This window comes from Hyperoodon ampullatus, assembly GCF_949752795.1.
Source record: "Hyperoodon ampullatus genome assembly, chromosome: 15".
NCBI lineage: Eukaryota > Metazoa > Chordata > Mammalia > Artiodactyla > Ziphiidae > Hyperoodon > Hyperoodon ampullatus.
This window is the reverse complement of record NC_136928.1, coordinates 56,044,123-56,188,301: the sequence shown is the minus strand read 5'-3', so window position 1 is coordinate 56,188,301 and position 144,179 is coordinate 56,044,123.

Sequence of the window (144,179 nt, the reverse complement as noted above, 5' to 3'; positions counted from 1 at the left end):
GAAAGTATGTGAGAGTTTCTCTGGGTTGTAAACATACTGATTACTACTAATGATTATGGTTTTATTCCTTTGTCATTTTGTGTACTCTACATTTTTCTTGAAATATGTTTCTCCTGCTATTAACATATGATCATAAAGGTTATCAGTTTTCATTATCTTTTAATCTCTGCTGTTTCTGTGGTTATATCCCTTTTGATACCTAGCATTCTTAGCTTATTAATTTTCAGCTTTTTCTCTTTTTTAATAGAATCTGTATTATGAAGTCTTTAAAGCTTTTCTCTCTGGGCAGCTCTAGATGCATATCATAAGTTTTGAGATATAATATTTTATTATTAATCATTATAAAATTTGGCCTATCAAAGTTTTTTTTTTTTTCTTTTGCGGTACGCGGGCCTCTCACTGTTGTGGCCTCTCCCATTGCGGAGCACAGGCTCCGGACGCTCAGGCTCAGCGGCCATGGCTCACGGGCCCAGCCGCTCCGCGGCATGTGGGAACTTCCTGGACCGGGGCACGAACCCGTGTCCCCTGCATCGGCAGGCGGACTCTCAACCACTGCGCCACCAGGGAAGCCCCAACACTTAATTTTAATTTTTCAATGTTTACGATAAAAATTTTACATGCATAAAAACAATATTTAATATCTAAAGTAGCAATGGTGCTCTACCAGAATTTTGATAAATAAACTTACTTGTCTATTAATCATTACATGTCTTCAGCGTGGCTCTAACATGTCAATTTTTCCAGGTTTGTTGTTTCATTCTTTTAACAAAGATTTCAAATAGATGAAATCCACTGTGTTCTGTGAGTTGGTCCTAAATGTTAAAAAAACAAAAGCGAGGCAGTGTTGAACCCAGAGCAGAATAATAATGGGCTGCTTCTGAAACTATTTTTCCAAATAAACACTTATTTAGGAGTTCAAATATAAAACAAATAAAAGTGTAGCTGCTCTGTTTGAAGCAGTTCCCCTGCAGTTGCTGGAGCTCCAGAGAATATTATTTAAAAAATCACTCTGCATAACTCCTACCATGAAAGTGTCTAATGTAGCAAAAGTTTTATTTTCTCCTGATTTGCCTACCCTTTGACTAATTTCTAATTAATTGGGGATTAGAAGGAATGTTTCAAAATTTTCACCTGAAGGGTGGCTGTTTAAAGCTTATATTTTCTTTCTAGAAATGGAAATTACATATTTTTAATAAACAGAACTATCCTCAGAAATAGCAGTTCATCAAGAAGGAAAGAAAAAAATGGGAAGGAATAGTAAGCTAAAGATGGAACACTTGAAAGGAGAAAAAAGACTCTACTGCTTATCTACTGTAGAACTGTGAAACAGGAGAGCAAATCCGATTGCCATTTATACCTACTGGAAAAATGAACAATCTGGGTTTTTAAAATTATTTTCTGAGGTGCATTACTAGGCTTTCAAAATCCTCTGTCATACTGAGAGACACATCTAATGCATCTCTTCAGTCTTATTTCTCTAATAAAGGGATTATGCTCCAGTAAAGTAAATTGATGATTTTCCAATCAACCTTTGATCAGTTGACCTTGAACACCTGAAATCTCTTTTTTTTTTTTTTGCGGTACACGGGCCTCTCACTGTTGTGGCCTCTCCCGTTGCAGAGCACAGGCTCCAGATGCGCAGGCCCAGCAGCCATGGCTCACGGGCCCAGCCGCTCCGCGGCATGTGGGATCCTCCCAGACCGGGGCACGCACCCGTGTTCCCTGCATCGGCAGGCAGACTCTCAACCACTGCGCCACCAGGGAAGCCCTGAGATGTCTTTTTCTCTCTCCATTCAAATTATTTCTACCCTTCAGGAGCTTGCCCAACTCCCACTTTCTCCATACAAATTTTGCCTTCTTTGAATTCTCATAACATTTCCAGTTTGAATGACAAAGGAGAATATTTAATAATAGACTGTCTTGTAGGGATTGCTACTGCTTTCTTCACAGCAGATAGTGCTTTTCACAGAGAAGATGACTGCCGAAATTTAACTCTATGGCTTTGGGGAAATTTTCTGAAAAATTTGACCTCAGTTTATGCATCTGTCAAATGGGTTGGAAAACAACCTTTATTTTTTCATTCTCCTCTGAGACTATAAGACTCTTTTTGCTTATTTGTGTGTGTGTGTGTGTTTGTGTATAATATATATATGTATATATATATATTATATATATAGAGAGAGGTATATAGTTGATGTACAATATTATATAAGTTTCAGGTGTACAACATAGTGATGCACAATTTTTAAAGGTTATATTCCATTTATGGTATTATAAAATATTGGCTATATTCCTTGTGCTCTATAATATATCCTTGTAGCTTATTTATTTTATACATAGTAGTTTGTACCTCTTAACCCCCTATCCCTATCTTCCCCCTTCCCCCTCCCCTCTTCCCACTGGTAACCTCTAGTTTGAGTGAGTTTCTGTTTTGTTATATGTATTTATTTGCTTTATATTTTAGACTTCACATATAAATGATACCATACAACATTTGGCTTTCTCTCTCTGACTTTTTACTGGGTTGAAAATCTTCGAGATATGTTATTATAATGTACTTTTTAAGATTCCCTTCCATTCCATCCCTCTCTCCCACTTTTAGAACAAAGCAGAGCACATACAAATATCAAATAAAACTAATTGACATTGGCATTACATTGGTTGGAATAAAATGGTTTCATCTGTGTAATGTACTTACTTCACACGAACACATACATGTAAACAATTGTACTCAGTAAGAGAAGATCAAGCCCTACTGTACGGAAGGTAAAGATTTTAGATTCCAGATCTATTTAGTTAAAGAATTGTCTTTGCTAAATTAAAAAATACTGATTATATATATATATATATATATATATATATATATATATTTCCCTCCTGTAACAGTCTAATTAGAAACTTTAGGTAACTCTTTAAGTAGCTGGAATAAGTGGAATAATAATGGAATGAATGGATGGATGAATACAGACCAGTAAATCCTCATCTAGAACACTTGATATCTCAGAGGTTTAGAACGATCCCTTCAGTGATTTCAGACTGAAATCATAGTTTCTGAAGGACCTTGAGAAAGCTTCTAATATGATATATTAATATAATATATTAATAGGTTGTATAAATGAGATAAAAATTAGAAGACCTTATAGTGTGTTCTTTCTCTAAATTTTCCTGGCAGGGAATGTGAATGCTACATAGAGCATTTTTCTTCCCTGGAAAATAGAATAACGTATAGACTAAAATAACATTTTCAACTTCTAGAATAACATCCCTCAGTTGTGATGAATGAATTAATTTAGGCTTTCCACATTTTAGTTTATTTTAATTAGAATGAGATTTATTTGGACATGTCACTCTAAAGTAATGAGAAATTTATCTAATATGAGGAATTTATCTAATACAGCTTTAATCTCCTGATGAAATGGGAAATATATAGCCACTGAAATGTCAGTTATTTATAGCTGCCTCTTAGAACACTGGATTCTTGCTTACAGAGTGGCTAATAGTGGGGATCGAGATTTTATATAGTGTAGTGACTGCTCTAATTGTGTGACTTGGGGAAAGTTGTTTAATCTTTCTGTGCCTCAGTAATCTCTTTTTCATAGTGTTTTAATGGGGATAAAAGTGAGATAACCGACGTAAATTGCTTTTCACAGAGCTGGGCACATAATAAGAACCAATAAATTATACACATACACATTTTACTTTATATATACATATATAGAGAGTGTTTATAAAAAGTTGAACATTTTCAAAAAATATGTTACTCAGTAACGCAGTTATTTAAGAATACATAATCATGTGGCTAAAACCAATTTTAAATACACTACCACCGTTATTTCCATAATCTTACAAATATGTGCCCCTTAAATTGTTACAAAGGCTGCATCAATCCTATGGCTTCTAACCATGAGAGAGAGAGAGGTGACAAGAAATCACATAATGTCATGTCTGGGATCTGGGTGGCCACTGTTCCCAAGGCAGGGTAATGTGTTTAATGTTTAGAATAGATTGCTGCACAGTACAGCAGTGTGGAAGACATTCATTTGGGAAGGAACTGTGTCATAGGAATAAAGTCTCTTTCTACTAAAATATGAAACTATCAGAGACCTAACAGTAGAGTGGAATGGTATCACTCCACCATTAGGTCTAAATATATTATCATTGTCGCTATGTTCTTCAAAATTAAAAAAAAATGGAGTAATGAATTAAGTGCAAAAAAAGATATTCGATATTGCAAATCCCTTATGTGTTTTGTAGTCACAGAACCCAATTTGATAAATGCTATCACAAGGACAGAGATGATTAGAATTCTAAGGACATCCCTTGAGTTTGGTGCCTACTACATGTGCATGTATAATATGAATTCTGAATAATACATTTTGAAAGTAATTTATACATATATAATGATAGCCATTTAGTTCAGACTAAATAATTACCTATTATTCAAGGAGCATATTTTTGAGATTTTCCCTTCTGTCTTTGAAAGACTAATGAGAAGAAATAGAATCCATATAATCTGGTGAAGGTGTCTGGGTCAAATTCTAAATTCTGGACCTAGCTCTTGATAGTTGGGCAGGAATTCGGAAAGAAAGCCTACACTGGTTAATAGGTGAATAGTTCTCTTTAGGAGTCACAAATGAATTTGATATAGTGATGCTATGTCATCACCTTAAGGAAGGTGGCAAACAAGGGAGGGGTCATGTTTGAGGTGAGGCATTTTGGATAAAGAAAGTGTAAACTGAACTGGAAAGTCTGAAGATTCAAGGAGCAGTTGACCACTTAGAAGTAGGGCCAGGGGATTGGGGGGAAGTACACAAATGAGAACCACAGCTGGGAAATAGCATATTTTCCTTCCTGTCTCATACAATCTGTTTAGAATCTAGTGAATATGTAGCAAAGAACAGCTACAGTTATTATTCCTGGTTCAAAAAGATGATATCTCTCTTCCCTCTTCAGCTTTGGTTGAAGAGCAAAAAATTATATTGAAACCCTAGTTCTATTTTGATACCCAACAATTAAACCTACCTCACTTTTTTTTTCTCCCCAAATTGATTAGCTTGTATTTTTTACTACCCTCCACAGGTCCCAGTTTCCTAGTCACAATTCAGATTTCATATTGTTATTTTCACAGATTATTAGTAAAAATGAACTAAAGTGGGGCTTTGATCTTGCCTGAAGGGCTCTGTGAACAATAGAATTTATTCTCTTCCTTTGTTTAGAATCCCTCAGCCCAGCTGCTTCAACTCTAGTCATTTCTTACTGTAAACCTGAGGCCAATTTGCTGTCACTCTCTGAGTTGTACAATAATCCTTCATGCTTACAAAAATGTAGATATTGCTTGTTCTTCTCACCAATTACAACATTCATTATCGTATCCAAATAGCGATCAGAATTTCAGGCTTAGTTTGTTTTCAATCCATGTGTTAACAATTTCTGTAACTGCCTCTCACTCTGTATTTGAGAGGTTTTGTACTTAATTTTGTTAGAATTTTCACATTTTTCCTTCCAGAATTTCTGAGAGTTCTTGGTAGGCTGCTGCTTCGTTTTCCTCTGAATTCACATAATAGGTTGTCATTAGCTACAGAGGGCGTATAATTCTATTAAGTGTTTAGTATTCATTACACTCTTAGTCTCAGCAGTTGTGGACTCTTCTCTAGTTTCTGTTCCACATTGTAGGACTATCAGATAAGTTCAGACTAAGGGATTTACTCCAGACTCCATTCCTCCAAAAGTATTTCTCTCAATACGTTTTCATTACTCATTTATCCTTTGTTACAGGTGGCTGAATAATTCTCTTTTCAGTCATGGTTTAAGTAGACTTAAATAATTGTCTACCCTATCACATTTAAGCTCTATCTTGTCCAGACAATGATATCATCAGACACCCACTAAGGCTTAAAACATCGATAACATTTGCTGCTCTTCCACAAAGGCTACTTTCTGACTAGAAAGGCAGCCCCAAAATTAAGAAGAAAAGGAAAGGAAAAGACATTCTCTTCCAAGCTTCCTCCCACCCTCCCCTCCAGGTACAGTGAGTATATAAGTCTTAGGGTTGCCATATTTATACCCATCAGTACCTGTCTTATGAAGACCATAGAGGTTTGAACACATCAAAAAAGAGGTTAATTTTGGTATCAGTTACCACAGGAATATAAGGAAACCAGTGGAGACTGTAAGCATAGAGGCCTGTCAATGTGATGCCTGGGACTTGAGCTGGTACAAGCTAACTGGAGTCTGCCCAATGGAAGTGGCTGCTTAGAAGGAGGAAACCACGAGGTAAACAATAGACTGGAAATGAGCGAAAGACACAATGCAAAGCAGATCTTCTAGATTTATGCCACCCTCTGTGTGTCTTTAGCCTTGGCTATCCTTCAGCTTTCAGCAAATTCTTTGAATGACCCCCTTACACCAATAAAGTTTCAGTTTGAATATATATGTATTCCTAAACTTGGACTAACACGTTTAAATTAAAGAAGAGGAATTGGAGGTCTGTGAGACAGAGCCAGTAGGAATGAGTGAGCATTCACCAGGAGATGGTGAATTTCCAGAAGTAAACTGGTGTTGGGACGTGTAACTTTCCATCTCTACATAGCAATTTGCTTCTAATGTGCACTTTGGAAGTTCTGGGGCTCGTTTTTACTACGGAAAGAACTTTAATTTGTAGAAAGACAAACTTTTTTTTTAAATGAAGAAGACACTAGGGTAGGGAGACTAAGATGAAGCGTGAAATTGTAGCAGACAGATGAATCCTTTCAGTGAGGAATGCTATCTCAAAGTAAAACTTTCAGAGAGCACTCTGTTTGCCAGCATACTTAGACAAATCTGAAAAAAAAAATCAATAAATAAAAGACCAAAGACTTTTGCAGCACACACACATATTATTTTCACATCTTTTATGTAGCTTCGTCTCTTCTTAATAGCCCTGAAGTTCTATTAATCAATTATTTTAACACCAGACTAAATATAATTGGTGATTTTTTGTTAAACTGATCTGAAACCATACTCTAAAACACTCTTAAACAAATATATGAAATCATCATAGCCTACTGGTTAAAAATGCTGGCCCTGGGCTTCCCTGATAGCGCAGTGGTTGAGAGTCCGCCTGCTGATGCAGGGGACACGGGTTCGTGCCCCGGTCCGGGAGGATCCCACATGCCGCGGAGCGGCTGGGCCCGTGAGCCATGGCCACTGAGCCTGTGCGTCCAGAGGCTGTGCTCTGCAACGGGAGAGGCCACAACAGTGAGAGGCCCGCGTACCTCAGAAAAAAAAAAAAATTGCTGGCCCTGATGTTAATCCTCCATCTGCCCCTCTCCCTGACCCATTTCCACTGTTGAATCACTGTTCTTTGGTGCAAGTTATTTAAACCTCTGTGTTATGCTTTCCTCTAGAGCTTATTTCACACATTAATATAAGTAAATGGGTTAGAAATATGCCAGGTATATGGTAAGTGCTCAATAAATATTGGCTGATATCATTTTCATAGCAGTTTAATTTCATATCATTATTTTCCCTCATATAAGTGACTTCATTGTGGCTCATCAGTAAAACTATATGCATAAATAATTGTCAAATGAAACACTTAAAACAATCTATTCTCAAATCCTTCTTTAATATAAGGACATGCATTTAAATTTCAATGTATTGTGTGTTATTCCATGTGAAAGAGGGTATATGGGGTTATTTGAAAAAAATATAGCCCACTGAGACTATATGTAGTTAGATGTCCCTTAGACATCTCAGTGATGTGATGTCCACTTTTGGAGTAGTTGAAAGTGAGGTACAGCAAGATGCTGCTTATTCAGAGAGATATATACTAGAATGTAAGTTCCATGAAATAGGGATTCTTGTCTGTTTTTTTCACTGTCCTACACCAATACCTAGAAAAGTGCCTGGTACATAAAGGGTGATCACTAAATATGTGTTATATAAAGAAAATGCAATATCTTTAGGACCATGTACTGAAAAGACCATCAGTGATTTCAAATAAGAGCAATAAATCAGTCTTACAGGCAGATGCTTTGGCTCTTTTTGAAATCTGTTTCTCAAAGGGGCAACTCTCAATATAGCACATTCTAGGTGGAGCTGCAGTGGGTGGCCATTAATAAGACAATAGTGAAGTAGTGATTTTCCCAAAAGACAGTATTTATAGATCGTATAACCCTAAGGAGTCTTTAGAAGTGCTTGCATTTTTTAGCACAGTCATCAGGAAAGGCAGAAAGAAATCCTTAAATTCTAAGAAATAGTATAATAAAAGCAAGGTAATATAGATATTTTGAGGTAGGAAAATGTGAGTACCAAATAGAAAAATCTTTATGCCAAAAAAAACAATAAAAATGGGGTGAATATCTTAGTTATGATTTTTTTATGTTGAATGACTGTCTTCTTTAAACTTTTCTCCTCATGAAAATGGCTCAATACTATAGAAAAATAAAACTTCAGGAAAATAAGAACTTTAGAAAACTTCCTTTGTGCTATTTTTAGGTATTCAAAGAGAAGCATAAACAACTTTGGACAGCAAATTTTCATTAATTTTTATGCATTTATAATTACTAATATTTTCTCAGTGTCATCTTTTACTTTGTTCTTTCTTTCATGACCTCATCTGCAAAGCAACAAATATACTTTAACAGAAAAAACCAAAAAAACAAAAACAAAAGTTTCTGAGAAGAACCCCCCAGATCGATTAAATATCACAGAAACTCAGAGAAATATATAGTAATAATATATTTGCTATTTATCAAATTAACAAATTTGAGGAAATACCATTTAATGTTGATGAGGGATGGTAATACAGAGGCATTTATAAATCTTCTGTAGGAGTGAAAACTGATATATCAACATGAGGATATGTATGAAATGTCTGAAAAACAATGCTTCTTTTCATCTAGAAAATTCCTTTTTATTTATCCATATACTAAGGAAATAATCAGAGTGATGTCAAAGTTTTTGCACAGAGATGATCATGATAACTTTATATGGGTGAATATTTCAATATAATCTAAAAGGTAATGATTAAATAGTATATTCATTAATATTTATTGTCATATTTTCTTCTAGGAAGGACTTAAAGCAAATAATGATTAAATTAAATGTAGCTCATGCACATGGTAGGTACAGTATATCTTGAAATGATACTAAAATGTATGTGCATTGTTATTGGAAAATGCTTTTATTGTTAACTGAAAACTTTAGGAATCATAGTTCATTGTATTATTAATTACAAAAAATGGATAGAAGGAAATAATAGATGAAAAACAGATTTCAGAATGTTAAAAACTATTGCTTTGGGTAAAGGAATGAGGAAAATACCTCTAGAGAACACTCCCTGCAGCAGTAGCATGGAGGGACAACAAATGGGCACAAGAAAACTATTTGTGGGATGGAAATATTCATTGTCTTGAATTGTGATTATGTTTTAGGGGTGTATACACATTAAAAACATTAAATTAATGTTTTAAATATGAGACATTTATTGAAACTCAATTATATTTCAATAAATGTGTTAACATTTTTAAAAAGTAGCCATAATATTCTTGGAGAAGAACAAAGTGAGTGGGCTTGTTCTATACAGACTTTTTATAATGCTACTCTAAATAAGATAGTGTGATATACATGTAAAGATAGACAAATAAAGCAGTAGAATAAAATAGAGATTACAGCAAAAGACCCAAGCATACGTGGAGTGTTAATTTATAAAAAGAGTGCTACTCCAGAGCTGGGAAAGGAAAATATTTTTCAGTAAATCATGCTGGGGCATTTTATATCCATAAAAATAAAAATGAAATATAGCTCCTACTTCATGTCATACACAAAACTATCTTTTATGTAAAACATAAATCAAAATACAAAAAGCAAAACAATAAAAACTCTGGAGCACAGTGAAAGAAAATATCTTAATGATCTCAGATGAGTAAAATATATCTCAAACAAAGCAAGAACTCTAATCAGGAGATTAAGGTGAATAAATTTGAGTACATTAAGATTGTTCATCAAAAGACTCCATAAAGATAGTGGAAAGGCAAGCTGTAGTCTTGGTGAAGAAATTTTCAACTCAGATAACATGGCTATATCCAAAATCAGTAAGAAAAAAACAGACAAGTAAGCAGAAAATGAGACAATGACTTGAAGAGGCCTAGGAATATTGAAAATAGCCATAAATCCATGAAAAAGTGGTTAAGCTCATTGGTAATCAGGAAAATGGAAAATAAGACCAAAATAACATTCTACAGCATACCCTCTTGGATGACTAAAATTTCAGTCTGACACATAATGGGAACTCTCATGTACTGCTGGTGAGGGTGTAAATTGGTACTATTACTTTGGTAAACTATTTGGCATTATTCGCTAAAGTTGATCACGTACAAACTCTATAACCTAGCAATTATATATATATATGTATTAGCAACTATATATATATATATATAATATAGAAAAACATGTCTTAGTATAAATATCTATGTGCTCTAGCAGTTATGTGCTCAAATCAGCGAGTACTAGCCCAGAGAGCCAGCTGTTAAATTTTCAGAAACTTTGTGATTTAACTTTTAGACCAGTGGTAGCTTGAAACTGGTCATTGTCATAGTATTTATATTAGAATTTTGTTCAATGTCATATAGTGTAGCTCTTCCCCCACCACCCCAAGAACCAGTATATAATATGTGTACAAAGACATGTAAAGCAATGCTTATAGTAGTGTTATTTGCAATAACCTCAAACTGGTAACAACCCTAATGTCTTTCTAAGGCAGAAATGATACATAAGTTGTGGTATGTCTATACACTAGAATACTTATGGCAATAAAAATAAATGAACTACAGCTATGTACAGCCATAATAATGATTATAATTTTAAAAAGTGCTAATAATATGAGGTACTTAATGTATACCAGACCATCTCTCTCTTTTTAAAATATATATGTGTGTTTGTATCCTTAGAAAAAATAATGTGAATACATATAAAATGCTATCTTTGTGTGATAGCATTATAGGTTATTAATTCCTTTATACTTTCTTTCTTTTATACTGATAAAATATTGCTTTATAATCAAGAAAAAACAATAGAATTAACTTTATTTTCAAAATAAAATATAGGATGGTAGTCATGATAGTGGGGATATAATGTTTTTAATTGTTCTGGTGATATTGATATAGAGGTGTCTTACAAGATATGTGACTGTATAGATATTATTTAACTGTACTGATCTTTGTTTCTTTCAACTTTAAAATTGGAATAAGGATATTGCATACTTCATAGGGTATTTGTGAAGATAAAAATAAGATAATGTGCCTTGCATAGTTACCAGCACAGAGTAGGAGTACAATATGTTTTATCTAGTGTATTAATGTCTGCTTACTTCCAGCTCTATTAAGCAGTTCTTAATCTATTAGAAGATCCTTTAAAATCATTTATTTGGATTGTGATAAAGATGGAACACCTTTATAATTAATAATATACCATTGTTATTTAGCTTATGGACACAAGTGATGAAGCTTCAGTAGTAGGATTTGGGAGTTACCAAAGGAGGAAGGTTTAATTGATCAGTACCTGAGGATTTAGTTAACCGGTACCTGAGTTTATTCAGAGAATTTTTACCATTTTATGTGTGTGCTCGATTTATATACCTGCTTTTAAGTCCTTGAAATGTGAAGGCATCATATTCACTGACACTTATATACAACTCCTGGAAGACTGACACATTTCTTTATCAGCTCTGCCACAGTTGCTAACTCTCTCCTTTTTCTCTACTCTCTATAGCTTTCTATTTTGTCCAGACACACCCTGTTCAGTCAGTTTAGTCAAATAGATAGTTACTCATCACTGTGTGTGCAATTTAAGTTTTGTAAATGTAGGCTCTGACTCATAAAATGTCACAGACTTGCTTTAACTGAGAGAGTGCATTTCACTTTGATTCAATCAATGAGTTGCTAATTAAACCTCCTTGATCTTTGTCATAGAAACATCCCACCAGGGTGCATAAATGTTTTAATTATTTTGAAGGCATTAGTTTTTTTAATATTATATATAGCACTCTGCTAAACACATTAGTGTTTCTTGTAAGGCTGGTTTAGAGGTGCTGAACTCTTTTAGCTTTTGCTTGTCTGTATAACTCTATCTCTCCTTCAAATCTGAATGATAACCTTGCCAGGTAGAGTATTCTCAGTTGGAGGGTTTTTTTCCTTTCATCAGTTTAAATATATCATGCCACTCTTTTCTTGCATGCAGAGTTTCTGCTGAAAAGTCAGCTGATAGTCTTAGGGAAGTTCCCTTTTTATCTATAGGTAGGTATCTAGTTCCTTTTCTCTTGCTGCTTTTAAGATTCTCTCTTTATCTTTATTTTCTGTCATTTTAATTATTTTGATGTGGACCTCTTTAGGTTCATCTTATTTGGAACTCTCTGTGCTTCTGGGAGCTGGATGTCTGTTTACTTTCCCAGATTAGGGAAGTTTTCAGCTATTATTTCTTCAAATAAGTTCTCTGTCCCTTTCTCTCTTCTTTTCCTTCTGGGACACCTATAATGCATGTGTTAGTATGCCTTGATGTTGTCCCAAAAGTCTCAAGGTATCCTAACTTTTTTTTTGTATTTTTTTTTTCTGATTTCCACTACTCCATTTTCCAGTTCACTGATCCACTCCTCTGTGACATATAATCTACTGTTGATTCTTTCTAGTACATTTTTTATTTGAATTATTGTATTCTTCAGCTCTGTTTGATTCTTCTTTATATTTTCTAACTCTGTTATTTTCATTGTGTTTATCCATTTGTCTTCTGACTTTTGTAGAGCATCTTAATGATCATTACCTTGAACTCCTCATCAGGTAGATTGCTTATCTCCACTTCTTTAGTTCTGGGGTTTTGTCCTGTTCCTTCATTTGGAATATATTCCTCTGTCTCCTCATTTTGACTGATTCTTTATGTTTACTTCTATATGTCAGGTAGATTGGTTATATTTCCCAATCTTGTAGAAATGACCTCATATAGGAGATGTCCTATGGGGCTCAGCAGTGCACTCCCCTCTGTTCACCAGAGCTATATCCTCTAGGGTGATCCCTCTGTGGGCTGTGTGGGCCCTTCTGTTGCAGTGGGGTTGACTACTGTAGGCACACTGTAGGCAGGTCTGGCCCCTGGCCTAGTTGGCTGCCAGGCCCTGCCTCATGTGGTGGCTCCTGGCCTGCTGGTGGGGGGGTCCTGGCATGGCTGACTGTTGGTCCCAGGGATCCCAGGTCTGGTACTGGGCCACTGGTGGGTGGAGCCAGGATCAGGGGTGGCTGGCTGTGGAGCCTCAGGGGCCTGAGGCTGGTGCCAGCCTGCTGGTGGGCAAGTAAGCCTCTGGCACTAATGGGCTAGAGGGAGGATTCCAAAATGGCACTTGCTAGCACCACTGTCCTTGTGGTAGAATGAGCTCCCCCAAATGGCTGCCACCAGCATCATTGTCCCCAGGTTGCCTCCTGCCTCTCTGGGAGACTCTCTAAGATCAGCAAGTTGGTCTGACCCAGCTCCCTTCAAATTAGTGCCTCTGTACTGGGTCTCAGAGCTTGTGAGAGTTTACACATGTCTTTTAAGAGAAGAATCTCTGTTTCTTATAGCCCTCTGGCTTTCCCATATGCAGGCCTGCTGGCCTTCAAAGCCAGATGTTCTAGGGACTTTTCTTCCCAGTGTAGGACCCCAAGGCTGGGGAGCATGATGTGGGGTTTGAACTCCTTGCTCCTTGGGGAGAACCTCGCAGTTGTGATTATCCTCCCATTTGTGGGTCACCTACCTAGGGGTGTGAACCTTGACTATATTGTGTCTCTTCTCCTCCTTCGTGTTTCTTTCTTTATATCTTTATTTTTGGAAAATCTTTCTAGTCTTCAGGTCATTTGCATAAATAGCTGCTCTATAAATAGTTGTAATTTTGGTGTGCCCATGGGAGGAGGTGAGCTCAGGGTCTTCCTATGCTGCCATCTTGGCCACACTTACATTGTTTTTAATGCAAGGAATTAGTGCAGTTTAATGGCTATAAGGCTTCCCTCAGATTCTGGACTATCTGTTCAAATACCAACTTTACATCTTATAAGCAGAGTGACTTTGGTAAAGTTACTTTACATCTTTGTGCCTCAGTTTTGACATTCCATATATTAACATTGACTCCCTCCAACTCAAGAATAATCATATGCAACCTCTGTGTTTTTCTTTCTTTTCATTTTAGTTTTGCTATATATTATGTACCTTTATTGTTGAATTTGTGTGCTTTTAAAATTTATATAAATAGTAAAATACTCTATGTAATCATCTGTATCTTTCTTTTTACATCCAATGATATGTTTCTAACATTCAGTAATTTGATGTTTGTAGCAGACCATTCATTTTCACTATTATATAGTGTTCCCTTGTTTGACTACACCAAAACACATCTATCTATACTTACATGTATGGTCATTTTGAGTTTTTATAATTTGAGATCCAGCAATGCCATGAATATTTTTTACGAGTCTCTTGAGACACATGCTCAAGAGTTTTCTAAGGTACTTATCTAGAAATAGCTTCCGAGTCCTGAATTTGCACATACATAACTCCACCAGATAATACTAAATTGTTTTCCAAGGTACTGCATTACTTTACTCTCCCGCCAGCTAACATGTGGCATTATCAGCGCTTCCTTTTTTTTTTTAAACTGGTGGGTATAAAATGTCATTTTATTATGACTAAAATTTGCATTTCTTGGATTACAAATAAGGCAGAACATTTTTTTTTTCATTTTTGCATTGCCCCTCCAAATTTCCTTTTCCGTGAAATATCCATTATGTGAAATCAGGGTTACATTTCTATTAAAAGTCTTCGCTGTTCTTTTAGATTATATTAATATGTTCTAATTTTAAAAGATCCCAAGTTGAAAATTTCTGAATAACAAAGCAAAAAATTACACAAAATTTGAGTATATTATGGTATTTTCATTATTGAAGGACTTTTGCCATTGCATATTAATAATTTTAAGCAGAACATCTAAACTTTTAATTATACTTTTGAGGCAGGAATACCTTATAGTAAGTTCATTATTTGTGGATGAAATTCTTGAGGAATCAACTATGAATCTCTACAGAGACTGAAATACAGCAACAGCTCACTGTAAATATTTTAAATTAACCAACTGACTGTTAATGTAAAGCATGAAGAGCTGTGAAAGAATAAACATAAATGAAGTTAAAGTTAAACATTCTTCAGTTATATCCATCAGTGGGACAGTGTTTATCAATTTATATAAACATCATGTTTAGAGGAAAGAGCTAATATTATATAATATATGATACCCTGATGAAATATGCCTGTCTAGATATTTAGATGTGTCATTTAACAGTGCATAAAACACACTAGCTTTTCTGTGGTTTCCCATATGCCCATTGTAGAGTATTTTCTATGTTGATAATAGGTAAGAACTTGACTTTAAAAAGCAGTTTTTATTTTTTTTGTGTTGTCAAAGTACTTTCCTGGGCAGTGAGTTAATGAAGTGGGCTTAGAATGACTAGGGAAGATATGGGGAAAGACACTTTTACTCACTTGGACAGTAAAATCACTCTATCGAGAGATAGAATAATGTTAGAATATCAAGATTCATAAGAATAATGTTAGAATATCAAGATTCATATCCGCAGGACATCTGATTCACATATCCTCAGTTTTTCTTCTATGTGGCATGAATCAATGCAAAATAGTATTCAGTTATATTAAAGCTCATCTTTAAAACTTTCATATTTAAGCTCATTTAAAAAACTTTTATATTTAAGCAGTCTCCTATTGCTTCTTCATCATTTGATGTGTCAGGACTCAGAAAAGAGATCTAAGCAATATCCCGTTGTACAAAGATTATAGTCATAAATTACAATTTTTCATACATTTGTTGAAACAATTTCTCCCTAGTACATTTTACTTCTAGCTTGACAATGACAGTTGCGTTTGGGGAGTTAGCAGAAAACAAGGGTTGAATTACCACTTATACCACTAAAAATCTTTAAGGCATTTGATGAATCATTTTTTATATCCTTGTTTTAGTTTCGACAAATGTACTATGGAAATAATATTAGTCATCTCATAATTTCCTTTCTGAGATCTTTGGAGGATACACATATTTTTAAAAATATATTTCTTTTTTTTTTCATCTTTATTGGAGTATAATTGCTTTAAAATGTTGTGTTAGTTTCTGCTGTATAACAAAGTGAATCAGCTATATGTATACATATATCCTCATGTCCCCTTCCTCTTGCGTCTCCCTCCCACCCTCCATATCCCACCCCTCTAGGTGGTCACAAAGCACCGAGCTGGTCTCACTGTGCTATGGGGCTGCTTCCCACTATCTGTTTTACATTTGGTAGTATATATATGTCCATGCCACTCTCTCACTTCGTCCCAGCTTACCCTTCCCCCTCCCCGTGTCCTCAAGTCCATCATGTACGTCTGCGTCTTTATTCCTGTCCTGCTCCAAGGTTCTTCAGAACCATTATTATTTTTTTTAGATTTCATATATATGTGTTAGAATACGGTATTTGTTTTTCTCTTTCTGACTTACTTCACTCTGTATGACACACTCTAGGTTCATCCACCATACTACAAATAACTCAGTTTCACTTCTTTTTATTGCTGAGTAATTTTCCACTGTATATGTGTGCCAAATCTTCTTTATCCATTCATGTGTTGATGGACACTTAGGTTGCTTCCATGTCCTGGCTATTGTAAATTGAGCTGCAATGAATATTGTGGTCCATGTCTCTTTTTGAATTATGGTTTTCTCAGGGTATATGCCCAGTAGTGGGATTGCTGGGTCATATGGTAGTTCTATTTTTAGTTTTTTAAGGAACCTCCATACTGTTCTCCATAGTGGCTGTATCCATTTACATTCCCACCAACAGTGCAAGAGTGTTCCCTTTTCTCCATACCCTCTCCAGCATTTATTGTTTGTAGATTTTTTGATGATGGCCATTCTGACTGGTGTGAGGTGATACCTCATTTTGGTTTTGATTTACATTTCTCTGATGATTAGTGATGTTGAGCATCCTTTCATGTGTTTGTTGGCAATCTGTATATCTTCTTTGGAGAAATGTCAATTTAGGTCTTCTGCCCATTTTTGGATTGGGTTGTTTGTTTTTTTGATACTGAGCTGCATGAGCTGCTTGTATATTTTGGAGATCAATCCTTTGTCAGTTGCTTCGATTGCAAGTATTTTCTCCCATTCTGAGGGTTGTCTTTTCATCTTGTTTATGGTTCTCCTTGCTGTGCAAAAGCTTTGAAGTTTCATTAGGTCCTATTCATTTATTTTTGTTTTTATTTCCATTACTCTAGGAGGTGGGTCAAAAAGGATCTTGCTGTGATTTATGTCATAGAGTGTTCTGCCTATGTTTTCCTCTAAGAGTTTTATGGTGTCTGGTCTTACATCTAGGTCTTTAATACATTTTGAGTTTATTTTTGTATATGGTGTTAGGAAGTTTTCTAATTTCATTCTTTTACATGTAGCTGTAGGAAGTTTTCTAATTTCATTCTTTTACAGTTTTCCCAGCACCCTTTATAGAAGAGGCTGTCTTTTCTCCATTGTATATTCTTGTCTCCTTTGTCAAAGATAAGGTGACCATATGTGTGTGGGTTTACCTCTGGGCTTTCCATCCTGTTCCATTGACCTATATTTCTGTTTTTGTGTCAATACCATACGATCTTGATTACTGTAAGTTTGCAGTATAGTCTGAAGTCAGGGAGCCTGATTCCTCCAGCTCCATTTTCCTTTCTCAAGATTGCTTTTGCTATTCGGGGTCTTTTGTGTTTCCATACAAACTGTGAAATTTTTTGTTCTAGTTCTGTGAAAAATGCCAGTGGTAGTGTGATAGGGATTGCATTGAATCTGTAGATTGCTTTGGGTAGTAGAGTCATTTTTACAATGTTGATTCTTCCAATCCAAGAACATGGTATATCTCTCCATCTATTTGTATCATCTTTAATTTCTTTCATCAGTGTCTTATAATTTTCTGCGTACAGGTCTTTTGTCTCCTTAGGTAGGTTTATTCCTAGACATTTTATTCTTTTTGTTGCAATGGTAAATGGGAGCGTTTTCTCAATTTCACTTTCAGATTTTTCATCATTAGTGTATAGGAATGCAAGAGATTTCTGTGCATTAATTTTGTATCCTGCTACTTTACCAAATTCATTGTTTAGCTCTAGTCATTTTCTGGTAACATCTTTAGGACTCTCTATGTATATTATCCTGTCATCTGCAAACAGTGACAGTTTTACCTCTTCCTTTCTAATTTGGATTCCTTTTATTTCTTTTTCTTCTCTTTTTAAGCATCTAGAAGTAAGGTATATGATGTGCAATTTAAGTTCACATAGTAAGTCGTAGTAAGAGCTACAACAAACTGCAGGTGGCTTTTCAATTTGCTCTCACTTCTCAAAAAATTTTAAATTGGTGACAAAGAATTTCTTGGCAACTTATAAAAGGAAAACTAATCTTGATGTTTTGCTTCTTGAAGGTAATAGTCAATAATAAAATCCAGCTGACAACCAAGCTTTTCTATCATGATTTAACTGCCAGAAAAGAGCTTAAGTGAGTTTTTGTTCTGGTTCTTTTAGACCAGGTGAATTTGCTTATAGGTCTGTGGAAACCTTTTTGAATATAGCCTGTTGCTGGAAGCTCAAAATTATTTAGTGCTGACTGTAATTGCATCTTGGAGGAGGTAACTGACAGCATGTTGACTCGTTTTGCCAAAAATGAAGCTTTTAGGTTTCCTGAGAACACATTTTAAAATACTGGTGTTTACTTGAAGATTATCTAGCCTGCCAAAGAATTCCTTTTTTTAAATAAGAAAATATATTTACAATTGGGAGGTGTTGAATTTTCTTTTAAATAATTTCCAATAACTTGGAAGATAGAAAAACTAGAAGGAAAATGGTTTAACGTAGTTACAAAACAGTTTGGTTAATCCTGAGATGTTAATTTTCCTTTAGCCTCATTTATGACAATTTATTTTGCAAACAAAAATTGCAAAGCCACCAGAATATCCAGATCTATGCAAATACAAAACGATGGCAACATTTTATTTTTGGCATATTATGTCCAGTATTCTTTCCTGTACAATGGTAAAAGCCATAATCATTTTTTTTCTGGTGACTGATATGTTTTTTGTTTTTGTATCAGGAGAGCTACCAATGTCTTATGTTAACTGTGTCCTGGTTATAATTTGCATTGTATACCCATGTAGGAAAAAAATAGCATAACCTTTTAGATTATACAGCGATTTGTTTATTGTATTTAATTTTTATTAACAAGGTCGATTATTCCCTAGGAACTGGTAAGAAAATGAGTCATCTGTCATCATCACTTTCATTGAAATGAGTGTATTTTCATTTTGAATCCATTTATTCAATACAGCTATGAATCATTCCTGGTAATTTTTTGGTAGGTAAGAAGTCATAGAGATAAGTTATGCTTGGAGGCATAATTTTTCTATAAAACCGTGTTTAGACGTGGAAGTTAATCCTTAGAGAGACATGTAGACTACATTTCAGTACTTTAGATTCATATCAGATGATGACATTTACTTTATTTTATTATATTGGCTCTTTCCACTATCTCAAAATTATATATGACTTATGTCTAAAATCACTACCAGAAGTAAGTAAAAAACTTATTCTTATTAGTGCATTATTAAAATCTAAAGACTATTTCTTATTTTATGTCCTAACTTTAGACTGTTCCTATTTTGTCATTAAAGATTTCTTCAACATATACTCATTTTTCTCCTTTTCCAAAAGCCCTAATATTAGAATTATTTTGTAGCCCCAGTTCCTCTCCATGGTTCTTACATGTTCTTTCAGGTTTTTGTCTCTCTGTCTTTTTGTGCAAGGTTCTAAGTGACTTCCTCAGAACTTCCTTCTAATTCTCTCTTCAGTTGAGCTCGGTCTATTATTGAATTTACAAGTGTTTTATTTCAATTTTTATATTTTGTATCCACAGTTTCTAATTGGATCTTATACATTGCTAATTGGTCCTATTCCACCTTTTCTTGTGTTTGTACCATAACTTCATTTGTTTTTGGGTGAATGTCACTCCTTCACTTAACTCTTATAACATCTAAAAGAGACTAAAAGTCTTTCTTCCCCCGCCCCCAGATTGCTCCATAAATGTGCTTTAAATCTGGAGTGACTAAATGTGACATTTTTGTGTTTATTTTATTTGTATACCCCTTTCAATTTGTGAATTGTGCAAAATAGTTCATACAGATAATTGATTGCATTAAAATGAAATATGCAGTTTAAAGAACATTTTTAAAGTAAATGCCCATGAAAACAATCAAGAAATGGAAACAGAACTTTAATCTCTCTTCCATTAACTCAGAGTGGAAAAGAAATTTCTGCAAAGCATGTGTAACTATAGAAATACTCATATGAATTTGGGATTTTTTTGGAAGCTTGATACAGAATAAACTTTTGAAAATATTTTGCGTACACTTCAGAAAAATGGTACAGAGTTCTAGATATGTTTTTAAAGTAAATCTTAATAATCCTTTTAAGTGTCACCATCTCTTTCTTTTCTCTCTCATTCTCTCTCCCTCCTGCTGGTTTTCATCTAAGTTAGTGGTGGGTTCTTTAGAATGAATATTTGTAGACTTAAAGGTTTAGGCAAAATTATTTATTCAACAGATTGTAATCATAGTTTGAAAACAAGTGTATAGTAAGAAGGATATGAGATAAGTTATAAAGAACTTGTTGGACATCCTTCACAGATAATACAAGGAAATTATCTGGAATGATCTCTGATTTTTGCCTCTGACAGTAGGTCCAGGACTGCAATCAGTTGAATTTGCTCATGTCCCAGAATTCCATGACCAGTTGAGGGGGTTGCCGACTATATATTTATACAGACCTGAGCTGGGAGCAGGGTAGGTGTGCTGTATTTAGCTCAGCCACAAACATGTAAAACGCCTTACTTTGCATATTTGCACTATCATATCCTTTATCTTACTGATGATTAATATGAAAACTGCTCCAAGATCTTGGATTACTTTCTAAAAGAATTCACTCTACTTGGCTCCCTTCTCATTATTTTAGAAATCAATTTGTTTATGTTTTTCTAGAGCTTCAGTTTGAAGACTGTGGCCTGAATGCAATTCCATTGATGAGAGTACAAAGAGAGGAACTGGATATCTTGGCGAGGGCTCTGGCCAGTTGTGGTTAGTGGGCTTGGTCTTTGCTTTTTCCTTCTGAAATTCTTTTTAAAAACTTGCACTAGTGTTCAGTAGACCTATTTGTTGTGTTTGTATGGGTATCCCCAAGACTTCTGTATTTCTTTCCAATTCAGTGTGGAATGCTTGGAATTTTGTCCAGACAGATAATCAGCTTCAGATGTTGAATGTTCCTATTCTACCTGCCCCTTACCCAGCAGCTCTTCCCAGTTAGGTGAGGGAAATGATAGGTAGATACATGGATTTTGGCTATGGCACTGTTCTTCTGCGGTGGAGAACAATTTCCCTTGGCCTTGGCCATGCTAATAGTTCTCCACCCACCTCACAATCCTTCAGAGGATGTGATCTTATTCATCAGATACTTCCCTCCCCCTGCCTTTCTTTTTGCTAGATTTTTTTTCTTTTTTGTCACTGGGGAGAATTATTTCTGGGCAATTAGGATTAATAGGTTTCCTCCCTCTATATTGCTTCTCACTCTGGAAAAAGCCAGTGGCGAACCATGGCAATTTTCTGGCTCTAAGTTGTGAAGTCGATCCAGGACTGCTTCTTCACGAAAGGAATTATCTGCATATTTCCTCTGAGCTTTCTACATACCCTGCCATTGAGCTGGTCTCCAAATTGGGGAATTGTGAATGAGCTTTTTAAATATATGTACACTTATTTTCACCTCACCATGCATTCTTTTGGAGAAGAGGTATCGGGAAAGGGCAGTAAACTCTGGACTCTTCTGTCCTTATTCCCCCCGATAGACATTTTTCAAAGATTATAGTATGGAAATACTTTTTTTGCGGTACGCGAGCCTCTCACTGTTGTGGCCTCTCCCGTTGCGGAGCACAGGCTCCGGACGCGCAGGCCCAGCGGCCATGGCTCACGGGCCCAGCCGCTCCGCGGTATGTGGGATCTTCCCGGACCGGGGCACGAACCCGTGTCCCCTGCATTGGCAGGCGGACTCTCAACCACTGCGCCACCAGGGAAGCCCCTGGAAATACTTCTTCTTTTGTTAACTGCTAGTTCATAGTAACTGTAATTTTACATTAAAAAATTTTTGAGGGAGAGTCTGTGATTTAGCTTTACTTGATTGCATGAATTATCAGTGTGTTGAGTGAACTTTTAAAAAATCTACTTTTGTGGAGTTCAGTATAAATGTCACAGTACCCAGTCATCCAAATTTCAGAAAGGATGTGGTAATCAGACATCTGAGAATGACTTCAATAGCCCTTGCCCTTGTATAATTCCCTCATCTAAGATATGATGCGATATGGCTATATATGTTACATGGCCAGAGAAATTTTGCAGATGTAATTAAAGTTACTAATAAGTTGATTCCATTTCCTTAAGATAGGGGGGTTAGGAGGACCTTCAAGATGGCGGAGGAGTAAGCCATGGAGATCATCTTCTTCCCCACAAATACATAAAAAATACATCTACATGTGGAACAACTCCTTCAGAACACCCACTGAACGCTGGCAGAAGACCCCAGACCTCCCAAAAGGCAAGAAACTCCCCACCTACCTGGGTAGCGCAAAAGAAAAAAGAATAAACAGAGACAAAAAGATAGGGACGGGACCTGCACCAGTGGGAGGGAGCTGTGAAGGAGGAAAGGTTTCCACACACTAGAAGCCCCTTCGCGGGCGGAGACTGCGGGTGGCGGAGGGGGAAGCTTCGGAGCCGCGGAGGAGAGCGCAGCAACAGGGGTGCGGAGAGATTCCCGCACAGAGGATCGGTGCCGACCGGCACTTACCAGCCCGAGAGGCTTGTCTGCTCACCAACCAGGGCGGGCGGGGCTGGGAGCTGAGGCTCGGGCTTCGGTCGGATCGCAGGGAGAGGACTGGCGGTGTGAACACAGCCTGAAGGGGCTAGTGCACCACGGCTAGCCGGGAGGGAGTCCGGGAAAATGTCTGGAGCTGCCGAAGAGGCAAGAGACCATTGTTTCAGGGTGCACGAGGAGAGGGGATTCAGAGCACCGCCTAAACGAGCTCCAGAGACGGGCACGAGCCGCGGCTATCAACGGGGACCCCAGACACGTGCATGAAACACTAAGGCTGCTGCTGCCGCCACCAAGAAGCCTGTGTGCGAGCACAGGTCACTATCCACACCTCCCCTCCCGGGAGCCTGTGCAGCCCGCCACTGCCAGGGTCCCGTGTCCAGGGACAACTTCCCCGGGAGAACGCACGGCACGTCTCAGGCTGGTGCAACATCACGCCGGCATCTGCCGCCGCAGGCTCGCCCCGCATCCCCCTCCCTCCCCCTGGCGTGAGTGAGCCAGAGCCCCCTAATCAGCTGCTCCTTTAACCCCGTCCTGTCTGAGCGAAGAACAGACGCCCTCAGGTGACCTACACGCAGAGGCGGGGCCAAATCCAAAGCTGAACCCCAGGAGCTGTGGGAACAAAGAAGAGAAAGGGAAATCTCTCCCAGCAGCTTCAGGAGCAGCGGATTAAATCCCCATAATCAAGGACATGGAAGCAACCTAAGTGTCCATCAACACATGAATGGATAAAGAATATGTAGCACATATATACAATGGAATATTACTCAGCCATAAATAGAAACAAAATTGAGTTATTTGTAGTGAGGTGGATGGACCTAGAGTCTGTCATACAGAGTGAAGTAAGTCGGAAAGAGACAAACAAATACCGTATGCTAACACATATATATGGAAACTAAAAAAAAAAAAATGGTTCTGAAGAACCTTGGGGCAGGACAGGAATAAAGACGCAGATGTAGAGAATGGACTTGAGGACACTGGGAGGGGGAAGGGTAAGCTGGGATGAAGTGAGCGAGTGGCATGGACATATATACACTACCAAATGTAAAATAGATAGCTAGTGGGAAGCAGCCACATAGAACAGGGAGATCAGCTTGGTGCTTTGTGACCACCTAGAGGGGTGGGATAGGGAGGGTGGGAGAGAGACGCAAGAAGGAGGAGATATGGGGATATATGTATATGTATAGCTGATTCACATTGTTATACAGCAGAAACTAACACAACAATGTAAAGCAATTATACTCCAAAAAAGATGTTAAAAAATAAAAAAGATAGGGAGGTTATCTGGGTGGGCCAGGCCCAATAAGGTGAACCCCTTTACAAACAGAAAGTTTTCTATGGCTGGCGACAGAAGAGGAAGTCAGGGAGATGTAAGTCATGTAGAGGACTTGATGGGCCATTACTGATTGGAAGATGGAGGGGTCCAAGTGAGAAGGGATGCAGCTGGAATCCAGGAGCCAAAAATGGTCCCTAGCTGACAGCCAGCAGGATGGAGGGACTTCAAATCTACAGATACAGGAACCGGATTTTTCCAAGAATCTGAATGAGCCTGGAAATGGATGCTTCCCCAGAGCTCCCACATAAGAGCCCAGTGTGGGCAAAACTTTGATTTCAGCCTTGTGAGACTCTAAGCATGGAACCCAGTTGAGCCCACCCAGACTTCTGACCTACAGGATTGTGAGTGAATAAATGGGTTTTGTTTTAAGCCACTAAATTTGTGGCAATTTGTTCTGCAACTGTGGAATATGAATTCAAGGCACATTCAAAACAGTCTGCAGGGAAATGTGGAAGGCATATACCTATCCTTGTAGAAATATTTTAATGTTCAAAAGATGCTATGTATCAGACTTAAGAACCCATTCCCTTTTCCATGTGATCACATTTGCTTCTACTCTTTCCTAAATTCCAACCCTCTTTTTGATTCTATTAAGAACTCCTCTCCTACTTGGCTCTAACTGTCTCCTGGCCTGATCCACCAATCTCAATTTCCATCAAACCTCTGGTGAGATTTGTAGCTCACTAGGATCTGGTCCCATCATTTCTCCTCCCTTTTTTGGCCCTACCCATCCATCTGTCTCACTTTTGTTGTTGTTGTTTTGTTTTTGTTTTTTTCTGTGCCATAGCTCTGTTGAATAAAAGGGAGTGCTAAGTTAATTTTGTTCCTTTTCCATACGTTTCATTCCGTTTAGAAATAATTAATCTTGTACTCTGACAGTATATACAGAACAACTGTGGATATTTAAAGAAAATTGCCATGAAGCCTGGCATGCATTACTTTTACAAACAAGGAAGAACTTGTTAGTTTAAAATAAATGTCTCAGTGATAGATATGTATAGTTAAGTTTATTCAATAAGAAAATATTCCAAATACTTCAAAAATTTCAAATAGGTATTTAGGTTGCTCCATGAAACACACATCCTTATCATCCACATCCTTATGTCTGTGCTATTTATTTCCGTAGTTTTTTTTAAATTGATGTAGATATCATACTCTGAAAATGTTTCTGAGTAGGAAAGAAATTGTAATTAAAATAAAGCAAAGGAAACACTAATTTACCACATACTTGATACCTTTCTTTCTCTTTCCTCCAATACAACCCAAAATACTTTAGATAGGGTGTACAAAGGTATAAAGATCACAAATAGACATATGGGAAAGGAAGAAAGAAGTTACAAAGAGAAAATATTTTTATTTAATACTAAAAATTTGTCTTACCAAGTTTGGAGGATTTATTCTTAAAGGAAAAAATAAAATGTTTAATAAATAATCAGGCATATGGGAAAAAGTGAGGTTTCCAGTAGTCAACTAATTTTTGAAATCAGTTTGTGTAAACAAAGGCTATTTTGTGAATCTTTGATTCTTTAAAATTAATTCTATCTGATTCACACTCAGATAGATGTGGAAACATGGCTCATTTAAAGTAGCATAATTATATGTTACAAAAATTATATTCATTTATTCTCTGTTTTCCATGATTATAATACTATTGAAGTCACAGGATATTACAGATTATGTGAGGCCCTATGGGAAATATTTTATAGGAATGCATACTAACATTCTTTCTTCTCCCCACTATGTCCTGTACTATCCCAATACCAATCTGTGATAAAAATTCAGAAAGACAGACTGTGTTGACAGAATAGTACTTGGGAAGGAAATTTAGACATATGAAGTACAATTTGGAACAAAGACATTTTGCAAAGTAATTTTAGTTTGTATCAAAAATTAGAGAAATTGGCACACTTCTCTGAAAGACTTCTGTCTTAGAACCATTGATTATGGAAGTTGGGTACCTTAAAAATCATTAAGATATCACCTCCTGTATGCAGTGCAATCTAAATTACACACAGCAGACTTCCCACAGAGTAAATCCTTAAATCCAAAGTAATGTATCTTATCAACATTACTTCCTAGTACCCTTTAAAAGTCTTTTTCAAAATCTTTTAAAGTCTAGGCACTCTTTCTTTAGCCAGGGTACACTGGAGAGGAAAATACAGTGTGGTTACACCTGGATCAAACTGGAGCAGAAGCCATTTAGGAATCTACAAAAAATAAATTATGTATTGATGTTAACACCTTCATTTATTTAGCCTCCATCAGGCATCCAGATTACATGGGTAGTTCTGTCATCAGGAATTCATGAATATAGTATAACTGGAAAGTATATGTTTTATTTTCCTCTTAGATTAAAACGTCATGAGAACAAAGGTCAGTTGATTCAGACTTGTCCAGATACAAAGCTCAACAGGAGTGTTCAGTGTATATGTGTGTGTGTGTGTTTTATTCTGTGCTACATTTTTAATTTTTTGCTTATAAGTTGTTATTCACCATCAATGTTAACATTCTAAAGGGCAGAGGGCATATTTCTGTAATTCGCTTAGTAAAGTGTCATGATGAAATGAAAGACCATTAAGTGATTTTCTTATTTGCTTTTATTTATGTTATTGTTTTAAGTAGTTTTACGCATTTTAGAATCAGAAAAACTATCAACTAATGAAGTTTCGCTATTTTTTGTCTTTGGATAACAGTCAAGCTTTTACATAGACAATAGTCTATCTAATTAAATTTACTGAGGATCTCACATTTCCAGAACAAATGTGTAGTAACATTTCTATCATCTTACTTGCATCTCTTCCGTGGTTACCTCTGATGGCTATAGACATAGGAATAGTTTCCTCAGCTAAGGTCTGATTTATTTCTCCTAATATACTTCTCTTTTAACTAAAAGTGCATAAAGGTATATAGAATATGTTTGCTGTTCTTGAAAACTGCATAGACCAGTGGGGAAAGACAAACAAGTTAATGTAATAGTAAGCAAAATGAGCATTTATCATGTGGGCCTTTAATCTTAATGCACTGTGACTAAATTTAAGCCACATAGGTATTGGAAAAAAGAGCTAATTTTCTACATGAATATATATCATTCCACTTATTTAAAAATTCCATATTGTTATTCTTTCATCAAGGTCCCTTTCCTTGATAAAATTGGGATTATTTATCTTTATTTCTTTTAGAACTGGCATTCACTTTTAATGTGCATCAAAATTTTTAGTGAAAATATTATATTTCTCAGAAAGATCGAAGCATTTAATGATAAATTCCTAACATAAGCTCATTTATTTTAAGTGTGGAGGCATTCTTCAAATTAATAATTAAGTCAAAATATTATAGCAGAACAAAGTTCATATAAGATAGTGGATCTCATTTGGTTGGTGTTTTTTTTTTTTTTTTTTTTCTTTTTTGCGGTACGCGGGCCTCTCACTGTTGTGGCCTCTCCCGTTGCAGAGCACAGGCTCCAGACGCGCAGGCCCAGCGGCCATGGCGCACGGGCCCAGCCGCTCCGCGGCACGAACCCGCGTGCCCTGCATTGGCAGGCAGACTCCCAACCACTGCGCCACCAGGGAAGCCCCTGGATGGTGTTTTAATATCCATCATATTACTTTAAGCAGACTTCTTGGTGAAATTTAATGCAATTTATTGGTGAGTTGATGTCGAGGAAATAAGTGCTTATTTTCTCTTTCATTATCTCTTTCCCCTTATTTCTCTCTCTTTCCCTCTAACGACCAGTTTTTTAATTCCAGGTAAATCTTTTAGCTTTTCGTGACTCCTTCATATATCTCAGGCACCCTATTTTTCTTTTAACATAATTATATAAATTAGCCCCTTTCTCTTTCTCCACTACAAGTCAGAGAGATTTCCAGCACCTGAAATGAGAGGGAAATAAAACTTGGCTTGAAGAACTGGATTTAAATCACACTTTGGTCACTCCTTTCCTCTGTGAGAAGAGTGAAGTGAACTGTTTAAGAGTCTGGACTCTCCGGCCAGACTGCCTGGATTTTAATTCCAGCCCTGTAATCTAACTAGCTGACTGACCTTGAGTAAATATGTGCCTCAGCTGCTCCATCAGTAAAATAATTATAAAGGTTCATACCAACTAGAGTTTTTATGAGGATTAAATAAATACATACATACAAATTGCTTAGAATAATACCTAGCATAGAGTAAAAACACTGGACATCTTTGCTAGTATTGTTAGGCTATTATTATTTGATCTTTGGTAAGTCATTCAATTTTTTCTCTCTAAAATGGCATATTTTGCTATCTACATTGGAAGGTAACAATTCAATAAATTTTTATTGCAGATAAAGCCAAACTCCTGACTGAAGGTATAAATGAGGTCTAAACTGTAGGCTACTGATATTTTAGTAGTATTCCCTATATAGTAAACTTATCACTTAGTGCCTTTCACCATTAGACTCCTTAGGCAACAGAATACACCTTTTTAAAGGTATATTTTATTCAAAGTGAAGATGAGGTTGCTGGGCTAAGTTCTCATTGTTTTCCAAACCGAATTCAGCCAACGTTGCTGAATCTCCAACTCATCTCTCTGAGAGCTGAGGTACTGAAAGGAGAGACTTCTATCTTGGGGAGGATTGGTTATAGGCCTAGCTCTGCTCCCCAGTTGCTACATGCTAGGTTGTCTGGCATAATGAAGGCGATGATACTGAAGTCTGTGATCTCGGCTTCCAAGAAACTACACTGGTTAACAATTGTTCACTCAACAAACCATGTTCCAATACATCTTCTAGTCCCTAGGCATAGAGCAGAAAAATCAGAATTTATATTCTAGCTTGGGAAGGCATCTAATAAGCAAAAATGAATTACATAACTAGTGTAACAAATGGTGAAAATTCAGGGGAGGAGAGAAAGCAGTACCTGGGATTGGGGGCTGGAAATTTATGAATCTAGTGTTGGGAAAACCACTCTAACTTTTGAGCAGAGACCTTTGAAAATAAAAGTAGAGTTGCACTTTACTAAGGAATGGAAAATTTCAAGAAATGCATCATGTGGGGTGAAAAAACAAGAATTTGGTTAAGTTTGAAATATCTGTTAGACATCTGTGTGAAGATGTTCTGTATGCTACTAAGTATCTGAATATGGAGAACTGGGGGACAATCCTGGCTGGATATATACATATAATAGTTTATCAACATATAACTAATATTTAAAGTCATGAGACTAGGTGTGATTATATAGGGAGGGAATGAAGTTAAAGAAGAATATCGAAGAGGAAATAAATGAATATAAAATAAAAATGTTTATTTTCCTTATTCTTAATTGATTTAATAGGACTATTTTTTCAAAATAACGATAGCCACAATGCTTTTGAGTATGTATGCTTAAGTATATTATATATTTATGCTTAAATATAAGTGAAATAAATGACAGCAATAATACAAAGGACATAAAATAATTAGGATTATTTTGTTATTATAAAATACTCATGCTACCTATTGAAGTAGGATAGTGTTAATTGGAAGTTGACTTGGATTAGTTGCAAATGTATATTACCAAACTCTAGGGCAACTACTAAAAATTGTTTTAAGTATAATTAATATGCTAAGAAAGGAGAGAAAATGGAATTATATAAAATGTTCAATTAAAAACACAAAAGGAAGAAAAAGAGTGGAAGACAAAACTGGGAAAAAGGAACAAGTTCAACAAATAAAAAACAATAACAAATATGGTAGATATTAATCCAACTATATTGATAATCATTTTAAAATCAGTGGTCAAGGGACTTCCTTGGTGGCACAGTGGTTAAGAATCCGCCTGCCAATGCAGGGGACACGGGTTCGAGGCCTGGTCTGGGAAGATCCCACGTGCCGCGGAGCAACTAAGCCCATGAGCCACAACTACTGAACCCACGTGCCAGAACTACTGAAGCCCATGCCTAGAGTGTGTGGTCCACAACAAGAGAAGCCACTGCATGAGAAGCCCCCACTCACTGCAAATAGAGAAAGCCGGTGTGCAGAAACAAAGACCCAATGCAGCCAAAAATAAAGAAATTTATTTTAAAAAATGAAAAATAAATCAGTGGTCTAAGTATGTCAATCAAAAGACAGAGATTATCAGAGTGGATCAAAAACCACACCCAACTATATGTTGTCTACAAGAAACCCACTTTAAATATAAAGACACATATAGAGTAAAAGTAAAAGAATGGAGAAAGCTCTACTATGCTAACTTTAATGAATAGAAAGCAGGAATAGCTATATTAATTTCAGACAGAGCAGACTTCAGAACAAGGAAAGTTATCAGGGAGAAAGGGGGGTGTAACATAACAAGAAAAGTGTCAATTCTCCACGAAGACATAACAATTATTAACATGTATAAACCTGACAAGAGTATCAAACTACATAAGGCAAAAATTGGTAGAACTTCAAGGAGAAATAGATACATCCACTATCATAGTTGGAGACTTCAACACCCCTCTATCACAAATGGACAAATGGATCCAGGAGGCAGAAAATCAGTCTTTTCAAGAAATGGTGCTGGAACAACTGGATAGCTACAAACACACACACACATACACACACACAGTCACATACCTTACATCCTTCACAAAAGTTAACTCAAAATGGAATATAGATATAAGTGTAAAACACAAAACTACAAAATTCCTTGAAGATAATATAAGAGAAAACTTATATGATCTTAGATATAGCGATGACTAAGATTCGACACCAAAGACCTGATCCATGAAATAAATAATTGATTATCTGGACTTCATTAAAATTAAAAATTTGTGCTCTGCAAAAGACAATGCTAAGAGAATGAGCAGATGCACAGACTTGGAGAAAACCATTGGAGAAGACACATCTGATAGAGGACTTTCATCCAAAATATACAAAATACTTAACACGTAACCATAAGAAAACAAACAACCCGATTTAAAAATAGATCAAAAACCTGAATGAACACCTCACCGAAGAAGATATACGGATGGCAAATAAGCATATGAAAAGATGCTCCCCATCATATGTCATCAGGGAAATGCAAATTAAAAGAACAATGAGATACCACTACATACCTATTAGAATGGCCATAATTAAGAACAGCACCAAATGCTGGAAAGGATGTGAGGCAACATCAACTCTCATTCATTGCTGGTGGGAATGCAAAATGATACAACCATATTGGAAGACAGTTTGACAGTTTCCTACAAACCTAAACATACTCTTACCATGCCATTCATCAGTTGCACTCTTTAGTGTTTACCCAAAAGAGCAAGTGAGTTGAAAACTTATGTCTACACAAACACCTGCACACAGATATTTATAGCAGGTTATTCATAACTGCCAAAACTGGCTGACAAAGATGTTCTTCAGTAGGTGAATGGTTAAATAAATGGTGGCACATCCAGATAATGGAATATTGGTCAGTCCTGAAAAGAGATGAACTATCAAGCCATGAAAAGACACAGAAAAATCATAAATGCATATTAGTAAATAAAAGAAGCCAATCTGAAAAGGCTAAATACTGTGTGATCCTAACTATATGGCATTCTGGAAAAGGCAAACTGTGGAAATAGTAAAAATATCAGTGGTTGTTATGGGTTAGTGGATAAGGAGGCATGAATGCACAAAGCACAGAGGATTTTTAGGGCAGTGAGACTACTATGTATGATGTAAAATAGTAGATACATGTCACTATATATCTGACCAAATCCAGAGTGTACAGCACCAAGAGTGAAACCTATTGCAAACTATGGACTGGGCTTCCCTGGTGGCACAGTTGTTGAGAGTCCACCTGCCGATGCAGGGGACACCGGTTCGTGCCCCGGTCCAAGAAGATCCCACATGCCGCGGAGCGGCTAGGCCCGTGAGCCATGGCTGCTGAGCCTGCGCATCTGGAGCCTGTGCTCTGCAACGGGAGAGGCCACAGCAGTGAGAGGCCCGTGTACCGCAAAAAAAAAAAAAAAAAAAAAACAAACAAAAAAAACTATGGACTGTGGGTGATCATGATGTATCAATGTAGGTTCATTAATTGTAACAATGTACCATTCCAGTGGGAGATATTCATAACTGGGGAGGATATGTTATGTGTGAGATCAGGAGGCTAATGGGATATCTTTGTACCTTCCACTCAATTTTGCTGTGAACATAAAAGTACTCTAAATATTAAAATCTATTTAAAAAAAAACATGCTAGATGACCAAATACTTAGAGTCAAGGCATAGGGTATTCAAGTGATAGAATATATATGAAACACTCAGAGCTTTGTCAAAAGTCCAATGGAAAACATTCAGTGATTACATTTTTATTAACCTCATATAGTCATCCTTTTTTTAATATTGAAAGCTTCATATTTTTGTATGGACAACATAAAATGTTACTGACATAGATATTAACGAATCACATCTTTAACAGAATTCAACAAATGCTCAAAAAAAAAACCCAAAAAACAACTGTACACCTCAAGGAACTAGAAAAAGAAGAACAGACTAAGCCCAAAGTTAGTAAAAGAAAGAATAAAGATCAGAATGGAAATAAATGAAAGAGAAACTACAGTGACAATAAAGAGCAATGAAATTGAGTTGATTTTTTAAAAAAATGAACAGAATCGACAAACCATTTGCTAGACTTACCAAGAAAAAAGAGAAGGCTCAAATAAATGTATAAATGAAAGAAGATGCATTACAACTGATAGCACAGAAATATAAAGGGTCATAAGAGACTATATGGCAACAAATTGGAAAATATACAAGAAATGGATAAATTCCTAAAAACATACAACCATATCAAGACTGAATCATGAAGAAATAGAATATCTGAACAGATCAATTACTAGTAAGGAGACTGAATCAGTAATCAAAAACTCTCAACAAAGAAAATACTAGGAACAGATGGCTTCATTGGTGAATTCTACCAAACTTTAAAGAACTAATACCAATACTTCTCAAACTCTTTAAAATAAAGAAATGGAAACACTTTAAATTCATTTTACAAGGTCAGCATTACCCTGATACCAAAGCTAGACTAGGGCACTGTAAGAACAGAAAATTACAGGTCAATATTCCTGATAAATATAGATGCAAAAATCCTCAACAAAATATTAGCAAATAGAATTTAACAATACATTAAAAGAATCATACACCATGATCAAGTGGAGCTTATTCTAGGGATTCAAGGATGGTTCAACATGTGCAAATCAATATAAATATGTTATATTAACAAAATAAAGGATAAAGATCATATGATCATCTCAATAGATGTGGAAAAATCATTTGACAGAATTTAACATCCATTTATGATTTTAAAAAAACCCTCTCAACAAAGTGTATAGAGCAAGCGTAACTGTCTTTCTTGCTTGCAGGAGCCCTTACACATCATATGAACTGCTTCAGAACTGTACATTGAGTTCATCTCTTTGGTGTGTTTAAGGAATAAGACCTTGCCCTGTTGCCAGTGACCAGTCCCTGCTCCTGAAAATCACTCTGCTGGCTTCCTGCTAAAACTCAGTTCAAAATTCCAACATTCTTTTGGAGTTTACTAAAATAAAAACTCTCCCTGTATCTTGATTTTTGTACATTCCCACATCTTTTGACAAGTCACTTTACCATTCAGTGGCTGACAGATCATCGTGTTTAATACTCTTCACTAGACCTACTTTATCCTAATTAGGCCACCTCTGTGATAAGACCCAAAGCAGGTGTCCAACATCTATAACTAGGAGGATGTCATCTAGAAAAGAAAGGAAACAACATTTCTTTTCACAGATTTTCTAATGTTGGTTATTTTCTTCATTTTGGCTACTAACATCCTCAGTGAGGTGATACTGAAGCAAGTACAATTAACTTGAAATCTTTATTTTGCTCTTGTATGGTTCTCCTCTGAACTAAATTTTTTTCAGACACATGTTTATCTTACTATCTCCGTACTTTATGAGTCCATGATTTTGACAAGTGAGAGACAAAAAACCCACAAACAAAATAAATTGCCTTAATATATTATCAGGTTTCACCATAAGTGCCAAAAAATACAGGAAGTTTTAAAGTTTTTTTTTTTTTTTTTTTTTGTCTTAAGATTGTAATCATGGATTTTACCTTGAGGGTAAGTGATTTTGATGGGAATCTACTTTTTCCTACATCTGTTTTTTTTCAGATCCTGTGGATTCAGTAATTACCTTTTGAAGATAGAAGGTAGTTTCAGGTATTATTTTTAAGCCACTTTTGCTCTATTTTGTATATAATGCTTTAATTTTAAAAATTCTTCAAAATATCAAAACCCTGGCCTAGTTCATGCACATTTTCTGACTCAGAAAGCCTTGCCCTGTGACAATAATAACCTGCACTGTTAAAAGGACTTGCAGCAGACTTAAAAAACACTGCCATACGGTTAACTTGACCTGGTTTTATTTGATTTCAGGTTTCCCGAAGTAATACAATACGTGTTTTGCTATGAGTCAGAAAGAATCAAGGTTTATTCCTGATTTGAGTCCAGGTCATGCAGGAATCTTAAAGAGGTGAAAGATAGATAGATGAACTGCATTCTAGAAGACCATCATAAAATCTTTGGGTGCTAGTGTCATAATTTTACATTTTTTATTTGTCTAGTTTGTTGTAGTTTTCAAAAATATCTGCTCTTGAGTTGCGATTATGCAGCCCCTTCTCCCACCCCTCCAATGTTCATTAGAAATTAATTTACAAATACAATATGCATCTGTAAATTACCTATATAACCAATTAAATAAAAGATGATAAAGGCATATGATGAAATATGCTATAATTATTAAAATGACTATATATTTGGATTAGGATTATAGATAATTTTTATTTTCTTCATTGTAAATTTTTATAGTTCCCAAATTATCAACAATTAGCATGTATTATTTTTGTAATCAGAAAGAAATGATGTTTTGAAACACACTTCATTCTAAATATAGGACTTAATTTGTTTTCAAATGATACTCAAGGGAATATTTGAGAAAGTAATATGCAATTAATAAATTAAAAGTAGTTTATTTGGCTTATATTTTATTAGGGAGTCAGATTCAAAAAAGTTGCTATTAGGTATACATTTATACGGATTACTTCTTTCTTACTCTTACAGTGATCATCACCAATATTTTACACAGAAAATTGAATATGTTTCAAAAACAAATTATTGTCAAAAATTATCATAAAGCAAGCAACACATTTGTAACAGAATCAATCTTGTCATCACTTGTTTAAAATTCATGTGTCTTCATTGGTTAGAAAATAACATTCAAACAAACACTTTTTTATGCTATTTGCTATCTGAATCTAAAATTTCCCCAGCACATCATCCCAAATGGTCTCCTAGCACTGCCTTTCAATCCCATCACTTTTCCCAGAAATTTACAAGCCCAGAATCATAATCCAATAAATTAGATATTAATAATACAGAATATACCATTTCTTGCCTTCTCACCTCTCCTTAAAATACCAACACTCCCCTCCTCTTTCCTCATTCTGATATGATGACTTCTCTTATTTCATTGAGCAAATAGAAGCTATCAGAACAGATTTAAAAAAAATCTTTCCACTACCAAATCCTCTTGAGATCTGCACTGATATCCTCCACTTTCCTCTGGTAGTAAAGGGTAAGCTCTCGTTGCTCCTTTCTACTTTCCACTTTTTTTATTGGATCCCATCTCTTTTTGGATACACAAACTTTTCTCCTGCAATTATCCACTCCCTTTACATATACATCAGGGATCTTTCCCTCTTTATAGAATTGTTTTCATTGGAAACAAATAAGAATGTCTCTTATTTTTATGAGACTCTCTCGAGGGCAAATCTCTCTCCAGTTACTGTCCCATTTCTCTTGCCAAGGGGAAAAATAAATCGTTTAGGTAATTCGAGTAGAGGTTAAAGGCTTTATTCACCTGGTGCAGATCAAGGGCCACATGAAGACCAGGTAACTTGTTGAGTCAAAGCGGGATTTTATAGGGAGAGGAGCAGAAAGGAAGACTTGTGGTTTCACTCACATAGCAGTTTTCACCTCTGTCTCTTGTGAAACTCGCTGTTGGGTCGGTTGAATATTGTTCCAGTTTTCCATTCCTTCTACTTGGTATTCTTGGCACAATGACATCCCAATAACTGTCAGAACAGTTTTTATCAAGAGCTGTTTGGTAAGCCTGTGGTTTGTTGGTTAGACAAGGTTCAAGGGTGGGAGATTTAGAAAAAAAAAAAAAAAGGAGGAAAAAGAAAAAGAAAATGGAACCAAAGCTATGGTTGAAGCAAGGGAAACTGGGATCTCTGTATCACATCTGTTTTAGTCCTTTGCACTCTGCTTTCCTTTTATAGGAAAATTCCATGAAATTGCTTTTCATACCCTTTATTGTCTTTAATGCCCTACTTCCCATGCTCTCTAATCAACCTTTCTTCCCCAACTAATCAAGCTTTCTTCCCTATATGCCAATGAAAACTCTCTTGTCACATGTTTTCGATGATGGCCATTTTATCAAATCCAATATTAAACACCCAGTTCTCATCTTACTCAAAATCTCATCATTTGATGTTGTGCAATTTCTGCCTTGTTAATAGATTAAGATCCCTCTGGAAGATAATCGTAGTTAAAATTCTATACACAATCCACCCAAATAAATCTTTAGGTCACCAATGACCTCATCACTGCTAAATCCAATGGTAAATTCCCAGTCTTACCTCACTTGATATCTTTGACTCAGTTGTCTTTCTTGAACACTTTCTTCACCTGTCTTGTGGGATTCCTCCCTGTCATGGTTTTCCTGGAGATTTTCTGAACTAACTAACTGGCCATTTCTTCTCAGTGTCTTTTTAGTACCTCTGCTTTTTCCCCTAGACTTTGTATGTTATGGAGCCCCAAGTCTCACACTTTCTCCTTTTCCTGTTTGCTTTTCCTCACTTCCTAGATGATTTTATTTGGTACTGCTCATTTTAAATGAAAACCTATGGGCTGATGATTCACTGTCAAAGTTATATCTCTAGGCCCACAGTTTACCTTGAAATTCAGTCTCAAGATTTTCTGTTTCACCTTTGAAGGTAAGGGCTTTGATTTTCTGGTTCACAGATCTGTTATTAATGTCTGGAATAGTGTCTGACATATGGTAAGTGTTCCATACAGTTTTGTTGAATCAATGACTGAATAAATTTTCTGTTATTCCTACAGCACACAACCTGTTATCTATTTATAACAGTTTCATTTTGAAGCATCCTCTTATCCCTGGGATGGTAAGTTTTCTCTTTTTTTTGATTTTTCTTTCTTTTTTTTTTAATAACACAATACTTCATTTATTTATTGTATAAGTTTGGCAAACATCACAAAACTTCAGCAACATTTTAAACATGTAAAAAAGTCAAATGCTGAACAGTACTGGAAATCTGTTTTTACATAATTAGTAATAATGAGTACACAGGTAGGGTTCTGCAAAGCTAGCAAAATACCAAGGATGGCTTGGCTTCTGAACATATACCACAAAAACACACACAAAAGCAATATAATTTATCTTTACAAAAATTACAGCCAAGCAATAAAAAAGGATGTTAATAATGAAGATACTAACATGTATGTTCACTATGTATATCTTATACATTGAAATGCTACACCTTGTACCCTGAAATGCCATGTGTAGAGAGCCAGACAGAGTAAATTTAGGCTTATCACTGAGGTTAAGATCTATCTGAGAATTTAATGCTTGTATGTAACATACTCAATTAAAACTTGTTGTATACCAGTTCCTAGATCACAACAATGCATTTCACTATATATCTGAGAAGTTGAGTCTTCTTTGTTGGCAGTGTAAAATTTTTGACCAGTATCAAAATTCTTGTAAAACACACATTGAAGGCATTTTCTAGTGTATGCAATGTTTGGGGGCATTAAAGAATGTGGGAGAAATTATTAGATTTCACACTAAGTTTCTGCTGAGCTTTGTCAAACCAAACAGCTCAACTATAAGGCAAAAAAAATTAACCCCCTATAACAGATTAGTGGGTCTTACCAAATAAAGATAAGAATTCAACCTTAGGAAAAAACTCCCTACATAAGCAGATCTGAAACAGTGGACACTAAAATGAACATCTAAAAATTACCTAACATCTTGATATTCAGTCATTGGTTCAGAAGCCTGACAATTTTTTGGTATATTTTATCTAATTAATGTTTTTGTTGTTGTTGTTGTTTTTTAACATCTTTATTGGAGTATAATTGCTCCACAATGGTGTGTTAGTTTCTGCTTTATAACAAAGTGAATCAGCTATACATATACATATATCCCCATATCTCCTCCCTTTTGCATCTCCCTCCCACCCTCCCTATCCCACCCCTCTAGGTGGTCACAAAGCACCGAGTTGATCTCCCTGTGCTATGCGGTTGCTTCCCACTAAATATCTATTTTACGTTTGGTAGTGTATATATGTCCATGCCACTCTCTCACTCTGTGGGATGGTAATTTTTAACTATTTCTTTCTGAGAAGTCTTCTAGATCTTTCCCAAGAATGGGTCAATTTTCAATCGATCATTCCTCTGTCATTCTACAGCACTTTGCACATATCCACAATGTCATTATTAAATTGGAGAGCTTTATAGTAGTCACCGGTGTATGGATTGGTACATCCTATTAGAATGTGAATTATTTGAGGACTGGAATCATGTTTCATGTACCTTTTTTTCTCCAACACCTAACACCATGCTTGGCATATTATAGATGCAATGACATTTTCGTTGAAAATTGATACCATTTTCTTCAGTTTGCATAATCAGAACTTAAATCTGTTTCAAAACTTCATAAAGCTTCTCTTTTTTCTGGCTTATAAGTGCAGTGATCTAGCTTTCTTGAGATTCCATGACCAATTCTTTGAAAATTTATTTTATAATAAAAATGTTCATTCCATCATGCTATTGGCCAAAAGTGTCCCATTATAGCCATTTATATCTACTAGTAAAAGAAGAATAATCACTCTGCCTTGAGTTCAATCCTGATTTACAGGCTTTTTTAGGTAGAAATAACAATAACAATCAAAATATAATGCAAATGTGAGTTTGGAGGTTTGGGACTTCTTTGTAAATATATACAAATTAAAATTAATTCCTTTTCAGTATTGTGTATTATTTTCCACCATCAACTCAATGTTATTTACATGTCTGTACATGTATACATGCATAAATATATTCACACATATCTATGATGGAAGAGTGAGAGATAAAATTAGAAAGAATTACCTCAAAATAATAGTTGTTCTCTCTGGGAGATGATTTTTATTTATATATATTTTTCTGTATTTATTTTTTCTATCTTTTATGTATTTTCAAAATTAGTCCAGTCATCTTATATGTTTTGTCACAAAAATATATTAGTCTAAAACAAAAGAGGAGCTACATAATTCTCAAATCTTTAAATCAAACAATAAAATTAGTTTTTAATTTAATATAAAACTTGCATTTTTATTTAGGAATTTTTCTCTTGTTTCTCAAGAGTGACAAAACTAATAGAATATAACAATAGAAGGAGTGGTGAACAGAAAATTCACTGACTCTGAAAACCCTGATCTTGGTTCTCACTTTCATAAATTATGTAACATTTAGAAGGGACTTCACCTTTCTGGCCATCAGTTCCTCTGTCTCTGAACCTAAAGGGCTGGGGCAGATGACCTCTAAAAATCCTCCTCTGTACTCATAAGTTCATTATGAAAATACTATTCTAAGAACTATTTTGTACCATGTTGCTTAATTTACATGAAAAGGAGATTAATTTCATTGATTTCTGGGTGCTCTTTGAAGTAATGTTCTCAAAGTGTCTGAAATTCAGAAAATATCCAGTTCTACAAACCGCAGTGTGATAAACATGGCAGAGTTCAACATCGATCTTGACTCTTCTGTTGGTAATTTCTCATTTCAGTTTCTTGTGGAAACCAACACTTACCGGCATATTTTTTACATATATATATGTATATATACATACATACACACACACACATATGTACATATATGTAAAACCATATATGCTTCCATGATTCTGAGCCTTCCTAGGTGCAAGCTACAATTAGAATGTGTGTGGGAGGACATTCAGTTTTGGACGTCATAAGTGTAATTTCAAACACTTCCTTTAAAAGAGAGAAAGAAAAGGATCCGAAAACATTTCTGTAAAATGGGCTTCCTTGGATATGTAGAAGTTGCACATGTGCCAAACTGTGTGTGAGTAAGTTAAGACAGGATCCAATTGATAAGTGCTCATCTCATAGCCCCAGGCACATGGTTAAGAAGCAGCTGGAGAAATTGTAAGAATGCCTGAGGAAAATTTAAGCTCCTTGCCATCTGCTACCTTGGGCTCCTGCAGTGCATGGGAGAGACGTAGGGTAATGAATGTGTGTGCCAGGAATACTCTGTAATAAACACGTTTTATCAAGGGCTAAATTCAGCTATTTTCTTACTAAAATTACTACTTTGATTTGTTCTTGGGAGATCTCCTTCCTAATTGTCTCCCTCTCTGGGGAATGACCTTTTGTGAGAAGTAGGGAGGGTAAGGTCCTTGAGAAAGCGAGGAAACTGAAAACAATAGGGCTGAGATACAGCACAGGGTGGAAAGCAAGGAGGATGCTAAGTGCCTCTGGAAGGGTGGGAAAGTGGGGTGCTGCCCACCCACTGCCTCCAGTAAGGCATCAGCTAAAACCAGGGCTCAGCCTTAATAACAGCTGTAATAATAATAGTATTTTAAAAACATATTTCTCTAAAGAACTCAAAGCCCTTCCCACTCACAATCTTACTGTGCCTGCAGAGGCCCAGCTACTCGACCCCAGTTAGGCAGGGAGCATAACGAAGAGAATCAAGAGTTGTGGCTTTTGAGGACCATTGTTCTTTCTTGCTGTAGCATCTAGAGCCCAGGAAAGCAGGAAGTATAGAAGCTTCAATACCTTTCATCTCATGATTATTATTTCCTTGTAACCCTCAGGAACAAAAACATACATTAAAAAAAAATCACATACCTTTTCTAAAATTTTGTAACTTTGCAAGAATATTTTTGTCATTTTTCAGCCTGTTTCTCCTCTTCTCAATGAAACTTCTCTTTTCCTGGGTATCCATCATTGCCTTCTTTTTTTTTTTTTTTTTTCCGGTACGCAGAGCACAGGCTCCGGACGCGCAGGCTCAGCGGCCATGGCTCACGGGCCCAGCCGCTCCGCGGCATGTGGGATCTTCCCGGACCAGGGCACGAACCCGTGTTCCCTGCATCGGCAGGCGGACTCTCAACCACTGCGCCACCAGGGAAACCCCCATCATTGCCTTCTTAATAGCCTCAGGTACACAAGCTATGCCCTATAGGCTCATTATTAAAAAATCACTCAGGTTTTTAATTTAAGTTAAATTTCTTGATTCTCATATATTCTATACCATACTAACTACTTTTCAAGCATGATAGAATCAAAGAAAAAAAATTAGTCTTAAAAATTTCATAATAATCATGAGCAGTACCACTAATACAGGTGTAAACATGACTTCTGGATTCTTCTTCAGTATTCATATAATCTTTAAAAATAAAGTAATATAATTGATATCCATCCTCTGATAGTCATTAACATGCTGTTATATTTCTTCAAAACATACAACTGTGAAATATTCAACTAACTCTGCTTATTTTCTGCTACTGAAGTGTTCTTTTCTCTCCCATTTGCCCACCTTGACAGTGTAGAATTCAAGGCTACCAAAGATAAGATATGAGTTTAGTGGCTCATTTTCCAAATTTTCCAAATATGCAGCAAGGCATGAGTACATTCAATAAAGAATGTTGGCTAATAGATAATGAGTGTAAGATGATTAGCTTCTTTTTTAAATTTAGCACATGTATACATCTTTAAAGGGGAGATGCTCTCAATGGGTAGTTTGGAAAAGAAATCATGACAACTATGGGACATATCCTGATGGTTTCTTTTGTTCTGAGCTTGGAGGTACAATATTGGAGAACACATAGAATTAAACAAAGTTTGAAACTTTGCCCACTCACAAATAGCTCATGCCTGTTACCTATTTTCAAATTATGCATACTGCCTATAAATGTGATTTATTTATATTTAGCTAAATAAAAGAAACAAGGACATGTTATTTTGGAAACAGAAGAGGTTTTGAAGAGCTCGTCAAATGGCTTAATTTTATGGAAACTTAAATGTCGTGCACAGAAAATTACTCTTCTGATAGAAATGTCAGTCTCACCACATGCCCAACTTCTCTACCCCCACTATGTTCTGTGGTTCACGCAGCCACAGGAATATTGGTGTGAAAATATATAGTTATGTAACATATGTTGTACTGAGCCATATTGGGGAATTTTATAACACAATATTTATTTATTTCTGAACATTTTCTGGGATACTTTTCAGAAGTAACTGCTAGAGCCAAAGTTGTCCTTGTCCTTAGACAGACCTTGTCTGGTGTTCAGTAAATAATCATCTAAATGTGAGCATGATTTTTTATTCTAATACCCATTTCCTTGAATCAATCTGGATGGAAAAAGAAAGTGAACAAAATTGTTCCAATATGTTATAAACACTCTCATCTTCATGTGGAAATTCATATTTAAAAACCCTGGAGCCATATTTTTGGCAAAAAAAAAAAGAAAGAGCAGATGTATCAAAATTCTCTCATCTTGATTATGATATTAGAAAATATAAGTAGCTTATTTTTTAAAACTAGAGCATCACATCATGATTCTTTAATTAGGATTAACAAAATATATTTTCAGAGTTCATAAAAAATGTGATTATTTTTCCTCCTGAAAATAATAGGCAGTAGTCAATGTGATTTTCCAGACAAGATGACAATAATTTCTTGGCTTTCATCACATTAGTACCTCTGTGTCAATAATAACAGCATGTTTCCAAGCACTTTTCACAGAAGGACTTTTCCAGAATACTTGCTATGCTAGTAACTTAAGAGAACACCTGTATTACCTCTTCTTCCTTGTCCCCTCCTCCATCCCCCTTTTTCTGCCCCTTGACACACAGCAAGAAGGACTTTTCACCAATATCTTTATTCTTTCTGTTTCTCTCTTTCTCTCTGTCTCTCTTCCTGTCTTTGTCTCTCTGCCCAACCCCATATATATATAGACTATATGAAAATAGATATATAATTCTTCTAATTATAATTTACACGTATTACCATGCAGCATATTGTATTATTTAACTATTTATAATAATTAAAATCATTGTAATTTTCTTGTCCAAGATGAATCATCTTTTTAGAAGTAAGTTGCCATGGCAGTTTTGAAAGAGTATGATTTATTCTATTGAAACACCTAATTCTCATGCTTTCACAGTTGGTGGTTTTCAGGCAAAGCAGGTAAAAGTTCAAAATTGAATTATGCGTCTTGCATGGGAGACAGCTTTTAGCTAAGACCAAGCTATGTCCTGAAACTCAATGGCACAGTCTATGCTGTTTGTTGATTTAAATATGTACTTTTATGCTGTGTGTTACTTCTAGGCTAGAATCACCTTCAAATATTTGTATATGAAAATAATCTTAGGAAACGCTTTGAGAGAAATCCAAAGAAAGCATAGAATTAGATCACCAAATCTCTCATATACATCCCAGATTGGACCAAATATTAATAATTTAACTGCAGACTGTATATACTGACTTCTCCTTCAGTTAGCTACTAATTTTTTTAAAAATTTGGACTCTTCCAAGTATGATAATAATTTTTATATGACAAAGAAAAATTTCAAAGGTCTAAGAAGTTTTTATCCCATTCATTAATACCCACCATAAACATCTATTGAATACTGTTTAACATGGAAAATTATCAGTTTAATCTTATTTCTTAAAACAGTTTTCTCTAGTAGTGACTTTATTTATTAATAATATTAAAAGGGAAAGGTATAAAATAAAATTAAGTGAAGTTGTACTAGATAGCAACTAATTCCTTGACAGCTGAATGCATGCCCTCCTTCTGACTTCCCCATGTAGGACTGAATTTTAATAACTGCAAAAATTAAGCAAGAAAAATAACTACAGTAAAGAGTAGAAGAGCTAACCTGACTTAAGTGTGAGGCAAACTTTACAATGTGCATTGAGTAGCAAATGCGACTGTCATAGTGCAAATTTATATTTTATCGTAAATCTGAATTTTATGAATATCTATTTTGAGTAGAGTATTCTCGCTTACATATTTTATAATTAACTTCAGACTTAAGATGACAGTTTGAACACAAACATTTATTCCCTCTAGGATATTCCCTCTAGAATCCCACTCAAAATGTCAGACGGGGGAAGAATTTTTTGCAAAATGAGCAAATATTCCAAGACAGAATGAGAGGGGTTATTAGAATCACAAATTTCAGAAGCTAATAAGCAGGTGGCCAAAAGGGTCTTAACTCAAACCTGATCTCTAAGCCACGGGAGAAAGCCAAGAAGGGACCAATTAAATACTAGCTAACAACCCAAACACACAAAAGATGATAGCACTTGTAACATTGGAAGTGGCAATAAAACTAGGACTAAAAAGAAAAGGATTGATCAAAGATGTCTTAAGATGAAATTAAGAAATGTTCAGATCCTCTTCCATCCTGGTGTGAAACCACTCCAGCAGAATACTGAAGATTTAGCTTCTGGAAAATGTGAAGAGAACATCTGCTCTTGCGAATAGCAATGCGGCTGAGAATAGAGACACATTCTGAAAACTGGGGAATCAACTGAATTCTGAGATCCCCTGCTTTCGTTTCCAGTTATTAAGGGCTCAATTGTGTCTCCACACCACCAAATTCATATGTTGAAATCATAACCCCCAGTATCTCAGAATATGACTGTATTTGGAAATAGGACCCTTAAAGAGCTAATTAAGTCAAAATGGGGCCTTCGTGGTGGGGGCCTAATCCAGTCTGGCTGGTGACCTTATAAGAAGAGGAACCTTGGACGTACAGAGAGGGACCAGAGATGCACACACACAGTGGGGAAGATCATATGAAGACACAAGGAAGGCAGTCTTGAGCAAGGTAAGAAGAGAGCCCTCAGGGGAAAACAAATTTGCTGACACCTTGATCTTGAACTGCTAGTCTCTGGAACTGTGAGAAATAAATTCCTGCTGCTTAAGCCACCCAGTCTCTGGTATTTTGTTATGGCAACTCTAGCAAGCCAATATATCAGTGAGCTTCAAGAATACTGGCAAATTCTGGGCAAAAAATTGAAAGAACCTTCAATGGAGACAATGTTGATTGCTACAACTTCTTAATTCCAATTAAAAAATCAGACAAGGAGTGATATATTTGTCAAAACTTGGATGATATACTTCAGTATTTTCAAAAAGGTAGGTATATAATAAATATATTTGATTCAGTAGAATTAGAAAATTACAATTTTAATCAAATTACTAATTATTTTATGATTTTCTAAACTACTTTTTATTGAAGTATAGTTGACTTACAATATTATAGTAGTTTCAGGTATGTGATATAATGATTCAACATTTCCATAGATTATTCTCCACTTAAAGTTATTACAAAATAATGGCTATTTCCCTGTGTTGTACAATATATCCTTGTTGCTGATTTATTTTATTTACTTATTTTTTAACATCTTTACTGGAGTATAATTGCTTTACATTGATGTGTTAGTTTCTGCTGTATAAAAAAGTGAATCAACTATATATATATACACATACCCCTATATCCCCTCCCTCTTGCGTCTCCCTCCCACCCTCCCTATCCCACTCCTCTAGGTGGTCACAAAGCACACAGCTGTTCTCCCTGTGCAATGGGACTGCTTCCCACTAACTATCTATTTTACATTTGGTAGTGTATATATGCCACTCTCTCAGTTCGTCCCAGCTTACCCTTCCCCCTCCTTGTGTCCTCAAGTCCATTCTCTATGTCTGCATCTTTATTCCTGTCCTGCACCTAGGTTCTTCAGAACTTTTTTTTTCTTTTTAAATTCCATATATATGTGTTAGCATCCATTATTTCTTTTTCTCTTTCTGACTTACGTCACTCTGTATGACAGACTCTAGGTCCGTCCACCTCACTACAAATAACTCAATTTCATTTCTATTTATGGCTGAGTAATATTCCATTGTATATATGTGCCACATCTTCTTTATCCATTCATATGTTGATGGACACTTAGGTTGCTTCCATGTCCTGGCTATTGTAAATACAGCTGCAATGAACATTGTGGTACATGTCTCTTTTTGAATTATGGTTTTCTCAAGGTATATGGCCAGTAGTGGGATTGATGGGTTATATGGCAGTTCTATTTTTAATTTTTTAAGGAACTTCCATACTGTTCTCCATAGTGGCTGTATCAATTTACATTCCCCTCAACAGTGCAAGAGGGTTCCCTTTTCTCCACACCCTCTCCAGCATTTATTGTTTGTAGATTTTTTGATGATGACATTCTGATCGGTGTGAGGTGACAGCTCATTGTAGTTTTGATTTGCATTTCTCTAATGATTAGTGATGTTGAGCATCCTTTCATGTGTTTGTTGGCAATCTGTATCTCTTCTTTGGAGAAATGTCAATTTAGGTCTTCTGCCCAGTTTAGGATTGGGTTATTTGTTTTTTTGATAGTGAGCTGTATGAGCTGCTTGTATATTTTGGAGATTAATCCTTTATCAGTTGCTTCATTTGCAAATATTTTCTCCCATTCTGAGGGTTGTCTTTTCATCTTGTTTATGGTTTTCGTTGCTGTGCAAAAGCTTTGAAGTTTCATTAGGTCCTATTCATTTATTTTTGTTTTTATTTCCATTAATCTAGGAGGTGGGTCAAAAAGGATCTTGCCATATTTTATGTCATAGTGTTCTGCCTATGTTTTCCTCTAAGAGTTTTATACTGTCTGGCCTTATATTTACATCTTTAATCCATTTTGAGTTTATTTTTGTGTATGGTGTTAGGGAGTGTTCTAATTTCATTCTTTTACATGTAGCTGTCCAGTTTTCCCAGCACCACTTATTGAAGAGGCTGTCTTTTCTCCATTGTATACTCTTGCCTCCTTTATCAAAGATAAGGGGTACATGGGTTTATCTCTGGGCTTTCTATCCTGTTCCATTGATCTATATATCTGTTTTTGTGTCAGTACAATACTGTCTTGATTACTGCACCTTTGTAGTATAGTCTAAAGTCAGGTAGTGTGATTCCTCCAGCTCCGTTTTTCTTTCTCAAGATTGCTTTTGCTATTCAGGGTCTTTTGTGTTTCCATACAAATTGTAAAATTTTTTGTTCTAGTTCTGTGTAAAATGCCATTGGTAGTTTGATAGGGATTGCATTGAATGTGTAGATTGCTTTGGGTAGTATAGTCATTTTCACAATGTTGATTCTTCCAATCCAAGAACATGGTATATCTCTCCATCTGTTTGTATCATCTTTAATTTCTTTCATCAGTGTCTTACAGTTTTCTGCAAACAGGTCTTTTGTCTTCATACGTAGGTTTATTCGTAGGTATTTTATTCTTTTTGTTGCAGTGGTAAATGGGAGTGTTTCTTTAATTTCTCTTTCAGATTTTTCATCATTAGTGTATAGGAATACGAGAGATTTCTGTGCATTACTTTTGTATCCTGCTACCTTACCAAATTCATTGATTAACTCTAGTAGTTTTCTGGTAGCAACTTTAGGATTCTCTATGTATATTATCATGTCGTCTGCAAACAGTGACAGTTTTATATCTTTTCCAATTTGGATTCCTTTTATTTCTTTTTCTTCTATGATTGCTGTGGCTAAATCTTCCAAAACTATGTTGAATAATAGTAGTGAGACTGGGCAAACTTGTCTTCTTCCTGATCTTAGTGGAAATGGTTTCAGTTTTTCACCATTGAGAATGATGTTGGCTGTGGGTTTGTCATATATGGCCTTTATTATGTTGAGGTAAATTTCCTCTATCCCTACTTTCTGGAGAGTTTTTATCATAAATGGGTGTTGAATTTTGTCGAAAGGTTTTTCTACATCTATGAGATTATCATATGGTTTTTATCGTTCTATGTGTTAATATGGTGTATCACATTGATTGATTTGTGTGTATTGAAGAATCCTTGCATTCCCGGGATAAACCCCACTTGATCATAGTGTATGATCTGTTTAATGTGCTGTTGGATTCTGTTAGCTAGTTTTTGTTGAGGATTTTTGGATCTATGTTCATCAGTGATACTGGCCTGTAGTTTTCTTTCTTTGTGACATCTTTGTCTGGTTTTGGCATCAGGACGATGGTGGCCTCATAGAATGAGTTTGGGAGTGTTCCTCCCCCTGTTATATTTTGGAAAAGTTTGAGAAAGACAGGTGTTAGCTCTTCGCTAAATGTTTGATGGAATTTGCCTGTGAAGCCATCTGGTCCTAGGCTTCTGTTCGTTGGAAGATTTTTAATCACAGTTTCAATTTCAGTGCTTGTGATTGGTCTGTTTATATTTTCTGTTTCTTCCTTGTTCAGTCTCTGAAGGTTGTGCTTTTCTAAGAATTTGTCCATTTCTTCCATGTTGTTCATTTTATTAGCATATAGTTGCTTGTAGCAATCTCTCATGATCCTTTGTATTTCTGCAGTGTCAGTTGTTACTTCTCCTCTTTCACTTCTAATTGTGTTGACTTGAGTCTTCTCTGTTTTTTTCTTGATGTGTCTGCCTAAAGGTTTATCATTTTGTTTGCCTTCTCAAAGAATTAGCTTTTAGTTTTATTGATCTTTACTATCATTTCCTTGATTTCTTTTTCATTTTTTTTTTGCCCTGATCTTTATGATTTCTTTCCTTCTGCTAACTTTAGGGTTTTTTTCTTCTTCTTTCTCTAATTGCTTGAGGTGTAAGGTTAGGTTGTTTATTTGAGGTTTTTCTTGTTTGTTGAGGTAGGATTGTATTGCTGTAAACTCCCCTCTTAGAACTGCTTTTGCTGCATCCCATAGGTTTTGGGTCATCGTGTTTTGATTGTCATTTGTTTCTAGGTATTTTTTTATTTCCTCTTTGATTTCTTCAGTGTCCTCTTGGTTATTTAGTAGCATATTGTTTAGCCTCCATGTGTTTGTGTTTTTACAGTTTTTTTCCTGTAATTGATATCTAGTCTCATAGCATTGTGGTCAGAAAGGATATTTGATAGTTTCAATTTTCTTAAATTTACCAAGGCTTGATTTGTGACCCAGGATATGATCTGTCCTGGAGAATATTCCATGAGCACTTGAGAAGAAAGTGTATTCTGTTGTTTTTGGATGGAATGTCCTATAAATATCATTTAAGTACATTTTGTTTACTGTTTCATTTAAAGCTTGTGTTTCTTTATTTATTTTCATTTCGGTTGATCTGTCCATTGGTGAAAGTGGGGTGTTAAAGTCCCCTACTATGATTGTGTTACTGTCGATTTCCCCTTTTATGGCTGTTAGCATTTGCCTTGTGTATTGAGGTGCTCCTATGTTTGGTGCATAAATATTTACAATTGTTATATCTTCTTCTTGGATTGATCCCTTGATCATTATGTAGTGTCCTTCTTTGTCTCTTGTAATAGTCTTTATTTTATTTTATTTTATTTTTTAAGATGTTGGGGGTAGGAGTTTATTACTTTATTAATTTATTTTTGCTGTGTTGGGTCTTCATTTCTGTGCGAGGGCTTTCTCTAGTTGTGGCAAGCGGGGGCCACTCTTCATCGCAGTGCGCGGACCTCTCAGTCTCGCGGCCTCTCTTGTTGCAGAGCACAGGCTCCAGACGCACATGCTCAGTAGTTGTGGCTCACGGGCCTAGTTGCTCCGTGACATGTGGGATCCTCCCAGACCAGGGCTCGAACCCGTGTCCCCTGCATTAGCAGGCAGATTCTCAACCACTGCGCCACCAGGGAAGCCCAATAGTCTTTATTTTAAAGTCTATTTTTTCTGATATGAGAACTACTACTCCAGCTTTGTTTTGATTTCCATTTGCATAGAATATCTTTTTCCATCCCCTCACTTTCAGTTTGTATGTGTCCCTAGGTCTGAAGTGGGTCTCTTGTAAAGACAGCATGTATACGGGTCTTGTTTTTGTATCCATTCAGCCAGTCTATGTCTTTTGGTTGGAGCATTTAATCCATTTACATTTAAGGTAATTGTCGATATGTATATTCCTATTACCATTGTCTTAATTGTTTTGGGTTTGTTATTATAGGTCTTTTCCTTCTCTTGTGTTTCATGCCTAGAGAGGTTCCTTTAGCATTCGTTGTAAAGGTGGTTTGGTGGTGCTGAATTCTCTTAGCTGTTGCTTTCCTCTAAAGGTTTTAGTTTCTCCATCGAATCTGAATGAGATCCTTGCTGAGTAGAGTAATCTTGGTTGTAGGTTTTTCCCTTTCATCACTTTCAATATGCCCTGCCACTCCCTTCTGGCTTGCAGAGTTTCTGCTGAAAGATCAGCTGTTAATCTTACGGGGATACTCTTGTATGTTATTTGTTGCTTTTCCCTTGCTGCTTTTAATATATTTTCTTTGTATTTAATTTTTGATAGTTTGATTAATATGTGTCTTGGCATATTTCTCCTTTCATTTATCCTGTATGGGACTCTCTGCACTTCCTGGACTTGATTGAGTATTTCCTTTCCCATATTAGGGAGTTTTTCAACTATAATCTCTTCAAATATTTTCTCAGACCCTTTCTTTTTCTCTTCTTCTTCTGGGACCCTTATAATTCAAATGTTGTTGCATTTATTGTTGTCCCAAATGTCTATGAGACCATCCTCAATTCTTTTCATTGTTTTTTCTTTATTCTGCTCTATTTTATCTTCCAGGTCACTTATCTGTTCTTCTGCCTCAGTTATTCTGCTATTGATTCCTTCTAGAGGATTTTAGTTTCATTTATTGTGTTGTTCATCACTGTTTGTTTTCTCTTTAGTTCTTCTAGGTCCCTGTTAAATGTTTCTTTTTTTTTTTTTCTCCATTCTGTTTCCAAGATTTTGGATCATCTTTACTATCATTATTCTGAATTCTTTTTCAGGTAGACTGTCTATTTCCTCTTCATTTGTTTGGTCTGGTGGTCTTTACCTTGCTACTTTATCTGTTGTGTATTTCTGTCTTCTCATTTTGCTTAACTTACTGTGTCTGGGGTCTCCTTTTTGCAGGCTACATGCTCGTAGTTCCCATTGTTCTTTGTTTCTGCCCTCAGTGAGTAAGGTTGGTTCAGTCGGCTGTGTAGGCTTCCTGGTGGAATGGACTGGTGCCTGTGTTCTGGTGGATGAGGTTGGATCTTGTCTTTCTGGTGGGCAGGACCGTGTCTGTTGGTGTGTTTTAGGGTGTCTGTGAACTTATTATGATTTTAGGCATCCTCTCTGCTTTTGGGTGGGGTTGTATTCCTGTCTTGCTAGTTGTTTGGCATGGGGTGTCCAGTACTGGAGCTTGCTGGTCCTTGAGTGGGGCTGGGTCTTAATGTTGAGATGGAGATCTCGCGGAGAGCTCTCACTGATTGATATTACGTGGGCCCAGAGGTCTCTGGTGCTCTAATGTCCTGAACTCGGCTCTCTCACCTCAGAGGCTCAGAGGCTCAGAGCCAGAGCATCAGTACACTGTCATCCACATGGCTCAGAAGAAAAGGGAGAAAAGAAAGAAAGAAAGAAAGAAAGAAAGAAAGAAAGAAAGAAAGAAGAAAAAAATAAAGTTATTAAAATAAAAATTTAAAAAGTATATTATTCAAATAGAAAAAAATTTAAAAGGCATCAAAAAAAAAAAAAACAGGGCTTCCCTGATGGTGCAGTGGTTGAGAGTCCGCCTGCTGATGCAGGGGACACGGGTTCGTGTCCCGGTCCAGGAAGATCCCACATGCTGCTGAGAGGCTGGGCCCATGAGCCATGGCCGATGAGCCTGCATGTCTGGAGCCTGTGCTCCACAATGGGAGAGGCCACAACAGTGAGAGACCCACGTACCACAAAAAAAAAAAAAAGAGAAGAGAGCAACAAAACCAATAGACAAATCCACCAATGATAACAAGCCCTAAAAACTAAGCTAAGATAAACATACAAATCAGAAACTAGTCAGTCACATATAGCAAACCCCAAGTCTACAGTTGCTCCCAAAGTCCACTGCCTCAATTTTTGGATGATTCATTGTCTATTCTGGTATTCCACAGATGCAGGGTACATCAAGTTGGTTCTGGGGATTTAATCCGCTGCTCCTGAGGCTGCTGGGAGAAATTTCCCTTTCTCTTCTTTGTTCGCAGAGCTCCTGGTGATCAGCTTTGGATTTGGCCCCGCCTCTGCAAGTAGGTCACCCTCTGGATTCTGTTCTTCGCCCAGACAGAAGGGGGTTAAAGGAGAGGCTAATTAGGGGGCTCTGGCTCACTCAGGCCGGGGGGAGGGAGGGGTACGGATGCAGGGTGAACTTGCGGCAGCAGAGGCCAGCATGACATTGCACCAGCCTGAGGCATGCCGTGCGTTCTCCTGGGGAAGTTGTCCCTGGATCGTGGGTCACTGGCACTGGCGGGCTGCACAGGCTCCCTGGAAGAGAGGTGTAGATAGTGACCTGTGCTTGCACACAGGCTTCTTGGTGGTGGCAGCAGCAGCCTTAGCATTTCATGCCCATATCTGGTGTCCGTGCTGATAGCTGCAGCTCGCACCCATCTCTGGAGCTCGTTTAGGTGGTACTCTGGTTCTCCTCTCTTCACGCACCCTGTAACAATGGTCTCTCGCCTCTTAGGCAGTTCCAGGCTTTCTCCTGGAGTCCCTCCCAGCCAGCTGTGGCACACTAGCCCCCTTCAGGCTGTGTTCACGCAGCCAACCCCAGTCCTCTCCCTGGGATCTGACCTCCGAAGCCCGAGCCTCAGATCCCAGCCCCCACCTGCCCCAGCAGGGGAGCAGACAAGCCTCTCAGGCTGGTGACTGCTGGCCGGCACAGATCCTCTGTGCAGGAATTTCTCTGCTTTGCCCCCTGCAGCCCTGTTGCTGCGCTCTCCTCTGTTGCTCCGAAGCTTCCCCCCTGCCCACACCCCGTTTCCACCAGTGAAGGGGTTTCCTAGTGTGTGGAAACTTTTCCTCCTTCACAGCTCTCTTTCAGAGGTGCAGGTCCCATCCCTATTCTTTTGTCTCTGTTTTTTCTTTTTTCTTTTGTCCTACTCAGGTACATGGGGATTTCTTGTCTCTTGGGAAGTCTGAGGTCTTCTGCCAGTTTTCAGTAGGTGTTCTGTAGGAATTGTTCCACATGTAGATGTAGTTTTGATGTATTTGTGGGGAGGAAGGTGATCTCCACATCTACTCCTCTGCCATCTTGAAGGTCCTCTGCTTATTTATTTTATACATAGTACTTTGTATTTCTTAAATCCCTACTCCTATAGTTCCCTCCCACCCTTCCCTCTCCACTGGTAACCACTAGTTTGTTCTCTTTATATGTGAGTCTGTTTATTTTGTTACATTCATTCATTTGTTTTATTGTTTAGATTCCACATATAAATGGTAACATAGAGTATTTGTCATTCTCTGTCTGACTTCTTCACTAAGCATAATACCCTCTAGGTCCATCCACATTGTTGAAAATGGCAGACTTTCATTCTTTTTTATGGCTGAGTAATATTCCATTGTATGTGTATACCACATCTTTTTAATCCATTCATCTCTTGTTGGACATTTAGATAGCTTCCATGTCTTGCCTGTTGTAAATAATGCTGCTATGAACATTAGGGTGCATATTTCTTTTCAAATTAGTGTTTTCATTTTTTTAGGATGTATTCCCAGGAGTGGAATTGCTGGATCATATGGTAGTTCTAGTTTTAGTTTTTTTGAGGAACCTCCATATTGTTTTCCATAGTGGCTACACAAACTTACATTCCCACCAACAGTGTACTAGGTTTCGCTTTTCTCCACATCCTTTCCCACACTTGTTATTTGTGGTCTTTGTGATGATAACCATTCTGACAGGTGTGAGGTGATAGCTCATTGTGGTTTTTTCATTGTGGTGCTGTCACTATTTTCAGATGACATGATACTATAAATAGAAAATCCTAAAGTCTTCACCAAAAAAACTATTAGAACTAATAAGTGAATTCAGTAGTTGCAGGATACAAGATTAATATACAAAAACCTGTTGCTTTTCTAGACACTAATAATGAACTATCAGAGAAAACAAGAAAACGATCTTATTTAAAATCACATCAAATGGAATAAAATACCTAGGAATGAACTTAACCAAGGAGGTGAAAGACCTATAATCTGAAAACTATACAACGTTGATGAAGGAAATTGAAGATGATACATAGAAATTGAAAGATATTCCATGCTTGTGGATCGGAAGAATTAATATTTTTAAAATGTCCATACTACCCAAAGCAGTCTACAGATTTAATGTAATCCTTTATCAAAATACCCATGATGTTTTTCAGATAACTGTAGCAAATAATTCTAAAATTTATATGGAACCACAAAGGACCCTGAATTGTCAAAGCAATCTTGAGAAAAAGGAATAAAGCTGGAGGTATCAGGCTCCTTAACTTCAAGTTATACTACAAAACTACAGTAATCAAGACAACATTTTACTGGCACAAAAACAGACACATAGGTTAATGGAACAGAATAGAGAGCCCAGAAATAAACCCAAGCACTTATGGTCAATTAATCTAAGACCAAGGAGGCAAGAATATACAATGGAAAGAAGTATCTTCAATAAGTGGTGATGGGAAAACTGAACAGCTACATGTAAAAGAATGAAATTAGAAAATTTCCTCACACCATATACAAAAATAAACTAAAAATGGATTAAAGACTTAAATGTAAGACCTGAAACCATAAAACCCCTAGAAAAGAACATAGGCAGAACACTCTTTGACACAAATTGTAGAAATACATTTTAGATCTGTCCCCAAAGGCAAAAGAAACAAAAATAAAGATAAATAAATGGAACATAAATAGCCTAAAAGCTTTTGCACAACAAAGGAAACCATCCACAAAATGAAAAGACAACTTACTGAATGGGAGAAAATATTTGTAAATGAGATGATTGATAAGGGGTTAATATCCAAAATATATAAACAGCTTAATATAAAAAGCAAACAACCCGATTAGAAAAATTGTCAGAATACCTTAATAGACATTTTTCCAAAGAAGAGATACAGATGACCAACAGGCACATGAAAATATGCTCAACATGGCTAACCATCAAAGACATTTTCTAAACTTTTTTGTGTTGCATGTAAATTTTCTTGTGAAATTCTTACATTATACCCATTTAAACATTTCATTACATTATTTTGTTGTGTGTTTTAGAAATCAAATTTTAAAATATATAAGAACTTTAAGAATTACATCTGTCTTTGATGATCTGTCAAGTATCAGATGGTATGATTAGCAATATTATTAAGGGAAGTATTTATAGATCACATTTTAAATGATCTAAACCAAAATGCAACTAATGGATCATCTAGCCTAACTTTGTCAATTTAACAATAAGATAACTATGATCAAGAGAAACATGCAGGGCTTCCCTGTTGGCACAGTGGTTGAGAGTCCGCCTGCCGATACAGGGGACACGGGTTCGTGCCCTGGTCCGGGAAGATTCCAAATGCCGCGGAGCGGCTAGGCCCGTGAGCCATGGCCACTGAGCCTGCGCGTCTGGAGCCTGTGCTCCGCAATGGGAGAGGCCCGCAAACCGCAAAAAAAAAAAAAAAAAAAAGAGAAACATGCAGGCAGAAAGTGAAAATGAAATACATATGTTATCAAAATATCTCTTTGCCTTTCTCCATATTGGGTCTAATGCAGATTTCACACATTTGCATGATTTTTGGTTTTAAAGATTTATGAATTCATCAGAAAATGTTAAAAATGTTAAAAATATAAACATACAAATATGTTAATGTTGAATAGTAATTCTCTGTACCTTAGCACACAAATTTTCACCATTTTAACCTTCTTATGTTAATCTTCCAGAAATGTATAGATGTTTGTGTCTCTACATATGTTGCATATTGCTCTATTACAGTTTTTTACTTAGTGTCATCTTCATTAAAATGCAGTTACCTGAATGGATATCTTATTATATATACTATAGTGAACACTTAATCAGAGTAGATATCCAGTCTTATTCATAATTGTTCTCTTAACAGTTCTAGTAAGCTTTCACAAATTAGTTATAAGGTAGATTACATAAAATTAAGAAGTAAACTGATGAGATTACTGAAGAGACCTTATGAACCAGATGAATGAATTCAAAGCAACTGGGTGGGGTAGTTGTAACTGTTAAATCAGGGCAGTAGGATTCAATGTATCTTCAAGTGGCCAGACAAATGTCAATTTTCATTGTCTGAGAGAAGTGGATGCCCGAGAGATGCATCACCAGCAGGACCTTGGAGAGCTCTATGGTTTGCAGTCCATTTGCTCCAGGGTGCAGCTGGGTTGATTTCATCCTTGTGGAGTTAGACTCAATAGGTTTAAATGTATTCCAAACAATTATTGGTATTATTGGGCCTATTGAAACAGGTTACAAATCCAGGAGTCTTAAACTTTATGGGTTTCTCCAGAAATCACTCATTTTTGGAGAACTTAAATATAGTATAAGTTTAGGAAGGTGGGGGGAGGTACTCATAATCAAGTAAACCTATTTAAGGCCTTAAGACTGTGTGTGTGTGTGTGTGTGTGTGTATAAAGTTTATTTAAATAGAAAAATAAAACAGCAAATAGTATACTAAATAGCGACTTATATATATAAAGATTAAAAATGAGAGTAATATAAACTTTATTTTTCTCCTTGCTTCCTAGAGATTTTTGAGTGTCCCTTCTTCTGAGATCAAAGGAGAAAATTTAAATTCTTTCTGTACTGTTGGAAAAGTAACTATTTTATGAATGTTCAAATAATCATATGAAGGCTCCTAATTTTCTTTCATAAAGAAAATACATTACCAAATTTAGTAATTGTTGTTTATCTCAGTTCATTTAATGAATCAAATATTCTGAAGGGTATTTAACTCTACTTTCTTTTTGGTCAACCAGCATCAGATACTGTTTATCAGTAGCAAAGAGTCTGATGTCTCAGCAGGTCCCACCTCCACCAAAGTGCCTCTTGCTGGTAGTACTAGAGAACATTTAAAAAGGTTTCTGCAGACATGCACGAAGTTTTTTAGTTTGTTTTGTTTTGGTATGACTAGAGACACACTTTGTGAAGACAAAGGATTCTCTTGTGCCCAACTAGAAATAATAGATGACTGCTTCTATTTTATTTTTATTTTTTTAATTGACGTATAGTTGATTTACCATGTTGTGTTAGTTTCTGCTGTACAGCAGTGATTCAGTTATATACATATATATATTCTTTTTTAATATTCTTTTCCATTATGGTTTATCACAAGATATTGAATATAGTTCCTTGTGCTATACAGTAGGACCTTGTTGTTTATCCATTCTATATATAACAGTTGACATCTGCTAATCCCAAATTCCCAATCCACCCCTCTCCCAGCCCTTTCCTTCCTTGGCAACCATAAGGCTGTTCTCTGTGTCTGTGAGAGATGACTGCTTCTAAAGATGAAGAAGGAGACTTTGTTGAAAGATTTTTTATTATAAAGTAATTATGTAAACCTGGTTAGCAAAAATGACTTTTTAGAGAATTCAGGCAACCCAGAAGAGTATAAAGAAGAAAGGAAAAATCACCCATAATGTCACTTCTTGGAAAGGTGACCTATAATACAGCCATAGTTAACCTGTGGCCATTATCCTTCTGGACATTTTTCCTATTCAAATGCTCCTCTCTACCACCACACACATCCCCTCCCCCCTTGTCTCCTTCCTTTCCTTCTGGTTTTCTTTGTCTTTTTACAAAACTGAGGCCATATTCTACAGATATTTCATAGTCTGCTCTTTCCTTTAACATTCATTATGGGCACATTCCTATGTTAATAAAGTATATACCCACCTCATCATCTTAAATAGTATGCTACTATGATGAGTATATGAGTGTGTCTATTGAGCCAGTCCTGTAATTGTTCATGTCTAGTTATGGTCAGTATTTTTGTTGTTGTAAACCATGATGAAGTGAGCATCCTTGTCTATGCATTTGTTGAATTATTTTCTTAGGATAAAGTCCTAAGTGGAATTGCCGAGTCAGAGTATATGTAGAAAGAGTTTGGCTCTACTGTTGCCAAATTACCCTCCAAAGATGATGTTTAACTTATACATGCACTAACAGTGTTCTGGAGTGCTAGATCTATGCCTATAGTGTTACCATTAAAAAAATTTGCTGCCAGTCTGTTAGTTTAAAATGGTGTCATTGCTTTAGTTTGCATTTTTTGGTTACTAGTGAATTTGGACATGTTTTCAAATGTTTACTGGCAGTTTGTATTTCTTCTTTGGTGAATTTTCTATTTATATATTTGTTCATTTTTAAGAATTAAGGTATTTTTCTTTTCTTTTTAATATGTAGCTATCTTTATATATTTAGAACACATACTCTTTGTTACATGTTATAGACCTATTTCCAAAATGTTAAATTATACTTACTGTTTTCCAGTTTTTAAAAAAGTTTGCAAGGTGCTGTTTTTCTAGCTTAAAAAAAAAAAAAAAAAAAAAAAAGAAAATACATTACCAAATTTGTTATGACTAGAAGAATTCTTATCCTACCCTCTTTGGTTTTCAGGAGTGTGAGAACAGTAAGATCAAGGCAAAAAAAAAAAAAAAAGCTGACTTCCCTTCTTAAAGGCAGCATTCATAATCTGATGCTATATTTTTATAGAGAGGAGCTGATATGCTTTTTTCCTAAAGTATGACATTCAAAAATAGAATATAAAGATTATGTCTGTATGAATGCTAATATCCCAGTCATTGTGCTAAGCACTTTCAGTGATGCTTTCTGCATTGCAAATTTTAGCATAACTTCCTTTTCATCTCATATAAATCTAGATGTAAAAACAAACACCAAAAACAGAAATTGGGGGAATTCATTTTTGCAACTAGATTTTGGTAATAATTTGATAAGTTACAACACAGGTCTAAAATCTACTGACTAGATATACATACAAGTTCTGCCTTATTACAGATAGAAATATGTACTCATTACCAATTGGCCTATAGGTAATATGCAAGTACCTATTGAAGACATTTTAGTTATTGGGTGCAGTAGAATAAAATACAGCCAGGTTTAAATTTTTATTCCTTATTATCTTGGACAATTTTGTTAATTTCTCAGCCTAATTTTGGTCATCCATAAAATGAGGATACGTATACCCAACTTATACAGTTATAATGAAGATTAAAAGAGAAGGTGTAAGTGAAAGGATGCAGCCCATAGTAGAGTCTCATCACTCATAAGTTAGATTCCTCCACACACTCTCTCATTCTCCCTTGTGATACATATCAGAAGAAACTGTAGTAGTTCGCAATTCTCTCTAAGATAACTCAGGTTACTGGGTTACTAGCCTTAGAGAATGCAAATGAGTCCTTTCTGGGCACAGGGTTGAGTGGGCCTACAAAATGCTGTGTAGTGGTGTGTAGTGGATAAAATGTGTCCTCCATTTCCCTCTGTATTCCACAGTTCTGTGCCCTCACAGAAGCACAACCTCTCCTCTCCTCAGGCACCCACTGGTGAGCCCTCTTCTCCATCCCACCTTGATCCACATGGGTGTATTATTGCAAAGTGGTGAGAATAGGATGTCTCTAATTGTCTGCCATATTGACATGCTAGTAGGGAGCAAGTTGTCATGTTAGTCCATCTTCAACTGATTCCTGTTATTCCTAGTGGACCTCAGTTTCCTCATTATTGGAAAAAATGAATACATAGTTGGGGGAGTAGAGGCATGGTTACATTCCATTTCATTACCTTAGTGGGGAAATAGGCAGAAAGCAAATATGATTAAAAGGATTGGAAAGGAATGTGGAGAATTGATAATGATACATTAGCTGATAATAGCAACTAATACAACATGCTATGATTTCTTTAATGTCTGTATTCTTCACTAGATCATAACCTTTCAGGAGCAGGATTTGTGTCTGTTTTACTCACAATCTTACTTTTTTACATGGACAGATAGGCATAGAATAAACATTCATGAAATGAATACATGTGCTTATGGATACATTCTATTGGGGGTAAATATGTATAACTAGTAAAATGATATGCAAAAAGAAAAACTGTGGGATAATGAGTGTTTTGATCTTATAGCCAAATTTAAAGTGCTGTATTTTTAAAAAATATTTTAAAAGATTATAAGAAAATATGGGATGAAATCTAAAATCTATTCCAGCTCTAAATACTAGGTTGAGAAATTTTGGAGGATAGAGGTCTCTTTCTGTCACCTTTTGTAAGTCAACTATACTTCAATAAAATAAATTAAAAGAAAAAAAAGTCACATTGCTGGGAATCACTCAAAGAACTTGCCTTTATAAAGAAAAAAAATCGTTTGCCGCACCATTGCCAAAACCATCCTCCAAGAACCGTGATGTGAGATCCATCTCGCAACCCTTAGACTGTGCTTCCCCCACCATTGTTTCCATTATGAATTTCCAGTTTTAATTTGTCTTCTTACATCAACATCTTCGAAATCTCAGCCTTGCTATTACTTGCCATTAAGCTTGTGCTGATGCAATCTGCCTGTTCTTTTATGTGGCAACAAAATCACCTCATTTCAATTGCTATTAATCCATTTTAAAAGCTGAGGAGTGCCAAGGAGAATACTTTTATTTGTCTCATTCAGTATGTTTTTGAGCCCAGGAATTTCTTGAATGTTTCTACGGCAACATATTGCCAAAAAAGGAAAGAAGCATTGATGTAAGCCTGGCCTCATGCCATTGAGTTACTGGCCCTGTTAAGATTGTTAATTATTTGAAATTAAGTTCAAGTTCACAAAGACTTTATCATTCTTCCTTTTAGAAAACCTCTTCACAAGTAAAGACTCACAAAGATAAGAAAATTAAATTTTATTAAGAAAGTTAGTTTGTGAACTTGTCAGATTGATTCTTAAAAATATGATAGCCAAATAGCTCATCTTTTCTATCGGTGTCTTTGAGTCAAAAATCATTTTTTTTTGACTTGTTAATCTTTTCAGTGCATTCAAAATCAAAGGTGTTTGAAATCTTTACAATCAGTAACCATTTATTTTAAGTAAATAGTATTTAAAAAGTAAGATCATCTGAAAATAAGATATCAATAGAAATGATTAAAATTAAAATGTATCTGATTTAGAAGTAAAATAAAATATGTTGATTTAGGGTTGTGTCAAATAATTACATATTATCTTAAGTATTATGGTTATAGGATTAGGAGTGAAGTTATTCTGGAAAACTTTTACATAAATAAAATATGAGCATTTTTAACTTAAATGATCAATATATGACAGTTATGACAAGGGCTTGTTTGTGTGACTATGCCTACATTGGTGAGCTTGTCATGTGTTTTACTCTATTTTGCATTAAATGTGTACATTCTTTCCTGTGTGAGAAGTTTGTCTTCTATTAAGTAATTTTCCCCTTCACTTTTTTAAAATACAGAAGACAGTATAAAAAACAAAATAGTTTTCTTAAATATACTGTAGTAGAGAGAAACATGGCAGATCTATGTAGTCTGATGTGGAAAATATGTAATTAAAGACAAAATAAAAGTTCACTCTGACTCTTCTCAATTTAGAGGAAGTATATTGGTGAAGAAATTCAGTTATTTATGAGAACATCTTAGAAATTAATAAATGCAGCTTATGCTATGTCTGTTTCCTTACTGTATATAGAATTATAAAAACAAGTTCAAAGGAAAAAATAATAAGTCTTTTTATTTTTATTAATAGGTCACTGTGGAGTAAGCCAGACTTAAGAAGATCTATAAAATCTTTTTAAAATTTATTTTTATTTATTATTTATGCATTAAAAATTTTTTATTGTTATAATTAACATATAGTATTATATAGTTTCAGGTTACAACACAGTGATTTTATATTTTTATTCATTATGAAATGATCACCACAATAAGTCCAGTTACCATCTGTCACCATGTAAAATTGTTACAGTATCATTGACTATATTCCCTATGTGTACATTACATCCCCATGACTTATTTATTTTAAAACTGGAAGTTTGTGCCTCTTAATCCCCTTCACCTATTTTGTTGGTCCCCCCACCCTCCTCCTTTCTGGCAACCACCAGCATGTTCTCTGTATCTATGAATATGTTTCTGGTTTTTCTTGCTGTTTTTTTTTTTTTTTAAGATTCCACATATAAATTAAATCATACAGTGATTTTTTTTTTCCTCTGTCTGAGAACCCTTGAACACTCTTGGTGTGAATGTAAATTGGTGCAGCCACCATGGAACACAGTACAGAGTTTCCCCCAGAAACTAAAAATAAAACTACCATATGATCTAGCAGTTCCACTTCTGGGTATTTATCCAAAGAAACTGAAAACACTAAATCAAAAACATATGTATGTTATGTTCATAGCAGCAGTATTTACAATAGCCAAGATATGGACGCAACCTAAGTGCCTGTCAATAGATGAATGGATAAAGAAGATGTGGTATATCTACACACTAATGCAATACTACTCAGCCATAATAAAGAATAAAAACTTCCATTTGCAGCAACATGGATGGACCTGGAGGGTATTATGCTACATGAAATAAATCAAACAATATTTTCTTATTTCTAATCGTTGCCTGTTCTTTTCCACTTAGAGAAGACCCTTTAACATTCCTTTTATGGCTAATTTAGTGGTGATGAACTCCTTTAGCTTTGCTTGTCTGGGAAACACTTTATCTCTCCTATCTCTTCTGAATGATAACCTTGCTAGACAGAGTATTCTAGGTTGTCAGTATTTTTCCTTTCAGCACTTTAAATATATCCTGCCACTCCCTTCTGGCCTGTAAAGTTTCTGCTAAAATATCTAATAATAGTCTTGTGGAGTTCCCTTTATATGTGATTATTTGTTTTTCTCTTGCTGCCTTTAAGATTCTCTATCTTTAACTTTTGCCCTATTGATTATAATGTCTTGGTGTGGCTCTCTTTAGGTTCATCTTGTTTGAGACTCTCTGTGTTTTCTGTGCCTGAATGAGTTTCCTTCCCCAGGTTAGGGAAGTTTTCTTTAAATGAGTTTTCTATCCCTTTATCTCTCTTTTCTCCTGGCCCCCTTTAATGAGAATATTAGTATGCTTGATGTTTCCTAGAGATCCCTTGAAGTTTTCTCATTTGAAAACAATTCTTTCTTCTTTTTGGTGTTCTGATTGGGTGATTTCTACTATTCTTTCTTCTAGATTCCTTATCCATTCTTCTGTTATCATCTAGCCTGCTGTTGATTCCCTCTATTATATATATATATATATATTTAATTTCAGTCATTATATTCTTAAGCTCTGATTGGTTCTTATATTTTCCAAGTCTTTGTTGAAGCTCTCACTGAGTTCCTTCCTTTTTCTCCAGAGTTCAGTGATCATCCGTATGACCACTTCTTTGAACTTTTTATTAGCTAAATTATTTATCTCCCTGTTTCATTAGGGATTTTTTAATTTTGTTCTTCCATTTGGAACAATTCCTGTCTCATTTTGTTTGACTTTCGGTTTCTGTTTCTATAAATCAGGTGAAACCGCTACCTCTCTCGGTCTTGAAGGCGTGGCTTTGTGAAGATTGCTTGCACCTGGCGGCCTTGGCGGGCTGGCCGGAGCATGTGTGAGCTAGAAGCAGTCCCTGGAGAGTATTACACCTGAAGCCACTTTGGTGGGGCAGCTGGAGGTGGGGCAGGCACAAGTCAGGCGAGCCCTGGGGAGGCTCAAACAACGCCCGCTTGCTGCTGCGTTCAACCCCGAGAGTTCCAGCAGTTCCCTGACAGTTTGCGGAAGCTCTAAGGTTAGTAAATGAATTTCCTTCCAGTATGATGTAGATGTCCTTTAAAGTGCTGTTGTTTTCGATGTATGCCAGCATGGGTGAGTCTGTGCTCGGGCCTCTCAGCAATATCCCTCTGTACTGCAGGTCGCTGCAACAAGGATACGTGGATACCGTTTCTCTGTCTTTCCTACCTGTTTCTATGTGGTCCTTCTCTGCGCAGTGGCTGTTCAATCAGCCCTCAGGTCTTCTTCAGGAAGAATGGCTCTATTTGTAGGTGTAGATTCAGTGTGTTCAGGGGAGGTGAGCTCGGGGTCTTCCCTCACCACCATCTTGGATCATTGTTTCTACAAAATCTTTATTGCTTAGATGCCAAACTCTATTAAACAAAATTTTGTAAAGCCTCTAGTTTTTAAATTACACCCCTTCCATATGAAAATATTGACATAAAGTCTTTCAATCAGTACCATATTGCTGCAGCAAAGTATTATTTTTCCAAATGACCATAGCTAGAACTAGAGTTCCTATAAATTATTGTTAACTGAAAATTTATTTATAATAAGAACTTGTTAGTATTACATTAAAACAAAATAAGAATGCAAAATTTATATTTTTTTATCACATTGATTGAATGGGTGGGGATATGTTACTTCTTCACTATAAACTTCATATTTAAATGTTATCCCCAAAGTAAATTTTTAATCTATGGTGTCTAATCCATTTTAAGCCATGTTTTAAGATATATCTGGATATAAGAATGAGAGCTTATAAGTTCTGCCTTTTTCCTGTGATCCATATGAAATATTCAAATATCCCATTAAAAGAAACTTAAGGGCAAGTGGGGCAGCATGATGGTGTAGGTAAAGGTGGGATAAATAGAGGAGAAACAAAGAAAATGGAAACAGAAATCTCAGAGTGAGATGGAAATATTTTATTCAAAAGCCCTTTCAATAATGACTGCAGTGGACTGTATGGCAGAAGCTCCATCTCATGGATCACATCCAAAAATGAAGTTTTCTCTTGGCCTCTTCCTTGTGCATAGAGGAGCATTTGAGTGTTTTCTCTGTTGTGACCTCTTGCCCTCAGAGGAAGCTGGTGTCATCTTGGCAACAATTCCATGTTATTTTGCTAGCCAGGTCCTCCAGAACTAAAGTGATGAATTACAAAACCCCTTTATTCTTCTACAGACAACAATAACAGATGAAACGTGTTAGGCAACAGAAAGGCTGAAGTTTCTAGGAGGTCACATACATCAGATATATTATTTCCTTAACAAGTTTAGTGAAATAAATTTGAATTTTGATATGTACCAGGATGAACACAGAGAACACTTCGTTATCAGATGATTTAATGAGAATTGGAGATGATCCTCCACAGACAATTGACTATAGCTAGGATAATTCTAGCAAGCAGACTTTTGAAATATCAGGTTTTGTTTGTTACCTTAAAAATTCTCTTACACTGTTCCTTAAAAATAGATGGGGACAAAATTCTACCGTGTAGCTTTTAAATATTTTCGTCTACAGAGGCTCTTATTTTATGGCCAAAAGATAGCTGTGCAGTAGACATCTCTATTTATTGAGGGTGAATCTCTGGCCTGAGGATGTCTTATAAAGTTTGCAAGCAGCAAGCAAAGTGGGAGCTTGGACAAGAACGACTGATTTTTAGCTGTGTGTGTGTGTGTGTGCACATGTGTGTGCATGTGTATGTGTGTGTGTGTCCTAACACTTGAAGTTTTATTCCTATTCGAGCTATGTTGTTCAGATTAATCACGTTGACAAAACTGTTGTAGTTGCAATTTGGAGGATTCCTCACTATTATTTACGTATTTTGTTTGTTTTAGTTCATGGTTCAGGTTTTATCCTACATCCAGGGAACACAGTGAACCTGGAGTTTTTTGGGGTTTTTTTTTACATCTTTATTGGAGTATAATTGCTTTACAATGGTGTGTTAGTTTCTGCTTTATAACAAAGTGAATCAGTTATACATATACATATGTTCCCATATCTTTGGTCTTTATGGTGGCTGTCATTTTTGTCTTCCTGATCTATAATTCCTGATCTAGAAATGAGTTACTCTTATCAAATAGCGCCTTGCAGAAGGAGTATAACTATGTTCAGCAATAAAGCTAAACCTGGGTAGTTCTCCTGCCTGACTTTAGTTCTGTACTTATGCTTTCTTCCAAAGTGATAGGTCAGTAAGGTTAGGGGTGGTCAGTGAAGCAGGAGAAAAGCAGAGGAAGAAGAGAAATACTGTACAGTGTTTCAGAGCATATGGAGGAGAGAACATCCAAATATATAACGTATATATTTCCGTGGTAGTTTAAAGTATTATGCAAGAGTATAGTTAATTTAAATTATTTGTGTATAAAATTGGTAAAATGCTGATGCTATTTACGTGTATAGAATAAGAACCCTCCATCTGAAAGGTTTTATGTCAAAATGTATCAGGTCAGGCAGTAATAAATAACACTGAGGTGAGACACAGGAATTGAAAAGTTAACAAACACAGGGACTTAATGAAGGGAACTATGCTTCAAGAACTGGGTGTCTGTGAGTATTCTTATATGTTCTATTAGTTTCCAGAAGTTGGAGTAGAAAACAAACACAGCATTAAGAGGTGCCTGAACTGAGAACACATGGAAAATACACATGCATTTACTGAGTTCAATTACTATCAAAACCTTCCTGTGTAGTGAGGTCAATTCACCCTGCTAGGTTTCTCTGGCATTAAGTTATAAATTGTATAATAAAATTTCATGGTATGATTGAGTTTAACTTAAGAAAATTTGATATATTCTGGCAACTGCTATATATGGGATTTTGCTGATTTCAGATACAAATGCAAATTAATATTCCCAGCTACATATTAGAAAATACTTATTAAATGTCTGTATTCTATTTTTCCTCAACACATAGCCAGTAATAGCCAGGCTTTCCTGTAAATTTAATTGACAGTCTACTTCAGAAATCTATCGAGTTTCTTGAAAGCAGGGACTTTATGTTTTTTGGATTATGTTTCTGGCATCAAATGCAAACCTGAATTTCAAGTACAGAAATAATATGTTTTCATACAAATATGTCTTGTATTCTAATCTTCTGTGTATCTAGGAATAAGCACTGAATTTTCAAGCATTAATCTACATTATCTAATATTGTACATCAACTATACCTCAATAAAAAAGTAAACTATAAATGTACATTTATTGTCAGAAATTAAAACAAAGTATAATTATTTTGATTAGTAGTTAGTAATTTTTTTTTCTGTAAAAGGCTAGATAGTAAATATTAGAGGTTCTTTGGCTGTAAAATCTCTGTTGTAACTACTCAACCTGCAGTTGTAGTGCAAAAGCAGCTGCAGAAAATACCTAAACAAATGGGTATGGCTGTGTTCTCATAAAACTCTATTGACAAAAACAGGTGGCAGAGTGGACTTGGCCAATGGTTTACCTACTCCTGGTTTGTTTATATCATTAACAATATTCATTTCCCATCCTTTTCAATCTCACTCCTTGCCTGAGTGATAACCACTGCTAAAAATTTCCTATATATACCTTCAAATAGGTTTCCATGCATGTAGACATATAAAACTCCTTTACACAAATAGAAACATGTTAAGTGACATGCCTGTTCACTTGATCTTTTTTACTTACTATTGGAGACCTTGCCATACTTATATGCGTAGATCTACATAGTTCTTTTAACTGGTGCCTATTATTTTACTGTATATATGCTCTACAAGTTATTCTAAGTCATCCCCCTGATGATAGAATTTTAGATTGTTTTAGTTTTTGATATGTCAAGTAATGCTAAGAATGTATATTCTCATTCACAGAATTATACCTTGATCAGTTACTATTGCTGCATGACAAAAATCACCCCAGTGGCTAGTGGCTTAAAAACAACAACAATCATTTTGTTATCTCTCAGGTTTCCTGTGGGTCAGGAATTTTGGAAGGACTTTGATGGGCAATTCTAGCTCAAGGTCTCTCTTGCAGCTGCAGTCAGTTAGTGGCTGGAACTAGAAGAGAAAAGGTATAGAGCAGTTGGTGGACTAGCCGGGCAAGACTTTGTCATATTTTCTCAGGGCTTCTGCATGTGGTCACTCCATGTGGACTAGTTTGACTTCCTTATAGCATGGTGCTCCAGGGTGGTCAAATTGCTTTACACGACAGTTAATGGCTCTGAGAGCTAGGACTTCAGTAAGCAAGGTGCATGTCATAGCACTTTTGTGATCTATCTTCACAATTCACATAATGTTACTTCTTTTGTACACTAATAGTCACAAAAGTGGGCTCAGTTTCATACATTTCTTCTATGAAGCTTGTCTTTTAATTGCCAGGGTTTTATTAAATGTTTACTTGAATATAAACTTTTTTCAAAAAATGGAAATATAGTTGATTTAAAATATTGTGTTTTTTTTAATTTTTAATTTTTGTTGTTGTTGTGTTAGTTTTAATTCATGCACTTTGGAGTTTCTACTGAGATTGCCAAATTAACATTTGTTTTGCACTTTGAGTCTTTTCATCAGTGAACATAGTGAATCTCTCCATTTATTTAAATTCAGTAAAGTTGTATGATATGCTTTGTATCATATGGTCATGCACATACTTTGTTAGATTTGTTTTTAATTGCTTATGATTGATTGCTAATATAAGATGTACTTCAAAAAACATTTCTCATATCCGTTTCCAGAAGACTTGTTGAAATTTTGTATTATTTATAATAATATAATAATCCTAATATAATGAGAGAGGCTGTGTAGCATAAGACAAGAACATGGATTTTAGAATCTGATTGCCCAGGTTCATATCTAGGCTTCTCCACATACTAGCTTTTCATCTTTATCCCACTACAAAACGTCTCTCTTCATAGGAGTACTTGTTTATACATTGGGTAAGAGAAAGTACCTCATAAAATGGTCCTGAGGATTAAACAAATTAAAAGATGTAAAATAAATTGAATAATACCTGGCATAATAGTAATGCTATGCAAATTTTAAGTAGTACTATTATATTTCTATTCATCAACTTTTTAATTATTTTTTTCCTTAGATAAACTACCACTAATTCATAAAATAATTTAAGCTTTTCCTCTTTCTATCCAGTCTTTATAACTTCTGTCATTTTCCTTTTTTTATAGTGCTTTTTCACTATGAGGTAGAAGGCTTCCTTTTCCAATTCCTTGGTTTAAAGGGGATACTTTTAATATTATACTATTAAGGGTGATATCTGCTGTAGCTTTTGAAAGATAACCTTCACCATGTTAAGAAAGTTGACTTTTACTCCTATGTTTCCAAGTTATTTTAAAATTAATAATATATGTGGAATTTTATCCAATTTTGTCATTGTGTATTGAACTTTATCAAATCATTACTGAGCTGATCATATGATATTACTCCTTTATTACAATGGGGAATGACATAATATATTTATGTATGTTGAATCACACTTGCTTTTCTAGTATGGACCCAACTTATTTACATTCTAATTTTTAGAGTGTTATTATAATTTGCTAACATTTCATTGAATTTTTTGTACTGATCTTCAAGGGTGAGATCTCATGTCTATAATATTCCTTTCCCATGCTGTTCTTGTCTGACTCAAGCATATGTTAGCTTTTTAAAACAACATAATCTTTGATATTATAGTCTCTGCAAACATGCAAACTTGTAGGATGGAATAAAAGTGACAGTAAAGAGAAACTTTTAAAAGTGCATACTGGAAATAAAATAAATTTAATGAGTTAAGCTGCCATCACAAGAAAAAAATTTTAAAAGACCAATATTTTAATTCCAAAGAATGTCCAATAAAGGAATTAATAAGAAAATGAACAGATAAGCAGAAACTAATAAATCAGAACTCTAAGAAGCAATAGTTTGGTTCAAGAAAATGAAATATTTATCCTTTGAGAAGTATAAGTGAATAGACACACCTCTAGCCCATTAATAATATAATAAGAAAGGAATTAGACACAGTTTAGCAGTCTTAGAAATGAACAATGGAACACAACTATATCTAAAACAAAGATTTTTTTAAGTAATGAGAAATGTGGGAACAGTTTTATGCAAATATGTTTGAAAACTGGATGAAATCAAGAAATTTCTATACAAAAATATAGGCATAAAACTTAAGGATACTTAGAAAACACAAATAGTCCTACAGTCATTAAAATCATGGAGTCACAGGTATACACCTACACACACAGACACCCAGACACACACACACAAAATTTAGAGTTGTTGAGAATCTAATACTGATGATTTTTGTTTCCACTAGTGTTAGCTTATATATTTTGTTTCATTGCATATATAAAATTTTTGTATTGTGGGCTCATTATTTTTCATTGGATACTTCCTGTGCCACCGACGTTGAGAGTCTCTTCTTCCAGACTAATTTTAAATTTGCTTTGTTAGATGCACCAAAGAAATTATGAATCCCAAAGCAACTCATTGCTCTTAACTTCTCCTGGTGGGATTTCCCAAGCCATGTGAATAGTATACATTTGAATTGGAAATCTAGGTGAGGCCAGTTCTATGTATAAAACCTTTCAGAAATGACTTTTGTATTTTAAGTTGCAGAGTTAAAGTATAAATAAGCAGTAAACATATTACGATGTGCCAGTGGATTGCTATTTCTTTATCTCATTATTTCTGGATTATTCAAGTGGTATAAATTCACTCTTTAGACCAAGGGTATGCTGAATGGAGCTAGCTCACACTGGCTTGTGAGAGCTGATTGTCTACATCTCTCCCCAACTCCATGTTCATGACATCACCTTGGTACCTTGCAATCAGCAACAGTGGAATTACTTACACCACAGAAATTAGTAGATGCTAAAATTCAAGGACCCCCGCCCCATTTTCCCCCATGTATTCTGTTTCTAACCCAGGAAATCACAGCTTCAACCCAATGTGAAGGCTGATGCAAAACTATGAATTGTCTAGGAATTTTTTTTTTTCTTACCCAGAGTCCAACCAGGAGCAGACTAACTGCCTTATTATCACTCCATGAATATGAGTGGATTTCTCTTGTCCACACTTTCATTTAAGTTGCAGCCTTTGAATGTCCAGGCTTCATGAGAAGTTACCACTCCTTGACTCTGGTCAACACAAAGCCTCCTCTTTTCTCCCTGTGTAATTATTAAAACTCAATCCTCTTGATCACTCCTCTGTAATAACTACCCTCAGGACAGCCAAGGCATCCACTTCAGCTAATTGCTCTGCCTTTCAACTTCCTCTTTGACTTTGACCCCTGGGGATTCCCTTTTTCAATTTAACTTGCATTTAAAAATCAATATTAATATACTTCTTACAGTTTCATAGCCAGAATATTTTCATTTTATCTGTTTATGCCATAAAAAATAGCCTTCATCCATCTTTAAATTATAAGTTTTGACAAGGTTACAGAAAAGCGCAGAAAATTAAAAGCAATATAATAAATGAAACTATATTGTAATTTTTATTTTGAAGTGAGAAGTTCCTGTACTGTGTTACATGTTGGTTACCCAAAAGCTGTTGCGAATTTATTTAACTATGAAAACTATAAAATTAGGCAGTTTTGAGATGCATTTGTCAAGCTTGTGACTTCTTTTTTAATCCAGCTCTTCCTTTAATTAATTAATTAATTAATTAATTTTATTGAAATAGATTTCACATACAATATTAAGTTAGTTTCAGGTGTACTACATAGTTATTTATATTAGGCTTGTGGCTTTTTGATTTATTAAATTTCACAAATTGAGAGTTTATAAATTTTTGTTTTGTACATATGAAACCTGTATATAATGATCATAGCAAACATAATATCTTGCAATTATTTTCAGTGTTCATGGTGTTATAAGCAAGTTTCCACTCATGGATTTGTAATGCTTAATTGGAAGGTTATACTCTGATTTTATTTCACTATTTCAATACTGTTAGATATTAAATTGCTTCCAATTTTTAAGTATCATACAAAAACTTAACCAAAATAAACTTATGCCTATGAACTCCATATCTGGATAATTGCTTAAGATACTTCTTTAGAAGTGATTCTTATATTGGTTTATTAATATGATAGTGGAAGCCTCTCTGGCTTCCTGTAATTGCTTAAGATACTTCTTTAGAAGTGATTCTCATATTGGTTTATTAATATGATAGTGGAAGCCTCTCTGGCTTCCTGTAAGTGGAAGCCTCTCTGGCTTCCTGTACAACTAGAGAAAAAAAAATCAAATTACTTTATTATTCAAAGTTACTGGGACTTCCTCCTTCTTTTAGAAGAGAAAAGCCTGTTGAGTCCCTGTGGGCAGAAAGTTCACATAAGAGAAACTTCCTTTTATTTTCCAATCCAACCCTATATTCTGCTGTCTTGGTAAAAATAAACTCTACCATTTGTGCAGAGCATTTCCTTCCATTCTTAGGATAGCCTGGCAAAAACAAATTGAAATAATTGAAGCTGAGAACACAAAGAGTGCTTCCTAGAGGAAGGCAATTGGATTTGAAAGAGGATCAAAAAGCCATTTCCTGAGAAGATTGGAAAGACTGATCATTTTCAGCCTAAAAGAGAGTAAGAGAGAGTTTTTAGCCCTTTTTGTTTGTTTTTCAAGTAGATGTACTGTCAGGTGTGAGAGTCCTATTCAGAAAGAATACTTCCACTGAAACATGATTTCAGAAAAATGACATTTTAGGCTCCTTGAACTGTATGGTTTCATAAATATGGAAGGTGCAAGGATCCACTGATTCCATTGCAGTTATCAAACCATGAGGTACCACCTGGTTGACCACGATCACAGAAGTTCTCAGTATTTCCCAGAAAATTTCTGGGAAATTTTATAATCAACCATGGTCACAGTGGCCCACAGTGTCTATCTCTGTGCCTCCCAGGCATTTCTACCAGGGAATAGAAAGTGACTGGAGACGACAGGTAATCCTCCCAGGTCCTCTCCCTCACCCCTGCTAATTCATTCATTCTCCAGCTAGGCCCAGCTCATGGACAGAAATCAATTAATACCCTCTGAGGTTTTATCCCATTACAACACCTTTTCTTGCCTAGTCCCCTTGAAAAAACATACAACCTTGGGCTTTCCTGGTGGCGCAGTGGTTGAGAGTCCGCCTGCTGATGCAGGGGACGTGGGTTCGTGCCCCGGTCTGGGAGGATCCCACATGCTGCAGAGCAGCTGGACCCGTGAGCGATGGCCGCTGAGCCTGCATGTCCGGAGCCTGTGCTCCGCAACGGGAGAGGCCACAACAGTGAGAGGCCTGCGTACCGCAAAAAAAAAAAAAAAAAAAAATATATATATATATATATATACACACACACACACAACCTAAACACTGAGAATTATGTTTTACTTGTTGGACTTTCTTAGGACTTAAGCCCAGGAGGCAGCCTCTCAGGTAGCTCTGAGGGACTGTTCCGAAGAGGTAAGGGAGGAGCCGGGATATATAGGGGTTTTTGCAACAAAGACCGGGTAGTCAGAACATCAAAAGGTTATGGTTAATTAAAGAAAACCAGGTATCTCAAGTTAATGAGTTTAGCACTTTTCTATGTATGGGAAGATGCAAGTCTGGGCTCATTGAAATCATTCCTTGGATGTGCACCGTAGCTATCTAGGGCCAGTGTCATGTGCTTTCCCGCCTGAGACCCCTCAGGGGTGGCGGTGGCTGCAGTGGCTGAGGGCTTGGCAACAGACAGCCTGTTTGTCTCCATCCTGAATTTCCTCAGGGCTCACTGTCAGGGGCCACTAGAGTGGCTAAGTGGCTTAGTGGCTTGATGGTTGCAGTGCCCTTTGTTTGTGGACAAGGCAGCCAACATTTTTCATTCACACCCTGTTGATTATAAAATTCCCCAGAAATTTTTTAGGAAATATTGAGAATTTATGTGCTCCATGAGTAGCTGTGTGAAGCTTAGTAATGCTGATTTGAACAGGATGGAAAAAATGTCTCTTAATCCGCTTGTATCTCGGACTATCTTTTTGCACTCTTGTATCTAAATGATTTAGAAACACTAAACGAGTTCAATTTTATTTTCCTTTCCTGGAAGTGCCACTAATCACTCTCTGGGCTGGGAAAGGTGCTCTCCAAGTTACTTCAGGTTGAGAGATTGGCAAAGGACTTGAGGGTCTTATTAAAATGAAGAATTTGATGTAGTAGGAGTGAGGAGAGGGGGGGATTCTGAGATTTTGTATTTCTAATATGCCACCAGGTAATACAGATCATATGTGCTCCAAGGACCATGCTTTTGAGGGAAAAGGCTGCTGTATGTCTGTCAGTTGGCAAATATAGGGATGTTTAGTGAACTCTTCCCAGAAATGTAAGCTATGATAGGACTGTTATAAGGGTTTGTTCCCCAGATGTGAAGAAAACATTGAATCTGACTTTTCTGCTGTGGTCAATGCTTGATAGAGTTATAGGCATTAGAGTATGTGTGTTTAAGCCAAGATCAAAAGTTTCATGAAAACAGTCTGTCACCTTGAGATTCAACCCTCTCTATATATTCAATATATCTGTTAAATGTTCAAATTATTTAATAAGGTGAACAAGGGATTGATTAGTCATGGTGATTAGTTGGATATTACCAAAGTACCAAAAGGTAACTGTTTATTCTTGTTATAGAAACATTTCAAAAAATTAAATAATCCATTGTTGAGCAACTACTCTGGACTATACATTATGCTGAGGTATTAGAGAAAGGTAAATACCCTAAAGTCTTCAGAGAAACAGGACTCATGCACAAGTAGTCTATCAGTTATCTGTTGCTGTGTAACAAGGCACCCCAACAGCTCAGGGGCTTAGAACAATAAACATTTATTTAGCTCATAACTCAGTGGTCGATAGTTTAGACTGGGCTCAGTTGAGCAATTCTGGTCCCAGCTGCTCTGCATGCATCTGGGCAAGTCTGCCACGTGGCTCTGCTTTTGGAGATTGGCTGGATATCACCTGGAGCCATGGGAACAGCTGAACTGTGTCTCACACAGTCTGGTAGGATAACCTTGGCCTGTTCACATGGCACCTCAGCAGGGAGAGTGGAAGCATGAAGGCCTCTTGAAGCCCGAGTTCAAAAATGGCCCATTGCTCCACTTGTCATATTCTTGTGGCCAAAACAAGTCACAGAGCCAGTCCAATTCAGGTTATAGAAAAATTAGACTCCACCTTTTGATAAGAGGAGCTGTGGGGTTATATTGCCAATGCGAGCATATACAGGAAAATGAATGATTACAGCCATTTGTGCAAACAATCTACCACAATTACATTTTAGACAAAAATTGTTGCATGCCCTGGAAGACTTGCCATATCTCATCTTGATATATTTCTGAGATATGCAGAAATTGAGGGAACAATTGTTCAGCCTGTAAATTGGGGGAACAATTTTCTTTATAAATTCACTATGGGAAAGATGATAAAAAAACTGTATCACGAGGCTAGCAAAAACAACTAGCTAGACCAATTTGGATTTGCTTTTCTGAATATTACGTGTGACAAAACGATTCTTGGGTAAAAATGAAGATCAGCTAGCTCTCTTATCTGTCAAGAGAACTCATCATGAGAATGTATACAATTTTAATACTAGCTCATTTAATACTGTTATTCAAATTCCTGTTTCACTAACACACAGTGAACTCAATTTTTTAAAATTGTTGATAAATAACTCTTATTTATTTATTTTTTGTTGTTAAATAAGGTGAGTCTTGAATGAAGGATTAGCTAGTGGTTATAAATACAACCAAGGAAGGATATTGTCTCCAGTTTCTATAATTCAGAAATGAAAAGAGTATAAAATGTATGAAACAGAAAAAATTTATACATTTTTGAAGAATGCAACAAATTTCTTTAAGCTTCTTTATGATAAGATTGAATTAGAAAGACATCCCTGGATTTGCTGTTATCTATCTTAATTATATAAACTTATTTAGAATATTTTATTTGGAAAAGAAGACTATTGAAAGAGAAATCCTTTTCTTAGAATGGCTGGGGCACGCATGAAACTAGCAGCACAGATCAGTAATTTTTTGAGGCATTAAAACATATTTAATTGATAATATGAAAAATACTAGGAAGTATATGTGCTTACCCAGTGGGCCCAATATTAGTATTATAGTGCTACAGTTTTAATTCCCAGGGGAAAAATAAACCACATTGTTCCATTGTGTTTGTATATGTATATAAATACATATATTTTGTATATAAATATATGTATTTAAATACATATATGTATATAAATACATATATTTTGACCTTGCCTTTTTCTAGACCCTAGAGACACCATTATCTGTTTAACTACATTAACAATAGTTTCCTGAAATTGATGAATATAAATTTTTATGTGTCTGTTTGAAACGGCATCATTTATAGAATCTGCAACTTACAGTGGTTCCAGTCCCATATCAGTGCTGACAGATCTTGGTGGAGAGTAATTAGAGATGTTGGTCTCCACAGTCTGTGAATTCACAAACTCTGGAGTTGCTATTCATCTCTTATAGAAGCCTCTCAAGGGCATCCACCTGCAAAACACAGGCCTTAATATCTTCTGTTTACATTACATTTGTTAGTCCTTTTCATTTTGTAGCTGTTAAGCCAGCAAATTAATATTTAAACATATAAGCTTCAAAACTTGTTTGAAAAGCCCATGTTGGTGAATTGATGTATAGTCTGTGCTTCTTTTCCATATCTTCTGTGGTTCCTCCAGAAATTATCTGAAGTCAAGCAATGTGCTTCAGTAAATTTACACACTGTCTAAGCACAGCGCCTATAAATCCTGAAAATCAAGTGATTCTTTCAGATCATGAAAAACTTGAGAAATAACAAAATAAGTCACATACAGCGATTTGGTAGCTTGCTTACATAGTACCACCACTCTCAATTTTCAAGAGTTTCAACTTCTTGGTTAACCTAATATTTTTTTTTTTTTTTTTTTGAAACTTACAAAACCATTTTCTACTTAACCATCCTTATTTTGTCTTCATAAGAATATACTCCTTTGACTTGGGTGATTGGATCAGCAGAAAGAGACAATTGGCCTAGATAGACTCAACTGTATCAAAATGAAATCATTCTAATCTTAGGGTGCCAATCAACTTTCGAATGCCCTTGGATTAACACGAATAAAACACTGCTGTTCCAAACTGCCAAAGGTTGTTAAAATGGAACAAGAGCTATCAAATTAAAGCCAGGATCATTTTTTTTCATACTCTGATTACCTGGCTTAAATGTTTAAAATTCAGAACTCACTTTTTTTTTTTTTTGCGGTACGTGGGCCTCTCACTGTTGTGGCCTCTCCCGTTGCGGAGCACAGGCTCCAGACGCGCAGGTTCAGTGGCCATGGCTCACGGGCCCAGCAGCTCCGCGGCAGGTGGGATCCTCCCGGACCGGGGCATGAACCCGTGTCCCCTGCATCGGCAGGGGGACTCTCAACCACTGCGCCACCAGGGAAGCCCCAGAACTCACTTCTTTTATGAAAGAGCTGGATTTCAGAAAAGGTTTTGAAAACCACATATCTCTTCAATCATTCTTGTTTTTTATTTGACTGTATTTTAAAATACATCTATCCAAGCAATGCATCATAATGGAAAAAGCAAGGGCTTAGGAATAAACAAGATGATTTCAAGCCCTATCTTGGCCTGGAACCTTAGACAACTTTGTACCTCAGTTTTCTTACTTTAAAATAGAATAGTATCTATCTTGTGAGGTTAATGTCACATTTAAAAATGATAATGTATGTAAAGCACCCTGGACAGAAGTTAAGGCATAACAAATGATAACCAAATTTACTGTTTCATCTATATGTGTATGTATGTCTGTTCTCCATCAACAATTTATTGAGTTTAAGAGTTTCTGAGGCTGCTTCTACTATTTCAAGTGTCAATATTTTTCTTCTTGTCAGGGAATAACATGCACTTTGAATAAATCATATTTATTTCCATCTTTCTTTTATCAGGAAGTTTTATGAAGTGCCTAACTAACTAGAATTAAGATGCTGTATTAGGCACTAGTACATGAAAAGCTGCTCGACATCATTAGTCATTAGGGAAGTGCAAGTGAAACCACATTGAGATATCACCTCATGCCTGTTAGAATGATCATCATCAAAAAGACAAGAGACTACAAATGCTGGAGAGGGTGTGGAGAAAAGCGAACCCTCATGCACTGTTGGTGGGAATGTACATTGGTACAGCCACTATGGAGAACAGTATGGAGGTTCCTCAAAAATTTAAAAATAGAACTACATATGATCCAGCACTTCCACTTCTGGGGATATACACAAAGAAAAAAAACCACTAAATCAAAAAGATATCTGCACTCCCATGTTTATAGCAGCATTATTTACAATAGCCAAGACATGGAAACAAGCTAAGTGTCTGTCAATGGTTAAATGGATAAAGAAGATGTGGCATGGTTCAGCCTTAAAAACAGTGGAATCCTGCCATTTGTGACAACATGGATGGTCTTTGAGGGCATTATGCTAAGTGGAATAAGTCAGACAAAGAAAGACAAATACTGCATGATCTCACTTATATGTGGACTCTAAACAAACAAAACCACCAAACTCATAGAAAAAAGAGATCATATTCATGGTTACCAGAGGCAGAGAGTAGGAGGAACATAATTCCGAAGGTACGGAACCAAGGTTAGAGATAAATATCGACTAGCTCTCTTGGTCTCAGAATGAGTCAGGGCCAGTTTGTCTCTTTCTCTCCGGACATCTCATAAATGCCATGTCAGTGAATCCCGTTGGCCCATGGAAAGGCAAAAGGACAGAGATTCTGAAAGGTGTCCAGGAATGTGTGTGTAGAGGAATCAAAACAAAATGCATTTGTTCACCTCAATGCTTTTGTTTCGCTTCTTAGAAGTGAATGCTGTGATATTTTGCCAGTTTCAAATACCTCCCGTCAGACTTCAGGGTAAAGCAGAAAGACATTTTTTTTTTTTAACCAGAAATAGTAATGTTATGTGAAAACCACTTAGCTGTTCCACGTGTGCTTAAAGAACTTAATAAATGTCATTCTTTGTGCATGAAAATTCAGAAGGTCGTGGAGGATAGGGTGAGAACACCGTAGGTACACAGTACTCTCATCTGCTGCAGAGGGGCCCAACCTGCCTTTTCCCTGAAACCATGGGAGGCCTTCAGAACTACAGATGCTGGGGCCTCACACCCGGATAGGTTCAGTGAATTTTAACCCCACACATCAATGGTAAGTCCAGCCAGGGTTGAGAGCCATTCCAGCATTCCAAATCCTCTCGTTTTCCTGTTTAGAAAACTTAGCATTAGAGGCTGTAAGAGATATGCTCACACTGCTGATCAATACAAAAAGCTAGGCCTAGGGCTTCCCTGGTGGCGCAGTGGTTGAGAGTCTGCCTGCCGATGCAGGGGACACGGGTTCGTGCCCCGGTCTGGGAAGATCCCACATGCAGCGGAGCGGCTGGGCCCGTGAGCCATGGCCGCTGAGCCTGCGCGTCTGGAGCCTGTGCTCCGCAACGGGAGAGGCCACAACAGTGAGAGGCCCGTGTACTGCAAAAAAAAAAAAAAGCTAGGCCTAGAACACAGCTCTCCAGAATACCAGTGTGCTTTCTCCAAAGTTTGTTGTTTCCTCATACATCATGGAATTGGGGGATTTATCATCTATTTACTTCTAACATTAAATTATGAAGTGAGGCAGTCAGCAAATTTTTATGTGTCATCCACTAATCCAAGTAAAAGGAATATAGCAGAAAACAAAAGCCCTATACTCAGTGAGCTAACCCTTGATGATGGAAAGGAAGAAAAGGACACCTACAATGAACATAAATAAAAAAGTGAGGAAATGACTCAAGAGCAATATGGGGTGTAGGGGTGGTGAATATGAACAGCTCTATTAGATGCTTGATACTTGTAGACACTGAGAACACAGAGCTTCAAAATAACTCCCCAGTGCAATATAACTGGACTTGAAGGTTGAATAAAGACTGCCAGGAAATAAACATGGATGGGAATTTCAAGCTGAAGTTTCAGTTTGTGCAAAGGAATGGATTTGTGAGAGGAAATGGTACCTTCAGAGGATTACAAATCAGTTCAATTGTATTGGAACAAAAATTGAATGAGGTTAGAAAAAAATAGACTTCAGTCAGATAATGAAGGGCAATATATGCCTTGCAAGTGTATTGGTTGCTTTACTCCTATGGGAGTGTTTCTCAAACTGTAGTATGTGTTATGTTACTACCTGGAGAACTTATATAACTGAAGATTCCTGGCCTGTCTCCAGTATTTCTGATCCAGTGATTTTGATGCGGATGGCCTGCTCTACTTTGAGAAATACTTCTCTGGATGATGGCACAGCATTAAAGAAATTTAATGTGGGAAACGTGAATAGATTTTCATATTGTTAACAGTTAACATGAGAAAAGCATAGGAGATATATTGGGGGCAAAATGATATATTTGCTAGGGAAGTTATGACAGTACTATAAGAGCAAGATAATGAAGGCCTTTACTAGGGCAGCAGTGGAAATGAATAGAAAGTAGGAAATGGGCATTTAAAATATGTAAGAGCTGAAATTGACAAGTGACAGGACTTAGGAGCAGAGTTAATATAAGTAAGGAAGAGGATAGAATATACAGTTGCTTGCAGGCATTTCATTTGAGTAATTGGATGGAAGGTATTATTAGCAAAAAGTTGAGTTCAGACTTGGCATGTTTATTTTTTATTTTTGCGGTACGCGGGCCTCTCACTGTTGTGGCCTCTCCCATTGCAGAGCACAGGATCCGGACGCACAGGCTCATTGGCCATGGCTCACGGGCCCTACCGCTCCATGGCATGTGGGATCTTCCCGGACCGGGGCACGAACCCGTGTCCCCTGCATCGGCAGGTGGACTCTCAACCACTGCGCCATCAGGGAAGCCTGGCATGTTTATTTGCCTCTAAATGAGGTTCAGCCTCACCTCAGGGGTCAGTTGTACATACCAATCTGCATCTCAGGAGAAAAAATGCTCAAAGACATTGACTTGAAAGTTGTCAATATATATGTAACCATTAAATTTCATAAAGAAGGTCAGGAAGAAATGACGAGAGAAGCAGAAATTATAGAAATTGAGAGAGGAGAGAATTTCAAGAAACAAATGCTTAATTGTGATAAATACCCAAAGAGGCTGAGTAAAATATTTTGAAATTGCAATTTTAAAGCCGTTGGTGAACTTAGAGAAGTAAGAGTGATAACCTAAATTTTATGAATTGTCACTGAAAGGAAGATTAGCGATGGGGGCAAGCACATACAATGTATGTATATCTCAGAATGAGGGTTCTTCATACACACCCACCCATCCACCCCCACACATACACCCCTTTCTGTTGCCTATTATAAAAATCGTTCTTTTTTGTATATGCTTAGCAAATTGAAGTATGAAGAATGCAAGCAGAATGAAGAAAATTCAAATGATGGCACTAAGCCTCATAAGCCAGTAGAATAATAAATATTTGTGTAAGAAATTAGTGGACTCACAAAAGTAGCTTAATGTACTTTAAAAGAAAGGCAAAAACTAATCTGAAAGTTTATTTTCAATATTCACATATCCAGCTTTTATTCTTGATAAAATAAAGATTTAAAAAATCATGTCGGGGCTTCCCGGGTGGTGCAGTGGTTGAGAGTCTGCCTGCCGATGCAGGGGACATGGGTTCGTGCCCCAGTCCGGGAGGATCCCACATGCCGCGGAGCGGCTGGGCCCGTGAACCATGGCCGCTGAGCCTGCGCGTCCGGAGCCTGTGCTCCGCAACGGGAGAGGCCACAGCAGTGAGAGGCCTGCGTACTGCAAAAAAAAAAAAAAAAAAAAAAAATCATGGCAAGTTCAGTTATATAAGTAGACCTCTGCCACAATATTTTTTGTAAAACCATCAGATAGTTTTAGAAGAGGGAAAATAATATAGAGTTATATATTACAAATATTTCAGGAAAAACAAACATAAATATTCAGAATGTCTTCAGAAAGTCTCCATAAAATTTAGCATCACAAACATTTTTACATCTTAACTAGTTCACTATCATGTGCATCAGCAAGCCTTACTTTTCTGTCTGGATTCTTTCAGTTTCCGCTTGAGGATGGGAACAAATCTACTTAGGTATTTTCTAACATCTCCCTATATTTTAATAATAGATTATATCCTAAAAAGACTTAGGGATACGCAGTGCAATAGAAATATAATGTGAACCACGGGTTTAATTTTAAATTTTCTAGGAGACACGCTAAGAAGGCAAAAACACATAAAAACCAGGCAAAACTCATTTTAATAATATATTTTGTCTATCATGATATAGCTGATATTATTATTTCAATATGTAATCAATATAAAAATTATTAATAAGATAGTTTACATTCAATTTTGCCTAAATCTTCAAAATTTAATGTGTATTTTACTCTTCCTGCATATCTTAATTCAGATTATCCACATTTCAATGACTTAGTGGACACCTATGGCTAATGGTTGCCATATTGGATAGTTTACATTCGAGACTATTCACTGTGTAGACTGTGTCTCTTACGTATAACCCAAACAGAACCTTATAATCATGCTTCATTTTCACCCAAGTTACGATGTTTCTTTCTGTTATTTTACTGTAAGATACTCCAGCATGAGTAGCTGACTCGAGAAGATAAATCCTCAATAATTAATTATTTCAAAAAGAGTTACTTAGCACCTGTAACTCTTGTCTTGTTAAGGGTTTGGAACATAGGGGTAAACAAGATAGCTGTGCCTACAAAGGCACCCTCATTCTAGCAAAACCTAGGTACAATACTTGACTTGAATGGAGGAAATTGAAAATGGTACCTAGTAGTCATTGCTTCCAAAATGACACATTGGCAGTTTAGGCTCAAGCACTTTGGATATTCAGCAAAGAAAAGGCTTAAACTTGGGAAACATTAGAATAATGTTTGTGAAGATGACAGACCTTGAACTAGGCTTCAAAGTCTGGGTGATGTATGATTTGGTAGAAAATGGAAAACCTAGACTCAGGGAGCAAAACTAATTAAATCATGGAAATGAGAATGAGTATAGCAGGGAAGAGGAACAGGAAAGCAAGTAGCTGCCTGGAGAGGAGGGTTAATGAAAGGAAAACAAGATATAAAAAATGATTGGGGCTTGGACAAAGTAGGCATTTTTCCTTGCCTTGAATGGAAACCTATTGTAATACTGTTCATAAAAGACTGCTTAGAAGATTATAATTTAGAAATTTTCATGCACCGTTGCCTTGAATAAACCCTTGATGGAAAAAAATCTCCCGCCAAAGGCAATATACTCTAAAACAAAGAAATATCTTTCAGAGCTTCTTGAGTATGGCATGAGGCATCTCCATATTTATCCCAACTCCTTTGGTTTCATATTGTACAGAAGGTAACCCAGAGATGTTAGTGTAATCTTCACTAGCATCAACTCTCTAGAGGGTAATTTTTTACTTTATACCAAATATGAAGTACCACACCAACAATTTCTGGAAAATTGTTCTTAAGTTTTAAATATATCCACTTCTAGGATTTTATGAGAAGGAAATAACCAGAGAGGTCCACACTGAAGTAAGTACAGGGACATACAGCATTTATAGCAATAACAATTTGAGAAACCTGATGTCCAACATTTAGTCATTAATTAAATATATTTGGTCCACTAATACTATGTGATATTATGAAAATAAACATGTTTTCAAAGATTAGTGGATTATATTGGGAAATACTCATGATGTAATTATTAACTTTTTATTGAAATGTAGGCATATAAAATTATACAAACCTTTAAGGACACAAATGGATGAATTTTTTTACAACATTATAAAGCCCATGTAACCAGTGCTCAAATCAATCAATAAAATAATACCAGAAGTTCCTCTAGTGTTCCCTTTACCCTCACTTCTAACAGCCTAAAATAATTTTTCTTCTTTTTCAAGTTTTTCTAACTGAAATCTTGTATTCCTTTGTTTTTATTTGGCAGATTTAATCCATGCTGTTGCATGTGGTTTAATTTCTTAATCATCATTGGTGTATAGCATTCCATTATATGAATATACAAAACTTTATTTACCCATTCTACTGTTGAAAGAAGTTTGGGATGTTTTCAGTTTGAACTATTATAAACAGTGCTTTTAGGAACTTCTTTTTCATAATTCTCATGAGCTATGTACACATTTCCATCGGGCATATGAGCAGGAATAAAATTGCTAGGTCATAATGCCATGAATAGGATGAACTTTCATATCTATTGACAACAGTTTTTCAAAGTGATTGTACAAGTTTTATTTCTACGCACAGTATATGAGAGTCCTTGGTTGCTCCACATCCTTGGTATATATTTGATCTTATCTGAAATTTTCAAGTAAGCGATTTTGGTGGATAGGAACAACTTTGCATTTTGTTTTTATTTTGAATTTCTCCTAATGTCTAATGAATTTGATAAACTTTTTATAACTTTATTACTCATTGTGAAATCAGCCATGTGAAATTCCTGTTCAAGTCCTTTGCCCATTTTTTATTTAAAGATCTGCTTTTTTTCTTATTGATTTATATTTTCTGAATATTAACCTTTTATTGATATATACCTTACAATTTTTTCCTTCTAGAGCTTGTTTTTCACTTTAATGGTATTCTTTTGCATCAGTTGCACAGGTTTGGATAATTGAAAGTACTTAAAAGACTCCTCAGGCTTTTACTCATATGAGGATTTAATAAAGATAGAAGTTATGGTTGAGTAGGATAAAGAAAGCACAGGGAACACTGGCATCCCAGGAGACTTCCAGATGCAGCTCTTCAGGGTCCTTTCTGAGTCACACAGTATATAGATTGTCTTCAGATCACGTGCCACGTTCCATACTCACTCAGAGCTATAAATACAGCATCGATCAAAGCAAACAAATTCCTTACCTTCATGGAGCTTATTTTTATTTCAGTTAGTGAGAGAGAGAAACAAATGAATAAACAAATAAATATACAAACTATCAGATAGTGATGTGTACACTGGGCAAAAATAGTGTAAGCTATGTGAATAGGGCATGTTTGCTACAGTAGGAAGGGGAGGAAGAAATAAAAGTTCCTTGAGAACATGATGTTTGAGTAGAGACCTTAAGAAAATGACAAAACAAGCAATGGAAGTGTTTCCAGGCTGAATAAGTAGAAAGCGAAAATATTCATGCAGGAGTTACATATGGACTTTTTGAAGATAATCAAGTGTGGTTGAAAAGAATGAGCTGGGTTTGGTGAGGAGAATCATAAGAGATTAGTTTGGAGGGACACCAAAATCTAGTAAGATATAGTAATCATAGCAATACCTAATTGAGATGGAAAAAATCATTGTAGTGTATTAAACAAAAGAGTGATATGATCAGAGTATGCTTCGAAAGCTTACTCTGGCTGCTGTTTTGAGAATAAATTTTAGGAGGGCAATGGGGGAAGCAAGGTGTTTGCCTAGTATGCTACACTGATAACCTAGGAGAGACAGTATCATGGTTTAGATGAGAGAGGGATTGTACAGATATATTTGGAGGTTGAACATTTATGGTTTGATGATGACGTGGAATCATGTAAAGGAGTAGTTAGTGATGTCTTCTAGGTTGTGTTCTATTCCACTGGTTTCTGGAAGAATGGAGTTTCCATTTCCTGGAATGGAAAATACTGTGGAATGAAGATGTTTTAGGAAGATGGGCTGATGGGTGGAAATTAATTAAAGGGGAAGAAAAGTCCCACCACTTTAGTTACCAGGTAGGCTGTACATTTAAAAGTGTTAAAGGTGACCTGGATCATCTTTATAAGAACCAAAGTTCAGGAAATTTCCTGGGAATAATTGATATCAAAGAATTTAGTGTCACTTAGAAGGATAATATTTTTTAGTTTTTTCCTTTAAAATTTCCTCTTGTATAGGAAGTCCCTGAGGTATTTTAAAATGATTTTGTAATTATCAACTTTTTTTCTCTTTGAAATGCAGTTACTCTGGCTTGTATCCATTTTAGTGTCTTGCACATTTCTGATAAATATATGGAAATTTTCTCACCTGTCATGTCTTATAATTTATAATAATATTTCATGAAAACACAGGTGCTTCTTCCTTTTTCATTTCTTTTCTTTTATGTGTACCATATTTTATTTGTAGAGTTTTTTTTTAGTTTTGCTACATTTAGAACTTGGATGAAAACATATTTACAGGATGATGTGATAAATACATGTGTTAATGGCTCTGATCTCTAAAATTTTTAATACATATCTGGTAGAAATGAAGTCACTCATCCACATGGTGTTAACTACCATTCACTTGATGAATGGTTAATCATAATTGTAGGTGGAGTACCAAAAAGGAAATAAGTGAATAAAGTTGTAATTCTAACAAGACAGTAACTCAAAAGTGATTCTGTTATCTGTAAGTGCCAACAGAGTTGCTGACTAAAATAATTATCTATCCTATATTATTAACATTTCTTATAGTTATTGTACACTTTTAAAGATATAGCATTCCCTAAACTTTACTGAGATTATGGATTAAATCAATTCAAAAAGTGGAACATATCTAGTTTACAGGACAATTCCAGTAACTAAAAATTTGGGGTCATAGCTACAGAAACTAAAATCTTTCATTTATTTTTCCTTTACATTTATTCATCTATCCATGCAACCATGAATTTCATAAAATTAAAGGGAATCCAATCTATGCTGGGCACTGTTCTGGGTCTTGGGAGTACAAATAGTAATGAAACAGACAAATATTCATAACTGTATGAAACTTTCATTCTGGGGAAAGGGGTATAGAACTAAAATGGTCAAATAAATAAGTTAAAATACAGTGTCATATATGATAAGTGCTATGTCAAGGGAAGGAAAGAGAAGTAGGAATTGCCATAATTAGGCACAGATGGGTGTTATCTCCAATTTGCTTGCAAACAAATGAGGCATAGATTTCTGGAAATGAAAGATAACTTGAAATTAGTCCTGATGGTCTCAGGTGGAGAGAGGAGGCAAGGCTGTAAGTTCTGTGGAAAAGGAAACATCTTGTCAGGAACCTGCAGAATTCTGAGGGTCTCCTCTTCTCTCTTGCCAGAGATACCGAGGCCAGAAAGGTGTCTTCCTACTCAGAGCTTGAAGAGTTTCTCAGCTCAATCTTGACTCCTGTGAGGGGAAATAGGGGGAAGAACAATATATTTTCCAACATCCAGACTGTTCTCACTTCATTTATATAATCCTTCTTTTCTATTCATGTTTTCCCTTCTATGTGTGCGTTAGAGCATAAGAGTTCATCTTTGCCCTGTTTTCTTCTCAAATCATAGAGTGCACGAGGAATATGAGCTTTCAATTCTTTAGGTAAAATATATTAGGTACAATCAAAATCCTCAGATTAAAATCTCTATAGAGGAAATTTATCCCTGTCACTGGAGGAAGAAGAAGAATCCTAAGAGGTAAATCGAATAAGGAAGCATATAGAAAACCACCTATGGTATTTACACAAAGGTGTATTGTAGTTTAAAAAGAGACTATGGTGGTCATATATGTACAAAATATTTCCCTCTCTCCACTTTCCAGATTTATGGTGCATGTGCCAGTTTTCTATTGCTGCATAGCAAATACTCCTAAAAATTAGTGGAGTAAACCAACAACAATTTTATTATGTTCTCTATCACATGGATCAGACGTTAAGGAAGGGCACTGTAGGGATGGCTCATTTTTGCTCTACAGTGACTGGTGCCCCCTCAGCTGTGGTGGCTTCAATGGCTGCATATAAGTGGATGACTTCACCAGAGCCATATGGCTGGGGCCTCAGATAGGGGTGTTGAATGGGTTCTTCAGTTCTTTTCCACATTTTGCCTAATGACCAGGTACCTCTCTCTATACATCCTCTCCATGTGTCCTTCGTGGGCTTCCTCATACCACAGCAGTGCCCAGGGTAGTCAGAAATCTTGCATAGGAACTGGCTTCTTCCAGAGTGAGCCTTCCAAGAGTAGGAAACTGCCAATCTCTTAAAGGCCGGGCCTGGAGATCGGTACAGGGTCATTTCCTTACATTCTATATTTGTAAAAGTAGTCACAAAACCTACTCAGATTCAAGGAAAAAGGTCACAGAACCAACTTCTCACGGAAAGGAGAGTCAAAGAATTTGTGGCTCTATCAGGATTACAGTTTTTGACTTCCTGAGAATTGAGTGGGTTCTTGTGACTAATTCTAGTTAATGAGTTGTGGACAGGTGGGCCTGTGTCACTTCCAGACTAGGGCATTCATCCCCTTTTCTAGACTCTTCAAAAGTCTCTTTCCCTTAGACATAGAACCTGATAACGTTTGAGAGATTAAACTGAGTCAAAAAAGAAGAGGCATGGAGTAAAGGCCTCAGTCAACCTATAATGAACATGTGGTGTAGGTGGGAAATATACCTTGATTTAAGGTACTAAGATTTGGGAGTCATAAGTATACAGTAACCTACTCCATCCTGACTGATATGCAGCCTGTGTATCCACTTTCCTTATTACACTCCCTGACTACTATGATAGGCCAACTTTATTACCATGTGGAAGTTCTAATAGTTCTTACATGTGGGAGCAGATTTCTTCAAAGAAAATTATTACTGCCTCTTAGACATGTCACATATGGCACAAAAACCGGAGAACAATTCAAATACTTATTCCACCCTCTCGTTCTTGAAGCTAAGCAGAGAAAAAAATGTTTTAGCCAGTATTTAATGTTCCCTGAATAGACAAAACAGCTCAAGCAGAATTTATCTTTATTATATTTTACTTGTTCTCTTGCCACTGTCATATTCCTGTCAGTGTCTGATAATTCCTTTCCTTCTCATTTTCTTTCCCATTTATTTCATCAGCTTACATTTGCTTAGTGCAGGAATCAATTTCTCATGATTTCTATTTCAGGATAGCTTCATGTACTTTTGGGAACTATAAATGACAAGGAAGTTTCTTCAGTTTTACATTTAAAAGTCATTTGGTTAATTAAAAAGACTATGCTTTTCTTTTAAAATGTATTTTATTTTATTTATTTATTTTTGGCTGCGTTGGGTCTTCATTGCTGCATGCAGGCTTTCTCTAGTTGCGGTGAGTGGGGGCTACTCTTCATTGCAGTGGCTTCTCTAGTTGCGGAGCACAGGCTCTAGGCACATGTGCTTCAGTAGTTGTGGCATGCGGGCTCAGTAGTTGTGGCTTGCAGGCTCTAGAGCTCAGGCTCAGTAGTTGTGGCGTATGGGCTTAGTTGTTCTGCAGCATGTGGGATCTTCCCAGATCAGGGCTCGAACCCATGTCCCCTGCATTGGCAGGCGGATTCTTAACCACTGCACCACCAGGGAAGTCCAAGACTATGTTTTTCAAAGCCACTTTTTATGATGTAAGTATTTAATTTCAGAGTAGAGAAGTGTACGGTGGTCATTTTCCGTGTATTTTTTCAGCTGGCCTTAAATCAATCCTGGAACAGGATTGATTTAAATTGTATCTTCTGGTTTTTAGGTTGAAAGGGCACCCACTAGATGGCAACAATCATTGGATTTGATTTTTTTTTTCAAATCAGGGCTTCAAATCCTGAACAAGGTACAACATGTCCCCAGCAAATGTTCTGTGTTCATGTCGCAAATGGGGGGGGAAACGTTCAGGATGAGTTTTATCAGGTCAGTCAAGCATGGTTAGAAAAGAAACCTTGAATTACAAGAAAATAGAATGTCAAAATTAGAACTTACAAATGTCAAATCTCCACTCAAATCACACTTCCCTACTTCTCCTCAATAATGATCATCTGGAAACTGCTTGAACTCTCATGTGACAGGAAGATCAAAGAACAAAAATTGTAGCTCATTTCCTGTATGAATAGCTCTAAGTATGAGAAAGTACCTCTTTCATTGCCATGGAATTTGTATCACTCTCACCATGTAATTGTGCACATGACTTCCAATCCTTAAGGGATACAGGACGACTATGTCTCTCTCACATGTTAAAATCTGAAATGACCACTGCCTTGTCTACGTGGTCCCTAATTATGACACTCATATAGAAGAGTACTGAATATCTCTAAAGTGACCATACATGCAACTACTACACAAATCAAGAAATTCAGTTCCGTCAGCACCCAGATGTGTATATGTTCCTTCCAATGACATTCCATCCCTCTTTAGTAGAGGTAGTTACTATTCTGAACAGGTATACACGAAGTTTCTTATCTTTTTTTTCTTTTTTTATAAATTGAGGTATAGTAGATTTACAGTATTATATTAGTTTCATGTGTACAACATAGTGATTCAAAATTTTTGTAGATAATACTCCATTTATATTATTACACAATATCGGCTATATTCCCTGTGCTGTAGAATATATCCTGTTGCTTATTTATTTTATACATAGATCTTGTGTCTCTTAAGTCTGTACCCTTGTCTTTCCCCTCCTCACTTTTTGTCCTCACTGGTAATCACTAGTTTCTTCTCTGTGTCTGTGAGCCTGCTTCTGTTTTGTTATATACATTCATTTGTTTTATTTTTTAGTTTCCACATATAAGTGATAACATAGAGTATTTGTCTTTCTCTCTCTGACTTATTTTACTAGGCTTAATACCTACATTGTTGCAAATGGCAGAATTTCATTCATTTTATGGTTAATACTCCATTTCGTGTGTGTGTGTGTGTGTGTGTGTGTGTGTGTGTGTCACATCTTCTTTATCCATTCACCTGTTGATGGACACTTAGGTTGCTTCCATATCTTGGCTATTGTAAATAATGCTGCTATGAACATTGACATGTGCATGTGTCTTTTAAAATTAGTGTTTTCATTTTCTTTGGATGTATACCCAACAGTGGAATTGCTGGATCATGTGGTAGTTCTATTTTTAGTTTTTTGAGGAACCTCCATATTGTTTTCCATAGTGGCTGCACCAATTTTTGATCTCACGAACATGATACTACGATTCCCTTTTCTCCACTTCTTTGCCAACATTTGCTATTTGTAGACTTTTTGATGATAGTCCTTTTGACAGGTGTGAGGTGATATCTCATGGTGGTTATGATTTGTAGTTCTCTGATGATTAGCCCTGTTGAGCATTTTTTGTGTGTGTGCCTATTGTCCATCTGTATATCTTATTTGGAAAAATGTCTGTTTAAGGCTTCTGGCCATTTTTTAAAGTTAGGTTGTTTTTTGGATATTGAATTGTATGCACTATTTATAATTTTTGGATATTAACTTCTGATCAGACAGTCATTTCATTTGCAAATATTTTCTCCCATTCAGTATGTAGTCTTTTCATTTTGTCAGTGTTTTCCTTTGCTGTACAAAAGCTTTTAAGTCCCATTTGCTTATTTTTGCTTTTTTAATTTTGCCTTAGGAGACAGCTCCAAAATATATACACATATTTAAGATTTAAGTCAAAGAATGTTCTGCTTATGTTTTCTTCTAGGAGATATAGGGTTTCAGGTCTTACATTTAGATCTTTAATCCATTTTTTTAGTTTATTTTTGTATATGGTGAGAGGAAATGTTCTAATCTCATTTTTTTTTTTTTTTACATGTAGCTGTCCAGTTTTCCCAGCATGACTTAGTGAAGAGCTTGTCTTTGCCCTGTTGTATATTCTTACCTACTTGGTCATAGAATAACTGACGATGAGTGTTTGGGTTTATTTCTGGGCTCTCTATTCTGTTCAGTTGATCTATGTGTCTGTTTTTTGTGCCAGTACCATGCTGTTTTGATTACTGTAGATTTGTAATATAGTCTGAAGTCAGAGTGTATGAAACCTTCAGCTTTGATCTTTTTTCTCAAGATTTCTTTGGCAATTTGGGTTCTATTGTTGTTCTGTATAAGTTTTAAGATGATTTATTCTAGTTCTTGGGTATTTTGATAAGGATTGCATTAAATCTGTAGATTGCTTTGGGTAGTATGGACATTTTAACAATATTAACTCTTCTAATCCAAGAACAAGAGCTATCTTTCCATTTCTTTGTATCATTTTAAAATTCCTTCATCAGTGTTTTATAGTTTTTGGAGTATAGGTCTTTTACATCCTTGGTTAAATTTATTTCAAAGTATTTTATTCTATTTGATTCAACTGTAAATGAGATTGTTTTCTAATTTCTCTTTCTGATAGTTCATTATTACTGTATATAAAAGCAACAGATTTCTGTATATTAATCTTGTATCCCGCAACCTTACTATTCATTTATTAGTCCTAATAGTTTTTTGGTACAGACTTTAGGGTTTTCTATATTTAATATAATGTCATCTGCAATGTTGACAGTTTTACATTTTTCCTTCCAGTTTGAATGACTTTTACTTCTTTTTCTTGTCTGACTTCTGTGGCTAGGACTTCCAATACTATGTTAAATAGACGTGGCAAGAGTGGGCATCCTTGTCTTGTTCCTAATCGTAGAGGAAAGCTTTCAGCTTTTCAATATTGAGTATGATGTTAGCTGTAGATTTGTCATAAATGGCCTTTATTATGTTGAGATATGTTCCCTCTATCCAAACTTTGATGAGAGTTTTTATCATAAATGGATGTGGAATTTTTGTCAAATGCTTTTTCTGACCTATTGAGATAATCCTGTGATTTTTATCCTTCTTTTTGTAAATATGATATACCACATTGATTGATTTGAAAAACTTTAACCATTGTTGCATCCCTGGAATAAATCCCACTTGATCATGTTGTATGATCCTTTTTCTATACTGTTGAATTTGATTTGCTAATATTTTGTTCAGGATTTTTTCATCTTTATTCATCAGAGATATTGGCCTTTAATTTTCTTTATTTGTAGTGTCTTTGTCTGGTTTTGGTATCAGCATAATGGTGGCCTTGTAGAGTAAATTTGGGAGTGTTCCATTTTCTCCAATTTTTTGGAATAGTTTGAGAAGGATAGGTATTAGCTAGCTCTTTATATGTTTGGTAGATTCCCCTGTGAAGCCATCTGCTCTTGGACTTTTGTTTGCTGGGAGTTTTTAAATTACAGATTCAATTTCAGTGTCAGTGATCTGTCCAGATTTTCTATTTCCTCCTGATTCTGTCTTGGAAGGTCATATGTTTCTAGAAATGTGCCCATTTTTTTAGGTTTTCCAATGTGTTGGCATATAGCTTTTCATAGTACTCTTACGACTTTTTGTATCTCTGTGCTATTTGTTGTCATTTCTTATCTTTCATTTCTTATTTTGTTTATTTGGGTAATTTCTATTTTCTTCTTGATGAGCCTGGCTAAAGACATCAATCTTGTTTATTTTTTCAAAGAACCAGCTCTTGGTTTCATTGATCTTTTATATTTTTTGGGGGAGTCTCTACTTCTTCTCTGATCTTTATTATTTCCTTTCTTCTGCTGACTTTGGGATTTGTTTGTTGTTCTTTTTCTAATTCATTTAGATGGAAGTTTAGGTTGTTTATTTGAGATTTTTATTGTTTCTCTAGGTAGGTTTGTATCACTATAAACTATCCTCTTAGAACTACTTTTGCTGCATCCAATAGATTTTGGAAAGTTGCATTTCCATTTTCATTTGTCTAAAGGTATTTTCTGATTTCCTATTTGATTTTTTAATTGACCCATTGTTTTTTTTAGTAACATGTTGTTTAGTGTCCACCTGTTTGTATTTTTCCCATTTTTCTTCCTGTAACTGATTTCTAAATTCAAAATGTTGTTGTCAGAAGAAAGTGTTTGATATAATTTCTATCATTTTAAATTTGTTGAGACTTGTTTTTCGGCCTAGCATGTGATCTAATCTGTAATATTCCATATGCACTTGAAAAGAGTGTGTATTTTACTCTTTTAGGATGGAATGTCCTGTAGTTACTTCTTAAATCTAACTGATCTGTTGTGTCATTTAAGACCATTGTTTTCCTTATTGATTTTCTGTTTGGGTGATCTGTCCATTGATGTAAGTGGGGGTATTAAAGTCCCTTACTGTTATTGTATTGTTGTCAATTTCTCCCTTTATGTCTGCTTTATATATTTAGTTGCTCCTGTATTGGGTGCATATAACATAATAAGTGTAATATACTCTTACTGTATTGATCCCTTTATCATTATATAATGTCCTACTTTGTCTTTCATTATAGACTTTTAAAGTCTCTTTTGTGTGACATGAATACTGTCACCCAGCTTTCTTGCCGTTTCCATTTGCATGAAGTATCTTTTTCCATCCTTTTCCTTTCAGTCTGTGTGTGTCTTTAGTTCCAGTGAGTCTCTTATAAGCAGCATATAGATGGGCCTTTTTTTTTTTTTAATCCAATAAGCCATCCTAAATCTTTTGACTGGAGCCTTTAGTCCATTGACTTTTAAAGTATTGATAGGTATATACTTATGGCTATTTTATTACTTGTTTTCCATTTGTTTTTTTGTGGATCTTCTTTTAGTTTCTTCCCTGTGGTGTGATGATTTTTGTGTGTGTGTGTGTGTGTGTGTGTGTGTGATATGTTTGTGTTTCTGTTTTGTGTATCTATTGTAGTTTTTTGATTTGTGGTTATCATGTGGTTCATACATGTTGAACTATAACTATATCCACTTGTTTTTTAAAAGGTAGTCTTTTAGGTTCAAACACATTCTAAAAGATCTACATTTTTTGTTCCCTTTCCCCACATTTTGTGTTTTTGATGTCATATTTTACGTCTTCATGTTTATCCCTTTGCTGGTTACTGTAGTCATTGTTGATTTTACACTTTTCTTTTAATCTTCATACTAGCTTATTTAAGTGGTCGATCCTTTGCCTTTATTATACATTTGCCTTTATTAATGGGATTTTTCCTTTCCTATAGATTCTTTAACATTTCTTTTAGGATAGGTTTAGTATTTATGACCTCTTCTAGTTTTTGATTGTCTGAGAAGTTCTTTATCTCTCTTTCTAATCTAAATGATAATTTTGCTGGTTAGAATATCCTAGGTTGCAGTTTTTTCCCCTCTTAGCACTTTTAATATATTATGTCATTCCATTCTGGCCTGCAAATTTTCTGCAGAAAAATCAGCTGATAGCCTTATGGGGATCCCCTCTTATATGAATAATGACTCTATTTTTCTCTTACTGTCTTTGGAATTTTTTCTTTATCTTTAATTTTTTGCCATTTTAGTTACAATATATTTTGTTGTGGGTCTGTTTAGGTTCATCTTGTTTGAGACCCTTTGTGCTTCCTGTACCTGGATATCTCTTTCCTTCTTCAGACTTGGGAAGTTTTCAGTCATTATTTTATTAAATACATTTTCTTTTTTTAAAATTGAAGTATAGTTGAGTTACAATATTGTATTAGTTTCAGATGTGTAGCATAGTGATTCAGTATTTTTGTAGATTATTCTCCATTATCGGTTATTAAAAGATAATGGGTATTCTTTGACCCCCTTCTCTCTCTCTTCTCCTTCTGGGACCTATAATGTGAATGTTGTTATGCTTGATGTTATCCCAAAGATCCCTTAAACTGTTTTCATTTTTCATTGTTTTTCTTTTTGCTGTTCTGATTGGGCAATTTACATTATTCTATCTTTCAGATCACTTATGTGTTCTGTATCATATAATCTGCTATCCATTACTTCTGGTGTGTTTTTCATTTTGTTTATTGTATTCTTCAGTCTGACTGGTTCTTTTTTGTATTTTCTAGTTCCTTGTTAAAATTCTCACTATTTTCATCCATTCTTTTCCCTAATTTAGTTACAAATCTTATTACTAATGCTTTGAATCTTTTATCTAGTAAATTGTTTATTTCTGTTTCATTAGTTTTCTTTATAGGAGTTTTCTCTTTCTCTTTCAATTGAGACAAATTCCTCTGTCTTCTCATTTTCCTTATCTTTTTCTGCCTCTATGAAATTAGGTGAAACAGTTACCTATGGAGGTATTGAAAGGGTATCCTTATGTGGGAGTATTGGTATACAGTCTGAGTGTGCCCAGTGGCTTTGGTGGGAGAGCTGGATTTGACATGAATACAAGTCATGTCTTTTCTCAAAGTGGCCTGACAGCTATCACCTTGGTAGGAGGTGGGGCTGGTGTAGGAGGGGCTAGGTTTAGAACTAGGTATGAAGTGGGGCTTCACCTCTGCTCAGTGGCTATAATTACCCTATTAGGTGAGAGGTCAGGTCTAGAGCAGAAGCTCTGAGGGTTGGGCCCAGGCTGACTCAGTTCCCTTTAAATGTGTGCTTATCCCCTCCCAGCACTGGCACCCTCAGTCCCAGAGGTGAGCAGTGCTGGAACAAGAGGGGTGGTGTGGGTATTTGGTGAGGGGTGGGATGCAGGGTGTGGTATTCTTGCCGCTGTCAGAGATCATACTGCCTCTGATGTGCTGCCTCTGCAGTTGGAAGTAATGGCTGCCCCCTCCCTGCTCAGATTCCACTTAGGGTTTGAACCTCCTCAGTCTCTCACAGTTGAGCTTTTTCATTGGTCATGGCCACCCATGCTATGGTAGGGAGTTGTTACATGAGGCAAACAATGCTCAGACTTTGTTCAGCTCAGGCTGGGGTGAGGGCTAGGGCAGTTGCAGGAAACAGGTCAGACAACTGCAGGGTTTCAATCCGCCCTTTCAGCCCTGCTTTGGGAGCAAGCAAGTGTTTGCATGTTACTTACGGGCAGAGTCCAGGCTTCCCACAGCCCCCCTGTTAGTCCCACTAGCCTTCTAACCAGCCAAGTGGTCTTGTCTTCCCTTTGTCAGACCCCAGGGTTGGGGCATCCACTATGTGGCTTGAACCACTCACTCCTCAGGGTGGGATTCCACTAGTGTAATCTCCCTTTTCCTCTGAGTTCCCTGCCAGGGGAACAGGTCCTAACCTGATCACTTCTCTTATCCTCCTACCCAATTCCATGTGTGTCTTTCTTCAAGCCTTGGTTGTACAGGAGTCTTTCTGCTAGTGTCCAGTTAGTTTTCCATGAGAATTGTTTCACATGTAGCTGTATTTTTGATGTGTTCATGTGGGGGAGGTGAGTTCTATATCCTACTCCACCATCTTGATTTGAGTCCCTTGGCCTGGTATTTTTAAGAAACTGCAAACACAGGAGAAGCTTTTCTGTTTTATTTCTTAGATTCCACATATAAGTGATAATATATAGTATTTGTCTTTCTCTGTCTGACTTATTTCACTAAGCATAATACCTTCCAGGTCCATCCATGTTATTGAAAAGGGAAAAATTTCATTCTTTCTAATAGCTGATTAGTATTCCAGTGTATGTATGTGTGTATATATATGTGTATGTATGTATATATGTATGTGTGTATACACACACACACACACACGTACCACACTTTCTTTTTCCATTCACCTGTTAATAGACATTTAGGGTAAAAAATGATATGTCCTAGTTTTATCTGTTTTGAACTTTATTTAAATGGAACAATACTATTTGTTTAATTTTGTGGCTTGCTTTTTGTACTTAGCTTTACAGTTGTTAAGACTTGAGTAGTAGTAGTTTGTTCATTTTTGGTCCTTTATTGTATGCTTTTGTATAAATATACCACAATTTATTTGGTATTTTCCCTAAATCCAGTAAATGTCATAGTATGTGTGTCCTGAACATGTGGGTGTATTTGTTTCTGTAGGATGTATACACAGAAGTGAAAATTTTCCATGACAGGATATACACATCTTAAATTTTACTAGAAACTGCGGAAATGTTCTCTAAAGTAATTATTCCAATCTACACTCCAAACAACAGTGCACAAAAATTCCTTTTGCTCCATATCCTCCCAAAATTTGTACTATCAGATTTAAAATTTTTGCCCAGTATGGTGAGTGTGATTATAATTTGCATGTCTCTGGTGATTACTGAAGTTGAGCATATTTTCCTATGATTATTGACTGAATTTTCTTTTCTGTAATATGCCTTATCTTTTCTTCTATATGACAGCATTTTAAAATGAGGACAAATTTCACATTTCTGCTAGTTTTCTCTTCTTTCATTTTTGTAAAATAATATAGATTCTTGGATTACTTTTTCTATATGTACTTTAGACTGGCCCTTTATTATTATAATACAACATGAGAATGAATCATAGTATTCTTTAAGTGATCTGAATGGTGCAGAATAAATTATAGCTCTAGTCCCCTTCATTTGAAGATGATACTTAGATTTGCATTAGCAATTTCAGTGGCTTTGTTAGCAGGCCATAATTTATCCTACAGTATTGAAAGGCAGTGTTCTGTTGAGCTTGGTGGCATTTTTATAGAGTGACCTGAACAGGTAGGTTAATTTCTTCTATTCACCAAGGTCAATTAATAGTTCTTATAACCTACCTACACTTTGAGCACAATTGCCTTTCCCTTTTATTGGAGAAATATATTAGGGTGAATTATTTTTCTCCTTGGTCAAGAAGAGGAGTCGGGTAGGAACAACAATTTTATGTATAAAAGTTGGGCAAATTCTAATAGGAAGGTAAAATTTTCATAGAATGATGTGTCATATGCCAAAAATACCAGCATTTTATATAGAAGTGATTATACTAAGAACATAGTGTTTTGGTTTTCATTGAATATGTAACAAAACCATTGAGCAAACATGTTTCATGGGATATAATTATAAGCAACTTAATTTTCAATTCCCATTCTTACTTCATGTTCACTCTCTAGGGTTAGTATCTCTCCTACCTCTCTCTGTCCCAACCTGGCCTTGCCAACAGCGGGAAAGGGGTACAGTGGCAGATTCTCTCTTTCCCCACCTTGTGATTTGAGTCTTTTCCTGCATCTTCCCAATTGTGGTTTCTGGCCCTTCTAAGGTAAAATAGTGAGAGAAAATGAGAGAAGAAAATGGGCAGGGCAAGTTCTTACTTGACATATTATTTTGAATGATTGTAATGCTCTCTGAGCTTTGAAAATATTTCAAGCTGACACAACCTTGTGCAACACTTTCATATGTTCTTAGAAGAGATCTCTATTGCCTGACATCCCAATCCTGCAGTTCCCTTGATGCAGATGATAAGCTCCCACTGGTTGGCTGCTTGGTGGTGCACTTCCACACAGACCATCTTTCTGTTGGGTCTCAGTTGACCCTCGGGCAAAATTCCTTTAAGGAGTTTCCAGCTGGATTTTTCTTTTATGAATGCAATCTACCTCTGGAATACTCATCTTTAGCTCTTTCGTCAGGACTGCAGGTACCAAATTGGTACTTCCCTCTGAGATGGAACTGTAACTCAACCAACCTCTTAACCTTTAAGTTTCCAGAGCATAAATTAGACCACTGCATGTGTCAGTCAAACTCTCCAAGTTTCCTGTGGAGCCCTTTTTCTCTAGTCTTGAGGTGAAGCATAGGTATCCTTTCTTTCTTCCACTCTGGAATGGGACTTACAGCACACCAACTCTCTTTGCTCAGAAATTCTTTGTTAACTATTAGATTTCTAACTTTGTTTATACCCTTAACATGGGTTGGGGGGAGGAAAGATTCTGCTTTGGAGTGTAGTATATAATATTTTATAATTTAAACCAAAAATAAGGCTAAAATAATTTTATTGAAACAGTCAGAAATAAAAACACATTGCATACTTTGTTCTTTTTAGTTAACTAATATTTACTGAGTGTCTGTTATGTCAGGCACTGTTTTAGGAGCTGGAATCACACTTGGAAATAAAACAAAAAAAATCCTTGCCATTGTAGAGCTTATATTCTAGTTAGGATAGAGAAATAACAACGTAAACAAATAACATATATAGCATGTTAGATGATGTTAAATGCTAAGACAAGAAAACTCTAATGAGAAAAATAAGGAAGGGGAAACAGTCAGTGAGAATGTTGTCATCTTAGATAGAGTGACCAGGCAAGATCTCAGAAGAGGCTGATGTTTGAACAAAGACCTGCAGAAGATGAAGAAGTAAACCGTGCAGTTGCTATGTGAAGAGGATTCCAGGTAAAGTGGTCATATTAGGCCATGGTCCTGAAGTGGGAGCACAACTGGTTTGTATGAGGAAATCAAGGAGGCTGATATGGTTGAAGGGAGTGATCCAAGAGAAAAGTAGTAGAAGATGTGGTCATAGAGGAAAACAGTGGGAAGGGCTAGATTGTTTAGGGCCTGTAAACCACTGAGAAAACACTGGCTTTTGCCTCAAGTACAACTTGGAATCATTGGAGTGTTTCGAGCAGAAGGAAGACATCATCTAAGTTATATTTTAGTAGGATTATTCTGCTTCCATGTACAGAGTAGAGTATGGGGTGGGGGCAATGGCAGAAGCCAGAGACCATTTAGGGGACTACTGCAATCATCCAGGCAAGAAATGATGGTGTCTTGAAAAGAGTCAATAGTGGGGAAGCTGGTAAGAGGTAGACAGAATTTAGATACATTTTAAGAAGAGCTGACAGGAATTCAGGATTAATTGGATAAGGGTTTGAAAAATAGAGATGAGTTAAGGATGAGTACAGGATTTGGCCTGAGAAATTGGAAGGGAAGTCTTGTCATTTACTGAGATAAAGCAGATTGAGAAAGAAGCACGTTTGGAGGGGAAGACTAGAGGTTCTGTTTTACACATGTTAAGTTTGAGATGTTATTAGAAATATCAAGGAAGCATTTGGTTACAAAGTCTGAGATTTAAGGGAGACTTCCGGGCTGGAGATATAAATGATATCCCTATTAGAGTAGAATAGCTTGGAGGCTGGTAATGGGTCATAAGTTTCTCCTAAAGGGAGATATTGAATTCTGAAATATGAAAATACCTTAGAATTTCTAAGAGCTGGGACTAAAATCTTCCACTCTGTTGGTGCTCATTTAATATCGGTCATCAAGGATGATGAGGATACCTGTTGTCCTGATGTCTCAGCCTTCCAGTGGTCATCTCTTGTAAAATCCCTGAGCTGAGTATGAAAGTCTAGCTGAATGGAGGTACAGTAGATAACCTCAAATAGAGACTGCTGTGGCCAACTCACCTTTAACCATGGAGTCAGGGGAGTCAGTGCTTCTAACCTGGGGTCATAAGACATCCTGTGATGCTCACTGCTGCTGATTGCCTTTCCAAGGTGGATAGTGTTACTTAGTGTCCATCAACAATCAATGAATAAAGTGTGCTTTCTAGCTAAGTCCTCAAGGCAGATCTTTGTTTCTGCCATTTTTGTTTCTGAGTCAAACTCCTTTTTTCCTGGCCTTAGCAATTAGCTTCAGCAGCTTAAGAAGTGACTTTGAGAAGACTTCTGTAGATTTAAGCATGTGGCTGAGAAACTCTGAAGCCAGACTGCTGTGCATACAAGCTAGCCCTGTTGCTTACAAACAGTGTGAATTTCCATAGGTCAATTATCCTCTATGGGACTCAATTTCCTTATCTGTACAATGGAGCTAATCGTAGTAACCACCTCATATGCTTGCTGTAAAGATTACATTAGGTAATTTACAAAAATCTTTAACCTGGAACAGAGTAAGTTGGAAATAAACATAGGCCACTACCTGCCTGCTACTTGAAGTATGTCATTATTCAGCAAACTGTTGTGGAAGGGATGAAGAGGAAAATCCTCTCTACTATGTCCCATCTAGTTCTTCCTTGATAACCTTAAAGAAGGACTTATTCAAAGGGCCATGTATGATCTTCTCATGGTGCTGGTCAAGAAAACTCCCAGTTGACTGTGACTCTCCCTTTGGAATTGGCTTGCAGGGAATAAAGATGCTGTAGGACACTTCTTTATTGTGTCACATCCCTGTAAGTCTCAAGGACTTCATAGACCCTGTAACACTATCCCTCCAAGGTAGTTTTGGATGAATGAAGAGACACAGAAAAGATATATAAAGTTGGAGCCTGGGGAGAGTGAAAATTCCCAGGAAGCTTCTCAAGCACTACTCTCAAACTAAATTGAACCTTCTTGTTTGAAATTAAGTTTTCTGAAGTGGTGGGCATTGGCCAGGATAAAGGCCTATGAGGTTCAAGATGAAGTGCCACCAGGAAAACAACAACAACAACAACACACAAAACTCAGTAACCTCATGTCTGAAATTGTTAGTTCAGTTTTATTATTATTTATTTTTGAAATTCAGTTCAGGTATGGCATTTCTAGAAGTGAAAGATTGATCCAGGATTGATTTAAGCTATATTTTCATTGAATAAGAAATATTTCAATTGCATATTAAATTGGTTTAGTTTCCTTGTTTTTAAATTATTCTTTAATTTATTTAGTTTATTTGGAACATGTAATTTGATAGACCATACATTCAGAATTATCCTAAAGAGAAGTTGCCCTTATTAAGTATTTTTAGTTATCAAATCGCTTAGGTTTTCTAACTGTAGGAAGTTTATATCTGGCGACAATAAGAAACAGATCAGATGTAATATATCCCTTTTTAAAATACAAGTATAGATGACATACAATATTATACTCATTTCAGGTGTACAGCACAGTGATTCAACATTTATATACATTACAAATTGATCACCATGATGAGTCAGTAACCATCTGACACCATAAAAAGTAATTGCAATATTATTGGCTATATTGACATAGGGATGCTGTACAATCCCATTAATTATTTATTTTATAACTGGAAGTTCACTACATCCCTTTTAAATTGAGGATGCAGAGTTCCATTGCCAATACTATTTCTAAAATCACACCACATTTTTTATTTTAAAAAGGAGTGTACATATACACAGGCACAAACACACCTACACACAATTTCTCCTTTTATTGAAACAATATACATTCATGCACATATATGTGGACAGTGAGCAATAGTATTTGGCCTCTGCTGGATTGTTCTAGCACTTTCTGAAGAAGAAATTAGTCCCAGAGCAGTGGTGTAAAACATACCACTTATTCTAAATGTCATTTTGGCCACCAGTATTTCTTCATTTTTTTTCTGCATGGTAATTGCTATTCTAGTCCACATAAATCATGACTATTAATAAATCAAAAACAAACAATGGAGCTGGTCTTCTCCTCAGGCAACTTGTACTCTCTCATGGAAAGCCAGTGCTGTCAGTAATCAAAATACAAATTGTTCCCTCAGGAGAACGATGATGACAGGAAGAAACAGCATACACAGAAAATTATATGCCCGAGAAAGCAGAACTACACTAACAAGTACCTAAGAGAAGCACAAATCTGTTTACACATTTCACACATCAATAGATGTGAAGTAATTATATCTTGTGGAGTCCTAGAATTTCAGAGTTCAAAGGAATATTAGAGGTCTTTCAGGCCACAGACAAGAAAACTGAAAAGATAAATGATTTTCACAGTTCCTCAGAACTAGTTTCCAGCTAAACAGAGAGTTAGATGTTCTGTTTCTGTTCCTCCAAGTCAATTTTTTCAATGGTAATATTCTAAATAGTCTTCTCTCTCAAACTTCCAAATTCTAGGGTCAAGGGCAAAGTCATTTGGGCAAATGTACAATGACATGTATACGCCATTATAGTATCATACGGAGCAGTTTCACTGCCCGAAAAATCCTCTGTGTTCTGCCCATTCATCCATCCCTCCCCCCTAAACCCTAGCAACCATTGATTTTTTTTTTACTATTGCTATAGTTTTACGTTTTCCAGAATGTCACACCATTGGATTCATACAGTAAGTGGACTTTTTCAGATTGGCTTTTTTCACTTAGTAATATGAATTTAAGGTTTTTTAAGTGTCTTTTCATGGTTTGATGACTTATTCCTTTTTAGCACAAAATAATATTTCACTGTCTGGATGAACCACAGATTATCTATCTATTCACCTCCTGAAGAACATCTTGGTTCTTCCATATTTTGATAATTATGAATAAGGCTGCTACAAACATATGTGTGCAGTAGTTTGTGTAGACATAAGTTTTAGCTCCAAGGAGCGTAATTGCTAGTTCATAAGGTAAGAGTATTCTTAGTTTTATAAGAAATTGCCAAACTGTCCTTCAAAGTGGCTGCACAATCTTGCATTTCCACCAGCAATGAATGAGAGTTCTGTTGTTCCACATCCTTACCAGTATTTTGTGGTATTAGTGTGCTGGATATTGGCCATCCTATTAGGCGTGTAGTGGTATCTCATCGCTATTTTAATTTGCATTTCCCTGATGGCATGTGATGTAAAGTATCATTTCATGTGTTTTCTGTTTTTCTTTTTGCCACGTGTATACCTTCTCTAGTGAAATTTCTGTTAAGGTCTTTGGCCCATTTTTCAGTGGTGTTTTTAATTTCTTACAGTTGAATTTTAAGAGTTCTTTGTTTATTGGGGTAACACACCTTAACCACTTGAGCCATTTACAAAGATATTATCCAAGTCTGTGGATTGTCCTCTTATTCTCTTAACATTATCTTTTGCAGAGAAGAAGTTTTTACTTTTAATGAAGTTCACTTTATCAAATATTTCTTTTATGGATATTGCTTTTGGTATAGTACTTAAGAAGCCATTTTCATACCCAAGGTTATCTAGGTTTTCTGTGTCATTACTGTTAAGGAGTTTTATAATTTTGCATTTTACATTTAGATCTATTATCCATTTTGGGTTAATTTTAGTGAAGGGAGTAAGGTCTGTGTCTACATTCATCTTTTTGCATGTGGTTGTCTAGTTATACCAGCACCATTTCTTGTAAAGACTATCTTTGCTCCATTGTTTGGAGCAAACACTTTATTCCAAAGTATTGCCTTTGTTCCTTTTTCAAAGGTCAGTTGATATATTTATATGGGTCTATTTCTGGGCTCTCCATTTTGTTTACTTAACCTATTTGTCTATTCTTTCACCAATACCACATTGTCTTGATAACTGTAGCTTTATAATGAGCCTTGCATTGAAGTCATGTAGACAGTCCTCCAACTTTGTTCTTCTCCTTCAGTATTGCATAAGCTATTCTGGGTCTTTGGTCTTTTCACATAAATGTTAGAATCAGTTTGTCAGTATCTACTTGCTGAAATTTTCTTTGGAATTGCATTGAATCTATAGATCAAATTGGAAAGAACAGACATCTTGATAACATTGAATCTTTTTATCTGTGAACATTGAATATTTCTCCATTTATTTAGTTCTTTGATTTCATTCAACAGAGTTTTGTAATTTTCCTTAAATAAATCTTATACCTATTTTGTTAGATTTATACCTAAGTATTTAATTTTGGGGGTGCTAATGTAAATGGTATTGCATTTTTAATTTAAACTCCTACTTGTTCATTGCTGGTATATAGGAAAGCAATTGACTTTTGTATATTAACCTTGTATCCTGCAACCTTACTATAATTCTTCATTAGTTTCAGGAATTTTTTTGTTGATTCTTTCGGTTTTTCTGCATCATGTCATTTGCAAACAAAGTTTTATTTCTTCCTTCCTAATCTGGGAATGGGTGTTAAAATACTTCCTAACTCATTCTATGAGGACAGCATTATCCCAGTTTGAATCATGAACATAGATTAAAAAATCCTTAACAAAATATTAGTAAACTGAGTCCAACAGTGTATAAAAGAATATACATTGCCACAAGTTAATAGCTGTCTCCTACTGTTCTTTTAACACTAATGGCAAAGAATGGTGAATGGAGGTCTTCCGCAGCCCTGGCACTCATGACATTTTTTTGGCTACTCACAGGTAGTACGAAATTTTATACTCAAATAGAATTTCTAAGCACAATCTAAATTCAATAAACATCTACATCACTTGTTAAAATACATGTTTTAGCCCTCACCACATACCTTCTAAGTAGGCCTGAGTATGCTTATGAAACTTCCCTGGTGATTATATACACTCAGAAGTTGAAAACTACTACATTAGTAGAAAACTCTGCTGCTTCCATAACTTTCTAGGCCAAATAAATTAAAAATAATACTTTGAGAATTTTGTTGAGCAAGAACCAGTAGCAGTGGAACACCTCTGTGTTTTGTCCATAACTTTTCAGGTAAAGGCAAATTTTGGTATGAAGTTTTTAGAGGAATTTTTCTCTTTGTCTCTTTTTTAGTATGAATTCATTTTTAGTGTAAACTCTTACCAAAACAAGGATAAGGGCACAGTGTTGGGGTCACGGTTTTCTCGGTTTCCTTAGCAATTCCTTAGAAAGAACAGATACAATTACCTTTTCAGGTTACTATGAGCTATAGAGACACAGCAAACAGAGAAAAGAAGCTTCATGTTGACTAGCAGTTCTTGATAGCAAGTTGAACACCATTTCACAACTTGATGTCTTCCTTAAATTTTAGGTCACTACACAAGCCCATAGAAGCTAAGTTACTTTTAAATTCCAAATAAGATTATTGCACAATCAAGCATTTCTTGATCTTCACAATTCTATATGATATACCCTATTTAGAATTCTCAAAATGTAGGGAGAATCAAAAAATTAGTTTTTGTCATTGTTAGGTTGCCCATAGTGTTTTTTTGTTGAGCTAAATTGAGTATAAAAACATCTGTTAAGGGATACCATATTGGAAAAAAACAGTAGTTTGTCTAAAAGAAATTCAATTAATGTGTTATTTTTCTTCAGTTGTTTGTTAGAACTCACTGATTTATTATATATTTTTTTGAGTCTCATACTTTTCTATCTTAGGTAGAGAGAGAAAATGATGGATCAAGTGTAAAAAAAGATGAATATTTAAGTTTTAAATACTTATATTTAAATTTAACTTAATCAAAATTAAAATTTAGTACCTCACTAGTTACTTTTAAAGTGCTCAAAAACCACATGGGGCTTGTGTCTAACATTTTGGACAGCACAGATTCAGAATAGTTCTGTCATTGCAGAAAGTTCTATTGGATAATATTTCTCTAGATTCTTATTTCTTTTAGACATAGGAGTCTAACTGGCGTTCCAATAATGTTCCAGAGTTTCAAAGAAAGAAATGATATATTCTGTGTGTTTTGTTTTAGAAGTTAAAGAAACAGAGAACACATTTTAAAACATTTATTCCAATTTAAAATATATTGAAAGTTAGGGAATTTAAAGTGGTTAGTTAGGATTTATCTACCTGAGTAATTTGTGATGTGGATACTGGGCTGTTAAGTAATACTGTTTTATATATTCTTAAATGACTTAAGATTTTGAAGTTTTATGATATAGTGAAAATATGCAGATTGTGTCGTAGGAAGGTGGTATAAAAAATAAAAACAGGCTACCTGATTATAGGGTCCATAATCTCACCCACTATGTTATGAGTGAATGAAAAATATCTGTAAGATGTCTATTTTCCATTCTAACTAATGAGGGAGATGACAATATAAACAAAATATTTGTTGTGCTGGGTTAGGACTGTTGAATGTCGTCTTCTTCCAGTTTCACATGTAAGTGAAATAACAGAAGCACATTATAAATGTACTATTATGGGGTAGTGGTAGGCTTGTCAGATAAAATACAGGATGCCTACCTGTGTACATTGGAATTTTAGATAAGCAACAGATAGTTTTTTAGTATGTCCCAAATATTGCATAGGAAATGCTTATACTAAAAATAATTATTTGTTGTTTATCTAAAATTCAAATTTAACTTGAAATCCTGCATTTTGTTTGCTATATGTGGCAACCCCAGGTAGAAGAGTTCAAAAGAATTATGATTCGCCAACCAACCATCTTTCTCACTCTGTGTGCTTTGAGCAGTTTAATTGTCCTGTAGGGAAAAGGTATAGTAGGCTACTTACTGGTCATGGATAACCAAGGAACCATTGAGCCAAGATCATTGAGAGTGTTTTTAGCATTCTTTTCAGAGGGTTTATATCTGAACCAATACATAAAAACATTTGATAACTGTTATATATACATATAATGTAGCCATAATAAAGTTTACTGTTATAACGTGACAGTTTGGCCCAACATGTATTGAATAATTTTGCCTCTTGCTCAGCCTCCACTATTCTGAATACCCAATCTGCAGCCTCTGAGTACGGTGCTTCCTTAGGCACATCTGGCACAGTGTGCCCTTGAGAATCACCGTGATACTGGTACTGTTGTTCATACCAGCCCCCTTTGCCTTTTCCAATCCAGGGAATAGATGCTTGGTGGTGAGCTGATTCCCCTCTTCCTATTCTGTAACAGGGGACAACACTGCCAAAACGAAGCTAAGTCAGGCTGGAAATAAATGTGGCTTGAGATAACTTGCCTTTAAAGATGCGGCTATCGGCTCTCTTTCTCCTCTGTTATTTCATCTTGGGAAAAGAGTATTTCAGTAAAAATGGTAGATGGGTATCTACCAAATTGAGAGAGTCTTCTGTGTTCCAGAATAAAGCATGGATTTTCCTCTCCCTTTAACAGTGATACCCGGTGATAATCATGCACACTCCCTATTCTCCTTTAACCTGGTTGATGTGTAGGAGTTAAATGATCTTGTTATTCTTGCAGATGTGGCAAAGGACCCCAAACAGCAAGAAATTCAGTTAAGTTCAGATCCCTGGGTGTTGGTGGTTGGTTTTGAAACATAAAAGTTGAAAAGATTCATAAAGAGATGATCAGAGATATACCTTATGGATAGTCTATTTCTAGTAGCAAATAGCTTTATTCTGTTTCTCTTTGAATGTTTCCTTCAACTCCCTCTCATCTTCCCTACTTGCCTATCATATCATGTGGGTGTCTAGAACAATAGTAGACTATGTAAGGCTATATACAGAGTGAAAAAAACCTTCTGAACTCTCTTAAGTCTGTGTTAAAAATGTACACCTTTCTTAAGTATTTAAGGGACTATATTGTGGATCTCCATGTGATGCAAGATTGATAAAAATCTCTGAAGTTACTGGAAGCCAGGACAGTATATATATATATTTAACATATCCAAGACCTCAATAAGTCCTTGAAATGAAAACCTTGCAAATGACTTAAATAGGAAAAGCTACAGTCTCTCCTCTCCCCTAATCATATACAGGCACTGCCAACACACACACACACACACACACACACACACAAGGGTATTTTTATTGACTGTGAACATAATGAGCGTGGTAATGGTCCACTGTTCATTATTGCACAGCAGCCGGGAACATGCAATGCTAACAAAGATTTTGATCAAAGCTTTAAGGCTCATAACACTGGAAAATCCAATAGTAAAATCAAGCGCTCAAATTTTGTCGGCTTCACAAGAAATACACAAAAGGCACTCTGTTTGGGGATACAGGGGAGAAACATAATAATACAAACAGAGAGAAGCTGCTTATCCAAAAAAGTGAACTGGCTGAAAAATTTCTCATTGTAGGCTTTGTGATAAATTCTGAATGACCAATCTTTCTAAGAATGTTCTTACTGTGAGCCCCAAGAAATCACCATGGACCTCTGTGGTTGGGATTGATTTTAGCAGCATATAATGTGAAACCCAAATTAAAGAGGCTTTAAAATTATAGAAGCTTAAGTTTGTCTCACTGAAATTGGGAAGATAAGGATTCCAGGTTGGTATGGCTGCTTCACTGACATTAGGAAATACTGTCTCCTTTTTATCTTTCTATTCTACCTTCCCTGGCACATGTTTTCCATTTTTGAAGTTGCTTCGTGCTGCAAGAGGGCTATTGTAGTTCCAGACAATACATCTGTGTTCCAGGAAGGAAGAATGAGGAAGCCAGGGAAGCTGAAGGGGAAAATGCCCCTCTTTAAAAAAATTCCCTGATATCCTATCTGATGATTTCTACTATATTTCACTGGATGCAAAGAAGACTGGGAAATGTAATATTTTATGCAGCTATTTTGTTGCACTGGTTAAAATCAGGTTCCCTTAGTAAGGAGAAGTAGTGAACAACTAGCAGTATCTGCCTTTCCATCAGTTTACTGCTGTTGTAATAATTATTTTTAAAAATCTTTATTTGGTATTTTTCCAGTCCCTAACTCTCAGTAGATCTTAGGAGGTAGTCATCAAAACAGAACTTAAACGTAGCAATGGGTAACCCCAACATAGCACTCTATGTGCTAGGCTAATGTTCTAAATGCTTTACATATATAATATTGAAAAAAACTGATGAGAAATGGACTATTATCATCATCCTTTTAACAGATAAGGAAACTAAGGTACAGAGAGGTTTAGTAACTTGCCCAATGACACACAACTAATGAATGTAGATTTGAATGCAGATCATCAAAGCATGCTTGTCAGCAGTCTGCTATACTTTCATTCAAGGTTCGGAAAAAAAATTTGATTTCACATTTTTAAATTTTATTACTGCTACTTAAACTTAAGCATCTCAAAGACCCTGAAATAAAGTACAATATTTTGGTTATATTTTTCATATGCAAAGGTAGAACAGAGGATATGTGAAGGGAAGTTACTGGAAAGTTCTAACCAGAGGGTGACATAATTGGAATAATGTTTAAGAACACAACAGAGGATAAACATTTGTTTTCCAGGACAGGGAGAAAAGATGAGTGAGTTTAAGATCTTGGGATTCCACTTCTCCTGAAAAATTACCTATTTTCAGACCCCCACCTTTGCCTCACTTTTATGTTAATTGGTTACTTGAATTGTTTGGTCTTTTGAATGGCTGTAGAACTGATCAATACTTTTGCTTCTTGAAGATATCTTTCCCTCACCATGGATCATTACCCTTAAGCATAGACCTTTTTCTCTTGGATAAGTCATCTGCGTTTATTCCATCTCTATTCTGTCTTCAGATATTTTGGTTATAATAAGCAGATCTCTTTTTTTTAATTTAGGTAGAGTTCGTATTGTGTTTCCAAGTAATTTATTTGTTTTTACCATCTTAATTTGGGAATTCTGTTCCTGTTACATTTGGAGATCCTTAGGAGAGAAACATCTGCCCTCAATGGCACGCACTGCCGGGCTGTTTTGCATAGATGCAGAGCACCTAACATCAATACTCAGTCATTTAAGACTCCAGCAGTGCCAATACCCATGTTTACACATACCATAGTGCCATAGTGTAGAATGCTTGTTTCTGTCATCCGTGAGCAGATGCCAATTTATTAGGACATCTTCTGACGTTTGGCCACTAAATATTAGCAATACTGTACTGAAAGAGAGCATTGGTAAGAAAACAGTGAAATTTACTCTCTTCATTAACAGTCATCAGAGGGTAGGTCTGAACAGAATTGGAAGAGTTATGAGCAGTGAATTGCAGCTCAAAAATAATAATCAAACCATTAGGCAATTTTATTTGGTACCCCAGCATCTACTTTAGAAATTCTTGTCTCTGCTTTTAATTTCTGTCTTGATACTAAAAAGTTTTCTATTTCTTGTCACCTAAAGAAAGTGACAAACTTATTTGCACTAGGGTTTTTGGTACTCATTATTTTTATAAAACAATTTGCTTTTAAAAAGATGAATTTGAGAGAAAAGGCAATGATTCAATGAAATTACATGTTTAACTTCAAGCATGAGAAATGATGTGGAGATGAGAGACCCTTCCAGTGTCTCAGTCATGCTATTCTCCATAAAGCTAGCCCCGATCATAAAGATTATGTTGCTGTATCCTGGAAAATGAACAGGTCAAGGCTGGAGCTTAGAGATATGGCATTAGGGGCTCAGAGTTAGGAGATAAATATTTCAAAATACTTAGAAAACTCATTCAGAAAAAAGCTTATTTTCAATAAGAAATGGGTTGTCAAAGATCAAAAGAAAAAAAGGGCAAAACAAGGGGACTATTTACAATTCCGTCTATTTTTCACTCCTACATCTCTATGAAATAGTTGTATATACTCTCGAAGGATGCAGTAAAACTTTCAAAAGTAGAACTTACAAAGTTTATATATTTTCTTAGTTTATGTTCAGTATCATACAGATGAGCATGAGTCTAAAAGTTTAAAATCCTATTCTGTATATTTCAAGAATCTCACATCAGCTATTCTATTTGACTTGTTTCCTGTAAGGAGAGTATATTTAGTTTTTTAAACTTAAGTTATTAGGAGATAATTTTATTGTAAGATATTATTACACACATTATGGTATTGCACAAGATGATTGGAAGCACATTGACATTATCTTCCTCTGTGAACTGATTAGGATATTCAAATATGGTAAAAGTGAACAAATAACCACTGTGCAACTTAAAATGATTAAGTATCATAGAAATTTTTAACCCTAAAGTTAAGAGTCTTTTTGTGCATAGAGAAACCATTTAAGTGGAAGCATGCTGTTCTCTATTTTTGGTTAATGCTTTTAAATTACTGTACTCTACTGTGCATCATAGCTTGAACCAACAGTTCCAGTTGTAGTTCCCTGATTCTTGCATGCAGCTATGGTCCTGTCATCCTGGAACCAGAAGAAGGGATGGCAGTGTCCAGAATCCAGCAAAGGCAAAATTTCCCTTAGTGATCCACTTCTGAAGTGCTATTCTAGGGGTCATTTTGAAGACCCTGGAACTTGCTCCTCTAAGGCCTTCCAATAATTTTGTAAATACTCATTCCCCCCATTTCAAATATTCTTTTCTTAAAATTGCTAGAGGAGGGCTTCCCTGGTGGCGCAGTGGTTGAGAGTCCGCCTGCCAATGCAGGGGACACGGGTTCGTGCCCCGGTCTGGGAAGATCCCACATGCCGCGGAGCGGCTGGGCACGTGAGCCGTGGCCGCTGAGCCTGCGCGTCCGGAGCCTGTGCTCCGCAACAGAAGAGGCCACAGCAGTGAGAGGCCCGCCTACCGCAAAAACAACAACAACAACAACAAAATTGCTAGAGGATTTGTTATCTGAAACCAAGCCTTTATTTTTTAACCAATTTTTATTACAGTTAATTTACAATGCTGTGTTAGGTTCAGGTGTACAGCAAAGTGATTCAGTTTTTCAGATTCATTTCCGTTATAGGTTATTATAAGGTATTGAGTGTCATTCCCTGTGCTATACAGTAGGTCCTTGTTTATCTGTTTTATATGTAGTAATATATAAGTTAATCCCAAACTCCTAATTTATCTGACTGAAACCAAATCTTTATTGATAAAGTATTTGGTACCAAAAGTAGCTGCAGGCAACAGATTCTTAAGGATGGGAAATTGATTAGTTCTCTGACATCACTGATTTAAAAGCAGAAAATATCTCTTTTTCTAGTACAGAATGGCATATTCATAGCATGGTGCCCACTGTGAAAAGCATTACTAAAAGTTTCACCGATGAATGTACAACTCTTTCAGATTAAGTGATAGCATCCATAGTACACTGTAACAACCACACCAAATTAGAAGCCTCTGAGACAGGCTGTTTCTAATAATACCGAATAATAGAAAAAAAAAATAATAGAACCAGGGCTTTAAATTCTTGGCATAAGGCACAGTTAGAGAAACAGGAAATGTCTATGATTCCTGTAAGTTAATTTCTTTCCTGAATTAGCTGGAGGGCTAAAGTTAACAATGATCAAACAAAATCTGATCCTATGAGATGCTATCTTGCAAAATAGACTAAACCTACAGACTCCATAGGTCCCTTATGTGAACATTCATTGATTAAAAAAAAGAGCCCCCCAAAATAGAATTTGATATTTGAAAGATTTTATAGGTGTAAATATTCTAAATGCCCAAGCCCCAAAGAGCCTCCCAGGCGAGCCAAAACCTCCCCCTCATCTCCTGAATAGTCGCCTGCTTTATTGGAGAGCTGACATGACCTCACAGGTCACCTTGGAAGGGAATAACAAGTATATTCTTGCTCTACCACTACTATCTAATTTCCTCCAGAGCTACATTTACTATCAGATCCCAGCATGCCACAGTGGCCAATTATAATGACAAACCAAGGAGAAGAAAATTTACATGCCAAAATAATTTCAAGATAATGGTAGATTGTATTTTTGTTTAAAATATTTTCTGTGTTCTCCCCCTATGGCAAATTAGCACATCCCTATCTGATTGACTTCAGGCTTGGCCGTAAGGCTTTTACTGTGGCAAATGGAATGTGAGTAGGAATGGTGAGTGCAAATTTCCGAGAAGTGTTCAGAGCCGTTGTGTGGTCTGCCAGCATCTGTCTTTTGCTGCCACAAAACCAACAATTTCCGGAAAGGCCCTAATGTTTCAGCTTGGGCTCTAGGATGCAGACAACATAAAACAGACTGTGCCCAACCCACAAATGAGGCATAACATGAGAAATATTTTGTGTGTGTGTGTTTTGCCTTTGCTGGAATCTGAAAATTGTCATCCCGACTTTTGGTTTGGGAATCATAATACCTTAGCTGCATGCAAGAATCCGGAAACCACTGCTGAAACTGCTGGTTCAAGCTTGGTTCTAGAACAAGGAAAGAGCGTCTCTTTCCACCTTTTACTCCATTTAATGAGGTTATAGATATAAGTCCTGTATGTGTCAATCTGATTCGTGAGCTCAAAAATGAATCTGTAACCCTGTGACAGAGTCTGAGAAATCTTATACTTTGAGTTCTAATAAAGGAAGGAGTTTAAGGATAAATGTTGGAAAAAATAATAAATACAAATAAGAAAATAATAAGTATAAGTAAATAATTAATAAGATATATAATAGTATATAAATATTTAGTATTTTTAAAAGCCTGTCTTCAGTATGTGTAGCATTGTTCTATTGTGTTTTCTGTTGTTTCTATTGAGACGTCTGTTTTCAACTTACTGTTTTCCTTAATAGATAAAAAAAATAAAGCACAATAGATGATTTTTACGAAAAAAAATTTGGTCTGTAGTTGCATTTAATGTCTTCTTACTTGTTGTGCTGCAGCTTTTCTGTATCATTTCTAGGTGTGGATTAATTTTTATCTACTCTTTTTAAGATTCATTATGATTCCTGAATATAAGGATTTATGTACTTCAATAATTCTTAGAAATTCTCATTGTTATATTTTCTCTCTTCTAGTCACTCTGGTATGTCCTTCTGGGATGTCTATTATATATGTATACTTACATATATATGTACATACAAATATATAAACATATATAAAACCTTCTTATAACATTTCTGTCTTTTAACCTTGTTACTATATTACAGTCTCTACATAATTTTCTCATATATGTGTAATCCAGATAACCAATAATACAGCAATATTTAAGTTGCTGGATAATTTATCCACTGGCTTATTTTATTTCAGTGACTATATTACTTACAACTTGAAGTTCTGTTTTGGTCTTTTGCTAAACTGGCAGGTATTTTTCCATAGCATCATACTACTGCCTCTTTTAAGCGATGCAATTCTTTATTCTCTGCTGGTTCTCATATCTGAAATTCTTTAGAGAGTGCAGTAGGTTGAATGATAGACTCTCGAGAAGATATATTCTTTTTTTTTTTTTTGCGGTACACGGGCCTCTCACTGTTGTGGCCTCTCCCATTGCGGAGCACAGGCTCCGGACGCTCAGGCTCAGTGGCCATGGCTCACGGGCCCAGCCGCTCTGCGGCATGTGGGATCTTCCCGGACTGGGGCACGAACCCGTGTCCCCTGCATCGGCAGGCGGACTCTCAACCACTGCGCCACCAGGGAAGCCCTCGAGAAGATATATTCTTATCCCCAGAACCTGCCAATGTTACCTTATTTGGAAACAGGGTCTTTACAGATGTAATTAAATTAAGGATGTGAAGATGAGATCATTCTGGATTATCTGAGTGGGCCCTAAACCTAATGACAAATGTCCTTATATATATGAGACACAGAGAGGAGGAGATGACAGAGGCAGAGATTGGAGCAATGCAGCCACATGCTAAGACATGCCCACAGCTACCAGTAGCTGGAAAAGGCAAGGAACAGAAGCTTCTCCAGAGCCTCTGGAGTTCAGCCCTGCTAGCCCTTAGACTTCATACGTCTGGCCTTGTGAGAATCAAGTTTCTATTGTTTTAAGCCATCAACTTTATGATAATTTATTAGGGCAGCCCTTGGAAATGAATACAGAACAAAACCTTGCTCTCCTTGTCTTGGCTACTCTCCCTCAGGGTTGATTAGTTCCTCATTCACTTAGTACTTTCAGATTGTGAAGTCTTCTTTGATGTTTTTTGCACACTGGTTTAAGGATATGTCACTTTTAAAAGGTTATACATTTAATTATTCCAGAAGACTGAGGAGTGTCACTAGTCTGGACCAACTTTTTATGTTTTTTATGTTAATTTTTAAGATGTTGGAGGCTCCTAATAGATCCAGATAGTAAAAATGTGACCCTCCCACCCTAGACTGTGGGTAGACAGGGCAGTTGATTGTGAATTCCCTGAGAGCATTTATTCCTGTCCTGGCCAACCCTCCAGCATTAGTTAATTTTGTTTTAGTTCACCCTTTCTTGAGAATGTAATACTCTCATTTTGTGTTCACTCTTCAATTTTAATCTCTGATAATTCTTTAATTTTATGCAAGAGTAATTATGGCTTTTAAAGGACTTAAAAGTGTTTATTCCAGTATTTATTTCTAAGTAATTTGTGGCATGAAGTATAACAGGACATGTGATTGGCTTAAGTTTGTAACAGAGACCCAAACGTTGTACAGTGCATTCCAAATAAATATTAAATCATTAAATAAGTTTGTAGCAGAGACCCATAATAAAATTGCAACTTCCTGATTATGAGGGAAAATGGCTGAAGGGTTTATGAGATTTCTCTATATTAATTTATGCAACTGTATGTAAATCTATAATTATCTGAAAGCAACTGTATGTAAATCTATAATTATCTGAAAACATTTACAAAATAAAAATAAAATTGGTTAATCCACATTCGAGTTTATTTCTTTTTTACATGGGAGAATAGCTAAGTCCATGTGAAACAGCTTAGGGTTTTATATTATTTAGGACTTGAGCTGTTTTCAGCTTTCTGCTCTATAATTTTTTATATTACAACCCTTGGCTTCAAGTCCCAAATTGTACTTCAGTTAAGATACTGATGTTCCCAGAGCAGATTGGAGGTAGAGAGAAAAAAGGACACACTTTTCCTTTCCAGGATACATCCCCCAAGTTGCATATATTATTCTCTCTCACCTTTTATGTCAGAGATTTGTTGTATGACCATACTTTTCGGCAGTTGCCTGAGAATTGTAGCCTTTACTCTGGGTGACCAATTACCTATATTAAAATCAGGAGTTCTAGTTCTATGAGAGAAGGGAGTTACCTAGAGGTCTCTGCCATTGTCCACATATTATCTAATACAAAAATCTCTGTTAGTATTTTTTTTGTTATAGAAGGTAACAGAGAAGGAATATGATCAAGCTATATATATGTATTTGCTAATTCAAAAACTAGAATTCTGGGGCTTCCCTGGTGGCGCAGTGGTTGAGAGTCCGCCTGCCGATGCAGGGGACACGGGTTTGTGCCCCGGTCTGGGAAGATCCCACATGCCGCGGAGCGGCTGGGCCCGTGAGCCATGGCCGCTGAGCCTGCGCGTCCGGAGCCTGTGCTCCGCAACGGGAGAGGCCACAACCGTGAGAGGCCCGCGTACCACAAAAAAAACCCCCAAAAACAAAAAAAAAACAACTAGAATTCTATCATATAATTCAAGATTCTGAAAGAATATCTGTAAAATAAAATTATACCTTTGGCAGGTTATTAAGCATTAAGCTAGCATCTGCAGAATTTCTAATCATATTTATAATTCATTATTATTATTATTATTTTTAGGATGGGCCTTGGGGATGGGCAAAAACTAATGTGATTGTATAGTTAGGAATGAAATTTCTGCAATGTATTTTTTAATAAAGTATTAAATCAGCCAGATAATTTTTTTTAAGTTTTTAGTTAAAGAGCTTTGCATGAATGCTTCAGGAAATCATATGATCAAAATACTTGAAAGCTTCAAAATACTAAATTGTGTGTATAGCACTGTTCTTTGAAAATCGAGGTTTGTTTTAAAAAGAAAGAAACCTTTCTTCATGGAACCTTAGCAATCCATGCTATCATTCACTATGGCAACAGGAAAGGAAACAATAGTGGACAGTAAAATTTGGCATCCAGGTGGCAGTGAAGAGGTAGTGGGAGCATTTTCTTTCTCTGTCAGTGTAGTTCTCTCCCAAAAGCTAATTCAGTGATTGTTCCAGCTCAAATGAATTTGTTAGGTATGTTTTTTAAAAATTGGAGTGTGTTGGCCTAACACTTATTAATTTCTCAAGAGAAACTCATTAGTCACTGGAGCCATTGTTTAGTCTAGCCCTGCCTTAAACATGACTTCAGTTCAAGCAAATATCATCCCATCATCGCAAATAAGACTATATGTTTTCTCATTGGTGGGTGGGAAGTAGTAGCGTGCACAGATCTCTCTCTTCATTAGCTAATTTTTTATATTATTTGAAGACTTGTCCAGGAATGAATATGCTTTGTTATTGGCAATATTCTGTTTAAAAGGATGCCTTATTAAGTATATCCTACACATTAAATTCATTGAAGTGACAAAATATGCATAAAAACATGATGCCTTAAGGGCAGAAAAAATTCAGCAATTCATTCTCAGACTGATCATTTTTTATTTTAATAGATCATTTATTTACACAATGTGATTAAAGTGCTATTTTATTTGATCAGTTTAAGCCTCAGTGACAATTTGGTGCATGAAATACATTCCCTATTCAGTAGTCTAAATTATCTTCTCTTTAGACTTCTGGAAGATTGTACACTTAATTTTATCACTTGTAAAAATAAGAATTGGAACTGATTAGACTTTCCTCTAGGGATCTTCCTAGGTATGATGTTTCCAAATTGACAAAGTTCTGTAATTTCCTCTGAAATATAGCTTTTTTATAAAATACTGTTGGGCTAGTTTCTTAAGAAAAACAATTTACAATTATAGTAGTGCTTTGTATTTTGCAATACAAGTTCACATGTGTTATTTATAGTTAAAAATAAGAAAAATCTGAAGGTTTTACTGAAATTATAATAAGTTTTATACCTTAGGACATATACAGTGAAGTGTAAATGGGTAAATGAAAATCATGTATGTAATATTTCTCAAATGGTACATAAAATTCTATCTTATATTTAGGTATATCATATATATATGCAATGGAGAATGATAAAACAATTGTGACAAAGTGTGAAAAATCTGGGTAAAGGGTATATAAGAGGTTTTGTGCTTTTTTACTATTCTGCAAATTTTCTGTAAGTTTGAATTACTTTAAATCAAATTAACAAAAAAGAACTGACGAGGATAAGATGTATTTGGTTCAGCCCCCCGTTTACAGGTGAGCAAACTGAGGAACAGGTCAGGAAAGTCATGTATTAAAGTTATAGGGGCCTTCAGTGATAGAGCTAGGAGTGAAATATAGGTGTTCTGATTTCCATAAAGGGCTCTTGCACGACTCCAAGCTTTATTTACACAATAACTAGGAGAGTAAGGTAGCACAGGTACTATTATTTCCATTTACAGATAATCCATTTACAGATAAAAAACAGACTAAAAGGGGTTAAATTAATCTTCTTAGGTCACATAATTAGTAGGAGAGCAGAAATTCTCACTTGTATTATTATTATTATTATTTTTGTGGTACGCGGGCCTTTCACTGTTGTGGCCTCTCACGTTGCGGGGCACAGGCTCCGGACGCGCAGGCTCAGTGGCTATGGCTCACGGGCCCAGCCGCTCTGCGTCATGTGGGATCTTCCCGGACCGGGGCACAAACCCGTGTCCCCTGCATCAGCAGGCGGACTCTCAACCACTATGCCACCAGGGAAGCCCCACACTTGTATTTTGATTCCAAATTTTGTATTCTTTCCATTATGCAATGGGTCAATGTATGCGTATATAAGAGAACATGCTTCTGCTTAAAATTAGGAAAAAAATGCACAGTTAAAGAAAAGAAATGCGGGCTTCCCTCGTGGCGCAGTGGTTGAGAGTCCGCCTGCCAGTGCAGGGGACGCGTGTTCGTGCCCTGGTCTGGGAAGATCCCACATGCCGCGGAGCATCTGGGCCCATGAGCCATGGCCGCTGAGCCTGCGTGTCCGGAGCCTGTGCTCCGCCACGGGAGAGGCCACAACAGTGAGAGGCCCGCGTACCGCAAAAAAAAAAAAAAAAAAAAAAAAGAAAAGAAATGCTTTTTCCTTCAGAATGTATCAATATATAAAGATATAATAGAGCACATTATCATAATATTCCTGGAGGCTAATCAGCAGTGGAATTAAGGTCAGGTATTATTTGTGTGTTGTATTATATTCCTCACATATTAGGAAATAATACCGTTCATGGTATGAATGAAAATTCACTGCCTATTGACATTGAAAGTAAAGTAACAACAATTACAATGAAGCCAACCAATTGTAAATTCTGTTTTAATTTATTTGAATTAATTCTACTGCAATATTTAATTTGTTTTGACTTATCTGACTCAGAGGGAAAACTCAAAGAACCATAACAAAATCTTCATTTTGTGGATAGGATTTTCTCATTGCTCTGCGTTTAAGGAGAATGATCTTTGTTATTTTTATTTCATGTTGGGAGTGTAGTCATCATTCTAGAATTAAATCCTATTAGGTGCAATTTGTATTTCTCTGTTTTAGCACAAGTTTCCCCGTCGTTGTATTTTCAAGGTGTTCTCTTCACCCTGAATTTTGCTACATTGAGTCAAACACAAACTATTTATGATCTTTAAGGACATTTGTACTTGAATTTGCTATATTTATCATATTATGTAAGCTCAATACATGTTTATGAAATTAAAAACATTATAAATGTATATGGTATATATGCATATCATATATATGTTACATACATTTACATATGAATATATATGTGAGAACATTGGGAAATTCAGGGTAAGGTAGCAATCGTACTAAAAGTTCACTGAAATAATCAACATTTTTTTAAAGGGAAAATTTTACATTAGTCCTGGAAACTAGTCCGAAATAGAGAGGATTCTTTTAAGTATGAATTCAACCAGTTTAAAAAGGTGTCTAAGACTAACTGACAAATCTGCCCCCTCTGAAAAATAAGGCTTTTCAGAAAGTGGATGAAATTCACTCAGAATCCCATGATTGCTCCCTAGTTTGCAGTGGTTAAAATAGGGGGACATTTACAATATTGTTATCTTATCAAAAATTTTTTAAAAGATTGGATCAAAATGGCCATATTACTAAGGAGTGAATATGGACTCATATTACTGAAGATCCAGAAATTATTTCTCTTTAAAATAAAAAAGTCCAGAAGTAAGAAGTCAAGGGCTTGGCATGAAGGCTCTGTGGTTTCAGTGAAGACCATGTTTAGTTCCTTCTGCTCTGTCATCCTAGATGTGTGCAATATCACCTCATGGCCACTGGAGCCTCAGGCATCCATTTGCTTTGTGGACCAATACAAAGAGGAAACACAGACAAAGACAAGGTGGCCCTTCTCTATGGGTCGATTCCTTGTAACCAGGCATCATGAAAGTATGTATAACATTTTCTCATACATTCCATTGGCTAGAACTCAGCCAATTGGCCACACCTACCATTAAGAGAAGCTAGAAAATGACGTCATTTATTCACGTGCATTTTACTCTGCGAAAATTTTGGTTTTGTTACTAAGAAGGCAAATTTCTTAATTATTTTTTTGGGTCAGATCCATAAAACTGGTTTACCTAATACTTGTTTCAGTTGTCTTTTAGCAAGATTTTATTGTTAGCAAAAGCAAGAAAAGTTAAAGCAAAAACTAAATTTCTAAGAGTCCCTAAAACCAGAGTTCTGGTCATGATTTAGGTTTGTCAGTCAGTTCACTTCCACAAGATGTTAGTTTAGGGCTGAATTACACAGGGACAGAGAAAGAATTGCGGTCTCTATTTTGCTGGTAAATCTAACCTAAGATGATACAATTCTGTACCCAGCACTGGATTCCACAACTTTCTGAGCATGATGACACACCAGCTTCACTGGCAGCTCAATCCTGTGGTATCATTTCTGGAAGCTTATTCTAGTGTCAGTTTCTGCATTCCTCTAAATAAGTCTTTGTTCAAACACCTAAAAAATCCCAGTGTGATTAACGAGCTACAGTAGGTTCTGTTGTCTATATTTAAAAACTCAAATCAATAAACACAAGATATGATAAATACATGTTATTTAATTAAATTAATAAACTCACCAGGTTACAAAAAAATTGAGGAATTTCTGAAAGATACAAGTCTGAAAGCTTCAACTTCTGAAAGACACAAGACTGAAAGCTTCAATATAAATTAGCTTAAACTTTTAATAAAAACAGTTTAAATGATGGTAGTTAAAATATTTTAAATCGATTGCTATAGAAATAAAAAATGCAATTTTGAAAATGTTAATGTATCCAAAAAGGAAAAAATATTTTTTAAAAGGAAATAAATTATTCTAGACAATAACATTGTAATGAAGCAGGAAAAACACAAAGTTTATGTTCCATGACTAGAAAACATAGGCTCTTGACACACAGAAAACAAAATCCAATTTACGCTCTCTGTAAGAGATACACTTAATGGAAAACAAGTAAGAAAATATGAAAAAATGATGTACAATGACATATTTGGCGAATTGTAACAAGAAGGGGGCAAGTAGGGTTGTGCTTCTACCTAATATGTAGAAAACTGGAATGAGCATCATTCTCATAACAACTATAATAATAATAATAACAATAAGGCAGAAAAATTGACAAATCATAATTTTCTTGAGCCCATTAGATAACTGAAATTGCTTGGAAACCACCAAGTAGGATGCAATCCAAGGGGAGACAGGCCCCTTTGAGGAGACAGGACACAAGCAGTCACTCAAAGGGTGCAGAACACAGGAGGGAAAGGCACTAGGCACTGTATAAATGGGTAAGAAGAACTCAAATACAAATTTTAAACAAATTCTTAAAGGTTGAGTATGGACTATCACGAGAGTGTAGAATACTTGGGAGTGGCAAAAGGGGGATTTACACCAAATGCAAGAAGAAGAAAGGAAATAAAGTAAAATTGAAAATCAAAAATTACTAAAATTTAAAACAGAAAACAATAGACAAAAATAATGAAACTGAAAGTTGATTCCTTAAAAAGATTGACAGAATTAATGAACTTCTAGCCTATTGATCATAAAAAAAGGAGAAAAGACAAAAATTACAAACATTAGGAGTGAAAGAGGTGACAAAACTATAGCCATTGGAGACATTACAAGAAAATAAGGAAATACTACAAATAACTCTCTGCCCATAGATTTGACAACTTTGTAAAATGATCAAATTCTTTGAAAGATACCAGCTTCCAAAACCTCACTCAAGAAAAACAGATAATCTGAATAGTTTATTCCTATTAAGGAAATTGAACTCATAGTTTAAATCATTGTAACAAAACTCAGATCCATGTGGCTTCTCTGGGGAATTCTACTAAACACTTAAGGAAGAAATAATATCAGTTCTCCACAATCTCTTCTGGAATATAGAAGAGGAGTGAACATATCTAAACTAATTTTAAGGAAGAAAGACTACCTGATTCTGATATCAGAATAGATACTACAAGAAAAGAAAACACAGACTAATATTACTCATAATCATAAATGCAAAAATTCTTTAAGTTATATGTATCATCAGATGGGGTATATCCCAGAAATGCAAAGGTGATTCAACAAATTGATCAGCATAATCAACAGACTAAAAAAGAAAAACAATTGACAAAATTCATCATCAGTTTATGACACAAAGTTTCAGGAAACTAGGAATAGAATGATACTTCCTTAATCTGACAAATAGCATCTGTAAAAGGTCTACAGCTTACAAAATACTTAATGATGAAGGGCAGAAAGCGTTCCTTTTAAGAAAGGAAGCAAGGCAAAGACCTCTACTCCTACTCAGTATCACTCTGGAGGACCTACCCAGTCATACTGGATTAAGGCTTACCTTAGTCAATTCATTTAATCTTAATTAACTTCTTAAAGGCCCTAAGTCCAAATGCAGTCACATTGTGAGGTTAGGGCTTCAATATATGAATTTTAAGGGGACACATTTCAGTCCATAACACTATTAAATGCTTATATTATAAAAAAATAAGGTTTTAAATCAATGACCAAAATTTCATGTTAGAAAACTAGTAAAACAAAAGAAAATAAAGCCCCAAGAAAACATGATATAACAAAGATAAGTGTAGGAATTAATGACATAGAAAAGAAAATAATAAAGTCAACAAAATAGGTTTTTTTGTATAGTTCAATAAAATTAATGAATCTCTTGCTCACCTCACCAAGAAAATACAAACAAAAAGGACATAAATTACTTATATCAGGAATTGTCAATATCAGGATAAAATGGACAAATTTAAGGCAATACACAAACTACTAAAGCTCATTCAATAATACATACATACATATGTGCATACAACCTGAATAGTCCTACATTTACTAAACATTTACTAAATTTGATCTAGAATTCCTAGATCAAAACCTTCCCACAAAGAAGGTTTAGCCTCAAATGGCTTCAACAGATGAATTTCCCCAAACATTTAAGGAAGAAAGTATTGAAATTCTGTAGAAAATCTTCCATAAAATATAAGAGCAGGGAATACTTTCAAAGTCATTTCAGGAAGCTAGAATTACCCTGATAGCAAAACCAGAAAAACACATTAGAGAAATTTCCAGACCAGTATCACCCATGAATATAGATGCAAATATCTAGCAAAATATTTCCAAATGGAATATAGCAATATATAAAAAGTATATATTATGAACAAGAGGGCTTTATCCCAAGAAAGCAAGTATGGTTTGGCATTCAAGATCAATCAGTGTAATTCATTATGTTAAGAGATGAGAAAAGAAAACCGGTATGACTTTCACAATATATTCATAAAAAATTCAACGAATTTAATAGCCTTCCTTGATATACACTCTCAACAATTTCAGAATAGAATAAAATGATAAAATGCACCTACAAAAACTGGTTAGCATCGTATTTAATATTGACATCTGAAGTCTCCCTGCCAAAGCTTGTGAGCAGGGCAAGAATATTTATTTTTACTACTTATATTTCATAGTATACTACAGATCCTAGTCAGAATAAAATGGCAAGAAAAGAAATAGAGGTCAAATAAAACTTTTTCATTCACAAAACTCCTGTTTAAAAAAAACCCAAATCTATGGAAAAGCTACTGAAAGAAATAAATGTGTTTAGCAAGGTCACATGATATAAGGCCAATATAAAAACATCAATTTTATTTATTGCTAGCAATAAAAATTGGAAATTGATATGATGTAAAAATGGCAAACATAAAAATCTTGATAAACTGGGCTTCTTCAAAATTAAAAAAAACATTTCCACTTTAAAAGACACTGTTAACAAAATGAAAAGACAAGCCAAAATCTGGGGGAAAATATTTATAAAACACGTATTTTATTCCAAACATATGAAAAAAACAAATACAGTTCAATACTAGGATTAATGACTTGATTAAAAAATGGGGAAAAATTTGAAGAGATAGTTCATCAAGAAAGAGATATGGATGTTAAATAAACTTATTAAAAGATGCTCAATGGCATTAGTCATTAGGAAAACACAAATTAAAAACATGAATGAGATACCACTATACTCTTATTAGAGTGTCTAAAATTAACAAAAAACCCGAAAACAAGACATATGGTTACATAAAGACTTGTGTACAAATATTTATGGCACTTTCAAAAATAATGGCCAAAAACTGGAAATAATACAAATGTCCATCAATTTGTTAAACAGAATGCAATATATTGTTAAAATGGAATACCATTCAGCAATAAAAAGGCATGATGTGCTGATACATGCAAAAAATCAATGAATTTCAAAACTTTTTGCTAAATGAAAGAAGACAGACACCAAAGACTTTATGATTCTATATCAGGGTTCATAAAGTCATAATCATAGCAAGAGAAAGCAAATCACTATTTTCTAGGGACCATGGGTTTGGGGGAGAGGACTGACTGCTAAGAGGCAAGAGGGTACTTGTGGTGAAGGAAATTTTCTGAATCTAGATTGTAACGGCAGTCATGTAACTATATACATTAGTCAAAACTCATTGACTCATGTGCCCAAAATTGGTGAAATTGATTTTTTGTAAAATGTACCTCAATGAATTGATTAAAAATAAATATTTAAAAATGCATGAAATAAAAATAATAATTGTGTTAGACATAGTATGGAGAAAATTTTTTTGTAAACAAATGTTTTTTACTGTGTTAAAATATACATAACATAAAGTGTACCATCTTAACCATTTTTAAGTGTACAGTTCAGTGGTATTATATATACATTCATTCACATTATTGTGCAGCCATCACCACCATCCAACCCCATAACTTTTTCATCTTGTAAAACTGAAACTCTATACCTGTAAATAATAACTCCCCATTCTCCCCTCCCACTCACCCCTGGCAACCACCATTCTAATTTCTGTCTCTATGATTTTGACTGTTCTAATAAGTACCTCATATAAGTGGAATCATACGGTATTTGTCTTTTTGTTACTGGCTTATTCCATTTAGCATAATGTCCTCAAGGTTCATCCATGTTGCAGCATACGTCAGAATTGCCTTCCTGTTTGTGGGTGAAAAATATTCGTTAGATGTATATACCACATTTTGCTTATCCATTTATTCATCAGTGAACATTTGGATTGCTTCCATGTTTTAGCTATTGTGAATAATGCTGCTATGAACATGGGTGTACGACTATCTCTTTGAGACCCTGCTTTCAATTCTTTTGGATATATACACGGAAGTGGAATTGCTGGATCATATGGTAATTCTATTTTTAATTTTTTGAAGAACCATATTTTCCACAGCAGCCATACCATTTTATATTCCCACTAACAGAGCACAAGGGCTCCAATTTCTAGTATGGAGAAAATTTTACCTACCTTATTGGGTTTGTGTTTTTATAAGTACTGAATAAGATTATGTATGTAAAACCCTTAAAACATTGCCTAAAAACCAGTAAGTACTCATTTAACGCTGGCATTGAATACTATTAATGTTAAAACTATGAAAAAAACGCAAAACCTCTTTCATGATATACTTCAAAGAACTGAGAAAGACATTGGAAGATTCAAATAGTTTAAATGTTGTTATTACTCCTATGCATATTTTAATTTAAGACAGTACAGCAGCATTAGGCAGTATTCACGTCATCTCGAGGAGGAGTCTTACCTTGGAAATCTGGCCTTCTAATGTGGGAGCAGGATTTCTGAACTGGAGCACGCTGAGCCACGATGCTTAGAAACTGTAAGAGATTTGAGAACCTGAAAAAGGTCTGCTTTTATTGTAGGTTTTGCAAAAAAAAAAAAAAAAAAAGGAAGAAGAAGAAGAAAAAGAAAAAAAATTTTGGACCAATGGCCTGAATGGTGCAGACCTCCTAAAAAGGTTGTTTACAAATGGAAAAAAATTTCAAACACACCAGGATGCTCCTATCTTAGAGTATTTGTGCTGGCTGTTTCCTGTACCTGGAATACTTTCCTCCCATATATTGGAGGGTGGGTCCTTCACTCCCCTCCTTCACGTCTTTACTTAAACACCACTTCAGTGAGGCACACCCTGACCATCATATGTAAAACTGTGACTCCCACTCTAGCCAGGTACCCCCGTTGTGCTTTGTTCCATAAGCACTTAACACCTCCTAATATACTATGTAATGTAATTACTTATTATATTTATGATCTTTTGTTTCCTTTGCTAGAATTAAACCTCCATCAGAGCAGGGAATTTGTCTTTAATCAATTTTTTTTCCATTCCTATATCACCAGTCCCTGGCATTTTGTACATATTTGGCAAAAGTATGATGAAAGAAAAGGGGAAATGAATGAAAAGTATGGTAAATATTAAACATTGCAGAGCAAGAGAGAAGAAAATAAATTTGCACTTTGAGAAAAGAAGGCACATATCTCTAGTCAAACAGACTTCATCATATGCCTGAGAAAGGAGAATACTGATACTTTTCTGTTACCCTTCCTTTTACAAGGTCTGAGCCTCCGGTTAGATCCCTGGGCTTGAGAGCTCTATTCCTTCCCCCTTTTCTCTTTTTAAATGGTTAGTTTAATTTACTCAGGTTATAGAAGGAAATGTAATGACTATTCTTCAAAGTTGACTGAACATTAAAGTAGTAAAGCTGCTAGGAGAAAAGAAAGATATAACTTGAACTGGCAGTAATTAAATTGGAATGACCTCTCTCAGTCTAGAGAAGGGCATTTTGAATCAGATGATCAAGAGACAACATTTCCTTGTCATTCCAATGTTGCTGTTTATTTAAATGTATGCATTACACTGAAGTACAAGGAGTTAGACCGATTTGATTTATTCTCATCAGTAGTTCAAGATTCAAATTAGAGACAGCAGCTTTCAATACCCATCTAAATGTCCCTGCAATACTGATCACCTAATTTTACTGAATTTATTGCCATCACAGGCCAGTGTTTTGCTTGCAAAGTAGAGTTTAGGATCATGTAAGAGCAAAGGGCCGGGATCATTGTTTGGATTCTATTGATGAGTATAACAGACAGGAAATCTGCCATGGAGATAATATCTGTACGCTACCTTTTGTCATCTTTTTTCCAAGAAGACTCAGGGAGAAGTTGCTTTGAGAATTTGACATAATGTTTATCAAAGGATTTTTGAAAGAAGAAAGTTATGGATGAATAAGATAATTAAGCATAGACTGATGAGAAAAATGAGAGTTTCCAAATCTATCCAGTCACTTTATTATGTTTTCTACTTTCTCTGAGCTCCTGGGAATAAATGAATATATATATTTGTAAATGTACATCTAATAACTGATAATATTTAATGCTGGGATATATTTAATACTGATGACGATCTTCTGATGACTAAATACCTTATTTCCTAAGTATTACACAAAAAGAATAATTCATAATTTAACTTTTTGCCAACTAGATGAATTTTTGAACATTTCAAATATGCTTTTTAAAAAATTATATTAAAAAATTTTAAGTAGGCTGATAGATAAATATCAATCAAACCATATGCCCATTTGTAGTTTTTAATTCATAGTAATTATTTCTTAGGTAAGAGTGCCTATTTTTATCAGACATCCAAAATTACTTATAATTTTGTAATTCCATATTTGTAATTCTCACATCTATGGAGATTTTACTAAATTATGGTTATTAATTCAAATGAACCCTCTGAAAAATATTTCAATCAAAATGTCTCTCATTAACAGCCTGCATTGGTTTTCTCCTCTGAATATATATTTTTTCTTCTAAATCTCTTTATTTATATAAAATGCAAATTTTTTTCATTAATGCAAAGATGCAATTGAATGAATTCTTTTGCTATTTGATTGGCTATAGTGTGCTTTTCTTCCAGAAAATGATTGAACTATTTTTGTCAAAAGATTCAGCATTGCATTTGGTTCAAGCACATGTATATAGCCACTTGTTCACTCACTTAGCCAAAATAAATTGCATCAGTAAATTCAGAAATCTAATGACAGATTTTTTAAAGAATCTTGATGGTACTATTTGCCAATCTGGTCAATGATTTTGGCCATTAGGACAGTCAACATCCCTATTTCCATGGCCACATTTTATATAATTTGTCATATATGTTTCCAAGAAAGTTTAATTGGAGGTATGGACTCTGAATAATAATGTCTTGTATTAATTACTTGATATTTTAAAAGTGATTTCAAAACTTTCAGAACAATTTCATACTATTAAGGAAGCCATAATTGAATCAGATCAAAACTGGAAGCACAGCGCTATTAAACACCAAAACACACAGAGATGATTATTTGTTTTATCCCATGTTTGGGGTAATATCAAGAAGTTAGTAATTAAAAGATAATAATTCTTTAACATACCCTTATTTCTTTTTTGGATATCTCAGATTTTTTAAACTCTTTTATTTCACAAGCATTGCTTTGTTTAAATTTTAATGGTTATCACTTTTTTTCATCATTGCCTCAGTTATGGAAGTAGGTATGGGTAGATTTATCTAGAATAATAATGATAAAATGGTCAAAATGTGGAAAGTTGATTTTAAGAGGAAAGTTAATGAATTATCACTACAGGGAAGATGACAGAGTAGGAAGACCCTGAACTCACATCCTTCCATGGCACAACAAGATTACAACTTTTTTCAGAACAACTATAGATGAGAATGACCTGAAGACTAGCAGAAAAGATCTTCTACAACTAAAGATGTGGAGAAAGAACCACAACAAATTGGGTAGGAAGGGTGGAGATACAGCATAATAAAGACCCACACCCCAGGTGGATGACCTACACCCCAGGCAGGTGACCCACAAATGGGAGGATAATCACAATTGCTGAGGTTCTCCCCAAGGAGCGAAGGGTTCCAAGTCCCACATTGGGCTCCCCAGCCCAGGAATCCTGCACTAGGAAGAAGAACCCCCAGAGTGTTTGGCTTTGAAGACCAACAGTGCTTGATTTCAGGAGAGCCAGAGGGCTGTAGGAAACAGAGATGCCTCTCTTAAAGGGCACACACAAAACCTCACACACTCCACACCCAGGGCAGACATTTTTCCAAAGAGGAAATGCAGATGGCCAACAGGCATATGAAAAGATGCTCAACATTGCTAATCATCAGGGAAGTGCAAATCAAAACCACAATGAAATATCACCTCACACCTGTTGGAATGGCTATCATCAAAAAGAACACAAATAACAAATGTTGGTGAGGAAGTGGAGTAAAGGGAACCCTTGTACACTGTCAGTGGGAATGTAAATTGGTGCAGCCACTGTGGAAAACTATATGGAGGTTTCTCAAAAAACTAAAAATGGAACTGCCATATGACCCAGCAATTCCACTCCTGAGTATACATCAAAAAAAAAAAAGCTACTAAATTGAAAAGATACATGTATCCCAATGTTCATAGCACCATTATTTACAATTGCCAAGATATGGAGCAACCTAAGTGTCTATCAACAGATGAATTGATAAAGAAGATGCGATACACACACACACACACACACACACACACACAAAACACACACAATGGAATACTATTCAGCCATAAAAAATGAATTTTGCCATTTGCAGCAACATGGATGGACTTGGAGGGCATTATGCTAAGTGAAATAAGTCAGAAAGAGAAAGAAAAATACAGTGCAATATCATTTGTGGAATCTAAAAAATGCAACAAACTGGTGAATATAACAAAAAAGAAGCAGACTCATAGAGATAGAGAACAAACTAGTGGTTGTCAGAGAGGGGAAGGAGGGGCCATTTAGGGGTGGGGGAGTGAGAGGTGCAGACTACTGGGTGTAAGATAGGCTGAAGGATGTATTGTACAATGTGGGGAATATAGCCAATATTTTGTAATAACCGTAAATGGAAAGTAACCTTAAAATTATATTAATAATAATAATAATGAAGTGAAAAAAAAAGAGCCTGGGTCAGACCAATTTGCTGATCTTGCAAACCCTCCCAAAGAGGCAGGAGGCAATGGGGGCTCAGCTTGGGAACATAGACACAGGCGGCAGGCATTTGGGGGAGCTTGTTCTACCACGTGGACACTGGTGCAGGCAAGCGCCATTTTGGAATCCTCCCTTTAGCTTAATAACACGTGGACCTGGCTCCACCCATCAGCAGGCATTAGCCCAGTTAGAATGTTAGAAGGCCCAACCTTCTACCCAGTCCAAATTAGGACTAAAATTACTTACAGCCAAGTCTTCACATCCATGAGAATTTGTCTCAGATATTCTTTTTCATGCCAGTTCTTTGTTCAAAGCCTTCTCTAGACTTTTATTATATCTGTTTACAAAGTCTTGCAAAGATGTGCATGGAAATTGGTGTATTATGGTGCTTGCTTAAATACTCCAGTTTTTTACTCCTTATTTGATCAGCATAGATTCATAAGCAGATTTTTCCTGTGATGTAGACTTGTACTATAAAGTCGTGAGTACGTAATCTTTTTTTCCACATAGCTTACCACACAGTCAGTAGATATGGTAGTTCTTCAGGCTAAAGTGATCATGCTTTCTTTAGATACTAGGTACGCTGATAAATTATGTCTCATAAGCACAGGTTAAGCTAATCAATTACTGTCCTGCTGTGTCTCTATAAACACATTACATTGCCTCTTTGTACCTTTGCCAGAAAAAAAGAAAATAATATCTACCAACTTCCCTCCTCAAGGGTATTGCAGGAGTTAATAAGTATACAGAATTTTCAAGGAAAGAGATAGTGCTTAGAGCTCTGTGGAGAAAACACTTGTATATAAATGCAATATATCATTATTACGGGATCTCCTAGCAGCCTAATGAAATGAACCCAATGCACTCTAGGAACACATTTTTTACTTGGGCTCCATCCAACTCACCAAACACAATTAGTACGTGAAACTTTTGTCATAACCATAAACTAAAACAACCTGGAACTCTGTATAATGTAAGCCATTCTGGATTCTGTCCAGTTAAATATTGAAAGTACTATGAGCTCTTCATTATAATATGATTCTATGAGAATGCTTTAAGCACGGGTTTCCAAAGTGTTATTTAGGGCTCCTAAAGGAAAGCAGCATTTGACAACCCAAAATATGCCTTTTGAGCATACAGATTATTTTAGGCTGATTAGTTTTAAGAAACAGTAGACATAGGAAATGCTCTGAAAGCTGAATAGAAGGTACCCTTTTGCAAGAGACATTTACATTTATCAGGGAGGTCTCCATTTGTAAGTGTGTCTCCCTCTCTGTACCAGGAAGAGCAGGATGACTTTAAATCTCTACGAACTGTTACCAGTGGAGAAGGCTATGGACAGAAATCTGCATAACCACCTTACCTTCATTCACTGGCCTTTTGCTCATAGCTGGCTCCCTCTCCCCCAAAATCTTCTTTTGTCTTTAGTTGGAGATGGTATTTAAAATGGTGGCTTGGACCATTCTGGGCAGTTACTCAGTTTTCTTGGGTTTCTCCCATGTATACAGGAGGTATATTTGTTATTAAACTTCCATTTTTCTCCTGTTAATCTGTCTTTTGTTACAGGGGGATCTCAGCCAAGAACCGAGAAGAGCGGAGGGGAAATTATTTTTCCTCCCCCACACTCCAAACACAAAGAGTTTTGTTTGTATTTCTGCTTGGTTTTGGCAATTTTTTTCTTTTTCTAAAACAAATTCAAGTTGGATTTTTTGAAGTGTTTAACACACATTTTACCAATGATGGGATCCAAGTTTCACAAATTTTCTCTTTCCCTTCTAAAAATGTTACCCCCTCTGCAATCTGATTTCTCTCCTTCCTTTTAATTTCAAACTTGTGAAAGAGTAGTTTTCATCTGTCACTTTCATTTCCTTTCCTCCCACTTTCAGCTTAAAAAGAGAAATACTCTTGCTTTGTCCTCTCCAATATACTGATTCAATTTTATGGAAGGTTACCAATAATGTTATAGATAAACCCAGAAGTTTTAAAATTCTTATTAGAGTATAGTTGATTTACAATGTTGTGTTAGTTTCTGCTGTACAGCAAAGTGAATCAGTTATACATATACATATATCCACTCTTTTTTAGATTCTTTTCCCATATAGGTCATTACAGAGTATTGAGTAGAGTTCCCTGTACTATATAGTAGGTCTTTATTAGTTATCTATTTTATATATAGTAGTGTATATGTGTTTCTTATTTGTTTGTTTAATGTCCTTACTCTCCTTCCTATGTCTTGGTTGCATTTTATGAAGTGAATTCAGGTATGCTTCTTGATAACATTCCCTTTCTTTATGTTCTATTATACTTTACTCATTTCCACTTAGTTCTCATGCTTTCTCTCTAACTTTCTTATTTTTTGTTGAGTATTATCATTTTGAGTAATACCTTTCCAGAAAGCCTAAACTTCTACCCTGTCCAAGTTAGGTCTAAAATTACATAGAGACCATGTCTTTACATCCATAAGGATTTGCCTTAAATATTCTTATTATGCCGATTTCCTCCCTTGTACTTTTTTATATCTTTCCACTTTACAAAGTCTAGCTGAGTACAGTGTATTGTAGGCATTAAGTAGATGTTGTACAGATCAACATGTGTCTGATTCCTAAGCATTTATTTCTATTTTTCTGTGTTGCTTATCCTGTTTGGTATCTTAGTATCATGATACACCTGAGGACTGCATCCTAAACCTCTTTTAAATATTTTTCTTTTCTCCAATTAAGTAGGAGTCTGGCTCAGGGGTGAGATAGCTGGCCACAGATTCTTCTGCACCAAGTGTGTCATTGTGTCAAGCGACCTCTGCAACTGCTCCTGGCTCTCTCCTGCCCTCTGGTGGCTGTATGCTGTACACCCCTTCCTACAGTGGTATAAATAAGAAAATAGCCTAGATGAAGACCTAAAATGTTCTGTTCCCACAGACTGGATTAGTGTGGGCTGAGCTAAGTAGTAAGAAGAACTGGTGTGGCCTATCATGGGAAGATTAGATCCAGATCATTAGGAGCTTGGAGCCCCATGAGTGTTCCTTTCCTTGCCATTCAAGGCAAGCTGCCTACAAGCAACACCACCTACCCCCATCACCCCCTGGTCTTTCAACAGATAACGCAATTCTGTGTGTTTCAAGATTTCAATATCTCTAATCCAAAATATCCCTTGTGAGCAAAGTCTCTTTTCAATTGCTTAGCACATTTACAGTACCCATTAAAAGTAGGAGAAGTTTCCTCTACACTTGCAAGGTTCAGGATGGCATGGGTAGGAAGGAAAGCTCATGGAACTAGTATTTATATGGGGCTGAGCAGAACCATCTCAAAAATCCCCTAAACTGCTATATTTATAAAAAATTCTTATTGGTCATAAGATACAGTCTCAATTAAAAGTGATACAGTTTTAAGCTATGTGTCATGGAAAGATTAACCACCCAACCCCTTCTGTTCCAGCTCACATACATGCCAAGTAAAGGACATACATTAAATTCTGAAGTTTCATTCCTAAGTGAAAAAATGGAGACAACAGTATCACTCCTCCACCACTCAGTTATTTTAGGACTAACGATAACTTTACTTGGTTTGTACACTGTGTAGTTTTATGCACACAGAAGGGATTAATGATGTGATCGTCTACTACAATATATTATAAGCATTCAGGCAATTATACATCTCCTTAAACTTGTAGTCATGAGGAGCATGACACAGTGAGAGGTAGTAACACTCTCAGGTTATTTGACTTATTGTGTTGTAAGAACTCTTTATATATTGTATAAATGAATCCTTATATATATATATATTTATATATATGTTATATAAAGTAAACAAAAAGGTCAGCCACAGAATAGAAAAAATATGTAGTTGACCATTGAACAACATGGGTTTGAGCTGCACAGGTCTGCTTACATGCAGACTTTTTTCAATAAATGCTACTATAGAATAACACTAGCCATGGTTGGTTGAATCCAGGGATGTGGAACCTCAGATACAGAAGACTGACTGTAAAATTATTTACAGGTTTTCAGTTGTTCAGGGGAGTTACTCAGTTTTCTTGGGTTTCTCCCATGTATACAGGAGGTATATATGTTATTAAACTTCTGTTTTTCTCCTATTAATCTGTCTTTTGTTACAGGGGGATCTCAGCCAAGAACCTAGAAGAGTAGAGAGGAAATTATTTTTCCTCCCCACACTCCAAACACAAAGAGTTTTGTTTGTGTTTCTGCTTGGTTTTGACAATTATTATTTTTTTTGAAAACAAATTCAAGTTGGATTTTTTGAAGTGTTTAACACACATTTTACCAATGATGGGATTCAAGTTTCACAAATTTTCTCTTTCCCTTCTAAACAGGTTACCCCCTAATGGTGCCCCTAACCCCTGTGTTATTCAAGGCTCAAATATATACATACATATATATACATATATATATATACACACACACATGCATACACATACACACACACACACACACACACACACATATATATACACATACATATAATATAAGCAGTTGGAAGTGTGAAGCTTGCCCTTTCTTCCCACCAAAGCAAGTGGTAAGTTGAAGAGGACCAGAGATTCTGTGTCTGGAATACATATACTTAGAGTAAGAAAGCTTAGTGAATAGGTTGAGAAAAAATCTGAAAGTAAAGATCTTTTAGCCTTGTCAACTCTCTGGCCCACTGGGAAGAGATTATCATTCCGAATGTCATGTGCCAATATGGAGACGATGGTGAAGCAGCTGAGAGGGTTTAGCTGAGCCTGGGCTGGGATTTCTAAGCTGACATTTGCAGCCATGTGTCTAGGCAGGGACCCAGAAATTCCTATATTCTCAAGGAGAGAATGCAAAAAAAGTAGCTGTATGTCTGGTTACTACTATGGGGGCAAAGTATCTTGGTCATTATGGGCTACTGCAGACTACTTTGGAGACCAAACTGGCGTGTCAGTCTTCGTTCAGGGAGATACAGAGCTCCTTAGGCTCCGGTGGGAATAAATCAGCAGCCCGGGAGAGCTATAGCGTTGTGACTAGGTGAGAAGGACAGAATTCATTCCCGTACACTAAAAGGATGCTTACGAATAGGAACAGACTAACCCAACCTCAGGGATACCGGCCCCCACATAGCCAGAGGAGAGCAGCCCGATGGCCAGCATGAAACAGCACAAAACACCAGCCCCAGTCTCATGGTGAGCCCTATGCCATGGGAACCGTAAGCCTTCTTTTATTCCAAGATGCCATCTTAGGAGGGAAGAGAGATGGAATAAACAGCCTTAATAGAATTTTAAACTGTCTGTATACTTTCAGAATAGGAATTGTTTGAACCAAAAGAAACTTAAAAATGAGAAAGTGAGATATCATGGTTGAAATATCTAAAATTTCATTTATTCCTATTTCCAGTGAGTTATAGAAGTGAAGCAGATATACACTCTCTTCACATTGAAGGAGTAACTTAAATTTTTAACCCTGCTATATAGGTAGTAAAGTAGAATTCAACCTAGGTCTGTTCTATCACCTCTGCACTGAAACAATTTTTATATGGTTGGCCTTAAGGTATAATTGAATGTCAGTAGAATATTACGGGTTATTATAATTCAGATAAACCATAAATTAAATTTCATTCTTATTATCAATAACATAGCAACTACATACATTAAAAGTCTGCTACAACACAGGAAATATATGTGTGTGTGTGTGTATGCATTTGTATATACATATATGTATGGTGACCTAGGCCTAACAAATTGCTTGAGGGTTGAGGGACATCTTTTTTGTTCAGTAACCAGGCTATGTCACCTGGAGTGGGAAAAATTAAATCGTGGAGAGGACTTTCACAAATTATCAGTAAGAACTATTCAAAACTTGATGTTTCCTGGAACAAACTAGTTTCTGGCTAAAATTCAATCTCTCTTTTCTTTCAGTGTGTCCCAAATGGTCCCACAGATCTCCTTTCTGGGAAATATACCTATAGGGAGCCATGTTAGGAAGTAGTATTCTGTGTTCGGTTTCTGATTTACTAAGATGTTCTGGGGAACCGCTTAACTTCGCACAGCTGCAAATTCCTGGTGTGAAAAGTTAATGTCTCTTTTAGGTGGTTGAAAATAACTGGTGGAAATAATCCAAAAGTATTTTGCTAAATCAACAGGAGCTTTAGATAATATTTCAAATATGAGTAAAGAGATCGTGTGTGTGTGTGTGTGTGTGCGCGTGTGTGCGTGTGTGTTTAAACAAAATCTATTTGGGACAACAGCAAACTACAGTGGGGAAAAATTGGTTTTGGAACATAAAAGTCTCTCAGTCATCACAGGGAGCAAATTCTAAATATATGTCACATGGAATATGTATGTGGCAAATGTACCCTGGAAATTCTTTAGCTCTCTGGAAGGAAATAACCATCTTGGGTGTCTTTTATAGTTCTTTAGGGCAACTGTGGTTCTTTTCAGATTGATAATAAGGTGCGTGATCTGCATGGTTGAGTTTGCTGAGTTGTGAGGGAAACCTGCTAATTGGAAAAGGTGCCGAAGTCAGAAACAGTCTTGATCCTGGCATGTGAGCTATTATATCAGAGCAGTCTCAATATGCAAACTTTGGGAGGAAGATAAAAGCTTAAACAGTAGGTGATGGGAAGGTGTCTCTTTGTGAAAACAATCTGGAGAGGGAGCAAAACATTTTCTCTAAATCATTTTCTCTAAATCAGTTAAGAGAACAGATGCTACTGAACTAAGATTTCATGTACCAATAATAACTATCCATTCTTTTTGCCAGCTTATCCCATCACTAAAACACAAGGCTCTACCTCAACGTATTACCATAATCTAGTGGAATCAAGCAAGGAATCATCTATCTTATTTTTTATTGTTTTAAATTCATTTTATTTTATTGAAGTATAGTTGCTTTACAGTGCTGTGTTAGTTTCTGGTGTACAGCAAAGTGGTTCAGTTATACACACATATAATAGTTTGCACCTGCTAATCCCAAGCTCCCAGTCCATCCCTTTACTCCCACCCCGACCCCGGCTACCACAAGTCTGTTCTCTATGTCTGTGAGTTTATTTCTGTCTTGTGGATAAGTTCATTTGTGTCATGCTTTAGATTCCACATATAAGTGATATCATATGGTATTTGTCTTTCTCCTTCTGACTTACTTCACTTAGTATGATAATCTCTAGATCCATCCATAGTGCTGCAAATGGCATTATTTCATTCTTTCTTATGGCTGAATAGTATTACACTGTATATATATAACACATCTTCTCCATTCATCTGTCAATGGGCATTTAGGTTGTTTCCATGTCTTGGCCATTGTAAATAGTGCTGCTATGAACATAGTGGTGCACGTATCTTTTCAAATTGTAGTTTTGTCTGGATATACACCTGTGGGATTGCAGGATCATATGGCAGTTCTATTTTTAGTTTTTAAAGGAAGCTCCATACTGTTTTTTGAAGTGGCTATGCCAATTTACAAGGAATCATCTATTATAAAAGGACAGGGGGCATCAAGCCAGTTATTGCTACCATATGGAAGAATCCATGAAGTAACTGTTTTTTAAATATCAGCTATTAATTTTGCCATCATAAATACAAACCTAATTACCAAACATCTTTAATTCTACATTTCTTTCTTGATAGATTTTATAGTCTTTGTTATTTTGTTTTCAAACAATAAGATTTAAAATGTCATTTCTGTCTTTCTCACTTTCACCTCCCATCAAGGTGTTTCTCGGTTCTCACCCACATACTTGATTGTATTTTAGAATGTAAAGTAAAACAGCTTTTAAAATGATAAGGCTTTCATAAAGTACAAATTGGTAGTGGAAAAACAAGAAGAGAATATATTAAAAAAACCCCTCAGATTGTGGCTGAATTTCCAAGGAGCTGTGGGGGACTGAAGACATGGGAGTGATAGTTTTTAAAGTGATTAAATGCTATGAATGTCCTTGTAAATTTCACATAATAAATGATATAATTGTATAAATGCATGTTCTGCAGCAGGATATTCTTTCAGTTTGCTTTTGAAGAAGTGTGAACAGGATCACGTGTCATTCATCTTACATGATTTATATACACTTTCTCTAGCTCCTTGAATTATAAAACTTATTGGGACAAAAGTGACCCTTGAATTTTCAATTTTCCTGAAACGTTTACAATACAATTTGTTTTGTTTTAGTGAAATATATCTAAATATGTGAAATATGTTCCCCAAAGAGTTAAGAATACCTGTTATATTCAGTGTATGATATGCCCTTATTTCTATATTCAAGAATATATGACCTCTTTACTTCTCCATTATTTCAAGTACAAAACTCATCTCCAGTTGGCAGTTTTGGAAAAACTTGGAGTCTTAATATTTCCAAACTAGAGTTAATTTTAACAAACCCATATATTTCACATATGTATAATAGGGCAACGATGGAATCCAGTAGAAACTGAACCTTCTTTAAAGCACAGACTGAATAGAGAAGTGGGAGGCTTATTGTCACAGTTCAATGCAGTTTAAATACTGCAAAATTAAGTAAAATTGCAATTAAACAAGAAGCAGAAAGGCAGCCGAGCATTCCTTTAATCCTTAAGCCTCTCACTGAATATGTAACAGTTAACATAAATCTGAGCACTGCAGGTACATAGGTATAGAATAGACTCTAGCAGAGAAAAAAATTAAGGCAGTTTTCATTTTCGCATAAGTGGGAGGTCTGAAAAGCCTTAGTTGACCAGCATTATCATTGTAATTTATTTTCTCAAAACTTCTTCCCCCTCTTTTGGGTCTTATTAAGAATTGTGCTTAACAGAATCCAACAGCAGCTTAAAAGTATCATACACCATGATCAAGTGGGTTGTCCCAGGAATGCAAGGATTCTTCAATATACACAAATCAAACAATGTGATACACCATATTAACAAATTGAAGGGGAAAAACAATATGATCATCTCAATAGATGCAGAAAAAGCTTTTGACAAAATTCAACACCGATTCATGGTAAGAACCCTCCAGAAAGTAGGCATAGAGGGAACTTACATCAACATAATAAAGGCCATATATGACAAACCCACAGCCAACATCATTCTCAATGGTGAAAAACTGAAACCATTTCCTCTAAGATAAGGTTGCCCACTCTCACCACTATTATTCAACATAGTTTTGGAAGATTTAGCCACAGCAATCAGAGAAAACAAAAGAAATAAAAGGAATCCAAATCAGATAAGAAGAAGTAAAACTGTCACTGTTTGCAGATGACATGATACTATACATAGAGAATCCTAAAGATGCTACCAGAAAACTACTAGAGTTAATCAATGAATTTGGTAAGGTAGCAGGATACAAAAGTAATGCACAGAACTGTCTTGCATTCCAGTATTCTAATGATGAAATACCTTGAAGAGAAATTAAGGAAAAACTCCCATTCACCACTGCAACAAAAAGAATAAAATACCTAGGAACAAACCTACCTAAGGAGACAAAAACCTGTATGCAGAAAACTGTAAGACACTGATGAAAGAAATAAAGATGATACAAACAGATGGAGAGATATACCATGTTCTTGGATTGGAAGAATCAACATTGTGAAAATGACTATACTACCCAAAGCAATCTACACATTCAGTGCAATCCTTATCAAACTACCACTGGCATTTTTCACAGAACTAGAACAAAAAATTTCACAATTTGTATGGAAACACAAAAGACCCCGAATAGCCAAAGCAATCTTGAGAAAGAAAAACGGAGCTGGAGGAATCAGGCTCCCTGACTTCAGACTAAACTACAAAGCTAGAGTAATCAAGACAGCATGGTACTGGCACAAAAACAGAAAGATAGATCAATGGAACAGGATAGAAAGCCCAGAGATAAACCCATGTACATATGGTCACCTTATCTTTGATGAAGGAAGCAAGAATATACGATGGAGAAAAGACAGCCTCTTCTGTGGTGCTGGGAAAACTGGACAGCTACATGTAAAAGAATGAAATTAGAACACTGCCTAACACCATACACAAAAATAAACTCAAAATAGATTACAGACCTAAATGTAAGGCCAGAGACTATCAAACTCTTAGAGGAAAACATAGGCAGAACACTCTATGACATAAATCACAGCAAGATCCTTTTTGACCCACCTCCTAGAGAAATGGAAATAAAAACAAAAATAAACAACTGGGACCTAATGAAACTTAAAGCTTTTGCACAGCAAAGGAAACCATAAACAAGACCAAAAGACAACCCTCAGAATGGGAGAAAATATTTGCAAATGAAGCAACTGACAAAGGATTAATCTCCAAAATTTACAAGCAGCTCATGCAGCTCAATATCAAAAAAACAAACAACCCAATCCAAAAATGGGCAGAAGACCTAAATAGACATTTCTCCAAAGAAGAGATACAGATTGCCAACAAACACATGAAAGGATGCTCAACATCACTAATCATTAGAGAAATACAAATCAAAACTACAATGTGGTATCACCTCACACTGGTCAGAATGGCCATCATCAAAAAATCTACAAAACATAAATGCTGGAGAGTGTGTGGAGAAAAGGGAACCCTCTTGCACTGTTGGTGGGAATGTAAATTGATACAGCCACTATGGAGAACAGTATGATGGTTCCTTAAAAAACTAAAAAAGAACGACCATATGACCCAGCACTCCCACTACTGGGCATATACCCTGAGAAAACCATAATTCAAAAAGAGTCATATACCACGATGTTCATTGCAACTCTGTTTACAATAGCCAGGACATGGAAGCAACCGAAGTGTCCATCAACAGATGAATGGATAAAGACGATGTGGCACATATATACAATGGAATATTAAAAGAAATATTTTGTTAGCCATAAAAAGAAATGAAATTGAGTTACTCGTAGTGAGGTGGATGGACCTAGAGACTGTCATACAGAGTGAAGTAAGTCAGAAAGAGAAAAACAAATGCCATATGCTAACACATATATATGGAATCTATATATATATATAAAAAAGGTTCTAAGAACCTAGCGGCAGGATAGGAATAAAGACGCAGATGTAGAGAATGGACTTGAGGCCATGGGGAGGGGGAACGGTAAGCTGGGATGAAGTGAGAGAGCGGCATGGACATATATACACTACCAAATGTAAAATAGATAGCTAGTGGGAAGCAGCCACATAGCACAGGGATATCAGCTTGGTGCTTTGTGACCACCTAGAGGGGTAGGATAGGGAAGGTGGGAGGGAGATGCAAGAGGGAGGAGATATGGAGACATATGTATATGTATAGCTGATTCACTTTGTTATAAAGAAGAAACTGGCACACCATTGTGAAGCAGTTATACTCCAGTAAAGACGTTAAAAAAATATTTTGTTGAGGTATGGTTGATTTACAATGTTTTGTTAATTTCTGTACAACAGGATCATTCAATTATATATCTCTCTATATATATATATTCTTTTTCATATTCTTTTCCATTAAACCCTGTTTCATTTTTAAATCATACGTGTTAGCATGTAATAATTCTTTAAAATATTTAATAATCATCTGTTTATTTTATGCCCCCAAGTTATGCGTAGAGTTCAAAGTACCAAATTTTTGTTACTACTCTTACTTCCATTATGTAGCCACAATATATTTAATTGTGTTTGCAGATAAGAAAAACATTTAAAAGAAAATACATGAGTAATCAAAATAAAAATAATTGCGCTTCATTGATTTTGCTGATACTACTATCTATTATTATCTGCTTGTATATGTGTGGTGCAGGTCTCTGTGACTAAAGCAAATGTCAAAACAGAGAGAGAAAGGGAGAAAGAGAGATAATGCTAATTGGCAACATTATAGGAGAGAATGAAGACTCATAAGTGTGTGTGTGTGTGTGTGTGTGTGTGTGTGTGTATAAGAATATAAGTCATCAAAGATGGTCACATGTGCCTGAGGGTGATCAAATGTGACTGTTGCACAAATAGGAAAACTGAGCCAAATCAGGATTCCGTGGGGTATGTTAACGAGTGAATGAGAATACGGAAATGGGAAAACAGGGAAACAAGAAAGATACAGCTTACTCCTTGATAGACACAAAACAAAATAAAGATTAAAAAAATGAATATGGTGGGTTTTAATCATGATTATTTAACAATTAGGACTAATACTTTAATGGAATACTATGTTTCCATAGTACACAGTTTGAAAACTTCTTAGTAAATATCTAGACTTAGAAATAAAAACTGGGCATTTCCAAGGGAGAATTCCATGTGCTAAAGAAAATACTGACACTACAGAACTTGAATGCCTTGTGTATGAGATCTGGTTACCCATTTATTGATGAGAATAAACAATTATTGTGTCAATAAGTAGATATTGGTAATATACTTGGCCAATAAATATACATTAGCGCTATAAATTATATATTGATGGGAACAAATAAATACTGTGTCAATAATTTTGTATATAGGTATCAAAATTATATATACATAATATTATATATTCCGCTCAGTCTATATGGGCAACTATTCAATGCATGTATTTAGATTGAATGAGTAAATATTAACTTAAATAATAAAAATGGGAAACTAATCAGCTCTAATTTTAATTGCTATTTATGTCAGTATCTTGGAGCTTAACATATGCAGAGAATTTTTTCCTAGATAATATTTTTGCTTTAATTTATCTTTATTCCTTTATCCATTTCTCTCATGACCAACTGAAAAGACATCCTCTTGTGAGTGAGTCGCTAGAGCGAGGCAGTGGATGGAGACTGAAAGAAACATTAGGGAGTGGAATTCACAGTCTTGGTATCATCGGGGATTAGTCAAGTCATTATCGTGTGACCAAAGTATGTGTCACATAAGAAATTTTCTCTGGTTTAGAAATCTTAAACCAAGGGGCTGCTGTATAGAGTTGTCATGTCAAAATTATTACTTAGTAGTTATAAGACTGGTTTTAGACACTTAATAAACTATGAAGGAATTTAGGTTATAATTTTATAAAAAATCTACCCAGAATGCAGTAGTGTGTTTTTGGTATCATGTCCGATTTAGTTACTTTGTAGGAATTGATTTACCTCTGTGAACTTTCAGGGGAAAGAAATGTTGCTAGACAGAAACCATACATTGCAAATGTCATCTGGTCAGTTTGTTGTTTAATAAGTTGACTGCTTGTAAGTCACCAGAGTTTGCATATCTGCCTTTATCGTGGAGTGTCCTAGAATTCTAGCATATTAGATCAACTGAAAGATGTACACAGTAAATTTTATGTTATGTAATTATCTAAAAGAATTCCCCAAATCATTGTGTTTGAAATTAGCTATGAAACTTAAAGTGCCTTTACACAAAATAAATGAAATAAAGATTTTCATAACACTTGCTTGAAAACAGGGCAGCTTTCAGAGAAAGGGAAGGTTTAGTTAGTACATTTAAAAGATCTGACTGCAAGAGCCCCTGCAGGTCATTTAACCCAGCCTCCTCCCTGGCAGAGGTAGGATCACAGTCTAGAA